Here is a 144,179-nt window from a genome sequence, read left to right as displayed (position 1 = left end):
TCCTGCCCTTAAGACAGTAGAAAACAGCCAAGAGAAACCTATCTCTGTTCCTTGTATAAGCTCAATGTGCACTACAAGGACACCGGGCTTAGCTCCACTTTGAAGTCAGGGTCTGGCTGATTTCTTTGTCACTGTTTTTTAAGGCATCATATAGTCTATGAATTGTGTGCAACGTTCAAGGTCATCTATTTAGCACAAGTGTTTGGTATTCTCATAATCCTTAATTGCTGGCATTTCCTAGAACTTGGATCACTCTTCATCACATATCAGGGGATTTTTCAAAACACAATTGTTGAGAAAGACCTGTACATCTTTTCATTATGACAGATAGTACTGTTTGCACAGAAATCACATGACACTGCCTCATAGCATAAATTGTGTTCATAAAGAAAAATATTTATTTGTTCTAAAGAGACTCCATGGAGTTCCTTATTAAACAGTATGTTGTAAACTGAAACCTGCTCAAAAGAAATTTGCTTATTAATTCATAAAATGTATTCATTTTTAGTAATCAAGGTACATTTTATAGAGCATTGAAACTGTGTTTGTTGTGTTTGTCAATATAAGATGTTCTGGAGAAGCCATAACAAAGACTAAGAAGGGGTAGAAATTCAGCAGAATATTTAACATAACATGGGCAAACTAAGGGTGTATAGAAGGATGTAAAAAGTGTTTTAAGATTCCAGAGGGAAGAGGTTGGGAAACGTTTCCCTCCAAAGATGACATTTGAACTTTTGTCTGGGGGATAAATTTGAGTTTGACTGAGGAGTGAAATAGATTCCAAACAGCAAGATTAATATGTACAAAGGTACAAAATTAAGGCTGTGGTGTTTTTAGAGAGGCAAGGAGTTCAGTGAAGCTGAAGCACAGGTTTACCTGGGGTGGGTGGGGAATGAAGGGGCATGAAGTGAGATAAGTAAAGAAAACAAAAAATGAAAAACAACAACAAAAAAGCTTTTTTGTTTATGTTAAGGGAAACCAAAGGAGATTTCTAAGAAAAAGTGCCAACACGATGAAGCAGATGGCTAGTTTAGAAATACTACAATGGTAGGGTACAGAAATGGTCTGAAAGGAGTGATAAGTAGTAAAAGGTAAACAAAACATATACATCTCAGAATTAACATTTTCTCTACTCTAAATATTTATAATTTTTGAAAGACAAGAGTTTTGATTTCAGAGAAAATGCATTAGGCCTTGTCGAAATCCAGAGCTGATGATAAATGCACTTCTAGGATAATGGTTCTGTAAAGGAACATGCCCAGCAGTCATTGGGGTTTGAGAGTGCTAGTGGCCCCAAACTGAGGAGAAGGGCATCTCTCCAGAGTCATTTAAAGAGAGTGGATCAAGCTAATCATTTTTGCAAGTAAATAGTGAAAATTCTGGATGCATAATCTGTTTCATGTTAGACCAAAAAAAGACTTGCTCTCCAAGACATGTTTCAAGACAAAGTCTGATACTATTTAGACAAATGTCATCAAAGGCTAGTTAGAAAAGATTGCTGTTGTTTTATGGTGATAAGTGATAGAAAAAAAATCCATGATGTTCTTTTTAAAAACATTAGATTTTAGCTGATGAGGTTTATGTTTACAGTAAAACCTCACAAAGCTCCAGGCTAGAAGAATCCTTGACTTGTATTCTGAATGTCAGTAAGCTCCTGGCATTGTCATCTAAAGGTATGAAAAACACTTCTAACATGTTTAGTTTGGTCTTTTTAACTCTTACAATGGATGGACTCTGTAAACCTGTAACTGATCGCACAGAGCTTAGTCATCCAAATAGCTGGGTACCCGATGCCTTGTGAAATGCAGATCATGTTTAGTTTAGCCTTCTACTCAAACCAAAACCAAATTCCAGTATGTGAAAAAAACTCATATTTTTGTTTTTAATTTTTTTCCAAGTCATTGTTGACGGAATATTCCTCCCCAAATGTTATTTTGGTTCTATTCTTGATGGTGATGTTTTTACTAAAGCAATTCAATTTAAACATCTTTTCTTCACTAGGAGTTAAACACCATACTAGGTACTAGTTTGAAGAAGACTAAGACATGCCAAGAAATTACCTGTAAATTTTGGGGTCGGGGGAGGAATGTGGATGTTCACACCTTCTTGGAAAGCCGTTAGGCAATGACAGTCCACAATCTCTTAACTAGAATTCTTAAATCCAGAAAGCCCTAAGAACAGATTTGTTGGCAAAATGCCCTGACATGATGAAAATGCGGTTATTTATGCTCTTCCTTCCATTGTGTGAGTATATGTACATTTTGCTGTATTGATCTGTTTAATTAGTGCTGCTCCCCACAAACACTGCCATAGGTGTTAAATAAAAAATGACCTATATCTTACAGTATCTTTTTACTTTAAAAAAGTTTTTTTTGAGACAAATTCTCACTCTATTGCCCAGTCTGGAGTGTAGAGATACAATCATGGCTCACTGCAGCCTTGATATCTTGGGCTCAAGCAATCCTCCTGCCTCAGGCCTGTGAGTAGCTAGGACTACAAGCATGTGCTGCCATGCCCAGCTAATTTTTAAATATTTCTGTAGAGATGGAATTCAAGATCAGATTGGTCTCGAACTCTTGACCTCAAGCAATCCTCCTGCCTAGGCCTCCCAAAGTGCCACGATTACAGGCATGAGTCACTGCACCTAGGCCATCTTTTTAAAATCCAAAAAATGCTGAATTCTGGAACACATCTGACTTTGAGAATTTTATATTAGAGTTTGTGGATCTATATTTCCTTCTCTCAACATTTAACAACGTTGTGATGTGTGAAATCAGCTGTGTACGTAAAACTATCAGCATCACCCCAAATCCTTTATTTCATAGACTACTTTTAAAAAGTGAAGTTCCTTGGACTTCCTGTAGTTTACTTGGTAATGCTAAACAAAGAAACAAACAAAAAAACCTCGTTATAATGTAAAAGTATTCCCATACTTTTTCAAGTTAACATTTCTATAGTGCAACTTAAAGTTTTCCCTCTGTGACTTGTATTTCATACTATCCTTCAGGTTACTGTGGACCTTCATGGAACACCAGCAAGCTGGAGGACCCCGTTGAGAACCATGATTTGTAAGGGCTACTTTAGGTGGTATATTAAATAGCACAAAAGCAAAATTAAATGTTGCCCCTTACTTTTGCATATGGCACAGAACCAAGACCCTCCTTCATTCTTAACTGAGTCCTGAGTTTAATTAGTTCCTTATGTGCCTGGTGTTTTTCTGTTTTGCAGTTCATTCTGTACAGCCACAGAAATGAATAATAAAAGCCGAACTAAGTCTTACCAGAAAAACACAACAGGATTCAAAAAAAGGTAATTAAATCCCTCAACTCTTGTGAGGCATACATTTAAAAAATATAAAGAAACTGGTCTCCCTTTTATATTTTGGCATACCTCTTATATTATCTGCATCAAAGTAGCTTCTTCACCAGATCTTCATCATGTGGCAAAATTAGTTAGAGGCTCAGTTCAAGGTCTTATTTATAGTTCTGAGTTCAAGCCACAGGGAGAATAATATCTGCTTCTCATTGAATTCAAGTTTATGATTTCCAAGACTGGACTTCCCTTAAAATAGCCATTTTGGATATGTGTTTATAAGCGTTGAAGGTAACATTACCACTTGAGCATTTGTTTATACTAAGAAAATGTATTCATGAAAAAAATAAAAGTTTAACAATCTCGGATAATATTATCAAGGATTGAAATATTAAAAATTAACCCTGAACTCATTGCCTGATATGTGCTATTTATCTCCACCTTTAATCGTATTCTCCTTTTATACAAATGATTGATTCCATTCAATAGTCTTACCTTTGCTACCATCCATCATGAGCCACTGGCTTAGGAATTTTCCATATTTTTCTACAATCCAAGAATTAAAATATATTTGATATGCATCAGTATGTTTAGGGTTTGTATCGGCTACAGATTATTTAGAGAAGTAAGGAGGTGTGTGTGCATGCATGCGTGTGTGTGTGCAGGGACATGCACATTTGATTTCTCTGATGCTTGCTGACTATCTGATATGAAGACCTACAGGTTAAACAAAGGTTAGAAAGGATTGTAGTTCTTAAATAAGAGGATTTTGGTTGTGGACATGATGTTTTGAGAGGTGATTTTCAAACTATTTTCCACAGAACCATAGCTCTTAAAGGTTTTTTTGAGAGGTCCCTTGACACTTGATTCCAATTTAATATTTTAACTGCATTAATTGTTAAGACAAACACCCAAATGTGTTATATAATGAATTTTAACACATTGTAGACCACCAGCATATTGACTTTTGCTGCCAGGTTAATTCATTTTTGTTTAGGCCTTAATGCAAACATCTTTCTTCCCATTACTGGGACTGTATTTGAACTTCAAAACATAAGTCAATGATTAAGATGGTCTTAGTTCTGTGCTGTTTTTTTTTTTTTTTTAATAACTCACATCTGTGAATGTGTATACACACACATACACACATATGATACAGGATTCCACTCTTATTTATCTGAGAGATAGGACGTCCTATTTTCTAAACAACGTGGTAAATTATAAAAATAAATTGAATGCCAAGGCTGATCTGATTTCAACAGCCACCTAAATTACTGTCTGAAAGTTTTCTGTGTGTCTAACAAAATTTTCACATTTTTTAAATCTCATCCACTTCCATGCTGTTTGAATGTTTACAATATATACATGCCAAAACAAAAATATATATGCCAAAATAAAAAAATTAAAATTTGTACTTACAGTCCTGCTAATTTTAACTTATAAGTATTCAGACCATGGATATAAATTGTTGCTTCATCTCTTACTACATTTGTGTACCTGGGTAAGAAACTTAATGTTACCTCTAATCTACCACCTCAGCAGTGAAGTTTGTAATAGTGGCCTCTCTGGTTGTTGCAGAGTTAGAACAATTCCTAATGTAACAATTCCTAATTTAACAATAGATCTTCTTCAGTGTATGATCTTTTAATTATAAAATACTTTAAAAGTATTAAAGTATATAAAAGTGTTAAGGTATATAAAATACTTTAAATATGTTAAAGTTACTTTTAACAAATCATTTTAAAATGTATAAAGCTTTGTTGCTTGATACCAAGTAATGTGTTTCAGAAATTATATTACTTAGGGTTTCCACAGCTTTTATTCAACTCACAGGAAGAAGAAACAAAGAACCAAATAAACTTTGAGAAAAATCTGCTTCCCATGGAATATACAACGGATATAAAAGGGTTAAGAGCTAGGTTCTACTGGAAATATGCTAAAATCAATTATATTTTACATTTTCACAACTTCTCTAAATTGAATCTCCCAGTTTGCAGATGGCATTAAGCTGTCTCTGAGTAGTGAAATGTCAGGCTGCGGGTGGGGATGGGGGGATGCACGATGTTATTGTGAGTGGGTGGAAAAGCACTTGGATGACTTACAGAGAAGAAGGTAACTGGTTGAAAGGGGAAGAAACGTGCACCATAGGATGACCATGAAACTGCCCCGGAGCAACCACTCACAAAGCAGGAGTGAAAAGGATAGCTCTCGTAGGAGAGTGCCCAATGAAATGAGCTCTCAGTGCTGCTGACAACAAAATGATGGGTATTAACAAGTTTCCTGGAAGGTAATAATTAAGTCAGTTCTTCAAAATCTGGTACACAAGTTGCAATGCTGTCCATTTCAATAGGAAAAACAAACAAATCTGAGAAACTGGCAACCAAAGCGATCACGTGCCTAAAGGGCTGTTTGAGTATAAAACTGACAGTGTGCTTCCATTTTAAATGGCATATGTACTTAAAACCATCATTTAGAGTTGACAGGAAGCAGAATTTACTCCATCTTGCTCTTCAGAAGACACTTAGCAGTGGACAGCTCTGTGGCAAAACAAGGTACATTTGACTAGTATCTGACCTTTCACAAAGTGATTGTGAATCTATTATCTCATTTAGTTTTCAAAAGAGTTCATGACAGTTTGTGTGGAGTGAGAGGAAAGATTGTCTGGCAGGGAGTTATACGAGAGGGTTCTGCATATTATACTCCACTTCTTGTATCCTCAAGCACCATTAATAAGGATGACATTCTGTGGGAAAATTGAGGCATGAGCTATTTTTATAGATGGCTCTATAAATTATGTTGGCAATTTTAAAGTGCTTTTAAAAAAATCTATTTTATCCCAAATCCATATTCTGTGCTTCCTATACTTTAATATTTTTAGTTTCTCAAATGCAAACATAACTTATTACAGATGATTACTTATTTTTGCAGCAGCTTCTTTTTTCTGAAATGTGAATGTAGGAAACTTGTTTTTTCTTCTAGGTTTTTTGTTTTTGTTTTTGTTTTGAGAAGGAGCATCTCTGTGTTGCCCAGGCTGGAGTGCAGTGGTGCAATCTTGGCTCACTGCAACCTCCGCCTCCCAGGTTCAAGTGATTCTCCTACCTCAGCCTCCCGAGCGCCTGGCTAATTTTGTATTTTTAGTAGAGACAGTGTTTCGCCGTATTGGTCAGGTTGGTCTCGAACCCCTCACCTCTGATGATTCACATGCCTGGGCCTCCCAAAGTGCTGGAATTATAGGTGTGAGCCACTGCATCCAGCCTTTTCTTCCAGTTTTACACTTAATAGATAAACTCTTTCATGTATCTAAGGTTTTAAGTTTCTTTATATTGTCAAATATCATTCAGCATGACCAGTAATCAAAATTTTTATTATATCAGTTAACTTTTATATTTTATTCTTGGTAGTTCCAAGTAATGACATTTGAGATGAAATTAAAACCAATCAACTTTGAAGTCATTGTGATGCAAATCAGAACTTTACGTGATTGGACACATGACCCTGATTGGACACATTACCTTAATTCTTGTTTATTTTGATCTAAATTTATTTTGATCTAAATAATTATTGAATATATTTTTTTTTACATCAGACTTATGATATAGTCCAAGTAGAACTAGCTGATCTCACTGATTAAAAACCTTTTATTTTTATTTGAAACTGAGGTACTATGAGAACAAAAAGTGGATATTTTCTGGCATAAAAACCTGCAGAGATATTTTATCAGGATGCAGAAATACCTGGGCAGTTAACCATTGTACAGATGGGATTTACATATACTTTGCTTTCTGTGGGCCTTCTTTCAAAGTTCTTTTAATTGTCAGACTCGTACCAGAGTTGTACCAGAAACTCTTTGTTCTCCATGAGCTGATACAGCAATTGCAACATGACTGAATATTGGTGGTGGTTAAAAATTTCCGGCACAAACACCATCACACAAACCGAGAACAGTGACAGCAAAATCCAGGCTTAGCATGTCAAATGCAATGTATTTTATAAAGAAATGTCCCCTTACTTTTCTTCACTCATTTTTATCTATGATTATCATGCCTATTTTCGTAAATTTGACCCAATTTTTTACTTTGAAAGCTCAACATGTTCCATTTACTATGCAAAGCCTTTCAGATTACCAGCAAACCATGAGAAATAGATTTTAAACAGATGAATGAAAAATTTATAAGAAAGGTCAGAAAAAAAAGAGACAAGGAGGGTAGGCAACTGAACTGATATGTTCTATATCAAGGATTTGGGAAGTGTTGCATTTGATATTTTGATGATGAAGTGATCTGTAGAATTAGTTGCTCCCTAATATTTCCAGCTCATGTTAATCACAAATACAGCAACTGTAAAAGCAAACAAGCCAATTTTGTGGTATGGAGGGTATTTAATTCTTTTCATTCTTGAATTAAAGCACACTGCAATAAATAATGCACACATACTTTTGGACAAAGCAAAATTTAATTAGAAAAAAAATAAATTTTGTGTCATTCCCTAAATGAAGAATATTCTATATAATGTACATAGTATACATTATTAATTGCCCATGTGGGTATGAAATTAATTCCATTTGGAAAGTTATTTTTTTCCTCTTAAGTCAGCAGAAAGTATAATTATGCACATTTTGAATAAAGGTATATATTTTATTATTCACATCCAAAGTGTGTTAGAAATGATGAAATATTAACATATAAGGAAGAAGAATAACAGCATGGCAAGATAGATAAAAGTATTCAAAATGCCTTGTTTGAATAAGCAATCATTTATGAAAAGTATGAATGTAGACCTTATGCAGAGACTGAAGAAGTGCCACAGAGGAGGAGGCTGTAGCCACACCTTGGTCATGGGTATGGATAACCTGGCTGTTGAAGTAAAAGGATTGTTTCAGGCTTGAGAATAGAAAGAGATAAAATATGGAGGGAGATGTTAATGAGAGATTTCATAGTACTAACTTGTTTATTTCTTATTTTCTGAGCATGCCTTTTGTTTTCTCACCTCTGCACCCTTCCTGGACAGAATCTTGTACACCTCTGATGCTTGCCTATTGTATCTTAGAGATTTCCCATGTGGAAATTCTATCCAGACATTAAACTCAAGCTTAAATGCTGCATTCCCCACAGAGATTTTCTAATCCCTCAGGCTCTGACCCCTACCATCTCTAGACTCTTAACAGTTTATAAAACACACCATGTTAATTAGTCATTGCTCTACACTAGGTAAGACCTTTATATATATATATATACATTAGCTCACAGAATTTTTGCCAAAAGCTTTATAAGTCCATTATTCTCTTTTTAAATATGGTGAAATAGGCTTAAAAAATAACGTGCTGAAATTTGCATAGTTAGGAAGTGGAGGATCTGGATTCCAGCCACACTCTATTTTATTTTATTTCATTTGTATTGAATTCTCTTTTAGGTAGCAATTTTTCATGAATTCTATATTTCTTTACCAAGTAAACTACTTTGGGTTGCAAACAATAGAAACCTTTCAAAAACTAAATTAATCATTCATGAGGACATTTCAATAATAACATGCAGTTATATCCCAGAGCTTAAGCACAAGGAAGGCAATGGACCCTCACAAAGGAGTGACATTAAAAGTTGACCAATCACAAGGTAGATTGAGAATTCTCCATCTGGGATTGGTTCCCTGCATTTCTTCTACCCCTGCCACAATGTGGTATGAGTAGGATAGACCTTAATCCCAGGTTCAGGATGTATCGTGTTGGTCTAAGTCACCCAGGTTGATCTCAATCCCAGGCGTTAAACAATCAATGTTTGGCTTCTCTGGCTACAGTGATGATTTCTTTGTTGAACATGTGACCCAAATGGGCCCAATCAAAATGACACCTGAAACTTTTTCTGATGGTTGAGAAAAGAGAAGTTCTCTTCTTTTGATGGATGATTTCTGAACATAAGGATTGGAATGATTATCAGTTTACTACCACAAGGAAAGCTGATCTGAGGTCAAAACCAGTAAATGGAATAGGTGGAGACTCACAGGGAAACAGAGCCAGACCCAAATCAAACTGTTCCTGAATTTTGCATAGCATGGTGCATTATCACTACAAAGTACTTACTACCTATCCCACTAAGAATTATACTCACCCACCCTTTTGACATCAGTCTTTGTCATGAAACCTGCTTTGGTCAAGAAAATGCATGTGACTTTTGAGAAGAAGTTTTAAAAGCCAACATATAATTCTACCATTTCCACAAGTACATTTCACTTTATTTTAGCCCATGAGATATCCTCGGTAGGGGCAGTTCCTTTAGCCTGAACCCCAGAATGAAGAAGACACATGGAACAGAGCCCTATATTGACATGTAACATGTATGACAAAGAAACATTTGTTGTAAGCCACTACAATTTTGGATTTTTTTTCTATAGCATAGCCTAGTGAAAGCTGACTTATACTATCACCTCTGAACGTTACTGTTAAATAAGCCAATGAATATCCTTCATGTTCAAAGCTGGTATGAGTTTTATGTCATTTTCTTTTGAAAATATCTTAGCAGAAAAACCCACTTCAATCAGTTAAATAATGTTGTTAACCCTAAGTGGTATCAGGAAAGCATTTTAACATGAAAACTTCCCAAAGATACATCATCTGTAATGCCAGATATTTAATTAAGGGTGATGGTGGCTACAAGGTTGGAAGTCACCATTCTTACGGCCATCGCTGTGGACATCCAGACAACATGGAAGAAGCCTTCCCATTTCTCGCAATGATCTTAATGAAATGAGGTAAAATTAATTTAATCTAAAGCATAGAATTTTAGCATTGCTCAGTCAATAATTTTTTTCTCTCATGCAGAATGTTTTCCCTCATTAACAAATAAAATCAAAAGCTGAAGCAAATAAGTGAATCTCTTTGATGCTTATTTCAAAGCATTTCAGAAGAATTAATTACTGTAACACTCTGAGAAATATTTAAGTGCTATTAATTCTTTTCCATACATGGGAAGGTGGAAACGCTGAAAGTTTAAATATCTTTCCTGTAGACCACACAGCAAGTCATTGGCAGAACTCAGCATTCCTAACCTCGTTGACCTCTGCAATCTCAGTGTGGTCTGTAACCCTTTTACATCAGAACATTCACAGAAGTGGAGACTTTTTACCAAAACACTCTACCAACAGTAAAACACAGAACTTCTTTTAACACTTATTGCCGTTTATAGCTTGTTTTGAGTCCATCCTTAGGATGAGCAAGATATTAATATTTGAATTAAGTTGCTGCAAGCCCTGCAAACCAGCCAATACTGTGCCAGAAGCCTTCTAACATCAACATAAGCAGAAACATACATTGTTCAAGTGTCCTTGAGACACATCCTCTTCCCTCTCTCTAATCAACTGAATTGCCATAGTCGAGCTAGAGAATGAGGGTTAGAGAAACACAAAGACCTGCTAGAATAGCAATCACTTTTCCCCAAAAGAATATGTTACTTCTACCAAAATAACACTACTACTGATAACAAAGTCATTGTCATACCTGTGAATATTACCTACATTTTAACGTTTTTAATGATTATGTCAGATTTATTACCCAATTGTTCCAATGGCTGTGCAAATATTAGCTGTTTAGTTAATAGGGAAAAAATGGATTCAGATTTAGTTATCAGGAAAAAAATGGATTTAATAGAAATTCCAAGTGCCAGGGTTATAATAAAACTTGTAATCTGTCACAGTGACCTTTGTGGTGACCTTGCAAACAATATCATTTCTTCTGAGTGATACAGCAAAATATGACAATAGGAATTTTAAAATGCATACTATTTTTCTTTACTAAATTTTCCCAAGATTATTAATATTCTGCATAAGCATAATATGTTTAATGCTTAAATTGTCATGATGAAAGACTGTAAGTTATAGCATTCTAAAATTTGAGATTTCAATTATAAAAGAGAAAAACCTTTTTTTTTTTTTGAGACGGAGTCTTGCTCTGTCACCTAAGCTGGAGTGCAGTGGCATGATCTCGGCTCACTGCAACCTCTGCCTCTCGAGTTTAAATGATTCTCCTGCCTCAGTCTCCCAAGCAACTGGGACTATGGGTGTGTGCCACCATGTCCAGCTAATTTTTGTATTTTTAATAGAGATGGGGTTTCACCATATTGGCCAGGCTGGTCTTGAACTTCTGACCTCGTGATCCACATTATTTTAATTCTAAAAATTATCTAAAAATTGCCAAAATTGTACCACTGCAACTACTTTTAACATACCAAAAAAGTACAAGTCTACTTATTTAATTTAAGGAAAATAGAATTGGTCTAACCCTCAGTCTTCTTGGGAAAACTAGCACTTTTCCTCAACTCTCATTAATTCTGTGGAATATTTTGTGTGAACATATTTGTGTCTTGATTTATTTTTCCCGTTGTGCTAATTTTACAATAGCCTATGTTAGTTTTGCCACCACCATTACAGAAGCCTTAAAGTCACAAAATCAGAGAACCTACAAATGTGGACAAAAATATGGAAGTCCAAACTTTCAAAAGCAGCAACCACTGTGAATTTGCAAAAAAACTATACATACTAATCTAAAGAACAACAAAAGCTTAAGCTGGGTACTATGGCTTATGCCAGTTATCCCAGCACTTTGGCAGGTTGATGGGGGCAGATCACCTGAGGTCAAGAGTTTTCAAGACCAGCCTGGCCAACATGATAAAACCCCATCTCTACTAAAAATATAAAAGTTAGTCGGGTGTGATGGCAGGTGCCCATAATCCCAGCTACTTGGGAGGCTGAGGCAGGAGAATTGCAAAAAAAGCAAACAGCTTAAATAGCATTGCTTTTTTCTGATACTAGCATCTACTAAGCTAAACTGGAATAGTTGACACAAATAATTACATTCTGCTATGTTATTAAATTTAAGTTTTTATAATTAATTTTAAGACAAATATCATTCCTTTGTCCATTCAAATGTGCATACATTTCATACCATGAAAAATTCTAAGTCTGAATATGAAATGTCACTTTTAGAAGAGCTAGATATTATATAATACCTTATTCACTTCAACTAATCCATTATTTATAATCTTTTAAATAAAAATCCAAGGAAAGAGCTCTAGCTTTGTGGAAGTGAGGACTAGGTAACAAAGGTGAATTTTGAAGGAGGCAGGAGGTCTACTGTCCCATGGCTTTGTCAATAGATGCTTGAAGAATTTTTAGTGTTGTGAACTTAGACTTTTTTTACACATTCCTTGAACTATATGGAACTGGATAATTATGAGATGGGTTTACGGTATTAAGACAATGCTCTCACAGTAGAAGCCACAAGAAGACACTGGCCTTTACATTGAAAACATGAAAAAAAATATTGTGATAGTTATAAAACACATCACCAAAATGTCATGTGTATTTTGTCAAAATACAATATCAGCTTTGATAATTATGGATGAAGCTGCAGATATTGTTCTTTTAGCTCTTTTGAAATATTTAACACTGTAAAGAATAAGGATTTCTAACATTCACCTTTCAGCACAGCCCTGAAATGTTACTGTTTATATTTGAAAACAAAGCTCATAACACATTATCTTGGAAAAAAATCATGATGTGAAATTCAGTTTCAAAATAACATCCTGTGAATACTGAGCAATTTAAAAGAGAGATATTTATTTTATACACACACACACACACACACACACACACACAATTTTATTAAAAGTACTTATTCTTCCAAAATCTAGTGGATATTATTTTTTACATTCTACATTTTAAAGAACTTTTCTACAATTCTCTGGGAAAGATGAAGGTGGATAAAGATGATATTGATATATATTCTTCATGCATGCATTAATTTATGCATCAAACACGAATTTAGTGCATGCTATCTGTGAAATTCTTAGGACACAAAATGAAGCCACACATAGTCCTTGGCTTTTGAGATTTCATTTGGGAGAGAATGATAAGTCATTATGAAGAATAGAGCATTACGCCATAATCTCAGAAGTTTCTAAAGATTGCTAAAGGGGACCAGAAGAAGAGCATCTTCATCAAATCTGAGTATTAGAGAATTATTCAAAGAAAAGTCATTTTATGCTGTTTTTTCAAGGAGTTACCTGTATATATTAAAGATACTCATGAGGGTCCAGCCAGAGGGAACAGCAGCATATGGAAGATGTGGAATAGCACGATATGGCCAAGGAGGTTCAGAGTGATCATGGCTGGTGTGACTGGAGATTAAGCTGAAAGAGAAGCAGCAGCCCTTGCATGCAAACTAAAGGGACTGAGACTATGGAGAGGCACTGACAGCCTCTCAACCCCATGTTTAAGATAAGATTTATGCTTTAGAAAGGTTGTTCTGGGAGAGGAATAGTAGACAGATCACGAGGTGACCACGAGAGAGACACCTCTCTGTCTCTCTGATTTTCCTATTATTAAGTAGCACACTCAGTTAATGACCCAATCTACAAAAGATAGTTCTTTTTTATTTACTCAGATCCTGCCTTCTGTGGCACATGTAGACCGCCTGTACACAAAAGTGTCAAAGGCCTCATTCTTGAAATCTCCATTAATACCAATCTAGAAGATTAATCTGAAGAAACTGAGTTAAGGTATTGTGAAGTTTAGGAGAGCCATACATGAGTTAATTATCATATTTCTGCTCTTGCTAGATTTCAGAGATCAGAACTTGCAGGGAAGTTAATACGTAGTTCATTTTTTGGCTCTCTGGAGTTGCAAAGGCACGAAGATGGAGAGGTAGAAGAGAAAAGTAGGGAAAGAGGGGAGCTTAGTATCATGAAGTCTCCTAAGAAATGGGGAAAGAAAGAGCACATGGTAGGGAAACCAGGAATTTGGGGCCTGAAAGAAGAGCTGGAACAGGCTCTAAAGACATGCTGAGTGGCATGGTAATAAGAGCTGGGAAATTTGAATTTTGATTTTTATTTGAGAGTTATTTTGATTTCTACCTTGGGCAAATTATTTTTTTCCTTAACCAACTTGTTTCTGTTAAGAATGATGCAGAATTAGAGGATCTCTGAAATTCTTTCAAATTTGAAAATGCTAAAATCCAACTATTTCACAATTTTGCCCAGGGCTGCTCTTAGAATATATACCATGGTTCTTGGTTCTTCCCCGACTCCCTGAAAAGAACAATAGCAGATTGAAAACAAAAATTAAACTCATTTAGTAAATATTTCAGTGATATGTATATGCAAAATTGAGTTTGCTTTTAAAAGGAGAGTTACTGGCCGGGCACAGTGGCTCACGCTTGTAATCCCAGTACTTTGAGAGGCCGAGACAGGTGGATCACTTGAGGTCAGAAGTTAGAGACTCGCCTGGCCAACATGGCGAAACCCCCTCTCTACTAAAAATACAAAAATTAGCCGGGCATGGTGTTGCATGCCTGTAATCCTAGCTACTTGGAGGGCTGAGACAGGAGAATCACTTAACCCAGGAAGCAGAGGTTGTAGTGAGCTGAGATCACACCATTGCACTCTAGCCTGGGCTACAAGAGTGAAACAAAGTCTAAAAAAAAAAGAGCTGTATAATAAAGAAAGTGTCTTTGTCCTTTGTCCAAGATTCCTTGGAGAGAACTTTTAAATCCTTGGAATTTCCTGAGTGATAGGAGTATTTTTATTATTCATGGTGGGTCCTTGAGACCACACTTGGGTTTATGGTAATTAGGTAACTCAGGGAAGGCCCCTAAGTAGTTTCAACGTGGAGGCTGGCCATGCCAGAAACACCAATGATTTGAGAGTTGGAATGTTGAGCCACATGACATCAGCCTGACTTCTACCTTCTGAAGTGAGGCTGGAGGCTGGTGATTGAGTTCAATCATGTGGTCAGTGATTCCATCAATTATACTGATAGAATGAAAGCACAATAAAAACTTTGGACGTTGGGGCTCAAGTGGGTTTCCCTAGTTTGTAATAATGCATTGATGGGCCAAGAGAGTGATGCATCCTGAGGACACTGAAGCTTCACTTTTGGGACTCTCCCAGACCCCACCCCATGTGTCTCTGTCTTTGGCAAGTTCAGATTTGTATCTTTTTCTATAATAAAAGTGTATTCATACATACAGTATTTTTCTGAAATTTGGGAGTCATTCCAGCAACTTATTGAATCTGATGGGATAGTGAGAACCCACAAACAGGCAGCAAATCATCAAAATAGCAGGTGGCCTGGGCACCCTCAAACTTGTGGATGGTGTCTGATATGAAGACAGTCTCATCAGAGACTGTACCTTTAACATGTGAAATCTGTGCTAAATCTGGGCAGTTAGCATCAGAATTTTATTATAGGGCTTATTGGATATTTTAGCAGATTTTTAACATTTAACTATTAAGACAAATTTAGTGGCACCTTTTTATACTTAACCTCTCTAGAACATTATGAACTTATATCTCATTACAACAACCATGAAAGAATTGTATATAGATACAACAGAAGCACTGAGTCCCTTTAAAGGAAACAAAAAAAATTAACATTACTTAGTTGCTGGAAGAAGAAAAAATTAAGAGACAGTGTTTTTTGTGACTATCAAACTGAAAAAAAGGCAGAAAAAAACTTTTTTTTTAAAAGAGGAGATAAAATTTCTTATAAGTTTTTATAAAAAGAGTTTTTGCGGTATATGGTAAAAAGGAAATAATAAATAAAAGAGTTGATACCAAGATTCCTAAAAATATTACATAAGCTTGAGTATGAGAGAAGTTTAGAATATGGCTTACCAGAAGAACATCATTTATATATTTTTAAAATCTGGTAAATAGGTATGGTGAAGTTTCATGAGAAATTTCACTGACTTATAAATGCTTGCAGAATTTTTAAATTCATTATAGTGAGATGTAATTGTGATTCACCTAATAGATATAATAGCATTTTTCTTATTTTAGGATTACACATTTCTAAAAATATAATAATGATGCCAGACCAAGTCAATTGCTTTTTCATACAGTTAATTCTTTCAATAATGAAAGTAAATTGGCATGATGTATATTGATTTTTATGAGACAATTTAAGTTTGACTTAAAATCTTTACCTAAATTATCATGTACTCTTTATATATTTCAAATGTTTGTTTTTCTGGGTGAAAATGTTATGTTTTAGGGGGCAGGATTTAATTCAGAAGAGAAAGCAATCCATTTGATATACAATAACATGCATTGAAACATAGACAGAGGAACATAGAGAAAGATGAATCATTAGAAGGACCATCAAATTCTGTTAAGGTTTTCATTGCTGTTGTTTTTTCAGAGACTTGCTACACATAGCAAGGAAACATGGATTTTTTTTAATCAAAACACTTAGTACTCAGGTGTCAGTTATCTGTGCTAGAGCACCTGTCAATTCCAGAAGTCTAGTGATCATCCTGGTGTGAGGTGGGAGTGCAGTTAAGTGATTTGACTAAACGAGAACGTCCACAGGACTCAGATGATGACTGCTGCTGTCTGTAGAGCTACCACTACCTCTTTCTGGATGAGAGTCTGTGAAGTGTGAAACCAGAGAGCGGTACTTCCTTGGTTCATTAATCTTTCTGGCAAACTCTGATTCATCATCTAAGGCCCAGAAAGTCACATTGGCAGAATTAAGTACTCCATTACCTAGGTTTCTATAGATTTTTAAGAGACATTCTAATATGGACATGCATCTACTTACATAGTTTGCTCTACCAAAATGTCTTGCCTAACAAAAATTTTGTACATTGATCATATGTGTGTATGTTTGTGTGATGGGTAATTTTATGTGTCAACCTGACTTGGCTAAGGGAGGCACAGACAGCTAATAATACATCATTTCTGGGTGTGTTTGTGAAGGTGTTTGCAGAAGAGATTAGCATTCGGATTGTTTGACTGAGTGAGGAAGATGCCCTCATCAATGTGGATGGAAATCATTTAGTCCACTGAGGGCCTGAGTAGAACAAAAAGGTGGAGGAAGGGCAGATTTGCTCTCTCTGCTTGCTAGTAAATTAATCTTCTCCTGCTCTTGGACATCAGTGCTTCTGATTTTTGAGCCTTTGGATTGGCTTCCCTGGTTCTCCAGCCTTCAGGTTAGATTGGAACTTCTGTACTAGCTTTCCTAGGCCTGCAGCTTGCAGATGGCAGACTGTGAAATTTCTCAATTTTTGTAACTGGTGCCAGGCAATCCCTTGGAATAAAATCTCTCTCTCTCTTCATGTATATATACACACACATTATTGGGTCTGTTTCTCTGGATAATCACAATATAAAATGTGTGTAAATTATATATGTACATTAAATTATGTTATACATATATTCTATATCTGTTAGGATAAAGGCTAACTTTCCATAACAAAGAGACCCCAAAACACAATGGCTTTACCCTTTACACCTGAGTCTCAAGGTGAATGGTTGATGCTGATGAGGCTCTTCTATTTCAGAAAGTAATTCATGGCATCTGTCACTGACAAAGTAATTCCAACTCCTTGTTTTTCTGTGTTCTAGAATGTTACCTTTCTTGCAGTTTTGAAGCTGTATCATCCCTGTCCTTGTTCCAGCTTGAAGTAGAAAGTGAAGGCAGAAGAGAGCATGTTTTTTACTTTAGTGCTAAAGCCTAAAAGTGCTACTCATCTCTTCACTTAGTCACTAACTGTGATCATATGAGCACATCTACCTGTAAAGGAAGTTAAGATATGTAGCCCCTAATGGCATGGCCATGTGCATAGGTCAGCTTAGACGGCCACAGAAAAAGGAGAGAATGGTTTTCAGTAGTTTAGCAATCTGCCGCTTTTACTGCATATATAATGAAATACAAAGGTAGACACAGCAAAAATCCAAAGGACGGCAACAACCACCACAACAAACGTGGTGCTCTATGGTAAGGTTTCTCAATCAGGGCCATTTTGCCCAAGGAAGATTTGGTAATGTCTGGATATACTTTGGGTTGGTGCAACTGGGGGTGAGTTACTACCGGCTTCTAGTTGCGCAGAGGTCAACAACACTGCTCATTACCCTACAGTACACAGGAGGACAGCCACAAAAATTACCTGGCTCAAAATGGCAATAATGCCAAGTTGAGAAAATCTATTTTATATTTTTCATATTTTCAAAATAGTTCATGTCATTTGGAACAAATGACATAAAAGTTTTGTGAGGACAACATGTTAGTGATATTTATATTGGCTCACTTGTGTCACATCTTCTTGACTGTAACTTTATATTAGAAATTGTATTTTATTCTTGTGTTTATTATAGGCACTAGGGAAATTATTAATTTTTTTTAATTTTGTATGTTTTTGAGACAGAGTCTTGCTCTGTCACCCAGGCTGGAGTGCAGTGGAGTGATTTTGGCTCACTGCAACCTCTGTCTCTTGGGTTAAAGTGATTCTCGTGCCTCAGTCTCCCAATTAGCTGGGATTATAGGCATTTGCCACCACACCAGACGGGGGTTTCACCATGTGGGCCAGGCTGGTCTTGAATTCCTGACTTCAGCTGATCTGCCCATCTCAGCCTCCCAAAGTGCTGGGATTACAGGCATGAGCCACCGCACCCAGCCTATTTAATGTTTTTGAATAAGTAATAATGAGCATAGAACATCTTTCTGGTGCCTTTTTCTATATCAAAGTCTGTGAAAATTGCTTAACATTTGGACCCTGTTCTCAATGTCCTTGTCATTATTTTTGCTATCTCTCGTTCGTTATCTTCCCCGATATCAGTAATACTGCTACTCATTATCTCACATTTGCTGAGTATCTGTATTTGAAGGTTACTTCCAACACCACAGCCACATCACTTAGAAAGTCCAGTGCATAAAAAGGAACGAGATCACGTCCTTTGCAGCAACATGGATAGAGCTGAAGGCCATAGTTCTAAATGAATTAGCACAAGAACAGAGAAACAAATGCTGCCTGTTCTCACTTATGAGTGAGAGTTAAACATTGAGTACAAGATGGACACAAAGAAGAGAACAACAGACACTGGGACCTACTTGAGCATGGAGGATGGGGAGAGTGAGGCTCAAAAAACTACCTAGTGGGTACTATGCTCATTATCTGAGTGACAAAATACTCTGTACACCAAATCCCTGAGACATTTACCCAGGTAACAAACCTAAACATGTATCCCCTGAATCTAAAATAAATTTAGAAAGGAGAAAAAAAAAACCATCCAACTTAGGGACACATAGCCTTGCCTGTCACATTAAGAAGTGCCTCCTCTCACTTACTTTTCTGTGAAAGAGTAAGCAAGCCAAAGCAGGAAGCAGTTCTAAATCATTAACTTCTTAACAACTCAGCTCAGATGGAAACAGAATTAAGATTTACAGGACCATAAAGGAGGTGGTTGTTATTTAACTATTCAAAATGGGAAATGAAAGAAAATCCTAGGCTTTCCAAGGTCCTGTGGCATAACTGGTATACTCAAAAGGTGAAGAATGAATGAGCAAAATGAGTATTTGATGAATTTTCATATGAACTTTTGACTTTCTCAAGGATAGCAAAGTCGCTTTTATATCTCATGATCCAGACTCACAATTTCTATTTTTTCTTTGTCTTCTGACTCTCTCTCCACCTGTCTCTGTTAATTTCTTTCTCTTTCTGTCAGTCTCTTTCTCTTTCTCTCTCGCCCTTTCTCTCCCTTTCCTCACTTTCCCTCCTCTCACTTTTCAAACTGTCCCAGCTTTCATTTCTAAGCTATCAATTCAATATTGCCTCTATCTAATCTAGTGACCTTTTGGGAAACTTTCTTAATCTATGTCAGAGATTATGAAATATGAAGGCTCATCTCTCTCGTTCTCAATCTTCATATTCCCTCTAGCTTATACAGAAACAAAAGTTTGATTTTTCAGCATTGACTCAGTGTTCTCCATTGGGGAAAGAAAGTATTATGATCATTATCAACAGCACCATAAGGAGTCACATGAAAGGCAACATTGTGCATGGAGCTTATTGAATTGCAAACAGCCTTCTCAGAAATCGAGGCTGCCCCAATGATGCAAATCAGATGCTTACATAATGCTATTTCCTTAGAGGGTGACAAAGGAGTGATGGGATTTAGATGCCCCTTTGTGGTGTGGCAAAGCTTTTCTGTCTTCTTGCTTCAAGCAGAATATTTTGACATATTAACTGGATCAGCACAAAATGTATCTAAAGCTATTGAATGCAATTTTTTCTTTTTCTTTTTTTTTTTTTGGTGGAATGTATACTAAACCTCTTTCCCAGGGATTTGAAGCAGCTGAAAGCTGCTATGACATTTCTGCCCTTTTTCTCCTCTTGTCTTTCCATATCCCTTCCAACCCTTTCCGTAATCTATAGATATGCATATTTGGAAAAACAGTCCTGGTCACAGCATGAATAAAAAAATAATCCATCTCTTTCTCACTGGATTTCATAATTCTGTATGTCATAATATCAGTTGTATACACGTTTGCTACAGATTTTTTTTTTTTTTTTTTTTTTTTTTTTTATGGATGGCACACTGAATTGGGACCATTGATCCAATAAGTCATGTTGCATAAAGCCAGATTCCAGTTTGACATGTGTTATGCATCACTATACATTCTTAAGAAAAATGCTTGCTGTGTTTACACGTGTCTTCCCAGCAGCTGATTTCTGAATATGGGCATTGATGCATGGCATGTATTAAACTGGGATATATCTCCTGCTGTGCAATCCAAATGAAGCTAAGTGTATTTTCTACAAGATTACCCTGCCTTCCTTTCTTTTCTCCTTTATATTTTCTTTGCTATCTCCTCCCTACTTTCTTACTTACCTCCCCCATCATTCATTCCTTTAATATTTTCCTATTTTAATAATTTTTTTCTTTTCTATTAGCCTGGAGATGCCTTGAAAATATCATTATATCTTTGTGTAATACCTGAGTGTTTAGTGTCTGGTTATCAAAGAGAGTCAGTCAATGCTTACAAAACTATTGATGCTATTTTTTAGCAGTTACATGCATATTTATCTAAGGTGGCATAATATGCTGATGTATAGAGATTTTAATTTTGTCATTGTTATCACCATCACCACTTCTGTCATCCTTGACATAATCATCCACACCAAGAGTGATAAAATTATTCTTTCATTTAATTTTATACTGACCTTGTTAGTGCCCTCATCTGTAAAATGGAGATCATAATAGCACCTTCTCCATATACTTTTGTAAGAATGAAAATGAAATGATAAACAGAAAGTGTTTCAAGTATTACCTGAATACTAAATAATCCACAAATGTTAGCTATTGATATAACAATTATTATTTCATTCCCATTGAAAGGGAATAGAGAGGTTAGATCGTTTGCTAAAAGTCACTCAGCTGTCAAGTGTCCGACACTGAAACATGCTCCCAGTTTTGCCTTCATGGTCCAAGCTCATACAAATATGGCCTTTCCATTATCAGAGAGTCTCTAAATTTATTGACAAAAGCAGAAGTAATAAGTCAAATGCATAACTATGATAAGTTTCGAGAGAGAAACCTTTTTCTCATTAAAAAAAGGAAGAGTTTGAACAAAATTCTAAAAGAAAATAGTTTCAATAAATTTTTTCTTTACCATTTCTGTATCACAGATTGGATGTGGTAGCAGGTAGAGTAACTTCATAAGTATATTTCTGACATAAATATAATTGGATTTATATACAATTTATATACAATATTTGACAAAATCCAATTATATTTATGTCGGAAATATACTTATGAAGTTACTCTACCTGCTAACGCAATAATATCCCATCTTTATAATTTTACACTTTGAAGTCAAATGTAAAGTTTTGAACAGCTAATGATGTTGCTTCTATGGTCATGTCCAAACAATGAAACCTGCTCTAAAGAAGAAAATAGCTGGCCTTTCTGCCCTTCTTCCCTCCTGTTTTGATGGTCTCTGGTTTTGCTTAACATTTGTTAAAGTTAATAATGATGAAATTTGATGATGTCACAGAGATAAGACATTTAGATTATTATGAATTAAAGTAAATAAGAATTCATGAAAATATTTAGTTGGGGAATGAGGAAACTAACACATTCTAAAAATTGTATTAAAAAGTATTTTGCACAGAAAAAAAGTTCACAAAAGATGAATAGTAATGAATCAAATGACTACCTATTGGAAATTGTTTAAAAATTATGACATACGAACAGAACAATTACCAAAGGACATATTTTACTGAGTTTCATACTATTGCATGTAAGATACACCTTATTTTTTATACAGCTAAGAAATAAGAAAATCTACTAATCAAATATCACCATACCTTCTTATCCTTTGGACTTTTTAACTTCAAATTCTAAAAGAGCTTTCAGATTTATTTAGACAAAAATTTTGGTAATATTTGTCTTGTGTCTACATAAAAAGAAAAGACCTATTAACTATTGACTAAAAAATTTCTAAAATGTCTTTATATTCAGAATCCAAGTCCGTTTTTCTTTTTTATTTTATTTTATTTTTTTTGAGACAGAGTTTCGCTCTTGTTACCCAGGCTGGAGTGCAATGGCGCGATCTCGGCTCACCGCAACCTCCGCCTCCTGGGTTCAGGCAATTCTCCTGCCTCAGCCTCCTGAGTAGCTGGGATTACAGGCACGCGCCACCAGGCCCAGCTAATTTTTTGTATTTTTAGTAGAGACGGGGTTTCACCATGTTGACCAGGATGGTCTCGATCTCTTGACCTCGTGATCCACCCGCCTTGGGCTCCCAAAGTGCTGGGATTACAGGCGTGTGTTTTTCTTTTTTAAATCAGGTTTTGAGTCCGTCTTGATATCCATATTTTCTCACATGTTTTCTTCTCTACCAAAAGAATATTTATAATGTAACATTTCTCAAGATAATTAATTTAGGAATTAAAGTTATTAATGCTATGAACTATATGAACAATGAACTGTCTTAAAAAGGGATTAAGAAAAAAATTCCATTACAGTAGCATTGAAAACAATAAAGTATTCATGAATAAATTTAAACAAGGAGATAAAAGATATCTGGAAAGAAAACTCTAAAACAGTAATAAAAGAAATTGAAGAGGACATAAACAAATGAAAAGATATTCATTGGGATTGGAAAAAATTAATATTGTTGAAATGTCCATACTACCCAATTCTACCTACAGATCCAATACAATCCCTACCAAAAATGCCAATGGCATTTTCCCCCAAAATACAAAAAAAAAGCTAAAATTTGTATGAAACTACAAAAGACTAACCAAAGAAAACTTGAGAAAGAAGCACAAAGATGGAGGCAGCATACGTCTTAATCTCAAATTATATAATAAAGCTATAGTAATAAAATAGTATGATACTGGCATAAAAGCAGATCCATATATTTTTTTCAGATCAATGGACAGACTGGAGAGCCCTGAAATAAACAGAGCTAACTAATCTTTGACAAAGGTGCCAAGAATACACAATGGGGAAATGATAGTCTCTTCAATAAATGTTGTGAGAAAAGCTAGATATCCAGATATAAAAAAAACGAAATTGGACTTTTAAACTCAAAATAGATTAAATACTTAAACATAAGACCTGAAACCATAAAAATTCTAGCAGAAAACATAAAAAAAAGCTTCTTGACATTGGTCTTGACAATGATGTTTTAGATATGACCCAAAGAGCACAGGCAACAAAAGCAAAAATAAACAAGTGGTACTATTTCAAACTAAAAGTCTTCTTCACAGCAAATAAAAAATCAATAAAATTAAAAGGGAGTCTATTTACAAATATTTGCAAATATACATTTTTCTTTTTTTGTATTATTATACTTTAAGTTCTGGGATACATGTGCCGAACATGCAGGCTTGTTATATAGGTATACATGTGCCATGGTGGTTTGCTGCACCCATCAACCCATCATTTGGTATTTCTCCTAATGCTACCCCTCCTCTAACCCGCCACCCCTTAATAGGCTCTGTGTGTGATGTTCTCCTCGCTGTGTCCATGTGTTCTCATTTTTCAACTCTCACTTAAGAGTGAGAACATGCAGTGTTTGGTTTTCTGTTCCTGTGGTAGTTTGCTGAGAATGATGGTTTCCAGCTTTATCCATGTCCCTGAAAAGGACATGAACTCATCTTTTTTTATAGCTGTATATATTCTATGGTGTACATGTACCACATATTCTTTATCCGGTCTATCATTGATGAGCATTTGTGTTGGTTCCAAGTCTTTGCTATTGTGAACAGTGCTGCAACAAACATACATGTGCACATGACTTTATACTATGTATCTTACAAACGGTTAATATCCAAAATATGTAAGGAACACATACAATTCAACAGCAAATAAAATCAGAAAACCTGCTTAAAAAAAATGGGAAAAGTATGAATAGATATTTTCCCAAAGAAGACATAAAATGACCTTCAGGTTTATGAAAGGTGCTCGACATCACTAATCACCAGAGAAATGCAAATCAGAACCACAATGAGCTATGACCCTGCACCTGTTAGGATGGTTATTATAAAAAAGGCAAGTGATAACAACAGAATGTGGAGAAAAGGGATAATGTGCATTGTTGGTGGGAATGTAAAGTGGTACAGCTATTATGAAAAACAATATGGAGGTTCCTCAAAAAATTAAAAATAGAACTACCAATAAGCAATCTCACTTCCGGATTTATATCCAAAGAAGGTGAAATCAGTATCTCAAAGTGATATCTGCATGCTCACGTTCACTGGAGCATTATTCACAATAGCCACTAAATGTAAACAACCTAAGTGTCTTTCAACATATGAATTCATAAAGAAAATGTAACAAATACGCACATAATGGAATCTTTTTCAGCCTTAAAAAAGAAGCATATCTTCCCATTTGAGGCAATATGGATGAACTTGGAGGACATTATGCTAAGTGAAATAAGCCAGGCACAGAAATACAAATGCTGCATGATCTCAATTTTATGCGAAATCTAAAAAAGTCAAATTCATAGAAGCAAAGATTAGAACAGTGGTTGCCAGAGGCTGGGGGAAATGGGGAGATGTTAGTCAAAGGGCATAAACTTTTGGTTATAATATAAAAAGGTTTTCTGGGGGATCTAATGTACAGCATGGTGACTCTAATCAATAATAGCGTATTATACACTTGAAATTTGATAAGAGAGCAGATCCTAATTATTTTAACACACACAAACACACATGCAAATGATAAGCATGTGAAGTGATGGATATGTTAATTAACTTGATTTTGGAAATCATTTTATAATGTGTATGAATATCAAATTATGTTGAATGCCATAAATATATACAAATTTGTTCAATTTTACATTAGTATAGCTGGGGAAAAAAAGAAAATGTCAGAAGCCGACAAACTGTCATCACCTTAAAAACTACAAAAAGAAGAGAAAATTATAAACAAAGATATCTGAAGGAAGAAAATAAACAGCAGAAATGAATGAAATTGAAAAAAATTAAAAAATCAAATCAACCAGACACCATTTCTCTGCCTACAATCTTAATACCTTGAGAGGCTGAAGTGAGAGAATTGCTTGAGGCCAAGAGTTTGAGCTCAGCCCAGCCTTGGCAACAAATTGAGACCCTCATCTCTAAAAAATTATTTAAAAAATAAAATAAAATCAGTGAATCTAAAAACTGGTTCAATCAAACTGATGAAAGTATAACCAGAACGATGAAGAATGAAAGAAAGTAGATAAAATTACCAATATCAGGAATAAACAGAGGACATAACTACATGTCTTACAGACATTACGTGGATAATAATAGAATATCATTAGCCCTATGATACTACGTTTGAAAACATGAAATGGATAAATTCGTGCTGCTAAAAACAGACTACTGAATCTTACTCCTGAAGGAGATAACCTGAATAGCATGCCATTTGCTAAGTTATTTGAATTTTTAATTAAAAATTTTCTCCCCTCAAAAACTGAAGCCCCAGATGATAGCATGAGTGAATTCTGTGAAGCATTTGAAGAAGAATTATGACAGTTTCATACAAACTGTTTCAGAAAATTTAAAATGAGAATGCTTTCCAACTCATTTTATGAGACCTGATGTTACCAAAGCCAGACAACAATATTACAAGAAAAAAAAATACAAAAATGGTACCAAAAATTGAATGCTGACATGGTTCAATACCCTCTCCTGCAAAATTCTTTAACAAATTATTATCAAATCAAATTTAGAAATGTATGAGAATACTGATACAGCACGAAGAGTGGCATCTATCTCTGGGATGCAAGGTTGATTTTCCATGTGAAAGTCAATCACTATAATTCAACATATCAAAACAATATAATAGAAAATTGTATTATCTCAACAGATACAATTAAAGAGTTTTTTTTAAGTCAACATGTACTCACAATAAAAATATTTCAGCAATCCAGTAGCAGAAGGTAACTTCCTTAACTTGGTAAAAGACATCTATAATAGCCTATATCTGACAGTAAACCTAATAGTAAAAGATCAGTGCATTTCATAATGTGACCAATAAAGGAAAGTCCAATCTTATCACTTTTACACAACATTACAAAAGAGGTTCTAGATAGTGTTATAAGGCAAGATAAATAAATAAAAATGTATATAAGGTTGAGAAAAAGGTATCATTATTTGCAGCAAACCATAGCCATCTAGGAATATAATCCGAAGGACTCTACAAAATACTTCATAGAAACCCTAAACAAATTTAGAAAGGTTACCAAATACATGGCCAACATACAAAAATCAGCTACATTTTCATAAACTGGGACTGAACACTTAGAGACTAAAATAAATCTTAAGATCTGCATAATTTACAATAGTATAAAAAGGAAATATGAAACACCTAGTGATGAATCTAACTAACCTACTTGGTGGAAGACTTTTACATTAAAAAATAGAAACACTAATGAGAACAATTTTAAATTATCTAAGTACATTGAGATATATTGTATTCATGGATTGGAAACTCAGTATTATTAACTTATCAAATCTTTCTACATTGGTATAAAGATTGGAAAGAATACTCATCACAATCCAATGAGGATTATTTTTAGATATTGGGAAGGTGACTCTAAAATATATATGGAAAGGCAATGGTCATAGAATAGTCCAATCAATTTTGAAATTAAACAAAACGAATTTGGAAGGCACACAAAACCTGACTTCAAGACTTATTATAAGGCTTCAGTAATCCAGACATTGCACTTTTAATGGTAGGATAGACTTGCTAATTAATTGATAGAACAAAATAGGAAGTCTGAAAGAGACTCACATGTATATGATAAATTGATTTTTGATAAATGTAATGTGCCAAGGTAATTCTGGAGAGAAAGTTTATTCTTTTAAAAAAATTTTACTGGGACAAAAAACCCAACATGAACAAAAACTTTCTTCTCTCTGTGTATTTGTATACACACTGTATACAAATGTTAACCTGTAATGGATCATAGACCTTAGTGAGGAACTTAGAAATGTACAACTTCTGTAAGAAAATACAAGAGAAAACCTTTGCGAATTTTGGTTGGACAAATATTTTTATATGGCACACCAAAGCACAAACCATAAGAAAAAATTTTGCTTTTGTGTTTTATCAAAATTAAACGTTTCTGCTCTCAAGAGGTCTCTTAAAATACAATAAGAAGGAGATAAGCAATCCAATATAATGGGCAAAAGTTTGAACAGAAATTTCATACACTAATAAAAAATATATATGCCAAATAAGTGCATGAAAAAAAAGTGCTTGGAATTATTAATCAGTAGGAAAATTCAAATGTAAACCACAAAAAAATATAATCACACACCTATTAGATTGATTAAAATTACAAAAATTATTGCTGGTGAGGGATGCAATACATCTGCTTCTCCTATTGATTGCTAGCGGGAATGGAAAATAGTACAGTCACTTTAGAAAGTAGTTTGGCAGTATAAAGTTAAAGAAATACTTAACTAAAAGTCAATCATCCTGCTCCAAGTGTTTTCACAAGAATGTTGAGACCATATCTCCACATAACATCTGTACGTGAATGTTTGTAACAATTTCATTCATAGTCACTAAAAACTGGAAACAATTCAAATCCCATCAACTGGTGAATAGATAGATACAAATTGTGGTATATCCATATAATAGAATATTATTAAGCAAAAAGGGACAAATGTTACATCAACAACATGATGCTGTTAGCATTAACCCAAGTGAAAAAGCTCGTATTTCCAGTTACATGACATTCTTGAGAAAGCAAAATTATAACCACAAATATCAAATTAGTAGTTTTCAGGGACCCAGGGTAAGTGGAACCTTCCTCCATGCAAAGATCCACAGGTAGCTCTTTGGAGTAATGGCAATATTATATAATTGGGTTGAAATTGTGGTCATACACATTATATATTTGTCAAGCTCAACAAACTGTGCAAATAAAATAGGTAATTTTCACTCTATGTAAATCATATCTCAAGTAATGATAATGAACAAAAAATTAAACAACATAAAAGAAAAACCCACATAGTAATACTAATTCGTGTGTCTATAACTTTTAGCAGCAACTGGAGCAGAAAGATTTTGAGAAATTATTTGGCAACATGTATGAAAAGCTTTAAACGTGATTATACATTTAATTCAAACATCTTCGTTATGGTACAAAAAGAAAATAATCTAACATATATGAAAAATTATGCCCATAAAGATGTTTACTGCAGAATTATTTATAATCGTGAAAACATGGAAGTAACTTTAAGATCTAATAAAATATGTGTAATCTGTGAAGGACTGAGTAAGATTTAGAGTGGCGTCTTGATTAGCTTTTAAATAAACGCAGTTATTCAATGAATTGAAAAAGGTCATGATGCAATGTAGATTAAAAAGAGCAATATACCCAATTTTATATAAGATATTTTTAAAAAATGATGTCTAATCAAATGCACACATGTACTTTTCAGTCCCTAGAGCTGTTATAATTGAATCTATAGGAGTAGTAGTGAAAGTTTATCTAAATGGTCTTTCTTTTTTTTTCCTTCAACCTGTTCTCTACCTCCACTTCCACTTTTGAGAAACCTAATCAGAAACTAAAATTCTATGAACCTCATTTAAAATGATCGCCACGGTAAAATACTTTTCTCAGCCTTTTTTTTTCTGTTGCGAATTTAATTAATAAATCTAAGGTCATGTCTATACAAATAAAACATAATAAAAAATTAGTTAAGCAAAAACAAACTATATAGCTACAAAAATACTACATAGTTTTAAAAGTGACTTCATCATGTATAAAAAATCTGTTTGATAGTAACATTGATTTGATCTATTAATTCCTCAGTTATTGATGTTTAACAATAATAAAAACGGTAATATAGCCAGGCGCGGTGGCTCACGCCTATAATCCCAGCACTTTGGGAGGCTGAGATGGGCGGACCACTTGAGTCAGGAGCTTGAGACCAGCCTGGCAGAAATAGTGAAACCCCATCTCTACTGAAAATTCAGAAATTAGCTGGGCATCGTGGCAGACTCGGGAGACTGGGGTAGGAGAATTGTTTGAACCCAGGAGGTGGAGGCTCCAGTGAGCCAAGATCCCGCCATTGCACTCCAGCCTGGGTGATTGGACTACCAAAATGTAGTTAGGATTACCAACACAATTTATGAACAATTTTTTAGTAGATTTTAATGTTTTCTAATTACATTCTACGTCACTGTCCAAACATAGCCTGTAAATATCTTAGTTTCTACTACACATGGAATCAATTTTCATTGATTTTTGTTCATTTTGATAAACTGATTTTTAAAATCATTTATTTTTGAATAAATAATAAAGATAGATTCAAAACTTACTAAAAAGATGATATACAATATTAACTACTCAGAATTTGCCTTACATATAATCAGATTTGTAGATTGTCTTTAATTAATTATTAAGAAATATATTTACTTTATATAAATGTATTTACTATCATTGAGTGTTATAAACTTTCTTTACACTGAGATTCTCTTATATGGTAATCACTGATCTGAAATGCTACTTATTTTTGGCATTTCCATTTCCTTGACATTATGATTATTTATGTAACTAATTAGTTCATAAGCTCTGAAACTTTATCACTGTTTTCTAATGCTGATCACCGCTCAAGGCATTAATTGTTTAAAAAAGTGTTTGTTAGATTTAATAGAAATATAACATTTAACTGAGCCCATATTCAAATTTCATTTCATTCCTTTTTGAAATCTATCCAATTTTCCAGAAAATGCTTGAGGTGAAAAGTGAGGCAGACTCATGCTTATGTGGGGTTTTGGCATAATTTGTCCCAGCTTAATATCTTCCGATGAATATTCATTATCTTATAAAAGATCCTTAAAAATACAAAAGTTCCTCTCACAGCTTCTCTGTGCCTGTTTCCTTATTTAAAAAAATGAGGATGACAGTCGTACCTACCTCATATGTTTGTTATGATGATTAAATGAGTATAACACTTAGAATGCTGTTTATGGCACATAGTAAGTGCTATATGTGTTAGTGGCAATTAATATGGTCCCCAACTACACTTCCATCTCAGTTCTTACACTAACAATCTTGCACACTTTCCTGAACACAGTACTTTACTTTCTAACCTGTTCTTACCTTGATCTTGCTGTTCCATTTACCTTTGAGTACACAACTTTCTCCAGCTGGCTAATTCATGATTGCCTCTTCAAGACTCAGTTTAGTATTGTGTGCTTAGGAAAGCCTTTTCCAGATCCCCTTATAGGTACTCCTGCATAGAAAGGGCTTACTCTTGAAATATTCATCCACACAATGTATTGTAACAGTTTGTTTTTCTATCTCACTGTATTAGTACATTCTCACACTGCTATGAAGAAATACCCAATATTGGGTAATTTATTAAAAAAAGAGGTTTAATTGACTAATAGTTCTGTATGGCTGGGGAGGCCTCAGGAAACATACAGGGAAGCAAACATGCCCTTCTTCACAAGGCATCGGGACAGAGAACAAGTGCTGGCCAGGGAAATACCAGATGCTTATAAAGCTATGAGATCTTGTGAGAACTCACTCACTATCACAAGAACAACATAGAGGAAACCACTCCATGATTTAATTACCCCCCACAGAATCCCTCCCATGTCATGTGGGGATTATGGGAACTACAATTCAATATGAGATTTGGGTGGGGACACAGACAAACCATATCGCTCACCATCCCAGTTGAGTAAGTACCTTGAAAACTTTGTTTGTCCTTTGTCAACACTATTTTCTTTGCTCCCTAATTTCAACATTTGGCATGTAATAGGTGCACACATAAATGTTTAACAGATGGATGAATTGAATTGAGAGTATTTTCAGTGAGAAGAAAATATGTGATGAAGAGAGGCATAGAAAAAAAGTGAATACCTAGCTAGTTTATAATCTATAAAGTTCCAGAAACAGTGGTTTCTAATGCAAATCTAAATAAGAATTTGCTTTTTTTAAAAAAAAGAGCTTAAAAACAGATTTTGATGTTACAAATCCACTGAATTAGAATCTATGGTTACAGATATTTAGAACAAATGCCTCATGGTTTTTCTAACATGGTTAATAATCTATGCTCTAAAATGAGTTTTCCTTACATAATTTGAAGTGTTCTACACTTTCACCCTTAGCAGTTATATAAAACTTTCTTTAGAATTAGCTTTAGGATAATTCATTATTTTAGATTTTTAAATTATGAACACTTAATCGATGACTTTATACAACTATGTAAAATTATTCTGAAATATTTCCTATGTAAAAAATTCTACTAGTTTAAAAGATATTTTTCAATATTTTTCTAACAATTATCATTCTATCATCTTCACCCCAGTCCCTTAAAGTAAATATAAAAGTTTCAGATTTCACAAGCATTTCTATACACCAATAACAGAATAACAGAGAGCCAAATCATGAGCAAATTCCCATTCACAATTGCTACAAAGAGAATAAAATACCTAGGAATACAATTAACAAAGGATGTAAAGGACTTCTTCAAGGAGAACTACAAACCACTACTCAACGAAATAAGAGAGGACACAAACAGATGGAAAAACATTCCATGCTCACAGTTAGGAAGAATCAGTACCATAAAAATGGCCATACTGACCAAAGTAATTTATAGATTCAACACTATCCCCATCAAGCTACCCATGACCTTCTTCACAGAACAGGAAAAAACCATCTTAAACTTCATATGGAACCAATGGAGAGCCTGCATAGCCAAGTCAATTCTAAGCAAAAAGAACAAAGCCAGAGGCATCACGCTACCTGACTTCAAACTATACTACAAGGCTACAGTAATGAAAACAACTTGGTATTTGTACCAAAACAGAGATATACACCAATGGAACAGAACAGAGACCCTGGAGGCAATGCCATACATCTACAACCATCTGATCTTTGACAAACTTGACAAAAACAAGCAATGGGGAAAGGACTCCCTGTTTAATAAATGGTGTTGGGAAAACTGGCTAGCAGTGTGCAGAAAGCAGAAGCTGGAGCCCTTCCTGGAACCTTACATTAAAATTAACTCCAGATGGATTAAAGACTTAAACATAAGACCTAACACCATAAAAACCCTAGAAGAAAACCTAGGCAAAACTATTCAGGACATAGGCATAGGCAAGGACTTCATGACTAAAACACCAAAAGCATTGGCAACAAAAGCCAAAATAGACAAATGGGATCTAATTAAACTCCAGAACTTCTGTACAGCAAAAGAAATAATCATTAGAGTGAACCAGCAAGCAACAGAATGGGAAAAAAAATTTTGTCATCTACCCATCTGACAAATGGCTTATATTCAGAATCTACAAAAAACTAAAACAGATTTACAAGAAAAAACAAACAAACCCATCCAAAAGTGGGTGAAGGATATGAACAGACACTTTTCAAAAGAAGACATCTATGAGGTCAACAAACACATGAAAAAATGCTCATCATCACGGATTATTAGAGAAATGCAAATCAAAACCACATTGAGATATCACCTCACGCCAGTTACAATGGTGATCATTAAAAAATTTGGAGACAACAGATGCTGGAGAGGATGTGGAGAAACAGAACACTTTTACACTATTGGTGAGAATGTAAACTAGTTCAACCATTGTGGAAGACAGTGTGGCACTTCCTCAAGGACCTAGAAATAGAAATTCCATTTGACCCAGCAATCCCATTACTGAGCATATGCCCAAAGGATTATAAATCATTCTATTATAAAGACACATGCACACGTATGTTCATAGTGGCACTGTTTACAATAGGAGAGGCCTGGAACCAACCCAAATGCCCACTGACAATAGACTGGACAAGGAAAATGTGGCACATAATACACCATGGAATACTATGCAGCCATAAAAAATTATGAATTTGTGTCTTTTGTAGGGACATGGACGAATCTGGAAACCATAATTCTCAGCAAACTGACACAAGAACAGAAAATCAAACACTGCATGTTCTTGTGTCAGCAAACTGACACAAGAACAGAAAATCAAACACTCGTAGACAGGTGATGAACAATGAGAGCACATGGACACAGGGAGGGGAGCATCATACACTGGGGTCTGTTGGGGGCGGGCCAAGGGAGGGACAGTCGGGGGGTGGGGAGGTTGGGGATTGATAACACAGAGAGAAATGCCAGATGTAGGTGACGGGGGGAGGGAGGCAGCAAACCACATTGACATGTGTGTACTTATGCAACAATCCTGCATGATCTGCACATGTACCCCAGAACCTAAAGTACAATAAAAAAAAAAAGTTCCAGATTTAAAATGTGCCCTTGCTATGAACCACTCCAAAGTAAAAGGAACCAAGTGAATTCAGGCAATTTCTTACAGTGTAATTGCCTTCTTTTCATACTAATAAAAGTGGTCTCTCATGCCTACTTTCTCTGGCTTGTCCATATAACATAGACAACTGTGTCAACATTTAGTAACCTTAAATATATGCCAGACATTAAGGTGCACATAAAACACGTTTCTGTATCCAATAACCATCTTATAAATGTTTCTGTGCTTAATGTGCATATTAAAATGCCAGTTTTTCCCTCCCAACAATGACATGTGTTGAAATGTGGATAAATGTTGAATATCTGTTATGTATGTTGGCAAATGATAAAACATTAAATAGACTGCTTTAAGTGAAATTTAATGAAAAGACCATTTCACACAAGTTCTTTCCACCATTAGCACACTGTAACCCACATTTTGAAAAGATACGACCTCTGGGTGGGAAAAGAAAAACATCACAGTTGGAATACAGTGGTAAAAAGTATCTGTAAAAGAAGAGACTGAGGGCATTCATTTCAAAATTTGGATGTAAACGCTTTTTCCTCTTCAACTTTAGTTAGAGAATATGTGTCTAGATTTGACAATAAACAAAATCCAGTAATAAAGGTAATTCAGTGGTATACAGAGCCAGTTATATTGATGGTAAAGAAGGTTAGTATTTCTGTAATTTTAAGTGTTGAATGCTCTTGTTTAAAAAATTCAATCAATACAAGAATATATTAAATTTGTATGTACAAAATAAAAAGTGGAATTCCTGTCTTTGAATATCACTATTATTGAGTAAGCTAAATATTTTTCCAGAATTGTAAATATATGAACACATAAATACATGGGCATATATATGTGCAAGTGTGTGTGTGTGTGTGTGTGTGTGTGTGTGTGTATGAAAGGTGCTCTATATAGAAATTCTAATGGCTTCCATAAATTTGGTAGGGCCTTTCTGCCAGTATGTAATAGAGATATTCACATCACTGAAGGGAGAATAGAGCTGCTCCTAATTGCCTATCACATTACTTTTGGAGCCAAATGGCTATTACATTATTCAGGATTAAGGGATACATTTCCAAAGCACGAAGCAAGATGGATACTTCAGAATCTCTTCATTGGCTCCAAAAGCTGTTCATTGTTTGCCTTTTCATTGCTTTGTCATTGCCACAGTGAAGGATAACTTTGGTGCACAATGCTGTTTGCAGGGCAATTTTTGCCACAAAAAAAAGATTAATTTTTTCTGCCATTTTCCATTTTCATCACCAATTTCCAACTGTCATGAAGTGAGCTCTGTTTTTACACGACATTCCACTCTTATTACCATCTTCATCCCATGAATGAAAGTCTGTAATGAGAGCAAAGCCATGGCTGGCATCTGAGGGCTGTTATAATTCACTCTCATGACAAAGATAGTAATGAGAAATGACAGTGGCACAAAATGAATCCTTTCCGATCCCAGCCCCTAGGATAATAATGAAAACAGAAGATGGCACCAACTTTATTCATCTTCATGACACCTATTGTGACAGGATTGAAAGCTGCAGCAACAAACCTATCCAAGGTTACAATTTCCCAGTCTCATTCACATCATGTGTTTTTTAAAAAACTCCATACATGATTTCTCCTGGGAATCCAGTTTTGGGGTGCTTTCAGAGGTTGAAGAATTTTCTTTACTGTCCACAACTGAAAGTATGTCAGAGAGGTAGAAGTGTTTCCAGCTTTGAAAAGTATGTGTTTTTTATTTATTGTAAAATCAGCTTAGCAATGCCTGTAAAAGAAATGATGGGAAGGAAGAAGGAGAAAATATGGAAGCAAAGACACTTTTTGAAGTTCCAATTCAATTCTTTGACTCTCCAGAATAAAAATGCAAATTTAAGGTGTAAAGTATCCAACTAACGCAATGAATACAGGAGCTTACTTACACTTGCATGGTTTTACTCTACACTCTCCTCCCTTCCTACTTCTCCTCTTCCCTTTTCTTTCCTCTCCCTGCCTTCTCCTTCTCCTTCCTCCTCCTCTTTCCCTCCTCTTCCCCCCTCTCTTTTAGCTATGATTATATCTTTGTAAAATCTGAAAGGGAAATTTTAGCTAAATTGATTCAATCTCCTTATTTTATAAATGAAAAAAAGAAGGCTTAAGAAGGTGAAGTTACTTACTCGCAGTAACCCAGACAGTGCTGGGATCTCTCATTCCCAGTGTTCAATCTCATCTTTCTAGAATATAAGTTGAAAATGCCAAAGACAAAGGCAGCATGGAATATATGTATTACATTCAATTTCTTTACAGTCTCTCTATAGAGGGAACATGGCGTTCTCTCAAGAAATAGATTTTGGAGTTACAAGACTCCTGGTTCTGTCATCTCCTACCTCTGTGCCCTTTGGTCACTCCTTTTTCTGCATTTCAATGCTTTTTAATGTAAAACAAGGATAACTAGCACACCAAACAGTCTATCTTCAATAGGGTAAATAAAGTGACCATTTATTCTTTCTTCTCCCACTGACTTCAAATATGACATTGCTCTTTGTTTGGGCCTAATTAGGGCTCATAGAGACCAAAAGTAGGAAAAGCTATTCTTTCCTGTTCTTGAAACCTCTTTCCTTTACCTCCTCCTCAGCTTCTAACTATTCTGTGGTCAGGAGCTAAGGAGGGGTGCAAAATAAAGTGGAAAGGCCCCTCCTCTGTTGCTGGGTATTTCTGCACTGCACCATTTCATGATGTAGGGAATAGATCATTTGAGAAACTACAACTCACCTTTCTCTCCCGGCCAAAAAAAAAAAAAAAAAAAAAAAGCTAAATGGTCCATTTTTCCTCTTGGCAGGCATCTGAGTCCTTTCAAAAATATTCAAGCCTGGATAATTTGCTGGGTCTCCAGGGGTCCATGTGAAAATGCATACCAGCTGGCCCTGACAAACTTCAGGAGTGAGGCCAATTCATTGCATTCTTTTTCTATGGCTGCCATTGAGACCTACTCTAGGCAACCTCCAGCATTCAGAACTCTTCAGGCAAGACACAAACACCATTTCTCTGCCTCTGCAAACTCCAGAAGACACCTCCAAGCTGGAGATACCTGTTCTAAATCAGCATAGGCAGACTTAGGCATTTTTGTAGCTACCACGTATCAAGCAAGGAACTAAGGACATGTTAGTGAAACATTCATCTCCCTTTTTAACACATATTCTGATCTCTCTGGGTCAGAGAGAGGCACTCTTACTAGACTAGAGAGAAAAGGGAATGTGATAGTCTTATATATAACTATTAAATTTCTTCATCATCTATGCTCTTCAACAGCCCTCTAATCTTCATTGGCTATTGGGAGGGAGGATCGCTGAACTAGTTTGGCCATTTGAGGATAGATCTATTGCTTCTTTTACTAATAATACTTCTCCTTTATTGTTTCAACTATCAGATGTTAAATAAAATTTTGAGACCTAGCAAAAGTCTTGTTGCATTTTCTACATGCCTGTCATGGTTGTTGTTATAAACGTAGCTTTTTCATATTGTGGTAACTTATTTTGTGTTTCTATTAAATGCTGGTATAATTATTTCTTGAGTTATGGAATAACTAAAGCATAGAAAGAGGAAATGTCTTCTTCTAACACAGGAAATCAGTCATCTGGTTAAATCAAGTATTTAAAATAATATGAAGTAAGAATATGTGCTGTAACACACTGCAGTGCTTAAACAATTAGAATATCCAGGATTCCTAGATCGTCTAGAGCTTCCTATGCCTGATAATTTCTGTGACAGTATAAACTCAACTATAATCTACCTTATAAATCCTGTAAAGTGAAGGTCCAGTATACCTTCAACCCAATCCTAGAGTTGGCCAGAGCTCTTGTTCTTGGAAAATACCTCTGGTCCTCTGGGATGATGCACACAATAAGCATTTATAGTTTTAGTGGCAGCCAGAGGTCTACCAGGCCTGTGTGGCAATGGTACTTGGATTGAATATTTTGCTGTCCCATTAAGATATTGTACTAAGCTATCTTCCAAATGTTTTGTAAGTTATTTGGCCTATTCACAGGCATTTGGGTATTTATTTTCACATCATTCTCCTATTACACTTTCCTTTGAACAATTTCAGACAAATGAAGAAAACATTCTATTAAACAACAATAGCAATTTTGATGTGAAAAATGCCCCAGATTTGTAAGTATGCCTCATTTATTAACTAATACAACATATACCCTGGCAACTTATATTTTGAGACTTAATGTATGCAAGGCTTTGTGTTCTATGATCCTCATTTGTGACAAGTTGCTTCATTTCTTAATATTTTTGTTAATTTATTTGTAATATGAAGGAAACTGGAATTGAATTTGCAGTATCTTCTGAGGGCCTCTTGTGTTCTGTTGAGATGCTCAACAGCCTACATGGATAAAGATGGAATGGGACAAGTTAATTTCATGAGGCAACTCAGTAGCTTCTTACCCAGTCAGTGAAGGAGTTCAGCTTCTATCATTTTATGTATAGGGCTTCTACAGAAGATTGATTTTGGAAAAAAGAATTGCATTCCAAAACCACTGGATTGGAATTTCCTTCTGATTCTATTTATCCATAATTCTATGAAATAGCATATGGATTAAGAGACTCCTGAATACCAGAATTAATTCACATACTTTCCATGGCATGGGGTGAGATTGGAATCATATGAAATTGCTCTGATGCTTGATATCACCTGCACAATGTTATTTAGTGAACACATAATATTAAAAAACAAAATGCCTCTTGACATACTCACCCCAGACAAGGAAAAACTTTATTTTAAATACATATTATAAGGTTCAAAATTGGTATAAACTCATCAAGAGGGCAAACAAATATGCTTCAGGCCTTATCACAAGAAGACAAAGAGAGAAGTCAGCTATGATGTAACTATATAGCTGTGATAGTCTCAGTGGAATCTATTTCCATAGTTCCTGATTGCAGCTCCTTTAAGAAAAGAATGATAATGTGCAATTTATTTCTATATAACAAATAGATTTATTTTTGCTTAAGGATAACTGAATTTTTTTCTAGTCATGCATGTAAGAATGAAGATTATACTCAGTTAAAATGCTATGGATATTTTCTATAGTCATTCAAACTATATAGAGTTAAAAATTAATGAATGATATCAGGACAAACAGATTTAATGCATATAAAATCTTGATTTTATTTCTAAACCTACTGTGGAGTTAAAACAACAGAAAGAAAAAAATTATATGTTTTAATATTCATTTTTTTCCATTTGTAGAAGATTTGCTAGAAGGTATGGAAGATCATCGCATATTTTTGATAAATTAGTCTTACAGTTAGTGATTAAAGCATCTATAAGATTAAAAAGATGGTTCAAAAATTCCACTGCTGGTGACTTAGAATGAAATCACAATTACTGCTTTGTCTTCCTGCTTGGTTAAATGCAGTGTTCCCACCACATTTGGATTGCTATAATGTCAAGCTTAAAAAAAACGCACATACAAAAACTTGCTTGCAATAACTTTGCCTGACATTCATGCAAAATGCAATTAAAAGGTTTGAATTGTACAGGTGCTAAAAAGAAGTGCATTACAAAACAAGCACACCATAATGTCAAAAAATCCAGTTTGGTTATTAACATTTTATTATCTTAATTATGACATTCAAGCATTATAATCCCAGGTCTATTGCTAAGGAGAGGAGGTTATAAAGGTAGGTTGTCAAAATCTATATTGGAGAGTTATTCTAACATGTTTTTAAAGAGAATTTATTGTTTAATTATAAAGGTAATACAACTACAATCTAGAAAACATGTAAAATGGTGAGAAGAAAAATAATTGCCTATTATCCCAACACTCAAACCACCATTATTATTATTTTGGTGGAGTTCCTTCCAGATTCTCTCCATATGCTTTTATTAATTATTTTGTTTACAATTCTAATGTGTTCACATCACATTTTGTACCCTAATTCTTCACTTTATTGCATATTGTCAATAGAGCTTTATATTTTCAAAATGAGTCTTGTTCGTATCTTAGGAAATTACTTGGTAAGAGAAAGTGGTCAGCGTGAGCCTCAGTTCTGGTCCAGAAGGTAATTCCATTTTGCTGTGAGGCTTGAAACAACTAGGTAATTTTCATCTCCTGCAACCATTTCATGAGAAATGCTTTGCTCTGTCCTGAATACTAAATACAGGACAAAGTTTCCACCAATTAAGTCTTGGAATGAGGCCAAACCTAAATCACCGGGGGTAGAATCTTTGCATCTTAGCTTTATGGGGATGGCCATAAAAAGAGACCAGATGATACAGGACACCATAATTGCTGCCCACAGAAGCCAAAAAAGGGCATTTGAATACACTGAAATGAAAGCACTTTTTCTCAAGGACACCTTAAGGTTGTCATGCAAACAAGAGCTGCAAGAAAATCAAAATTACTTTGAAAACTAACTGCAATTTATAAACCATTCTAAGAGTGAGTGTGCCTTGAGTAAAAAAAAAGAAAACACATATGAGTAATGGAAACTCTCAGGGTCTCTGGAATTTTGTTATTTGAGATAGGAAAGAGTGAATATGCAAACATCAACCATATGTATATATGTATAGGCATAGTTTAGCAGACAAAATGGATGGAAACACAAAATAATGCTTAAATATAAACCATACTTAAGTAATCAAAAAAAAAATGAGAAGAGGACAAAGTTCGTGAAAATGTTCTCAAGCTCTAAATCTCTCTAAAACTTTGAACAACTTCATTCATCATTCAGAAACTGCAACAGGTTAATGATTAAAGAGCTTTATTATTGGTGTATATGAATGCTTGCAATTTTTGCACATTAATTTTGCATCCTGAGACTTTGCTGAAGAGCCAAATCATGAGCAAACTATCATTTGCAATTGTTACAAATAGAATAAAATACCTAGAAATACAACTTGCAGGGGATGAGAAGGACCTCTTCAAGGAGAACTACAAACCATTGCTCAAGGAAATGAGGGGACTCAAACAAATGGAAAAACGTTATATGCTCATTCATAGGAAGAATAAATATTGTGAAAATGGTCATACTGCCCAAAGTAATTCATAGATTCAATCCTATCTCCATCAAGCTACCATTGACTTTCTTCACAGAATTAGAAAAAACTACTTTAAATTTCATATGGAACCAAAAAAGAGCCTGCATAGCCAAGACAATCTTAAGCAAAAAGAACAAAGCTGGAGGCATCCCACTACCTAATGTCAAATCATTTTACAAGGCTACAGTAACAAAACAGCATGGTACTGGTACCAAAACAGATACATAGACCAATGGAACAGAACAGAGGCCTCAGAAATAATGCCACACATCTACAACCATCTGATCTTTGACAAACCTGACCAAAACAAGCAATGGGGAAAGGATGCCCTATTTAATAAATGGTGTTAAGAAAACTGGCTAACTATATGTAGAAAACTGAAACTGTACCCCTTCCTTATACCTTATACAAAAATTAACTCAAGATGTATTAAAGACTTAAATGTAAGACCTAAAACCATAAAAACTCTAGAAGAAAACCTAGGCAATACCATTCAAGACATAGACATGGGCAAAGACTTCATGACTAAAACACCATAAGCAATGGTAACTGAAGCCAAAATAGACAAATGAGATCTAATTAAACTAAAGAGCTTCTGTGAAGCAAAAGAAACTATCATCAGCGTGAACAGGCAACCTGCAGAATGAGGGAAAGTTTTTGCAATCTATCCATTTGACAAAGGGCTAATATGCAGATTCTACAAGGAACTTAAACAAATTTACAAGAAAACAACAAACAACCCAGTCAAAAAGTAGGCAAAAGATATGAACAGACACTTTCCAAAAGAAGACATTTATGTGGCAAACAAACATATGAAACAAAAAGCTCATCATCACTGGTCATTAGATAAATGCAAATCAAAACCACAATGAGATATCATCTCACACCAGTTAGAATGGCGATCATTAAAAAGTCAGGAAACAACAGATGCTGGAGAGGATGTGGAGAAATAGAAATGCTTTTACACTGTTGGTGGGAGTGTAAATTAGTTTAACCATTGTGGAAGACAGTGTGGTGATTCCTCAAGGATATAGAACCAGAAATAACATTTGACCCAGCAATTCCATTATTGGGCATATGCCCAAAGTATTATAAGTTATTCTACTATAAAGACACATGCACGTGAATTTTTTTTGCAGTACTATTCACAATAGCAAACACTTGAAACCAATCCAAATGCCCATCAATGTTAGACCGGATCAAGTACATGTGGCACATATGCACCGTGGAATGTTATGCAGCCATAAAGAAGAATGAGTTTATGTTCTTGCAGAGATGTGGATGAAGCTGGGAACCATCATTCTCAGCAAACTAACACAGAAACAGAAAACCAAACACTGTATGTTCTCACTCATAAGTGAGAGTTGAACAATGAGAATATATGGGCACAGGGAGGAAAACATCACACACTGGGGCCTGTCAGGGGGTGGGGGGCTAGGGGAGGGATAACATTTGGAGAAATGCCTAATGTAGATGATGGGTTAATGGGTACAGCAAACCGCCATGGCACATGTATGCCTATGTAACAAACCTTCATGTTCTGGAAGGGGAGGAAAGGAAAAAAAAAAACAACAAAAAAAACCTTTACGTTCTGCACGTGTATCCCGGAACTTAAGGTATAAGAAAAAAAAAGAGCTTTAGATATTCTAGTACTTAGAATGTCAAAGTTACACCAATATTTGTGACAGCATTTTCAAGAGTGTGGGGGAAACATGCAGAATTTCTGGACAGTAGATTGTAAATTCACATCATAGTCTTAAAACTCATTAACTGTTTGACCCTGTAATTGCTCTTTGACTTTTAAAAATTTTTCTCCTTCTGGCTGCCTTTCAAGATTTCACTTTATGGTTTTCAGTAGTTTGATCATGATGTGTCTAAGTTTGTGTGTGTTTGTGTGTGTGTGTGTGTGTGTGTTTATTTATACTATGTGGCGTCTGTATATCTTTTCGAATTTATGGCTTAGTATCTGTAATCACATCTGAGGAATTCTGAGCCAGTAATTCTTCACCAATTGCCTCTTGGATTAAACATATGTTGGACATTTCCCCTGTACTTTACATGTCTTGTATGCTCTTCTCTGTATGATTTTTCTCCTTATGCATTCTAAGGCGTGAAACAACTAGGTCATTTTCATCCTCTGCAAGCATTTCATGAGAAATGCTTTGCCTTTCTCATGGTAAATAAACACAATAGAATACTGCTCAACTATGAAAAAGAAAGAAATCCTGTCATTTGAAATAACATGGTTGAACATGAAAGACATTATGTTAAGTGAAATAAACCAGGCACAACAGAAAGTATCTGGATACTTCTTATTGCTCTGTCGTCCATATTTACTAATTCTTTTGTGTTTTGCTTTGTGATTTCTAATTTGCTAATAAACTAATGAATTCTTAATCCAGGACACTATATATATTTTAAATACAGAATTTCCATTTGACAAGGTTTCTTTTTAACAGATCCTAGGTTTCTGCTGAAGTTTCCCACTCTTTCCTCTATTTTCTTGAATTGTATCAAACGTAATTATTTTAAAGTCTCTTATAACTTCAATATCTGATTTATCCATGGGTCTGTTTCAATTGTCCATTTTTCTCCTGTTTTGTTCAGTTGGTCCTGCATCTTAACATGTCTTTAATTTTTAACTTGATACTTAAAATTGTGTGATCTCTGAAAAATGTAATCCTCTAAAGAGGATTATGTTTTCTTGTGGAAGGCAGACAGAATATTACAATATCACCTTAGTCCTTTCCTAACTTGATTTTCTTTCTTTTTTTTTTTTTTTAAGGTATTTATGTTTCCATTTTTTCCTTATTATTCTGGCATGACCCTTCTGGGAACTCAGTGAAAAGCCCTGGGTATTTACAAGTTCCTCTGAGTTTATGGAATTTGAACTCCAATCTCGCTCCTTTGCAGTAGGCAGATAGTAAAATTTCCTCAATTCTTTTCCTCCCAGCTGCTGGTTTCTGTTGGTTTTCTTGCATGCATAATTAAGAATCCACCAATATCTTGCAGAGAATCAGTAGGATTTTAGGGCTCTCCTGAAGCTTCTTAGTCTTTGAGGTATTACCACTCAATTTGTATCTTCTGTGTCAGTCTCAAACTCTGACTGTATCTCTTCAGTGCTGTAAGACACTTGTTTTTTGTTCAAACTATATTCCCTCACATTGCAGAAAATTTCTAAGTACCCCCTACAGAAAAGCCAGATAAATGAACCCTAGTGTTCTTTCTTCCCTATAATTGTGTAGTTATTCTTGTCCTTGACTACTTTGATTGCATGCTAGGGCCTTCATAAAATGCATATATATTTGCATTTTATATTTTGTTCATCTTTAATAATTATAACAGCAGGAAACTTAGCCTAATGAAGTTACTCCATTCATAACTGACATTCTAATTCTAAAAAAGAAATTAATCAAAGAAAATAATTATTGATGTGACAAAGATTTAGCTACATGTATAATCTACAACAGAAATTTTTCTACCAGTAAAAAATTGGAAACACCCTATAGGTCCGAAAATATGGAATTATTTAAATAAATTATGATTTATCCACTGTAAATCAGAATTACTACCAGGATTTAGGGCTTAACTGAGGTTGTGAATTCAAAATGTGACCAAGCACTGTGTGTGTCTGTGTGTTTTCCTTCAGTCCTGTTTACTTCACGGGTGCAAACACAACTTAAATATACCACAGTGACTCCAAAATCCCAACCAATGTCTACACAAATCAATAAATGTGATACATTACATTAATACAATGAAGGACAACAATCCTATGATAATTTTAATAAATGAAGAAAAAGCATCTGGCAAAACTCAACATCCAGGTCAGGTGCAGTGGCTCATGACTGTAATCCCAGCACTTTGGGAGGCCAAGGCAGGTGAATCGCTTCAGTCCAGGAACTGAAGGGCAGCCTAGACAACATGGTGATACCCTGTCTCTATAAAAAAAAAAAATTCAAAAATTAGCCAAGTGTGGTGGCATGTGCCTGTGACCCCAGCTACTCAGGTGGCTGAGGTGAGAGGATCACCTGCTTCTAGAGAGGTCGAGGATGCAGTAAGCCATAATCACATCACTGCACTCCAGTCTGGGAAACAGAAAGAGACACTGTCTCAAAATAAACAAACAAATAAATAAATGAATACAAATTTAATATCACTTCATGATAAAAATGTTTAAAATTTTAGATATAGAGGAAATGTACCTTAACAAAATAAAGGCCATATATGACAAACCCACAGTTACCATCATATTGAATGGGGAAACGTTGAAAACTTTTTCTCTAAGATCTGTAACAAAATAAGGATGCCTACTTTCACTGCTTCTATTCAAGATAACACTGGAGGTTCTAGCCAGAACAATAAGACAAGACAGAAATAAAAGGCATCCAAATCAGAAAGGAGGAAATTAACTTGCCCCCGTTTGTAAATGGCATGATCTTATGTATAGAAAACTCTAAAGATTCCGTTAAAAAAACTGTTAGAACTAATAAACAAATTTAATAAAGTTGGAGGATACAGAATCAATATACAAAAATAAGTTGCATTTTTATACACTGCATAAAATTTTATACAGTGAATTATCTGAAAAAGAAATTGTGAAAACTATTCTATTTATATCAGATGTGTTTTTTAAAAATTATATACTTAGGAATAAATTTAATCAAGAAGGTAAAAGATATCTACACCAAAAACTGTGAAACATCAATGAACATAATTGAAGAAAGGGCAGAAACAATTAAAAAGATAGCACCTGTTCGTGGATTAGAACAATTAATAATGTTGAAATATCTTTACTTGCCAAAGCAATCTACAGATTCAGTACAATCCCTATCAAAATTATATTCCTCATTGAAATAGAAAAAAACCCTAAAGTTTATATGGAACCACAAATGACCCAAAATAGCCAAAGCAGTCTTGAGCAAAAGAACGAGGCTGGGAGGATCACACTACTGACTTCAGAATGTACCAAAAAGTTGTAGTAATCAAAATAGCATGATACTGGCATCAAAACAGACAGACATGCAGACCAAAGGAACAGAATAGAGAGCCCAGAAATAAATGGATGCATTTACAGTCAACTAATTTTTGACAAAGATTCCAAGAATATGCAATGGGGAAAAGACAGTCTGTTCAATAAATAGTACGAGGAAAACTATATATCTATATGAAGAAAAATGAAATTAGACCGTTATCTCTAACCATATACAAAGATTAACTTAAATTAAATACTTTAAGATCCCAAATTATAAAATTAATAGAATAAATCATAGAAGAAAAGATCCATGACACTGGTCTGGACAATGATACTCTGTCTATGAACTCAAAAGCTCAGGCAACGAAAGCGAAAAGAGACAGATGGAATTATATCAAACTATAAAGCTTCTGCACAACAAAGGAAACAAACAACAGAATGAAGAGACAGCCTACAGAACGGGAGAAAATATTTGCAAACTATACACCTGATAAGGGTTTAATATCTAAAATATATGAGGAACTCAAATCCATAACAATAAAACAAATAATCCAATAAAAATGGGTAAAGAACCTGAATAGACATTTCTCAAAAAAGAGATATGTAAATGGCCAACAGATGTTTTTTAAATGCTCGGTATTACTAATCATCAGAGAAATTCAAATCAAACCACAGCAAGATACCATCTCACTCCTTTTAAAATGAGTTTTATCAAAAAGACAAAAAATAACGTGTTGGAAAGGATGTGAAGAAAAGGGAACCCTTGTACAACGTCGATGGGAATGTAAATTAGCACAACCATTGTGGAAAACAGTCTGGAGCATCCTCAAAATAGATCCAGCAATCTCACTACTGGACATGTATCAAAAGGAAACAAAATGAATATGTTGAGAAGATATCTACACTTTCACATTCATTGCAGCACTATTCACAATACCCAGGACATGGAATCAGCCTAAGTGTCTTTCAGTGAATACATGGATAAAGAAAATGGTAAATACACACAATGAAATACTATTCAACTACAAAAAGGAAAGAAATCCAGTCCTCTGAAACAGCATCGTTGAACCTGGATGACATTATGTTAAGTGAAATAAACCCAGGCACAGAAAGACAAATACCACATAATCTCACTTGCATGTGGAGTCTGAAAATGTTGATATCCTAGAAGTAGAGGAAGAATGTTGGTCACTGAAGCCTGAAGTGTTTAGGAGGGAGAGAAGCTGAGGAATTGTAGTAAAGGATACATATGTATGGTTAGGTAGGAGAAACACATTCAAGAGATCTGTTGTACAACATGATAATTATAGTTAATAACTATATATTGTATTTTTGAAAAATGCTAAGTATGGATGTTAAGTTTTCCTACCACAAAAATAACTATGTGACATAATGTATTAAGTAGCCAGATTTAGCCATTTTGCAATGTATATGTATTTTAAAAAATCATGTTATACATAATAAATACACACAGTTGTGTAAGTTAGTTTAAAAATATATACAAGTTACATACTAGATACATTAAAAAAATAATGCACAGTGAGAACATATTTTGCCCAGGGTAGGCTGAGATAAAACTAAAAACGAAATGTCAGTTTTATCACATTAAAATATATTCATGCAATCATTTTATTTATTTAGTTTTTTCTTCTTTTATTTTAGGTTTGGGGGTACATGTGTAGGCTTGTTATATGGGTAAATTGCATGTCATGGGGTTTTGATGTACAAGTTATTTCATCACCCAGGTAATAAGCATAGTACCCAATAGGTAGTTCCTCCATCCTCGCCCACCTCCCCACCTCTACCCTCAAGTAGGCCCTGGTGTCTGTTGTTCCCTTCTTTGTGTTCATGCGGACTCAATGTTTAGCTCCCACTTATAAGTGAGAACATGCACTATTTGATTTTCTGTTCCTGCATTAATTTGCTTAACTCAGGAATAGAAAACCAAATACTGCGTCTTCTTTATCCAGTCCGCTGTTGATGGACATTTAGGTTGACTCCACATCTTTGTCATTGTGAATAGTGCTGTGATGAACGTGTGTGTGTGTGTGTGTGTGTGTGTGTGCATGTGTGTGTCTGTAGGTAGGCTGAGGTAGGCGAATCACGAGGTCAGGAGTTCGAAACCAGCCTCATTGATATGGTGAAACTCCATCTCAACTAAAAATACAAAAATTAGCCAGGCTTGGTGGCATGTGCCTATAAACCCAGCTACTCAGGAGGCTGGAGCAGGAGAATCACTTGAATCCAGGAGGTGGAGGTTGCAGCGAGCCAAGATCATACCACTGAACTCCAGCCTGAACGACAGAGTGAGACTCCATTTCAAAAAAAAAAAAAGGAATAATTTATATACCTTTGGGTATATACCCAGTAATAGGATTTCTGGGTCGAATGGTAGTTCAGTTGTAGGTTATTGGAGAAATTTCTAAACTGATTTCCACAGTGGCTGAGCTAGTTTACATTCTCATCAGCAGTGTGTAAGTGTTCTCTTTTCAGTTAAGCTGACCTGCATCTGTTATTTTTTGCCTTTTTACTAATAGCCATTCTGACTGGTGTCAGATAGTATCTTATTGTGGTTTTGATTTGCATTTCTCTAATGATTAGTGATGTTAAACATTTCCTTTCATATGTTTTTTGGCATGTGTATGTCTTCTTTTGAGAAGTCTCTGTTCGTATCCTTTGCCCGTTTTTCAAATGCCTTGTTGCTTTGTTTAAGTTCCTTACCAAGGCTCAGTTTTAAACCATTATTGGATGGATAGTTTGCAAATATTTTCTCATTTTCTTAAGGTTCTCTGCAAACTAACTTGCAATAATCTAAAGCATTTTCAAATGGTTTAATTCTACTTTAAGTAATGAATATCACTTATAAACTCTCAAGGATTGATTTATGCTATTTGAATCCAAGACATCTATATATAATTGAATATTGATTTTATATATATGCATATATTTAATTTAATGGCTACTGATAAACTGTTTACTACATGCTTAAAGAATTGTTTAATAGATAGTGCTATTTTTTCAGAACTAATTTTTAAAATAAATTTATAACGAGAAATACGAAAAAAAGAAAGTGAGAATCAGAATCTATTTCAGAACATTAGATAGCTCACAGATCTCTGGGTAGACCAGAGTAGTAGGAATGGGGCTACACTCCTAGGAATGGCTTCAAAAATCATATTCAGACTTGCTCCATGTAGACACCACAGCTGATATCTCTTGGCAGGGATGCTGTTGCTAATCCCCCCTGATACCACCAATATTTGACACTGGATGTTACTGCTAGAAACATCACTGCTGTTTCTAAACTGGAGACAGCTTTGGCCACTGTAGCAACTCATTCCTAAGAGATTCTGTAATTGTTCTTTAATGGTTATGACTCTTTTTTGAAACAGGTAAGTCCTTCTAAAAACCAACTATTTGAAGGTAGTTTATGTAGTTGGAGAACAAGCATCATGTCCTTGGCTATCAATAATTCTCCACATAATTCAGGATTGAATGCATAAATTATTTAGCTTTTAATTCTCTGAGCCATCTGAGACTGGCACTACTGGATGCTCACTATGGAGTATTTCTCCCTCCATCCTGCCTGTTTAAAAGACCGCTTTCTGCAGATGTAACTTTCTGTGCATGATTCTGCATTTAGTCCAATCTTCTCTCCCTCTTAAGTTTTCAGACCCCAAGCTGGGTCTGAACAATGAGTTATCAGATTCTCTCCCTCAGTCTAAGTTTAGGCTGCATAATTTGGTAAATAGGAGAGGTTTTGTTTTTGTATGTATATATATACATATATTCAGCCATGGACATTGCCTTTTGGAAACCTTTCACTTCCCTTCATGATGGTCACTAAATTTAGCAGCCCTTTCACATATTTTGGATATTTTATTTGTTTACTGCTATACATTTCAACTGTATGACAGCATTTGGAGAACACAGGCTACTCTATAGCCATTTTAATAACATTTCATATAATTAATGAATAAATCAACTATCTCCCCAGTTTGTTTAGAGATTCCATTTGTATTTCTTTCTCTCATTCTTCTGATGCTTTCATGTAGCTTCCTAGAAAAGAAGAATGAAGTTGCCATCTTTGTTATTGTAAAACCACTAAAGTAGCCAATTAATACAATTTTTTGAGCTGAACTAGTGTATGCAATAACAATGTGAAATGACTGCCTGTAGGACACGTCTATGGACAAATACATTTATGTCACTAATCAAAAATTAATGTGATTGATTATTGAATTATGCATTTTTCTTTACTTTTATCTATCCTTAAGGAGGAAAATAAAATGGGTCCTCAATATTCCAATTGTTGAGTGTTACTAACCAGTGAGACTGTGGGGATAAGAAGTTTAATACAAAATTTCTGTACCTTGCACAAATGGGAATTTGAAGGATCTGTATTTGGGGTTTGTAACTTTCCTCTAACTATATAACAACAAATAGTCATACTAAATTCATTGTCAAGCAATCTGGAGACTGTTTAATTTTGTGAAGTTTGATGGAAGCCAGAAAAAAAAAAAAAAACAGTAAAAACAACAAAGTCTGAAGAGTTTAGTAAGGCCAGACTTGTACAGAAGAGGAAATCACAATTATGGTTACAGAATAAATATACTGTATCAATAACTTACCTGTTAAAAAAGATATCCTCTGGTAAACTAAGGAAACATCATGGCTTAGCCATCAGACCCGGAAACAAGTTTCTCTATGGACACAGTATTGTATCTGTCTTTTGTAAGAAGCAACATGGAAGAACAAATCTCTTAAATTTATACTTCCCTTAAGTGATTCTACTTTTGCCAAAACTTGATATTGTCAAACTTTGTATCTGGTCTTTCTGATGGGTCTGTAGCCATATTTCATTGTGGCTTTCACTTCCATTTCCTTGGTTACTAGAGAAATTATTTTCTTTTTTATATGTTTGCTTGACTATCTTCTCTTCTAAAATATTTGTTCAAGACTTGAATAATTTTCCATTTGGTTACCTTTCTCCTTACCGATGTGTAGGGGTTCTTTACATATCTTGAATATAAAATCCATGGCTGTTACATATATTGCATCTTCTCTCACTCCCTGGTTTACTTTTTTGCTTTCTAAATCTTATCTTTTCTAAGCTGAAGTTCTTATTTTTAATTAAAATTTGAAAATATTTTCTTCTATCATTAATTACTTTTGTATCCTCAAGAAATGTCCCATTTCAGGGTCTTTAAAATCGTGTCTTACACCATTATTTAGAAGCATTGTTTTGTTTTTCACATTTGGAAATCTAAATATACCTGAAATAGATTCTTATTAGTGCTGTAAGATGAATGCTATTTAAAAAATATAGCTATCTAAATGCGCCAGCAGCATTTGTTAAAGAGCATGTAATGTTAGCTTTGTAACAAATCAAGCATCCCTAAATATTTGGTTCTGTTTTTGGACTCATTGTTTTTCTTTGGTCAGTTTACATTTTTTTGCACCAATATCACATTGTATTAGTGAAGCTTTATAAGTCTTAATGATGGCTAAAGCAAGTCTTTTATTGTTTTACTGTTTAAGAGTACATTGGCAATTCTATTTTTTAAAATATTTATTTATTTATTTTTGAAATGGAGTCTCACTCTGTCGCCAGGCTGGAGTGCAGTGGCGTGAGCTTGGCTCACTGCAACCTCTGCCTCCTGAGTTCAAGGATTCTCCTGCTTCAGCCTCCCGAGTAGCTGAGATTACAGGCGCACGCCACCATGCCCAGCTAGTTTTTGTATTTTCAGTAGAGACAGGATTTCACCATGTTGGCCAAGATGGTCTCGATCTCCTGACTTCATGATCCATCCACCTCGGCCTCCCAAAGTGCTGGGATTACAGGTGTGAGTCACTGCATCCGGCCGCAATTTTCATTTTTTATAAAATTTAGAGTATTTGTCATGTTTCTTGTAAAACTTTTCCTGGTACAATGTTAGATTTTAATATCAACTTAAATAAAATAGATATGTAGGCAATAATGAATCTTCTAAAACACAGAGTATATCCCTCTACTTATTTTTCTGTTCTTTATCTCAATAATATTTTGAAGTTTTCAGTGACAAAGGCTTACAAGTTTTTTTCGTAAGTTATAGTTAGTAATTTGAGATTCTTGGATGATCTTTTAAAGAGTACCTCTTATTAGGTAAATAGTATTAAATTATGTCATATACAGGAAAGGAAAAATTTCATATGTGCACAGCTCTATGGATATTTACAAATCCATCACACTTTTCTAATATGTAAGCAGATCAAGAAACAGAACATAAGCAGCAGCCCAGCAACCTCCATCAAGTCCCATTTTAGGAACTATCATGATGTCTAAAACAAAAATAATTTTGCCTGTTTAAAGTTTACATAAATGGGATCATATAGTATATAGTATCCTGTGTCTGGCTTTTGTCCCCCAAGATTTATTTGTAAGATTTCTGCATGCTCTTGTTTTAGTTTATTCTCATCAAAATACAGTCTTTTGTTAAATAAATACATCATAATTTATTATCCAAGTTACTATTTATAGACATTTCAGTCATGTCTCCTTTTTAGCCATTATGAATAGGGCTGCTATGAACATTAATGTCTTCCTGTTTAGGTTTTGGTCTTGAGGGTGTTTCTGTTGGCTGTCAGGAATAACGTTATTATTTATGGATTTTTAAATCTCTTTTAGTGAATACATATGTATTTCCATTGGACATATACCTAACAGTAAAATACTGTATCACAGATTATGTATATGTGTACCTTTCGTCCACACTTTCAAACTGCTTTCCAAAGCGGTGATGCCTATTTGCATTCCCACCAACAACATATGAGATTTGCAGTATCTTTTCTCACTATCCTTGTCAAAACTCCATAGTGTATGTCTTTTTCATCTTAGCCACTCTGGTAGATATATAGTGGTATTTCATTGTGATTTTAACTTTATTTTCTTAAAGACTAATAGTGTTAAGCAATTTTTTATTTACTTATTATCCAATTATTTTACTTTATTATGAAGTATCTTTTCAAGCATTTTAAACATTCACTATTGGGTTGGTTACCTTTAAATTGATTTGTAAAAGTTTTACAAATATTTACATATATATGTTTACAAACATTTGTAAACAAAAGTTTACAAATCTTTACATATGTATATATTCAGAATAAGAACTTATACTGTTAACTATATAGTTTGAAAATATTTTCCCCCACTTCGTGTTTTTTCTTTTATAATAATTTCTTTTGACAAATGGATTTTCAATTTTAATGTAGCTGAGTTTATAAATTTTTCTTTATAGATAAGGTTATTATTTACTATTTAAGAAATTTATGATCACCTCAAGTATAAAATATTCCTTATATTTACTTTTAAATGCCTCATTGTTTTACTTTTGCTGTTTACTTTTACACTCCATTTGGAATTAAGTTTTGTGAATAGTAATGGTTATTGAAAATACCCAAATTTCCAGTGTACTGCATATAAGTCAGGTAGCTGCATATGTATTGTTCTGTTTTTGCCTTCTCTATTCTGGTAAGTTGGCAAACGTCAAACTATATTAATTCCTCTAGCATCTATATTCATTATTATTATTCTTTCTGAGATTCATTCTGGATGTTTTTCAGCTTTTCTTCCAGTCCACCAATTCCCTTTTTACTTAGCTCTAACCTGTTAAACCTGTTTCTAGTGTTAATTTTAATCCTTCATTTAAAAATTTTATGATGTTTTTAAAATATCTTTTCTTTAATGTGGCACATATATACCATGGAATACTATGCAGCCACAAAAAAGAATGAGCTCATGTCCTTTAGAGGGACATGGATGAAGCTGTTCTCAACAAAGTAACACGGGAACAGAAAAACAAGCACTGCATATTCTCACTCATAAGTGGGAGTTGAATAATGGGAACACATGACACAGGGAAAGGATCATCACACACGGGGGGGTGCCTGTTGTGGGATGAAGGGAAGGGGAGGGAGAGCATTATGACAAATACCTTATGCATGCGGGGCATAAAACCTAAATGACGGGTTGATAGGTGACGCAAACCACCATGGCACATGTATACCTATGTAACAAACCTGCACATTCTGCACATGTATCCCAGAACTTAAAGTCAAATTTAAAAACAACTCAATAATCCCATTTATCTTCATCAACACAATAAGCAGTTATTCTTTAAAATATGTATCTGACAACTGCAAATACCGGTTCCTTTTTTTCTTCTTTATTCTTTTTGTTTGTTTTGTTTTGTTTTATTTATTTATTTATTTTGCTTTGAGGCAAGTTGTCACTCTTTCACCCATGCTAGTCTCAAATATCTAGGCTCAAGGGATCGCTCTGCCTCAGGCTCCCAAGTCACTGGGATTACAAGCACGAGCCAGCATGTCCCTGAAGCTCCTTTTTCTGCTCATTCTGGCTCATGCTGTCCAATCCCTTCATGTGTGGGGTAAGAACTGGATATTGTGTATAAAAAATAATTTGAATTCAAGGATGATGTTCTCTTTCTCCAGAAATAAAAGGCATTTCTGTCTGCCAGAAGTGTGACTCTTGAAATCTGTAAACTCGTTAATCTGATTTCTGAGATTGACATACTTCAAAACTGGATTTCCATCTCTGTGAGAACCAGATGACTTCCTATCAACCTTTGCAACGTGCAGATGGCTTACATCGATCCTCACGTATCTGCTGCCCCAATTTTCATATGGATTCCCCCTTAAGGTGCTCCAGTAATACCACTCAGTTTCCCAGATGTTCAGCAACTCTATCAGAATCAGCAAATATCCACAGGAGACAAGCACCCCGAACACCAAACATTTACCTGTGTACATCTCTATTGTCTTTCTGATCACAAACTATTTAATAATGATTTGGCATTATAAACCTTAAAGCAAATCATTTTGTTTATGTTTTCTAAGTTTTCAAGGATTTCTTCAATCGGAGGATTGCTTTGAATTACTTAGTGTATAATTACAAAACAAAAGTCTTTCTCAAACACTTTTAAAGGTAATTTTTTTTTAAAACAAAGCAAATTTCTCCCTATGCCATTCCTAGGAACACTACAGGGTTACAGAACAAATATCATGAACATACATATACATGTTCGGGCCTAGGTGGAATAGAGGAAAGTAGAAAAGATTGTCCTCGCTGTGCACCTGGGATGTTTTGGGAGGAGAATGGGCAAAGGTGATGAACTGTTGGGATATATGATTAGAATTCTGCTTAGCTGTTATATTTTAACTGTAGGCAATGTCTTTTTTCCACCAGTTAGAGAACTTATATTAAAACACAGCAATAAATGAAATAATCTTCCCAGAGGATTGGACGTTAGCATAGAATAGGGTCATAGAAAATGGGAGGACCTTAAAACCAGAGAATGTAAGAGGTTTGGTGGTTCTTGTGGTACTCTGTTGAGGTCTAAAAGTAGCTAGTGGGCCAGAAAGTGTTGTGGTGGGGAGAACTCTGCCATACTTACCGATGCTGTTGCCCACATCTGCTCTATTATCCTTCTCTCAGCTAGTGGACCAGGACAGACCTGTTAACAAAGATACAAATGGATATCTGCTATTAAAGGGGTGAATGACAATCTCCAGTGAAGGCGAGGGAAGGGTCACGTCTGATTTTTTTGGTAATTGGACTGCCATGCCTAGTGTGGTAGGTAGAAGAAAAAAAGAAGAGAGGAAGGAAAGAGGGAAGGGGAAAGGAAAAAAAAGATGTATGTGTGTTCAGGAATTCTATTAATTTTAAAACATCTGACAATATTTATGGCTGAAAAAGAACAAAAGAAAAGATTTCATGAATTGTGGGTCTTCATTCTTGCAATCAAATTAAATGCTTTCCTTATTATTAATGTAAGAGGTTTTTGTTTTCAAAAACAGCTGTACTATTACTTCAGGCAATTCTGTGGTACTTTTCTGGTCAATGCAATACATTACTAATTTATATAATAAAATCTTCCTTTCCATAATTTGAGGTACAGAGCTCATTGAAGTATAGAGCTTTATTGGTACAAAGCATATCTAAGAAGTGCTTTTATACCAATACTAAAGCAAACTTAAATGTCCTGATAACCTAACCCTTTCTCCACTTTTTTTCCAAATTCCCCACCCTGCCCACCCACAGACACATACCTATTCTCCTATATCCTACTATTATGCTTTCTGAAAATTATATGGTTTTGTATCTTGGTAAGAATGCAAAACAGCCTCCTCACATTCCAGAAGATTTTATAAACTCTGCCATCTGCACATCTGGTATGTAAGATGCCTGTAGTGCGCTTTAATCAGCAGCACAGATGTATGTGCTTTGGGCACTTGTCAGAGTTGCTTCACAAATTGACTGCAAATAACCAGGTCTTGTCAAAACTTTACTTGAACATGGGATGATTTAAAGAGAAAAGCTAACCACCTACTTATACATTTTCTCCAAACTCTTATTACCTATGTTAAGAAATATAATCAGAAAACAACTTGTTGAATGATGCCATTCATCTTCCTGAAATTAAAATTGGTTTGGTCTGTAACTTTAAATATGTGGAATAAAAAAAGAATTTCATTTTAATAAAGATTTTTACAATCTTTTGGTGAACTATATTTTTACTTATAGTCCATTATCAAGTACATAATTGTATATAATAATCTTTGAGATAAATTTATCCTAGAAATCAGAAGCCAAAAAAAAGAGCTTTTCAAGTGACCTTATTATGTTTTATTCAGTGGACAACTAAAATTATATACTTTAATTCCTTTTATCCTTTTTTTCATATTTTTAACTACTTATACCCATGTTCTATAATTCCTTTCTTTTTCTTTGTTGTCAGGAAGCTCGAAGAACAGTTTAGTATTAAATTCCCATTTACTAAAATTTAATGAATATATAGTGAATACTAAAAGTAAGGAAGATTCTGTACTGGGTGCTGCAGGACAGAGAGACATAAATGGTTCAATCTACGCTTTAGGCACAAGTACCGTTCAGAATGCCTGTTGTAGAGAGAGGAGAAGCTAAGGCCAATGAACGAACAAGGGGGATGGGACATGAACCATTGATGGTTCCTGAAGACAGAATTAAGGGGAGGCAAAGGAGGAAAAGAAACATCCAGGTCTGGAACGCTATAATCTGTATAAAAGAGATTAGCATTTTACATTAACATTTTGGCTGAGCTTTGGTTCATGTTTTTGGGTAGGAGGAGAAAGCATTTTAGGCAGAAAAGAAAAGTAAATGAGATATGTAGGGTTTATCAAATGGTCTGGTTTGATTGGAGCAGAAGATGTGTGTTAGGATGAAGTGTGAAATAAATACAGAAAGGTATGTTTTTCTGTGTATGGTGCATGACTTTGAAAGCTATCATGAAGAATTTCAGTTTTTATTTCATACGAGTTGTTTTCTTATCTTCCAGCAGAGATTTATTCTGTATGTTAATTTAAGTATTTTTAATAATTGTGTTTCTGTTTTCCAACTATTTGAATTACCTTAGATTCATTTTGCTGGTACAAAGAAATAAACACAATAATGTATAAATGTTGCTAAAAAAAGAAACTCTAATAACATTCATTTAAAAATATCATTCAAAACAGCTATCTGATATAGGATGAAAAAGACAAAATGACAACTCAGTTTGTCTAGAATATCTGCAAGTCACTATGCAATGTATTTTTCCATGTTTTATTTAATCAAATGAAAATCTAATTAATAAGCATTTTTATCTCAATTTTATAAAGGATATTCTAAAGTTTAGAAAAATTAAATGGCTTTCTGGAGATACAGAGCTCATAGTGTTCAAATTCAGATTGGAACACAAAACTCTCTGATCCTGAAGCTCATTTTTTTTCCTTTGACATTGTGCTATAACAAATCTAACTAAATGATCCTAAATTTTACATTTCTATTGATTATCCTGACACAATCTTCCTATATTTTCATAAAAATATAACATTAGTAGTATACATTCAGAGTTTAAAAATGAGTAAAAGAAAATGAACAAGCTGAGAGAAAAATCTAGAACATAAAACCAATTTCTGCTTTTATCCATAGGAGTGCTTAGTATGGATAAAATTTGTCAAGAGATTTAACTGGGACAGAATGGAAACTTGGATGATGGTCGTATTTACTATCTTATTTTTTGAAACACGTTGAGATCATTTATTTTCAGAGCAGAAGCTCTCTAGGTATGTAGTGAGGCGGTTTCGTCATTGCCTCTGTTGATGTTGACAATAATCGTCCTGAAAGTAGCCACACAGACCAATCTTCTTGACTAAGACAACCTAGCAAATAACAAATTCTAGACTTTAGAGGAGCATACCTAGAAAGACATGAGAATCCAAGGCTCTTTGGAATTCAGAACATGATTGTTTCTCCTGTTAAAGTTCTACTCTGTTCACCAAGGCAAAGTAACATCATGAAATTAGTTTATATACACTCCATAACTCTAAATTAAAAAAAAGAACTAGTTTCTCTCAATGTAGTATGTATGTCATGACTGAAATACTTAATTCCTTTTCCTGTGCATTTATTTACATTTCAGTGTAGGGTGAAGCAAAATACCAGCTACAAAAAGTGGAAAACTGAAGGACCTGACATCCCTCTATCATTCTCCAGGTCAAACACCTTCAACAGCTACCAATTACTATGGAATAAAGCTCAACTCCTTACCATGGCATTTGACATTCTCCACATTCTGTCTTCATCTGGTTTTTCCAATATTCTCCGCATTACAGTTTTTCATGTACCCAGCATACCACCTAAATGAAAATATTTAACATTTCCCCAAATATTCCTGTATCTTCTGGGTAATATAATGAAACTAGACAGGCTTGAGCCCCACTCCCATGGAGCTTACAGTTCACCTTCAATTATATAAGCAGGTATTACTGGGCTTTACCAGCTTGTGAATATAAATGGGACCACACTAGTAACAATAATAATTATATCCCCCACTCCTGTTAAGTAGCAGATTCTTTAGCTTCCTTCAAAGTCTTCCTCGGTTCCATCTGAAGAGTCTCAGAAGGGTCTCACTTACCACGCAAATCATCTTTTCTAGCACAAGGCACTGGCCACATTCTTTATCAGCACCTCTTCTTGACTGCTCCAAAGCTACAGATCATTCATAGGCCAAAACAGCACCGTATTTCCCCGAACCCTCTGTGGTTCACATAGAAACAGAAAAATGTCCCTGTTTCCCTCTGTGTGTCACAATTTCCCACCTAGGCATGAAAATATGTAGCTTGTGAACATGTATTATAGGATCCTGCATTAAATCCAGCAACTTCTTTTCCTGCTCATAGCTCATCTCAATGTAGCTGAAGTGATTCTCTTTTGATGGTAAGTACAGAAAGTATTTTCATAAGAGACATTTCTGATACTGTTAAGGTAATATTAAATATAGTTATTATTCTGAAAATTATTCTATGCTTTAGTTATGAGCAGTCTGTTCAGCCTTCAAATCTAATGTGTTCATGTGTCAGGCAAATTATTTTCTTGCTCTTGACTAATTTTAGAATAATTGTAGAACAAAAACTAGAAAGATTTGTCTGTAAGGAAAGGATTTGGTGGAAAATATATGCAGTTATTTGTGTATACTAGACTCCATAAAGTCAAATAGTCACTTACTGAGTGTTTTGAAAGTCCATGCAGTCAGTCTTGCAGGCCAGTCTCTGAGATGGACTCCAAGCTGCTCTTCCCACTCTATCCTCCTCCATCTTCCCCTCAAACTGTGAGATCCTGCATGGGGTCCTTTAGGTTCCTCCAGCCCCAAGTTCTTGATTCAAGTGGCAAAAAACAGGTCTTGAGAATTCATCCTACCTGCTAAAGGAAGTTCAAACTCAGCAGGAAGCAGAGGCTAGGCCATAGCCTGGCCCTCTATTTCAGTTTTTTACATACATACATGGGTTTTCATCATTTTTAGTTTTAGAACCTTTAGAAAAAATAGCCAGAACTGGGTTTTGGTAATCACTGTAAATCCTAGGACTCGTTGCACATAGCATGCACTTGCAAAATGATTGTTGAATTTTTTGGGTCAAGTTATATTCACTAGCTTCAATTTGTTCTAAATTAAATATTACCACATATACTTTATATATAACCTCAAATCACTTAGGAAGAAATATAATTTCGTAAGTAATTTCAAAATACAAAGCTGATAGTTTTTTGTTTCATAATGAAATGGATTTTCCTGATCTTTATTCAGAAGTATGATGTTGTGTAGCCACTGCCTTGAAAGTAGCTGTAGGAAGTACCTAGATTATGTTACAAGGTCATTTGACAGAAAAACAATTATATTAGTGTTACTCATATCATATTTGACAAGGAATGATTAAACTTTCAGTTCCCTGGAGCTACTTCTAAACTACTGCTGCTGGAGACAGAAAGGAAGTATAACAGTGGCTGTATTTTACACAATGAGGGATTCATTTTTGATGGGAACTTTTCAAGGGCAATTAGATTTAAAACAGCATTCTCATCAGAAATAATAAACCTAAAAGAGAATGCAGACAGCAAAGAAAACTGAGACAGAATTCTCAGAGAAACAGAAAGCTTAAGTATCCCAGTCTTTGCAACATTTTGTTGAATGTATTGGAAGAGAGTAAAGCTTTCAGCAGAAATCAAAACATACAACGTTTGTATTTAGAGATGATATTTTGAAAGTAGGTATAAACAAAATCAGACTTAGTAGGAGATACTGTGCATCAAAAAGTAGACACCCCAGGAAAGATGTAAGCTGAGACGAAGTAAGCTGTGATTCACAGGAAATTTCTCCCACCTTAAATGACAGTATCTGTAGCCCTTCTGGTCAAATGACACCCACTATCTTTATTGAAGAAAAAATAGAGAATGGTCTTGGGTAGAAATGATGTAGTTTAGAATAATCCAAAGTATAAACTGCATATATTCCTTATTATAGTGTATGGATTCAATTTTATTAATAAATGCTTTCCTTGCCTGCATAAAGTGCTAAGCTGACAAACCCATCTGGTTATTATTATAAATACATAATGGACTGTTGGAATCATGAAAATTTCTAGAGTCAAAATTACTGTGGCTGAAGTTATACAATGCTCCTTAAAGAATTCTGTCTGAATGAGGCCCTTTCTCTCTGAATGTAACACATTTTAAATTTTGACACTCAATATTCTTCACTTTATCCATAGGTGATCCCTCAGTCCCTCCTTCAATAATAAATAGGTCAGCAAAGATGATTCTTTAAAGGGTCTGAAGAAGCTAATGTAAAATTCTTCCACAAAGCCAAAAGAAAAGAGTTACATAACATATAACCTAGAGGCAGTGTGCTGTGGAGAAAGAAAGTCTGAGAAGGAGGCAAATAATGAATTCTAGTCTTGGCTTATCTCTAGCTTGTTCTTTAGCTTCAGTTAAATCCCTAAACCTTTACTAGAATGAATCGTTGCTTTCCCCAGACTAGTGAGGGCAGGCCACTCTTGTGAGCCTGTAAAACCCTCTTTTCAACTAAAAATCTGTACTGCAGACCATTTTTGGCCGTCACTGTTACCTGGGGACCAATTCTTTCCCATTCTCTGGGCTCAGGAGGGTGCATGGCTGATCCACACATGGTGGTGAAAACTGAGCTAATTCAGTAAACTGCTCTTGACCAAGGCCTTCCACCTCAGTCCCCCATGGAGCACCACCCTGCATGAAGTTAGTGGTTAGATGGCATGTTTAAAAGTAAAACAAAACATTTATTGTCTTTTTATAACACCTCTGAGCCTTTAGCTGGGCTCCTGTTGCTTGATTTGAACTTGTTAAAAACATTTGAGATAGAAACACTCTGATGGCACTTTGAAATGGGCAGCTGTTAAAATGATGACTCACAATTCCAAGAGTATGAAATTATTAGTGGTTCCCAAGTGAGTAAATAATATTATATAAAATGTTTTCTTGCATGTATATTAAAAAGTATTTAGTTGAGTGCTATGTAAAAATAATTTTCTTTTCTAAAATAAAGTCTAGAATTTTTTTTCCAAAAGCAAACCCTAAACACCAACACATCTGGATATATATTTTTACATAATTACAACAAAGGCATCTGGATATTTTAAAATATTAAATTTAATTAAAAAATCAAAAGCTTTTTAACATGAAATTATAGAATCAATAGCATAGTTGAGGGATAATGGACTAAAAGATAATCTTATCTGGCCATTTGCTATTATAAATGTGAGAAAAAAAATTCTGATGTCCTCCCTGAAAGAATTTTATTTCAAATATTTCATAGATGTTTGTCTCTTAATTAACCCCAAATTTCTAAAAACCTTTAACATAATAATAGTATTATTTTCAAAGAACATTTGTTGTGTAACCTTAACTAATTGGACGTAACTGAAAATCAGTCATTTAAAAACCAAATAGTACAAAGAATCCTTGATGAACCAAAACTGGTTCATTAAGTTTTGACATTAAACTTCTACGCTTATCATAGGTGATCCCTCAGTCCATCCTTCAACAAATGTTTATAATTGTTGTTTTAGGCCCAAAGACAATAATCTCACTTCTCATCTTTTGCAAATCACATTAAATTTAAAATAGCAAATATAAAAAGTCAATTAAACATACTAAGAAAAGGCCTGCAGTGGTATACAGAGGTGATGTAAACAACAATTGCTCCTGTTTTGTTTAGTTGATACTTCAGGAGAGGAATAAGAATGCCTGAAAGAGCAAGCTGACTGACCACAGGAAATAGAGTACCTGTCGAGTGACAGAATCAAACAGAACAGAAAATGTTAGAAAAATAGATGCGGGAGCCGAACTAGCATCATTTTGTTGCTGTTGTTGAAACTTAATCCCTAGACTTAAGGACAAGCTTCTCTGTACATATCAGGAATTCCTGAGCACATCATAACAACACAATATTTGGTAGTCTTTGATGTTCTAAATGATGAACTTGGTCATCAAGAAAATACTCAATAAGCTCTATTTTAAAAGTCAGAAAAATATGTACACATTGCAGATTTCTAAGAGGGATCTTTTCCTGAGCCATGTTTTTGTCTAGTAATGAATGTTCAGATATTTGGTTATTTCTGAAGAGTAGTTGTGGGATCCCACAATAACCACTCACCGGAAGGAATGTCATCAAAGGGAATGCAAAGCAAAAATGTAGCCAGGTACAATAAATTGACTTAGTAATAAACCTTAATCTTAATAATGGAGTGGAAATCTTGAGAAAAATATGATAGTCATTATTTTAGCTAGCTTCATTCAGGATTGTATCTCATTTCCAAGAGGCATACAACAAAGATTGAAGCTCACCTTGCAAAATTTAAAAGCACTTCTCTGTATTAGCAATAACTACCTAGATGATATAAAAATATGAATTATACTTCACAATAGATGAATAACCAATAAAGTATACAGGAATTAATAGAAAACAAAACAATCCCTATTGAAAAACAAAATATTATTTTCAAAGGCATAGAAAAGTTCATTTGATAAATAGTAAGGTATTCCATGTTCTTTAATAGTTCTTAGAAAAAGGGAATGGTTTAACGATGTCAATCTCTTCCAAGTTATCATTCAGTCTAAATCAACATATCAGTTTGGGTTTTTTTTTTTTTTTTTTTTGAGAAAAATGAAGTTAAAACATAATACAAAGCCACTTTTGAAAATAAAAATCTGTGGCATTGGTGGTAGAGAAGACAAGTAGGTTGTCTTAGTTCATTTGTTCTGCTATTAATAGATACTTACGACTAGGTAATTTATAAAGAACAAATTTATTTCTCACAGTTCTGGAGGCTGGGAAGTCCAATATTAAGGCACCAGCATGTTTGGTGTTTGGTGAAAGCTGGATCTCCATTTCCACGATGGCATCTTATTACTATATCCTCTAGAGGGGAGAAATGCTGTGTCCTTTCACAGTGGAAGAGTGAAAATAGCAAAAAAGGAAACCAAACTCACCATCATGAGACCTCATGTCTTAATACTTCCCAAAAGTCACAACCTCCAAATACTGTTTTACTAGGTATTAAGTTTCAACGTAAATTTTGGAGGGAACAAAACGTTCAAACTATAGCATGAGCCAACTGAAAAGAGCAGAGTTCTCAGAGCAGAATTATGTAATCAACATCAATTGTGGCACCATAAAGCAATTGGCCTGTTCAGTAGATGTTATTGGCAAAACTTTTTCATACTTATGTGGAAAAAGCTAGATTCTGATCTAAACTACTCAAAAAGACAGTTCTAGAAGGATGAAAAAATATGGAAATTAGGACAGTGATGGTAATAGAAAGAAAATAGTGTAAATATATTTGTAACTTAATAAAAAGTAAAAATATCTTAACTAAAATTTCAAAAGCAGAAACTATAAAACAAAAATGAATCAATTTGATTACATCAAAATTCACGATTTCTCTTTAGAAAGAACAGCTGAATAAAGTTAACAAATGAAACACTGGGAAGAGATATTGTGATTATCTAACAAAAAACTAATGTTGGAACACAGAAAAAATTCTGCACATAAAATTTAAAAGTAAATAGCAGATCTCCAGGTAACAAAAAATGAACCAGAGAAAATAAATGCTATATTGAGTAAAGAAGAAAACAAAAAGACTAAGAAATACATGAAGAGGTGGGTACACTCACTAGTTATCAGAAAAATATAAATTAAAATTACTGAATTATTATTTTGTGCTCCCTATACTGGCATAATTTAACAAGCTGCATATGTGAGTTAGAATGAGCTAGGTTATGTTGTGCTAAGAAGCAACACAAAATTCTAATGACTTAACAAAAGCAAAGCTTTATATTTTGCTCATGCTACTTATATATATTGGACCAATGGATCAGTCTGGCTCACTTCATCTTCTTTTAAGCCAAAGACTTACGGGCTTTCCACAGTCTAGAATCCTATTGGTTGCAGCGTCAAAGGAGGAGAAGATGACAACTCAGGCATCAGCTCTCATGTCACTTCTGTACCTATTCCATTGCTCAACCTAGACAAAGGAAATAAATGACACACTGAATAAAGGAGAAAATGAAAAAACTAAGTAATGTTAGGCGTCAGAAATATTGGAGAACATCAGGACATTGCTAGGTAATTCCGGGTGTTAGTATATTGTGAATATGGATAGGAACCCTGATGTAGTGGTGGAAATGCACACTGATATTGATATTCTAGAGGGAAACCTGGAAGCACATAGTCAAAATAGCCGTATTTATACTGCATCACCCAGCAATTCTGCTAGGTATGTAACTCAAATAAATACAAACGCAGGACCCTAAAGGGCTGTGATATTTCATGTAAGTTTTGGCATTATTTGAAATGGCGATGATCTGGCTGCAATCTAGGTGTCTGTCATTAGAAGAGGATAGGCAAAAATGCTGTAGTTACACATACTAGAGCATCATGCAACAGTCAGAAGGAATGGATTAGATGTTCATAAAGCAAACTTGAAAGCATAGTGTCAAGAGGAAAAATAAGAAATAACTACAATATATGGCATGATATGACATTATGGCATTCATTCCAAATAACAATACATGTTTCAAAAGTGTAGTTACAAGACCAAAAAGATATGCCTTAAACACATTAGAATTATTGAGCATGAAGAGAAAGGAGAAAACAAAGTGAGAAATGGACATAAAGGAGTGTATGTAAATGAATACATCACAGAGGGACTTTGTGAAGGCCAGTGATGAAAGTGATTAAATCAATGACCTAGACCTACAGTCCAACAGAACAAAACAAGCAAGCAAAACAAGCAGTAAAACTTCAGAGAATTATTTCAACTAAATCATAAAACAATCTCCACCCAAACATTATTGCCTTGAGGTTTCCCACACTATCATAGGACAGCTTTTGCCTTTGGCACAATGAATGTTTGGGCAGCTATCAAGGAGTCCTTGGAAGAACAGCAGTAAAGTTTCTAATACTCAAAAGAGCAGCATGTAAAACTGGTGGGGACCTCCTGGAACCTAGTAGAGTGCAAACACTGGCAGGGACTGGGGCTAAGGGAAATGGAGAAGGCAAAATTCATTTTGCACTTTAAGAGCAATGGCATAGTTGTTTCCCACCTGCAAAAACTCTGTATGCCAGTGAAGCGAGGCCTGGTGAAGAAGAGGTCACAAGGGCAGGACAGACCTAGAGGCTTCAAAGAGTTCAGGGAAGAACACAGCATTCACTTGAGTAGTGTGAATACTGGGTGAGCGATCAAGTTAGATCTCTCAATTACCTAAAAATAATTGGCAAAAGCCACAGGAGTGCAGGTGGGATGTTAACAGAGGGGATAAAGGAGTCTAAAAAACTCAGGTGGTATATTAAGCTAATATCTCTGGTCTTCACTGGCTTGGAGATATTTGGGTTACATATAGTTAAAACAAAAATGGTGCATAAAGGAATATATTCTTCAAATATTCAGAAAATCCCCTTATATAAATAAAATTCTCCATTTTTGATGTTATTATGAGTATAAATAAAGCATTAATGGGATTGAATAAATGCTTCATTAATTCATTCTAATCTTTTAAATTAAATGTGAATGTGTAGCCATTATTGTGAAACCCTAGCAATCAGTTTGTGTAAGATTATAATAATGGGAGAGAAAAAATTGAGTCTTTCCTGAGAACATAAATATATGCAAACTGAGTGTATGTCTCCAGATTAGTACTTCAGAAAAAGAGGGAAAGACAGCATCAAGCAATACTGTAAGAAAAAAAATAATTGGATTAATTCATTCTGTATGTCAAAAGGAATTAAGAAAGGGTCTCAAAATCACACTGAGGCTGAAATCTTCAGTGACAGGAAAAATAGTGCCATCATTAACACTAACGTGGAAATAAAGAAGAGAGAATAAATGGAGAGAAATATTATAATTTTCGTTGTTTTTAAAATCATCAATATCTGAAGCTCAGCACATTCGTAAATCAAGGGATAATAGAAAACACAAGGGAGAGACGTCAAAGAGGCAAGATATCAATGTGAAGTGATGAGTTCTATTCCTTGGAAACTGCTGCCACCGATTTTAATATTATGAAGTCAGGGAAAAAAGTCTTCAATCTGCAACATATGTAATTACACATGTAATTAAATATGTAATGTATGCCTCTACCAACTTAGTATTACAGAGTCTAATTTATATATGAAGAATAGTGGAGAAGCTGAAGAAAAATAAGAAGCGAAAGACATGGATTTCACCATAGACCAAGATTTGAATATCTTTTGCCTATAACCTCCAATTTCCTGGGCTATGAGATGGAAATAATGGTATAATTTTATATGTCAGGGTTATTAACTACTCAGATGAAATCACCTATGTTAAAGTGCTTTCTCAGTGGAAATGTGCTACACAAACACTACTCATTGATATTATTCTAAAATGTTCTTACAGTACTTCTTCTCCTACAAACTGTATTTGGTTGGAATGCCAAATCCTAGTACTGTCTACTGCATAGCCCAGAGAATATTTAATAAGCCAAATCTTAGATAATATAATCAAATTTGCCAATAACTATTACAGAAATTGTTACTGTTAAAAAATAATTGGAAAGGAGGAAAAGATAAAAATTAGGAAAAATATTTACACTAGGCATCCACAGGGAAAAGGTGAGATGTCCGGATTCTTGAGCCAAAATACAATAATATAAAGGAGTTATAATTTTTTAAATAAAATGAAAGGTTTAATTCTGAACTTTCAAACTATAAAGTCATATTGACACTTAAAGTTGAACATTTACATTTCAATCAGTTTTTAAATATCTTTGATATGAAGGAAAGCATTATATTTTAAAAATGAGTGTGCTTACTGGATTATTTTGTTCTCACACTGCTAGGAAGAAATTCCTGAGACTGGGTAATTGATAAAGGAAAGAGGTTTAATTGACTCATAGTTTCACAGGTTTGGGTAGGCCTCAGGAAACTTACAATCATGGTGGAAGGAGTAGAGAATACATCCTTCTTTGTATGGTAGCAGCAAGGAGAAGTGTGGAACAAAGCGGGAAAAGCCCCTTATAAAAGCATCAGATCTCGTGATAACTCACTCACTATCACAAGGACAGCGTGGGGGTAACGGCCCCAATCATTCAATTATCTCCCACCTGGTCTCTCTCATGACACTGAGGTCATGGGAATTACAATTCAAGGTGAGATTTGCGTGGGTCACAGCCAAACCATATAAAACTGGAGTTAAATTTTTAAAAAAACAGGTAATATGTTAGGTAATCACTATGTCCCAGAATAAAAATCAGTAGAATAAGTGGTTTTGACAACCTCAAATTACAGAATTAACTTCAACGCCAATCTGGCAGATTGTATGAAAATTGATAATAATAATAATAAAGCCAGTGATTTAAATAAAACTAGTTGAGTTGGTTTACATATTTATTACATATTCCAGGCAAAATAACATGTGAGATGAAATACCTGACAACTTTAACACATTACATTCCACCTATATAAAATTTTCATTTTAACCTGTAAGGTCTTGTTGGGTCTCACCTGTCTATGCTATTTCATTCTCAACACAGAGCAATATCACCTTTTCTTTCATAACTCCAGCCACGATTACCTTTGCTTAATACCCTGTGTGCACTATGCTCTTTCTGCTCTTCAGAGACTTCCAGCACTCTCTGCCATGTTCCTTCTCCCATGTGTTGCCTTACTAACTCCAACTTAATCTTCCACATCTTATCTCAAGATTATATCTTCACTGAATTCATCCTTAACTCTCTAAACTTGGCTGGAGTCTCCTCTCACAGTATTTCATATATTGATTTCTGGTATTCATTGTATAGTTATTAGTGTATATCTCTCCTACAAAATAATACATTCCTTGAGAGTAGAGACCATGTATATCCTTCTCATTCATTGTACCCCAATATCTATGAAAGTACTTGCCCATAATAGGCAATCTATCCATATTTATTAAATGACAGACTAAATATTTATCATCTAAATGGTAGAGACCTCCATACAATCTTCAATTCACAAGTAATTTTGTTTATGTATTACCAATAGAGTATCCAAATGCTAAATATCATTATGTAAAATTTATTTTGTTGGCCATGGGTTGAACTAGTTATACAAAATCAATAGTAGAAGGGAAATGATAGGATTTATGTTCTAGAGAACATTTTAGCTCAATTTGTAGAGCACAGAAGGACACATTGCTCCATTCTCTGTTCATATTCATTCCCATCTTCATTACCCTGTGGTGCGTGATTATTCCTATATATAAGCTGAGGACAAAGTTGTTCAAGTAACTGTTTCAGCTTGTGGTCTGCATGTGCGACATGTGATTCATAAATTAAATAATAAATAAATAAATAAATCCCCTATATAAAACCCTTACAGTGATTTCTCACAGCAATTTGTACTTTCATCTGTATGAAACTAAGAAATTCCCAGAGCAGTCAGCACATAAGAACTAATCAATACCTGGCTTCTTTCCCAATATCTGCTCCTGAATTTTATTACACTGTGGAGCCGTTGTGATCAGAGGAAAATAAGATGCCCTATTTATAGGTGGGCTCCCGTTTTCAGATCCCACCAGCCCTGTTGGTATATGATTGCTTTCAGAGAAAAGAGTCATGATACAGTACCGGTACCATGCCTAAATGTGATTAGTCATTAAAATTTCAGAAGGGAGAAAGTCTTTCTAAAACAATGAAGTTTTGTAAAATGTCATACATAAAGCAAAACTGAGAAATATTTCAACTGAGTCCAGTCACTTATGGTTTGAAAATAAGCAGGAAGGCAGCACAGTGAAGTAGGATGTACTTAGAATCACAGGATCTAATTGAATCCCTGTGTTCGCTTTCTAATAACTGCATGACTTCAAGTATGTTTTTAACCTCTTGAGCTGTACTTCCTTCAGGTGTTAAATTGTGAGTGTAGAAAATACCTCTCTGGGTTCTACTTTTTCTTTTTAAAATGCAGTCATCTCTCAGTATCCCAGGTGGACTGATTCCAAAACCTCCCTCTGATAACAAAATCCACGAATCCTCAAGTCCCTGATACAAAATGGGATAGGATTTGCATATAAACTACACACATCCTCCTGTATAATTTGAATTATTTCTAGATTACTTATAATACATAACAGAATGTAACTGTCATGCAAATAGTTGTTATACTGTATTTTTCATTTGTATTATTTTTTATCGGATTTTTTTCCTAAATTTTTCAATCCACAATTGTTTGAATCTGGGATGTGGAATCTGTGGATACTGGATACTGAGGGCCAACTGTACTAAATGGTACCTTCCACTTGTTGAATCCTAGGTAGTCCTAGGTACATTTACTTGTTTCCATTTATACTTTCTGTAAAGTGTTATCAACATTTCCAGTTTACAGTGAGGCTCGCAGAGGTCAAAGTCTCATAGGAGTAATTGTCAGAGTTCATGATATTGAATGATATCTTTAGGGATCCTCTATCAAAGCTGAGATCCCACAGCTGCTGCCACAGCTGTTGAAGCTATGGATCAAATCCCAGCAACTCTGGACCAATAAATGGTTCTCAGTGGTCTCTGACCTTGAACAACAATATTGTTAGCTTTAATTTATGCACCATTATGATTACCAGACGGAGCTCCTTCGTGATTTTGTAATCACCATTTCCAAACTTAGTTTCTCCAAACAAAAGGTAAATCAGGCAGGGATACTCTCTAAATATGGATGTTATGATAGTTGTCATTGTTGCCCTTCTACATGTATGTCGTCATGTTAGATATGTTACAGAATTGAATTTTAAGAAGAACTTTACATAAAAGAATTGTAAAACCTTGGGATCTTGAGAGGCCAAGCTCAACATATTTAAAAGTGCTTAGGGTTTGAACAAGCCCTTTCCTCAACGTCAGCTCACCTGCATATTCCCTCTGTGTATCCCAGCAGAGACAATGCACATGACAGTAGCACGGAGTGGGAGAACTATATGTTAAATTCCCTCTGTGAGAAAGTAAAATGTTATTCTAAAAGTCTGAACCCCAAAGTTTTTACATAGAACATCTTAGTGCACACATGACACGTGACTAATATTTTTAGATTTAAAACAGTTTAGCAGGGAAAGTCCTGGCCTGGTTGTTAGAACACCTGGTTGTAAATTCCAGTTTTACCACCTATGGGCTGTGTAATGTTTTCCATTGTCACAAAACATCAGCCTGCTTCCTCACTGTGAAACAGCCATAACAGTGTCTTTCTAGCCACTTTCCAGAGTGTATTAAAGTCTAAGTGAATGAGACAGTGTGACAAGAATATGATTCCCATATTTTGTTTGATTTTATATAGTAAACTCTTCTTATTATAGTCAGTGTCTTCCAAAATGTGTTTTACGGAACACAAGTTTTGTAAGAAAAGCAATGGAAGTTATTTTTATAAGGAGTTTTGTGCTTAAATATGTTTTAAAAATTCTGAGTTAAACAGTTAACCCCTAACCTCAGGACTTTGCAGAGCCTCTAATGGGCTAAGGTAAATTTCCAGAAAGGGAAAATTCTATTCAACGCTTTCCTAAATTCATTTAACTTCATACCTTTTACCTTTAAGAACTGATATTTTCCAAAACATATGGGAAACTTAGCTCTTTGAAGAAATGGATAGGTCTAAATTAGATTCTCAGATAAAACCTTTCTATACATTAAAATAATGGCTCCATGCATGATTTTCTATGTGCCAAAAACTATATTAAATGCTTTAAATCTCATAACGTAGTTATAAACACGATATAAACAACTCAACAATCATTTGAATTGCATGCTTTATCCTCATTTTATGTGAAGAAAATAGAAAGGTCAAAAGGAGGTCCCTGTTTGATGAGTAACCTGACATCATCAAAGTACAATAAAAAATGGCAGAACCTCAAAAGAATATTGAGATACAGATTAACCTTTCAAGAATGTGTATGCAAGTCAATTTAACAACAGTTTCATACAGCATTTCAAGATTTTAGGGATTTTTTTTCACACATAAACCTATCTAATTTTATCACTCTCAAGCTAGTTTATTTTTATATTAAATATTTAAGGATATTGGTGTGATCCATAAAAAAGGAAAAATGAATATTATAAAATCTCTTGAAACATACCAAATGTATCTATCTGTGATTTTATCATAAAATCAAAAGTTTTAAACTCAGTTATTTTAAAAAGACACCAAATAGAGGCATTGAGTATAGAATTATTCCATTATTAAGACTGATCTACTGCCAAACAGCTTTGATCAGCAGTGTTTGTATCTTTTAACTAAAAAAAAACTCTCTTTAAATAATAATTTACAAAGAGATCAATATGTTAAATGAAAAGAGACACATCCTGTCTGTGAGAAGCAAGAGAAGAAAGCTGGAAAAGCTATCTTCTCTGACTATCCCTTTTACCAACTTCTCTAGCCCCTGAAGTCTGATGAAAGACCCCAGAGTCCTCTATGAGCCTATGAACCATTAATCCAGATAACGTTTCAGACAAAAACTGGGGAAAGGTGATTTTTCTCTGTTACTTAAGTTGCCACATAATACTAAGCACACACATAAGGGCATGAAAAAAGCATTTTAAAGCTGGAAAAAATCTTGATAATCATGAAGTCCAATGTCCATCAATTTTATGAATGATAAAATAGTCCCAGAGAATTGCACTGATTTAGCCAGGATCACACAGCTAATTAGGGGCAGAGTCAGAAATGAAATGTCAGTCTCCTGACACAGTCTGGTGCTCTCCTTAGCACACTACATGGACCTGCATAAATCATTTGGAGGTAGAATAGTTTTCCAAAATGCTTTATCAGGAGAAAATGTATAAAATATATTAAGAATATATCAGACCATTCCTTCAATTTGAGGCATAACGGTAACGTCTCCAGTGAACAACATAGTAATCAATGCATCTCTGTGCATCCTGAAGTCTCCTTCTGGTGCTATGACATTTCTCTGCACAGTCAATGCATGTCTGTGCATCCTGAAGTCTCCTTCTGGTGCTATGACATTTCTCTGCACAGAAAAGCATGGAGAGGGGATCTACGTATCACCACCTTCACTTCTACCATAGTGAAGAAGCCACTTACCCAGCTGAATTCTTTTGTCGTTAGTCTTTCTTACCATCCAGAACGCATGATGAATAACTGCCCCAGAGATGGTCCTTCCGCATTTCTGAAAGTTTACATTGCATATAATCGAAGCACTTCAAAAATCGAGAATCATAGCAATTTAATATTCTCAGTTTATTTCAGAATAGTCCAAGTAATTAGAAAACGATTCTGAAAATAATGACATTTTTCATAAGAACATTTTCCTTTCCATATCTTGTATTTTAAGGTATTTAATATGAACATGCTCATGTACATTCTTGTCATCTCTTCTATTCTTATTCCACTTTTTTTTTCTGAAGAAAGATGATCCCTTTGGAGAAATCAATAAAGATCTGCTACTTAAGTGAGGATAAAATTTGCTTCTTTAAGAGTATCACATGAACTCAGATTCCAGAAAGATGATATAGTGACAATTTTTTGATCGTCCCTTTGGCTCTGAACAAACAGCAACGATCGGTAAAATATAAAAAAGATGTGCTTTGCCTCAAAGACAAGATAAACTGCTTCACGACAAGAAATGAAACAATGTGCAAAAGTGGTACTGTGGAATGGTCAAAGCTCATATCCAGAAGCAAACAGTGGAAGCCAAGAGTTTGACCCCTGCCAGAATAAGAAAATTAAAAGTACTCTTTGTGGTATTTGGGAGCTGGCGCCTGCCTTTCTCAATGAAGCCAGAGTCCTCACTTAATAAAAAGAGCCTGAGAAAGACTCTTCCATTGCAGGGGCTGTGGCACATGGTGGGATCCAGATCTGCAGGGGCACATGGTGAAAGGGAGGCCTATGGGGCAAGAGGACACAGGCAGCTTTGAGCTGAACCAACCCAAACCCTCACTGGGTGGCTTCATTTGGGTTTTCCCTCATACCTTCAGGATAAAATATCACAATTAGAAGAATGGCTTTTAACTGAGCCCCTGAAAGGAAGCCCTTGCTAGAGAAGGACGGATGAGGGTAGAAGAGCAAAGAGAAAGAGGAAAAAAAGAAGATAAAAATAAAACAAAAACACACTCCCCTCTACACACTGTAAATGAGTCTGTTAAACTGAAGGCAGAAACACGTATTTTCAAAGCTTTCAATAAAACTTTCAATGAAACTCCATTTATAAAGACACACATGGGTTGGATTTGTCTCACAGGCCATAGTTGCCCAACCTCTGACTTAGAATATTATGAAAACTCAAGGAAGTAAAGGCTAAAGTCCTGAGTGGAGCTTTGAGCATTTCGATCTTAATATCTTGTCTTTGTTTACAAAATACCTGAAAATGTTTCACAAAATTATCATTTAAAAAATTTTTAAATGCATGATGAAGATTGTGGTAAAGTAAGCTAACCCTCCTCAGGGGTTAGAACTGGGAGCACATATCCGGAGATAGGTGACCAGCACCTGCTAATCCTAACTGAGCTTCATTTTAAATGATCACACAATACAAGGAAGAAAAGTCTTGAGTCTGTTCATGGTGGGAAAGTCAGAGAGAGACTCTCACATAAAATGAATACTGTCAAAAGACACTGCCCTTGTATAAATTGTGACTCATTAAAAAAAAAAATTCCCACAAAAAGGATTAGGGAGAAAATTGTTCCATCTGGACTTTAGCTCCTGGTGGAGGAGAAATACCAAGTGTTCTGAAGCTAATTGTAATACTTTTTTTTTTTTGTATTATGAATTCACACTATTTAAAGATTATGAAAAATCTCAAGTAGAGCATTGGATTTAGGTTGCTGCTGCCAGGTTGGTAATGTCCTTTACCCCCTGTTCTTTGAAAAGGGACAGAAAAACAATAAACAAAAACCTTTCTGAATAATGCATTTTAAATACAGGCCTTAAAGAAGGCCTGGAAATAAAGTTTTAATATATATGACATCACAATTTTTTAAAATTACAAAATACGCCCCCCAAAAATACAATGAGGGAGAGTAAGCAGAAAAATAGCTTAAGAATGAGGCCTGCAAAGACTTCATATATTGAAATTATCAGAGAGATAATATCCTTAATATGATTAAATAAAAGAAGAAATTAAAAGCATAGGTAAGGAGCAATAATCAATAAAAAATAATCACACATATTTGGAAAAGAACCAATGGACAGATACAGATGTAGACATGTAGTTCTATCTATCCATGCCTGTCAACATAGCTAACTATGAAGCTGTTTCCATTTCAACTTATTGCAGATTACAAAAGCTATGGCTGAGAAGCTGGGAAGCTTTGCAGAGCTGCTAGTAGACACATGGACCTGGAGAGGCAAAAACTGGCATTCAGAGACCTGCAGGTATAGAGTCTCTCAGCTGGGAAACCTTAAAAGCTACACCTTAAAATAAGGGGTAACTGGAAGAAGACCAGTCCTCCCCCAAAATCCATTATGAACAAATTTTCATCGAAAAATTTTCCCAATCTGAATAAAGATAACATCCTGGGCCCTTTTATTATTTCATATTTTTTATTATAATGTCTCATATTTTATAAAAAAAATGGTTAGACAAATAAAAAGCTAGTCTCCAGCAAAAACTAAAAGAAAATAAAGTAATACGAAAAAGATATTCAGATATTAGCATAATCGAATCCAGATCCTTAAATAACCATAATTTATATACTAAAAGAATTAAATGACAAGATGGATAATTCTGGTGGAGAATTGGAAACTATCAAGGTGAATCAAGGGAAATTACAAAATTAAGTACTTGGTGGATGAGTCTATTGGTAGTACAATCACAGCTGAACAGAAAATTAGTAAAACTGGAAGATACCCAAAATAAAATACTGAGAGATAAGATGGAAAATACAGGACAAAGTATTATGCACCAATGGGCTGTGGCGAATTGAAAATGACTAAATGAGCTAGGCACAGAAAATCTCACAGCCTATTCTTGAACATAAGAGTAATTCACATAAATACTTAAAACAGTATTTACTTAAATTATAAAATTACAAAGCTGAAAAAAAAAACCTTTTAAGTTTTACCTTATTAGTAAAAGTCTAATGAAAAGAGAGTAATATATACTCAATTCAGGATAGAGGTTATCACTGAGAGGTAAGAGTGATGAACTGATGGTGGGCCACACAGGAAGCTACAGCAACATTGTTAACCTATATGGTGGGTACAAAAATCTCAGTTATATTATCTTTATATAACAAACAGGTTACTTAGATTTTCTGTTACATATGAAATGCACTATACTAAATAAATGCATCCACAAAATTAACAGTAGAAACAGGAGTTTACTCTAGATAAAATTAAACATCATAAAGTTTAAAATAAAAATTATTGGTATATACAAACAAATTAATAAAAACATAATGAAATTCAAGCTAGCAGAAATGAAACAAGAACATGTGGCCATGTCAAAGAATTAGAACTCTTGAAAATTTTTAAAAATACTGTAATTAGAATATTCAGGAAAATTCAGATTAGACACAAAGAGTTAACTGGTTAATTGAAGGATAGTCAAAGGCACTCACTTAGAATCCAGTGCAGAGACAAAGGAATAAAACTATGAAAGAACAAATAAGAGTCATCGAGGATAGACTGAGAACCTTTAGTATTTCTTTTTTATGAAAATGAAAAATACAGTAAATGACAAAAATGAAATACATTGATCAAACTTTAGAAACAGTAAATAGTGAAGATGCTACAAATAAGAAGCCAATAAAGAGTTGATCACTATTGTGCCAGCAGTCACACTGGCAATAGATGTCAAAAGGCAATGAATTAATTTCTTCAAAATTTCTTCTTCAGAAGAAAATAATTATCCACTTAAAACTTAGGTTTAGAGGTGAGTTCTCAACCAAAGCATATTTAGACACACACACACACACACACACACAAAACAAACTACATAAATCCTACAAAATAACTAATTAAAGATGAACTTCTGCATGAGAGAAAATAAATGCAGAAATAAGATGTAAGATATAAGAAATAACAGGGAATATAGAATTTATTAAAAATATTTTGGTAGATTCAATTATTAAATAAATAATTGTTTTTTCATATAGTATGTTTAAACAAGAGTAAAACCAACATTGTAAGCAAGGTAATTTAATATTTAATGGATTAAATTTTTTATTGTTATAAAGAAGATTGAAACATTAAGTATGGTACAATTTATTAGACAGAATTAATCTGAAGGATAACCACAAAAGAATAGAAATATAATGTACACTTTACACATATGATATGTATATAAATAATCTTAGAAATGATAGACACAAAATTAATGATTGTCTTTGCCTGTATATAGAGAGAGGTGGAGGGATAGTATCAAGAAGGGGTAAACATGTACTTATACTGTATCTGCGATGTTTATTTTCAGAATATCTAAAATAAATATGTCATAATCCCGTATTAAAGAAAAGTATGTAGAGAAAGTGTGCATCCATTATTTTCTTTTGTCTGTTAAATTGAAGTATTTTAAATTATGAAATGTCACTTAAAAATGTGACATAAAGAAATAGCAAGAAAGGCCGGGCGCGGTGGCTCAGGTCTGTAATCCCAGCACTTTGGGAGCCAAGGCAGGTGAATCACCTGAGGTCAGGAGCTCGAGACCAGCCTGGCCAATATGGTGAAACCTCATGTTTACAAAAAATACAAAAATTAGCCCAGCATGGTGGCGGATGACTGTAATCCCAGCTACTTGGGAGGCTGAGGCAGGAGAAACACTTGAAACTGGGAGGAAGAGGTTGCAGTGGGCAGAGGCCTCACCATTGCACTCCAGCCTGGGCTACAAGAGTAAAACTCCATTTAAAAAAAGAAAGAGCCAGGCGCGGTGGCTCACGCCTGTAATCCCAGCACTTTGGGAGACCGAGGCGGGTGGATCACGAGGTCAAGAGATCGAGACCATCCTGGTCAACATGGTGAAACCCTGTCTCTACTAAAAATACAAAAAATTAGCTGGGCATGGTGGCGCGTGCCTGTAATCCCAGCTACTCAGGAGGCTGAGGCAGGAGAATTGCCTGAATGCAGGAGGCGGAGGTTGCAACCATTGCACTCCAGCCTGGGTAACAAGAGCAAAACTCCGTCTCAAAAAACGAAAGAAAGAAAGAAAGAAAGAAAGAAAGAAAGAAAGAAAGAAAGAAAGAAAGAAAGAAAGAAAGAAAGAAAGAAAGAAAGAAAGAAAGAAAGAAAGAAAGAAAGAAAGAAAGAAAGAAAGAAAGAAAGAAAGAAAGAAAGAAAGAAAGAAAGAAAGAAAGAAAGAAAGAAAGAAAGAAAGAAAGAAGCAAGAAAAATGAGAAAATGTGGAATACAGTTATTACATGGGCTAAATTGTTTCCTCTCCAAATATTGAATCCAAACTCCCGTAATCTCAGAATTCCATCTTATTTGGAATAGGGCTACTGACGAAGAAATAAATTGAATTCACATGGGATCATACCGAATAGGGTGAACTCTTAATCTAATATGACTGGTGCACATATAACATCATATTTGTACTCCATAAATACATGCAATTATTATTTGTGAATTAAAAATAAAAGAAAAATGTAAGAATATGACAAATATCCTTATTGAAGGGGAAAATTTGGACACACACACAAGGAGGACGTCATATGAACATGAATGCAGATATCAGGATGATGCCTATAAGTCACAGAATGCCAAAGATCGCCAGCAAACCACAAAAAGCTAAGAAGGAGGCATGAAATAGATTCTCCCTCACAACCCTCAGACAGAACAAATCCTGCCAATACCTTAATATTGAACTTCTATTATTCAGAACTATGAGACAATGAATTTCTGTTGTTCAAGCTACCTAGCTTGTGGTACTTTGTTCCAGCATCCTTGGGAAACTAATACAATGACCCTGTCAAGGCTCAATTATGTGCAACCGTATTAAATTGTCATTTTTAAAAATTAAAAAAAAAGATCAAGTAATGGCAATTTCCTAAGATTTACGTATGCATGGAGCTGTATACTGGCAATTTTTATGGCTTCTTACATACAAAAGAAGTTTTGCCATTTGGAGAGAAAGAAATAAGCAAACTTTAAATCACACCACTGCAGTTCTGCATACATAAAGGCATGTTGGAAATGCAAAAGTCTCCTGTTATTTCATTATATAGTTTTTTTCCAGTATGTGGCCTGTCCAGCATCACAGAAATGCATCTATAACTCTGCATTGTTATATACAACAGACTTATTTCTGAGTCACTTTTGCCTTCACCAACCCTATACAGATAAACGATTTTTTTTAAAATTTTATTTTCTCTCTGCCCTCATGATTGATCATAAATCATTGGTTTGCCTTCTCGCCCACTGAATCTGAAATTCTCTGTTTCTTTTTTAAAATCTGAAAGTGTCTTTACTTATAAATATCTAGTAGACTGTATTATTTAACTATTTAGAATTTTGAAGTATACAAAATGAGATCATGTCATACATTGAATGGTAGATATACAATTAGCAAAGAATAAAGCCCTCAAATAACAGCTGCCACCGAAGAATTCCTATGAGAGGGTAGAATTGGTAATACCAGATCAATTTTAACTTTTGAAGATAAAATGAAAAGAGTTTATATAGATCATATTGTTACAGCTCAAGACATGGCATTTCTCCCAGTAGGGAGGCGATAACAATTCGTAATAACATTCAAGTTAACCAGCAGCAAATGAAACTCAGCTTTGAATAAATAAATAAATAAATTGGGGAATCCATTCATCAACATTTATTATTACCTGATAAAAATGAGAAACATCTAGGCCATTTTTCTAAGATTTGCTGAAATGCTTCTTAAAAAAAAAAAAAAAAAAAAAGTGACAGATTCCTTAAAATCTATTTCAAAGGCTAACAAAATTTACCATTAAAGATACGTTTTTGGTCTCATCTAATTCCTTTGAGCTTCAATTTAAACTTCTTTTTCTGTCTGTTCTTTCTCATATTTTAATTGGTGTTAACGAAGGATATTCTTACCATGGATTTCCAAGGGATCAAATTTCCACTCAAGAAACCTTGGAGGCCTGAATGTGAAAGGAGAACTCCAGAGTGACTCTGAAAATGGCAAGATTGTGTATTTTTATGAGATTATAAGGAAAAACAGAGAACAAGCCATCATAAATCTCTAGTAGGAGAATCAAAACATTTCTCATGAATATGTATTAATTTTTTTTCAAGTCTTTTTCTCCATGGTATCTTAGCAAAGGAAACCATTTAAAATTTTGCTTATGAATGAAATTTGAAAAATGTTCAGCTTCAAAGTACAATCTACAAAGTGTATGTTTTAAAGGTTCTTTGAACACAGAAGTTATTGAGATTCTACAACTGGCCAGAGAAAGAAATAGCTTCATGAGGTCTTCAGCACTCTTTTTAAATTTTTGTATGTCTCATAATTTACTTCCCAAATATAGTTGGAACGTGGCCAAACACTGAAGTCTCCAGAGATTAAGAACTTCATTTTAAAGAACAATAATTATAATTCTTGATCACAAAACAGGCAAAATTAAGGTTTCTAGAAAGAATTTCTATTATCCAGGGATTGGAATTTCTGAATAAGAAATGTTTCTGAAATTTTAGCCTATGGAGTAGTAGACATAGTTTTCCTTAGAGAAGCCTCCCCCAAAGTGATACTCTTATTACCTCATAAAAAACTAAGTCTCATATACAGAATTGCTATTTTGCATATTTATTATGTCCAAAATATTTATACATGCATTTTAATCTGATCCTTTTAATAGCTCTGGGAAGCAGCCATTTTCTTATTCGCTTATAGAATATTAAATTGTAAAATTTTAGAAATTAAGTAACTTGACCATAGTCACAAAGACAATGAGTAACCGAATCAGGACTCAAATCTGTATGAATTTGTCTCATTTCCATTCTATGAGAGCAAGCATACTTGGATTGAATGAGGTCGCTAGAAATATAGACTCCTATAATATTATATAAACATATTTAAATATAATTAGCCTGTGAGAAAGAATGTATTAGTCTTGTCCCTTGAAATCTTTATTATTAAGGGTCTCTGTTTTCAATAAACGAGAGTATTTTCACTGTCAATATTCCAAAACTTTAATTTAATTCTCATTATACTAATTTACATAGTAATTTTATTCTAGTTTCTACTTTGCTTAATTTGACAAGAAAATTCTAGTTGTAGTAAAATTTACATTAGAACTCATCTAGGAACACAGCTCATCATGTTGATAGCCCCAGGCATCAACTGATATGCTAAAGAACAGGTTTAAACAAATATTAAATATAGAAACTTAGAATATGGATCATACTGAAAGATGGTAAGAGGATTTGTTCACTTATTGATAGGAAAAATCAGTTGTGTTAGTGAAATTAAATATTAGGAAGGAAAACAAAGTGTTATTGAAATGAGAGAGTTCCCTGATCCCACTCAAAGGACATGCAACAGAGGTGTGATTCGCCTGTTGGTTGCTGCTCATACTCAAACCCATGACAGGAGAGAGACCATGCAGGTGGGCAGGTGCAAGAGGTGGGGCAAGTGCTTTGGGCTCTGACCCTGTGGTAGTATCTAGGGGTGGGTGCCTGCAGCCCAAGCGTTATGATGCTGTTTCAACTTTACTGTCCACAGACAGCCTAAGTGTTAACCAGCTCAATGAATCCTCTGCCTTTTTGCAAGGACAGAGGGCCAGCGTGATAACTTTCTGTATTCTGAGCTCTTGCCCAGAGTCCTGGAAGAACTGGGTCACACATGGGCTTGAAGGATGAATGTGGAGTTTTATTGAGTGGTGGAGGTGACTCTCAGCTCGATGGATAAGGAGCTGGAAAGGTGATAGAATGAGAAGATGATCTTCCCCTGGAGTTTGGCCATCCAGTGGCCGAAATCCTCTCTAACCACCCACAACCAAACTCCTCTCAGTGTTCAGATGTTCCTTCTCTTCTCTTTCTCAACTGTGCCATTCTGCCACTTATCAGCTTGTCTTCTTGTCTCCTCATGTCTTTGCTTCTGGAGTCTGGAGTTCAGAGTTTATATGGGTAGAGAATAGGGGGCATGGTGGGCTAAAAGGCAACTTTTTGGTGAAAAAAACATGGATACCTGTCCCCATTTAGGGCCGAGGGTCTCCAGGCTTGAGGGTGAGGCCTTTGCTGGGGAACTGCCCTATTCTACCCAGTATTTCCCTGTCTCTTGTCCGTATCATTATAGTGCCTTGAATAAATAGCTCCTTAAAAAATTATGCTTACAAGCGTATGTGTGTATGGGTGTGAGTTGTATGAGTACGTGTGTATGTGTATAATGGTAACAGTCAACGCTGGTGAGGGAATAGCACAATGAACACTCTAAATAATGTCAATGAGAACATAAATTGTTTCAGTATCAGTGAGAATATAAGACGCTTCACTACCTACACAAGACATTTAATAACATTTGTCAGTAATTTAAAAATATTTAAATCCTTTATCCATACAATTTCTAGAAATATTTCAGAATATAAATAATAAAAGATGTGCACAGCAGATTATTGACCCAAGTATTATTTTACATAGCAAAAAGTTGAAAACAATTTTATGTCCCACAATAGGGTAATGATTAAAAATTATGCTAAATTTGTTTCATAGATAATTACATATCAAGTTTGAATGATATTTTCACAAACTGTTTGATAGTATGATGAAGAGTAGACTATAAAGTTATCTACAGTAGGAGCTCATTTATATGTGTACATATACTAATAGAGAAAATAGAAAATGGAATAAAATGTTAATAGTGATCACCTGCAATAAAGTGTATTTTCTTTTTGTTCTTGTCTACTTTTATTCAAAAAACTTATAATGATTATGTGTTATATATATATTTTTATATATATATATTTTATTGTGTTTTAGGTTTTGGGGTACATGTGAAGAACATGCAAGATTGTTGCATAGGTACATACTTGGCAATGTGGTTTGCTGCCTTCCTCTCCATCACCTACATCGGGCATTTCTCCCCATGCTATCCCTCCCCAACTCCCCACACCCTGCTGTCCCTCCCCTAGGTCCCCCCCACAGACACCAGTGTGTGATGCTCCCCTCCCTGTGTCCATGTGTTCTCATTGTTCAACACCCGCCTATGAGTGAGAACATTAATATGAAACCAAAAATATACAAAGTGATTGAATCTGTCTCTATTCAAGCATATTAACTAGTTCAGAATCCTTTCCACTGTACTCAACACATTCTATGTTCCCTGTTCAGAACATAAGGATTGTTTGAGGAAAGCATACGTTGGCTTTCAGATAAATCCTTGAAATTCGGTTTATCCCAAAAGTTATATACCAGGTTGATTATGTTTCCAAAATGATCTTACACATTTTAAAAATTATGCATTTACTTTTAAAATATAATTTTGCATATGCAGCTTTATGAATAAGAAAAATTAAGTCTCTATTTCTGCTGTAATACTCTTTTAATAGAACAAAATAAAGCAAAACATGACATATCTCAACCAACGAAGACTTTCATTAACTTCTTTTCAAGAGGTCTTAGAAAAGGAAAGCTGTAAAAAGGTTGCTTTCCATTGATAGAATTTTGGACATTTATATAAAAATGAATGTTGGTTTTGACATTAAAATGTTAATGTAATTAAAATCTAAAATGCTTAATGTATATAAAAATAAACTTTTTAAGGTTCTGAGGCATTTTTCCGTCTTATACTTTAATATACTTTTTAAAAGAGTTAGATTTCAAATAATGTTTATTTGAGAACTTTAAAGTTGAGAATAATTGTAATTAACCTTGTCCATCAAAATATTTTGGAAATGATTTGGGACCAGAAAATCCAAATGGATTGTCCTTATCTAACCCACTCCTTTAGAAATGATTAACTGAAGACTTATTAGTGAGAAATACAAGAATGTAATGTCAGGGTCTTGCCCTCCATCTAGTATTCTTTCCCATCTCCCACATTGTGTCCATCTACACAATAAATACTAAGAAAAATGCTAGTTACAGTTACTCAGTATTTGGAAGTAAATGCTCTAAAACTTCAAAAGCCCAAGGTTTTTCTTTGTTTCTTTAACATTGTCCCCCACCCCTTGACCAAAAGAGAGGAGGTGACAAACAAATTTCATAATGCATGTTCATTACAGAGACATTCTATAAACCCAAATTGAGTAAAATATACATTATTTCATTTCGGGATTTGAGTTTAATACAAAACTCAGAAAGGGTCAAGTTTTTTTTTTTTTTTTTTAACTCTTTATTCATTCTTACTGCATACTAAAATAATAGAGATTAAAATGGTTACATTTGCAGAATATGCTCCTCAGTGGAGCAGGTTAAATTTATATCTCAAGACCAGTAAAATGTAAAATTGTTCTTGTCCATATAGGAAACTATAACATCTTTACAGTATTTTTAAGGAACTCAAGGGAAGATATAAATCAAGGCGACCATCTCAATGAAAGACCTAGGAATTACTTGGTGGTTGTGACTTTTCCATTATACTTAGTAAGACTTCTATTACGCTTAGACCAGTCAGTGGTTGTCATGCCAATGCAAATATTAGCTTATCTCCGTGGCTATATCCACCTATTTGATCAAGTAACAATGGCTTATCTAACTCCAGATATAAAGCTTTCAGAAAGAGGAACATAATATATTACTCACTTGTTTTTCTGTTAAACTCTCAAAGAGTAAATGGAAAATTAGCTTTGCATTTTTGTTTGGAGAAGACTATTTAGGGGAGAGTTATTTGAGCTCTTAGCAAAGGAAGTGCCATTTGCCTCTCTTCTTTTCCTTTTTCTAATTTTTCCATGAGATGAGGTTAATTGTAGGAAGCTGGAAATAACAACACAAAACTTCATAGATTCCTGATTTTTAGAAGTGTTTTAAGCATTAGAAGTTTTTCTCAAAGAAAACCTTAAGCAGAGCTCCAATACATAACAAAGGTAAGTGTCAAGCTTTTAGCTATAAAGTGAATTTAGAGAGCTCAGAGTAGGGAAATTCAATCCCTCACCTCTCTCTTGCGTTATCAACTTTACAGAATCCCAGTGCTCTATAGAACACAGCTTTGAAAGCATGGTTGTGAATGATACAAAAGCACAGAAGAATAAGTGAAAGAGTTAGTCTACACAGTGTCATTACTTTGCTAGGTTAATCGAGATTATGTATCATAGGAAAACGTCTGCAGAAAGTCTGATGCATAGAGATAGAAATTTGAGCTCAAATAAACACTTTTTACTAAACCTAGAACTGAAAACGAATTAACAAGAAGCATTTTTTCTTTTTTTTGAGATGGAGTCTTACTCTGTTGCCCAGGCTGGAGTGCAGTGGCACAATCTCGGCTCACTGCAACCTCTACCTCCCAGGTTTAAGCAATTCTTCTGCCTCAGCCTCCCAAGTAGCTGGGACTACAAGCATGTGCCACCACGCCCAGCTAACTTTTTGTATTTTTGTTAGCCAGGATGGTCTCTATTTCCTGACCTCATGATCTACCCATCTAGCCCTTCCAAAGTGCTGGGATTTACAGGCATGAGTCACCGTGCCCCACCAACAAGAAACATTTTTAATAAATAATATGTATCAAGGTTGGATTAAGTTTTAAAAGAAAAAATAATGGGAATAGAAATTACTAGTTACTTTAAAAGTTACTCAATAATTTTGTTCTAGTAATCAAAGACTTCCATGTGTTTTATAAAATTAACTATGTGCTTGAAAATTTGGACATTTGTGTGTCTGGAAGTAATTAGATGGAGAAAAACAAGGCTGAAAGTCTTAATATCTGCAAGTAACTTGGGTCAGTAAACTAATAAAAGGCCAACTTATAAAACCAAAAATATATGTGTTAATGAAGAAACAATGTTAGTATTCATTTTAAACAATTGATGAAATTATGAAGCTCTTCATCATTAAGAAGAGAAAATCATGCCCATCAATGATAGACTGGATAAAGAAAATGTGGCACATATACACCATGGAATACTATGCAGCCATAAAAAAAGACAAGTTCATGTCCTTTGCAGGGAGAAGCTGGAAGTCATCATTCTCAGCAAGCTAACACAGAAACAAAACCAAAATCTGTGTGTTCTTACTCATAAGTGGGAGTTGAACAATGAGAACACATGAACACAGGGAGGGGAACATCACACACCGTAGCCTGTCGGGGGTTAGGGGGCTAGGGGAGGGACAGCATTAGGAGAAATACCTAATATAGACGACAGGGTAATAGATGCAGCAAACCACCATAGCACATGTATACCTACATAACAAACCTGCATGATCTGCACATGTACCCTAGAACATAAAACATAATAATTTTTTTAAAGAAAAGAAGAGAAAGTCTTCTCCAGATTAGAAATGAATTATAATAACGGGATTTAACATACTCAGTAGATTTAACCAGTGTATTAGCCCATATAGTTAGGTCTTAAGAAGACCTTTGTTTTTTTCCTCCAAAAAAATGGTGGAAAAGAAGCTGTGACCTTCAGTATTTATTCTTTGTTTTTCTAAGTTCTTCTAAACTTACTCTGGTGAGCAGGACACATGACCATTTAGCTAGAGATTGTTTTCCTGTCCTTTCTTATAGTCAGTGACTATATTTAGGCCAGTAGGGCATGGCAACAATATGCACAACTTCTAGATTATTTTCTTAAAGACAAGGCTACTAGCCTAATACATTTTTGTTTCTCCTACTCTTGGCCAAGAGTAGGAGATTTGCAGCTGTAGAAGATGATCTTGGACCCAAAGATGGAAGCCACATGTTGAAGATGATATAATCTGCTGATCAATCAGGGTTCTTGGAGACCACACACTTATCACAAGAGAGAAATATTTTATTTAATTAAAGATCCTATATTTTGAAGCTTCTTTGTGATAAATATTTAGCCTAAGTCTCAGCTAATGAAAAACTTGGTACCAAAATGGTGCACTGCCATAGAAAACGTGGCATTTTCTTAGTAGTTGAGTTGTAGACTGTAAAGACGTAAACATCACAGGCTGGAAAGCTAATGACCTTTCTTAGGTCATGGCAATATATTTAGTAAAACTGTTTTCTGTAATGAAATGAAGATATACCTCTGAATTCTCTTGCTCTAAGAAAGACTATTAGGCAAAGGCAAAATATTTGTCTATGTTATCTGCCCCTTGATGCTTTTAGCCAAATACAACAAGAGAGAAAATCTTGTGTAAGTATTGCCAATGTGCAAGTAGAAGTAGAAATAAATTGACCTTGCAAAGGGAATCAGTCTCTGCCAGAGGTCTAGACTTAAACAAAAGTGGTACATCTTATGAAAGGAAAATCCCCTGCTTGTAAGTCCTAACTAGCAAAAGATAACAGAAGATAAGACTATTTATTGCTAAGAGACATTCTCAAAAGTCTCTCACGTGTACTTTTCAGCCAGGCAATAGAAGCTCCACTCAGCTACAAAGATAAGGTAAAATTGTTTTAACTTCTCAGTAGCCTAGTCTCAGAGAGATGATTCTAGTACAGAAGCAAAAAATAAGAGTGAAGAAATGGGAGAGATCGTTAAGTATGGTAAGTTTCACATAGAGCAGATTAGAAAGCAAATAGAAGACTCACGAAGTTTTCGAGAGAATTAATACTGCTTTCAGAAAACACAGAGAGAAAGAGAGAGAGAAAAGTCTGGCCTACAAGCAATACATTTAGGTTCCCAAATGCATTTTATCAAAAAGCAGCATGGAAAAATTATACAGTCCCTAAACAGAGCATAATCCCAAGAACTCAGTTCAAGTTTGGCCACAAAGTATAGCATGTCAAGGAAAATTTTCAGAGGGCTTCAAAAATCATCGGGGACAATGACCAAGAAAGCCATCCAAGGGAGCAAAGTCTGGGGTGAATTAAGCAAAGACTGGGATATTTCTGAGTTTTTACATGTCAATATGTAACTGCTATGGACCACTTATTGCTCTGTATTTTCTATTTTTATCTCTACGAATGCATAATTCCCTACTCCATTGTATATTAAATGATGGGGATCAGCAGAGGAGATAACATGTCTCTTGGTTTATAGATGAAGGGGTCACAAGAAGATTGCACATTAGTAACAGATTCTGAACTTTAAGCAGAATGCAGAAATATGTGTGGCTCCATTGAGGATGATGAATACATTCTATGCAGGCAAAAACGGTATGCAAAGGGAAGGCTATTGTCAACAATTTCCTATATCCATTCTGCTTTTATACCTTTAAGCAGAAATTTAGATATGTTTAAGATCTAAAGATGGGCACAAGAGATCATATTTTCCAGCATTGTTAACAATTAAGGTAGCCATGTAATTAAGTTTGGGCCAATGAAACATGAATGACTGATGTATATGAACAAACTAATCATGATTGAGAGTTGTCCCTAATTGTAGAGAGAAAATTGGTAAAACTAAAATAGAAAGGTCTATGAATTAAAATTATGATATAATGGGAAGAATCACAGTTCCCTACTCTATCTTTCAATTATTCTACAATGTTTTCAATAAAATGTCTTCAATTCTCCACAGTGAACTAACAATCAGCTGATAATTTAGATTAATTTATATAATTTAGTTAATCCTGATTTATAAACTTAATCCAATTAGAGGAAAAGTGTTTGATTTGGAATTAAAGATTTTTATTCTTTTTGCCTCCCCATGCTTCACAAATTGAGTACAAATTATGGGGGAAAAGGCATACTAACAATGAGGTAGTTGATCTAAATTAGTCCTTGCTAGTTCAAATTTTGAATATCTACCCCAGATTTTATGTTCCTTATTGTTCCTGATTTTTAGAACTTATCAATATACTTTTTTCATTCCACTTGACGTGGCTTATTTAGTTATATGTTTCGACATTTTAAATTACAAGACTTGCACAGTATGTTCTTTTTAAATTTCATAGAACACCACAGGTACAGATGGTCCATTAATAGCAATAAAAAGGCAAATTAAAATTATGCAAAACTCTTTGGAAAGCAATTCATTCCACAGCTATTTCAAGGAAAGGATCTGTGCTTTAAATCTAATGTGATAAGACTCCCTGCTGATATGACAAGTCATCCCAAAAGAAGTGTGTCTCATCTGAATTATCTTCTTTTGGCAAGAAGGGCAGACTACCTAATTGATTTTAATAAACAATAGCTATGAGTAGGATTCCAATCTGTCAGAGTTACATCCTAACTCTTTATATGATTTGATAGACAATGACATTCAAACTCACAAATTTCTTATTCATGTATCTACTATTTACTTATGTATCTCTATTGATATGATAGAATTTTTCTATTATCTAGAATTATTATGTTCACTAATATTTCTGTAGGGGTTGTGGTTTATGAAGCTTTTGGTTGACTGGGGCACTGTGTTGCAATAGATGCCAATAAACTTTGGAACTAAACACACACACATGGGTTTAAATCTGCTCTTTACTCTTTGTTATTTATTTGGAAATGTATTTATTTGCAAATACCTATTGGTCTTATTTTTCACCTATAAAATTATAATAATAACAAGCCTTTAAAATGTAATAAAGTCTATTATTATAAATGAAAAAGTACATTATAAACTTTAAGTCCAAGCAAATATTAGTTACACATCCAGATTGGGAAGAGAGAAAGCAAAATAAACTAAAAGACTTTCATTTACAATTTGATATAACTGTCATTCAGTTAATTTTCTTAGAGGCATAAGGAATGACATGAAGAAAAACTTGTGTCAATGGCAGAAAGGAAAAATAAATAACAATACATTTCTAAAAAGGAATAGATAAATGCAGTAGTAAATTGGAGAAAGATCCAGGGAGAAAAGAAAAGAGGAATGTAACTAAAAAAGAATATCTAAGCAAATGAATAAAGCGTTCTCCAGTGATACACTGTCAGAATATTAAAGAGAGAAGCAAGACTAGGCACGGTGAAGAATTCTGATAGATTATTCTACAAAAGAAATGTATTTTATTGGTAACCCCCAACTGTAATCTTATCTATATGAGTGAATGGATTAGGTTAAAACCATACCAAAGAAATCCCCACTCTTAGTTATTAGTTATGAAAATGTTATGCTTGAATGAATATTTTTGGAGGTTGAAGGACCAGAGTTAATTCAAGCAAGGAGAATAATCAGATTACATTGGATCAATAAAAAAGAAAGCAGGTAAATTTTTGGAGAAGCTATGCAGTAATTATGCCACAATTAATTTTGTGTACATCTGTGTGTGTATATGTTTTATTCTCAGGATTACTTCTTTATCTTGTCCAGCAGTTTAAAATAATCTTAATTTCCTTGAAGTTGTTTGAAGTTTATTATGTGCCAGGATGCTGAGATGTTGAGTTTAGGGCAACTTCCTATGTTATTTCTTACAATGTGACAGTTGAGTTGCATTATTTGTATAAAAAATATATTTGAGGCAAAATTCTTAAGGATAAACCATTCTGTATTCATAGCACAAAAGGAACTATGTATACTAAGCAATCTCATTTATGATAGGACTATAAAATTTTGATGTTTTTCCTGGGGCTCATTTTCTCTTAACTTACCACTTAAAACCCTTTGAAAGGTTTCCCAGGGATTAATGGTCAGCACCAGGGAAGAAATTGGGGCTGCTTCAGAACTGCTAATCGAGGCTGACACAGACTTCATTCTTCAGTGTCCTGGGGTACCAGGTACACACTTTTAGGTTTCATCACCATCCTAAAGAGATGAAAGCCCCTTGAAGTCAGTGGGAGATTCATTTTAAAATTAGTTCTGTAGGAAGCAGAGTAATCTGAGAAACTGGGCTGCAGATACTATTTCAATAAGGCTGACATGCACAATGCCAGCTTTGTTATTTGAACTCGTCTCAGTGTAGTTGGCTCTGTGTGTGTGTGTGTGTGTGTGTGTGTAGTGGGGGGATACACTGTGGAAAATGTACATTAGAGACCTTACTTTGTTTCAATAACTTCAATAGCTCAGGAAACTTCTCATCATCTGTTTGTAAAATACCTGTGTGCACATAATTGCATAAATATCAAAACCAATGTCCATCAAGAATAGATTGCAAGTTAGCTGTGTGTTTACTTGTGTTTACATCCTCAAAATATGGTTTATTTATGTTAGTGTATTGTGTGGACCTCACTGGAGGCAACTGAAATAGCAAAAGGAGGTTTTTGAGACTGGATTTTAAGAACCTAAAGTGAAACAAAATGGGGAGCATCATACATTGGGGAGAAACCAGAACCTGTTGCCAATCTCATGCCACAAACTTCCAGCAATGACTAAGACAAGGAAAGATACTAGAAGTCCGTACATAATGCAATTATCTTTTTGCTACACTGTAGGAAACAAATGTCAAACAACAACAACACAAAGTCCCTCAGTAACTGATATGCCCTGGAAAGATAAGAAACACATTACTTAAGTACTGCATCCCATCATTGATAAATTAGCTTTCACAAAGTTGTAACCCAGTGTCCTGGAGCCAGTTCAGTAATTGAAGCAGGGGCTGCCTTGAAGGGTAAGTTCTGGAAGGAATTGTAATCAGCAAGGGAGACCCTGGGAAAGAATTATATGAGAGGCATTTTCACAGCTGCTTAGTATAAAAACAAACAAAGGTGGTTGTAATGAGAAAAATGTGAACGTCTCTACTAATCAGATTATTAAATTCCAGATCATTTTTATAATCTAACCTGATGCCATCTCCTGGTTGTGACTAGCTCACTCTGAAGAGAGGAACAGATTAAAACTTAAGGATTAATGTGATTATGTGTGTGTTTCCCCAGTGAGGTTTCTTGGAGGATGTGAGTCTAAGGAGGAGTACTGAAAAATAGGAGAGCACTATTCTGAGAAGAATGGGTCATTGTGAAGGACTTTGGAGTTAAAGTAGATAGTATATGCATGTCACAGAGCCGGAAATTGGGCACCAAGCCATGCCATGCTACTGCGAGGATGTGGCGAGAGATTGTTGCAGAATCAGAAGTCTGATTATCTATCATATGTATATTTATAGAAATGTACAGATTCATGCATATGCATATAAATGACTCAAGAAACGTGTGCATATACAAGGAAGCATAGCTTGCATAAATCTGTACCTTTGCTCTTACTTTTTCTTGCACCCCAGTTCCAAGCAGCAGCGAAGCATGATTCACCTTCTTTGACATCTTTGACATCTCTTGCATAACTCCTTGCATAATGCTTTGTCTATAGTGGGCTCTCCATCAAGATATGTTTACTAATACTGTGGGCAAAGTGTTTTCAAACTATATGGATTTAAACTTTGGGGACAACAATGCTGTTAGCATGCATAGGAACACCACATTCATAAGGAAAAATCAGAGTCATTAATTGGTCCAATAAGACACATCTACAACTAGCCAACAGCATGACCTGACTCCTATAATGGTCCAGGGACTTGGCTGAACTCCTTGCATCACTGCCTCATTTTCTATTTGTTAGTCTATCATTTGGAATACAACCTGATTTACTTGTAGAAGAAAAGGGTACATTTAGGATAATAAGGAAAGAAGTCACCCTAAGGGAAAAATAAGAAAAAGGTATGAATGCTTGATTCAAGGACAGTGATTCAGGTCTGGAAGCAGCAGACATTTGTGAAAACTCTATGGATATATAATGAGTAGAAACAAGTGTGTGTTACTGCTACAGTGAATCTACTTTTCTCTAACATGGTTCTGTGTACTGGGACCGCTGGATTACAAATATCAACATAACCGAAACCTTTAAGGAAAATTATATTGTGATAATATTCCTGCGATGTACATATGCCTTTTTCTGGATAAGTTAAATCTCTAAAGGTCTTCATTGATTTATTCTTTAAGCAAAGGTGGCAGAGTAAATAAAATTGTAAAGTTAACAGCTGGCTCGAAATTCCCCTTAGAGAGAAAACTGTCTTTGTTTAGAAAAACACCTGCTATTTTGCTTTAGATGTGTGAGCCCTGAGGACATGTTTTGAAAGGATCTCAGAAGAAAAAAAAAAGACAATTTGTTTTTTTAGACAGAGTTTCGTTCTTGTTACCCAGGCTAGAGTGCAATGGTGTGATCTCAACTCATTGCAACCTCCACCTCTTGAGTTCAAGCAATTCTCCTGCCTCAGCCTCCCAAGTAGCTGGGACTACATGCATGTGCCACCACGCCCAGCTAATTTTTGTATTTTTTTTAGTAGAGACAGGGTTTCACCATGTTGACCAGGATGGTCTCAATCTCTTGACCTCATGATCCACCTGCCTCGGCCTCCCAAAGTGCTGGGATTACAGGCGTGAGCCACCGCGCCCGGCCTAAGACAACTTTTTTTGGTCCAAAAATTTAATAAGAATTTAAAAGAACACATGAAATAGGAAAGGGCAGAAACTCAGACATTACCACTTCCAAAGTAAAGATAGAAATAAAAAAGAGAGAGAGAAAGAGAAGAGAAAAGAGAGAGAGAAGATAGAAGAAAAAGAGAGAAAAAAAGTAGCAAAGCAGGAATCCAGAGTTGCAGGAAATTTGTGATTACTAAGAAATTTCTAATGGGTAGCTCCTGGACAAAAGCCTCTAGAAAAACAGGTCTAATGCTGAGTATTAAACAGTTTGGAAATTATTGCTGCTATACAATACTCTTCTTGGTAAAATTGGATGCACTTGCAAATGAATTGTGTATGTAGCATTTTGGAGAAAGCAGAGATGATCAGGTCAGCATAGGACCATAGGGCATGAACAAACATAGGAGATGAGATACTCTTGAGAACCAGAGTTCAGTGGGAAGAGGAAGTCAAGGCTAGAGGCAACCATGAGAACGTCAGCCATTGGAATCTTGAGAACTTCAGACTTACCATCTGGGTAAAACAAACAAAAGTGGGAAATGTACCTTTGTTTGTTTTACCCAAGAGAGATTGTCGCAAATTTACATAAACCTTGAATGATGGTGCAAACTCAGTTGACCTTGGGGTTACACTAATGTTGTTTAGGACAAGATCAGGAACTAGGCTGGATAATTTCTAGTTAGCTCCTTGAAAAATTACAGTAAACAAGAAGTGAGAAAGAAGGAGGAGGAGGAGAAGGAAAAAGAGATATACAAGGCATGCAGAAAAGTAAAATAACAGAAAAGCTGTTATAGCTGAATCCAAGTATAAGTGCCAATGAGGCAAAGGGTAGAGAAACTAGACTCCAGATACCATGTATTGGGAAAACCTGTAGCTGCCTAAATTCTCAGTCTTCTTCCTAGGACCATTTTTATTTAATTCAGGGTAATCCAAAAGTCATTATAAATTCAGCCTAAGCTAAATAGCTATGACTTGATTGCTAGCATAAGGAACATATCTGGCATGAAGGTCATAAAAGCTAAAACTCTATTATTATGTTTCTTACAATCAGCCAATTCTTTTTAACAGGGGGTAAATTCTAAATCATTTCCAAAACAAAGCAAAGGCAAGTTAGAAATATAAGCCAAGCTCTTCTTAATATGTTTAGTCATTGACATTAAGTAGTTCCACCAAAACATTTTAGTCATGGTCACAGTCAGATTCTAAATAAGCAGGCTGATAATAAGGAGTAAATGGAGGCAATGCATGGATCATGTATGTGTAGCACGTGTTAGGAAATATATGCCATACATATATCATATACAGAATTATCCATTCTGCCTACCTCTAGCCATTTATGTTAAAAGAAGCTCTTGACAGGGCTCAAGCATCAGATGATGAAGACTATAATGCTACTGCACTGAGAATGAGTGAACAAATTAGAAATATTATACTCTGACAACATTTTAAGGACATTAGAAAAGACTGATGTTATCTAACATAATCTCTAATAATAGCAGTTAACATTCATTGAGTACTTTATGCTACTCTAAGCACTTTTCATGTAGTATAATAATAAATTCTTACAAAAATCCCATAAAGTAGCTCCATCTTACAAAGGCGGAAGGTGAGGCTTAGGGGAGTTTAGAAGAGTTTAGTTACCTATCCAAGGTCACCCAATTAAGAAGAAGCAGGCAGAAACTCCAGACCTTTATACTCATTTGCCTATGAATCATGTTATTTTTACTTACTAAAAATGGATATCAGCTTGTTTCATCTTCTGGGAGTTTTTTTCTAGATTCTCTCACTCACTCTGGCTTTAGCTCAGCCACCTCTTCAATTCCTGTGTGTAGCTAGCCTATGATGGTTTTTATTTTTCTTCCCACCTTTGACTCTATGTTTACTTTTGAAGTTAAATATAGATTAGCCTATTTCCTTATGACTGTTTGGTATGTGGCTTGTTCTTATCTTTAGCTCTTTTTCCACTTAGCTTTTCAGCACACTAAACATTCAGAATTTATTATGTCCAAGATATTTTGTCAGTCTCACAAAGGGAAGTACTAAAACATCACAGATAATGGTTATGATTGAATTATTTATTTTAGAGAACTAATCTCTCTATAGGGTGGAGGTGGTTCTAAAACTCTTGGGACATAAGAAAAATTGAGATCTAGATGATATAGACCATGACATAAGAAAGAATGACCCATCCACTGGAGTCTCTGCATAGGATGTTTACCAGCGCAAATCCCAACCCAGCTAGTCATGTGTGCCTGTGCATTAATCCTGGCATCTTAAAAGTCCCAGAGTCCCAGAATTCTACTATGGTCACTTGTTTGTAGTTAGGCACATAACCGTGGCCTTGGCCTTGCCTGAACCTCACAGCACAGCTTAAATCCTAGACCTGCATAAGAAAGGATATCAAACAGTCTCATTCTTTCATCAACAGAAACATTTATTTTCCTCCAGTGCTGGGTCATTTTATTATCAATTTGGTTAAGCTGAAGCATATGTTGCCAGAATGTCCTTCTCTGTGTGGTGCTGGTTTAGACAAGATAAAGAGGGAGAGAAACAGACAGAGAGAGAGACACACACAGACAGAGAGAACTTTGAGAGATCTGGGACAAAACTAAATCAGCCTCTCAGTAACTATTACTCTTGGAAGGTGTTCATGGTGATATCTAATATCACCATGAAACTCATTCTACTGCACTCTCAATGCAGTAGAATGCATCTGAGAATCTTCATTTAAGAATCACTTATCAAAGAGACAGGCAATTGTCCATTGTAAATGTGCCTGATGGTTTCCGCATCATCCTTGTGCTACGTCATTCTACAGCCAGCTTTTCATGCTAATTGCTGGATATTCTGACAAGCAATGTCCCCAGGATCACCAACCAGTGCTTAACTGAGGACCAGCAGAGGTGGTAACAGGTTCCAATAGATCTCACCACACACATCTCTTTCTTAGTTCCACTTCAGTGGCTGGACTTGCTTGGCTTCCCAGATTCTGCATGTGAGTTCCAACTTGTCATCCTGTGCCAAGTGCTTTGGGAGAGCAGATTAAAGATGATTTTTCTGATCCTTCAACTAATTCAAGACTTTTACTTCCCCAGATCCTCTAAAAATTATGTAAGATCTAAGTCTTGTGGTAAATCCCTTAATGCATAATACTCAAATTGATTCTGTTTGCTTGACAGAACCCCGACTAATTCAGGCTCTCAGAAACGGGGTGTTCCAGAAGTAAAGCCACACAACTACAGCCATCTAATTTTTGGCAGAGTGAATAAAACTGAGCAATGGAGAAAGGACCCCCTATTCAGTAAACGGTACAGGGATAATTGTGTAGCCGTATGCAGAAGAATGAAACTAGACCCTTCCTTACCTTTCACCATATACAAAAATTAACTCAAGATAGATTAAAGATTTAAAGTTAAAACCTCAACCTATAAGAATTCTAGAAGAAAACCTAAGAAAAACCATTCTGAACATCAGCCTTGGGAGATAATTCATGACTAAATCCTCAAATTTAATTGCAATTAAACAAAAATTGACAAATGGGACCATATTAAACTAAAGAGTTTCTGCACAGCAAAAGAAACTATCAAAAGAGTAAACAAACAACCTTCAGAGTGGGAGAAAATAGTTGCAAACTATGCATCCAACAAAGGTCTAATATCCAGAATCTATAAGGAACTTAAACAACTGATCAAGCAAAAACCAAAGAACCCTATTTTAAAAGGGTCAAAAGACAAACAGACCCTTTTCAAAAGAAGGCATACACTTGGCCAACAAACATACTAAAAAAAGCTCTACGTCACTAATCATCAGATAAATGCAAATAAAAGCCACAATGAGATCCATCTCATACCAGTCAGAATGGCTATTACTAAAATGTCAGAATCAGCAGATCGCTGGTGAATCTGTGAAGAAAAGGGAATGCTTATGCACTGCTGGTGGGAATGTAAATTAGTTCAGCCACTGTGGAAAGCAGTTTACAGATTTTTCAAAAAACGTAAAACTACCATTCAACCCAGCAATCTCATTATTGTGTATATATTCAAAAGAAAATAAATTATTCTACCAAAAAGACACATGTACTCACGTGTGCATTGCAGCATTATTCACAATAGCATGGACATGGTACCAACCATCAGTGGAAGATTAGATAAAGAAAATGTCATACATTTACACCGTGGAATACAACGCAGACATAAAAAAAAAAAAGAACGAATGCTCTTTTCAGAGAAATAGATGCAGCTACAGGCCATTATCCTAGGCATTTAATGTAGGAATAGGAAACCAAATACCACGTGTTTTCACTAACAAACTGAAGATGTAAAACAACCAAATAGGGTATTCCGTGGACATAAGGATGGCAACAACTAAAACTGGAGACTACTAGATTAGAAAGAGAAGGAGGGGGACAAGGGTTGAAAAGCTACTGGGGACTACGCTCAGTTCCTAGGTGATGGGATCAATTGTACCTTAAACCTTAGCATCATACAATATACCCAGGTAACAAATCTACACATGTACCCCCTGAATCTAAAATAAAAGTTGAATTTTTTAAAAAAAGAAGTAGGGTTTTTGTAAACTCAAAAACCTAAAACAGTGGCAATGGCTAGGAAGTTAGTGGTAGATGGAGACTGAAAGGCAGCAAGAAATCTACTAGGAAATGCTTTCAGGAAAATGGGCAAGACGTTTTGCAGGTTAGAGGAAGGATGATCCTTATTATGTTACAGAGAAAAAATGGAAAAGACTGGTAATAATGTGAAGGACAGAAAATGAACCTAATGAGGTAGGTTCTGGCTATCTCAGATTTTGTAAATCTGGCTATCTTTACCTCTACATAAAATGTTGCAAGTGCCAGTTGGCTTCTTCTTGCTGCATATGACAAGTTAGTGAAGATAGAAAAGTGTGAAGGAATTGTTCTGTTTATAAACAGAATGATAAAGGAAATATAGAAAGGCCAGGACTTACTGGGCTGGAAAATGAAACTATATCTCATCTCAAGTATTATCAGCCAGTAAAAAATTCTCAAGGTGATATGAGGCATGCGCCAAAGATCAAATCTTCAGTTTATCTTTAAGACCCCTTATTAAAATCTCTGGAAGATTTAAGGCAGTGTACACATATTAAGTCCAGGTAACTTATGGAAAATCCACCCTGTCAGCCCACATAATTGTGAGAAATAATAAGTCATGTTTTTAAGCCACTAATAGTTTTGGGATAATTTGCTGTGCAGCTCACAAATGTAGGAGTTATCTATAATTAATTTCCTTAACATATTTTAAACTACAATCTACTCAATATGTAAATCTAAACATGGGCAATACAACTCTCCCTCCAGATAAATTAAATAATTGAGCGTTAAGATATTACTCCTATATAATTAGTTACTGAATTTCTGCCAAAATAACACTATGAAATTCTTTATAATGATGTACTTCTTACAGGTAATACATATTTTTATTGTAATGGAAACTTTCTGGAGATACTGTACCTAATGGTTGAATACATCATTATTGAACACAATAATTTGAATTCAACTACTTGGTATTGAACAAGGTATTTATCTGAGCTTCAGTTTTCTCATCTACATAATGACGATACATGTTTCTCAGGGTTGTTGTGAAGAATAAATGAGGTTATCCCTGGTATAAAGTAAGTAGTAGTACATGTTAGCTGTTATTAGCTCTCAGACCATGAAGGTCAATGGCATTAGGCATCAGACCATATCCAGAACATCCCATTTCTGACCTTAGACAGAAGGAGGGACGTATAGTTTAAATCCACTGCTGATCCTACAAAAGCAATCCACAGGGCAGATCTGCTGTGGGGTATTTTCCTTCTTTCTGACCATCTAACGAGAGAGATATATTTGCTGTTAATATTTCTGGAAAGGCCAAGAAATTATCAGATGAATTTACAGAGATTCAAACTGAAGATATAAAACATCCAATTATTACTTTCCCTGGCAATATATAGGCCGATGTGAAAAACTGGGAAAAAATTCAGGTACGTTTTCCTTGATTGCCTTCATCCATTTCTAATTTTCGATGAAGAAATACTTTTGTTTAATAATGTTCCCAGTTTGCTTTTATTATGTCTTTATATTTTTAAATCTTTTTAGAAATGTCGCTGTTTACCTAAAATCTTAATAAGTATTCGTTATTGGATTACTCATATAACAGGTATTTATTAAATGCTTGCTGTGCTCCTATCACTACGTTAGATGTGGGAACACAACAATGAACAAGAAAGACATAGTTCTTGCCCTCTGGGAACTTCCAGTTTAGTTAGAAATATAGAGGAATGAACAGAAAATGTTTCACAATGTTATAATTATTTCAAGAGGGAAATCACATGTTGCTAGAAGCTCAAATAAATGATATATGGCCCCAACGTGGAAATAAGAGAGAGTGAAGTCCCATGTAGAGCTAAAGAGTACAAGCCCAGCAGCAAATAGGAGAAGGTATTGGAGGCAGTGAAAAGGAAATGCACAAGAAGACACTCAAAAGCAAGGAAGCATAGGATATCAGACCTACCTGTGATAAAGGGATATCCGTGTGGACAAAGAAGCAATTGCATAGATACCTGGAGTCTAAAGCACAAAGAGCCCACATACCTTATTGTAGAAGGCTCCTGTTTACCTGGAGGACAATGGGGACCTCCTACTGGGTTTTGGGCAGGGATTTATATATTTAAACAATCACCCTGGGATGTAGAGAATGGCTTGGAAGAGAAGCAGAAGAAAAAGTGGGAGATAGGGAGCTTTGTTAAAAATCTGCTTCCGACATAGGTGAAGTATCTACACCAGGATATTTAGTGGAGACAGAAAGGTGGATGGTTAGAGAGTTATTTATAATGTAGAAACCATAGAACATCTGGCTTAAGTAGATGTGAGACACAATAAAGGTAGAAGAATCAAATTTTAGACTTTATCAACTGCAAAAATAGTGGCATCTTTTTGTGAGATGGGCAATATAGGAACAATAGGGGAAAAACAGGTGTTTAGGATGAGATAATTTGCTTTTGAGTATCATGAGGTGTAAGTTTAGATGCCCAATGAATAACTGAGTATAGTGGTGTGGATTTTAGGAATTTGGCCATCAGAAGAGGAAGACATTCACTCAGTTATCCAGATGTTTTCTTCTGATAATCTGTTTTTAAAATTAGCATTACAGAGCCCAAGTATCTAGAAAGTCAGATGAAGATTTTCTCTTTTTGCATGAGTTCTACTAATCAAAAGCCTGTGGATGTCACATGTAAGTACTACTTTCATATGAAAAGATTTCCAGCTGGTAACAATTGATACTTTACCTTGTCATTTACTCAATCTGTGTATTTCTCCTGGCACCAGAATACATATGAAAACTTTCAAACTAATCCCAAAAGAAAAAAAAAACTTATGATTGCTTAATTTTTAATTCTTTTTTTTTTTTTTTTTTGAGACGGAGTTTTGCTCTTGTTACCCAGGCTGGAGTGCAATGGCACGATCTCGGCTCACTGCAACCTCCGCCTCCTGGGTTCAGGCAATTCTCCTGCCTCAGCCTCCTGAGTAGCTGGGATTACAGGCATGCGCCACCATGCCCAGCTAATTTTTTGTATTAGTAGAGACGGGGTTTCACCATGTTGACCAGGATGGTCTCGATCTCTTGACCTCACGATCCACCCGCCTTGGCCTCCCAAAGTGTTGGGATTACAGGCGTGAGCCACCGCGCCCGGCCTTACTTTTTAATTCTTAAATATAATTAGTATGAGTATTAAATAATGGATGAATGCATTGTATGAACAAGTTGATTCTCACTTGGTAAAACTTTTTGTCCATCATTGTTAATCATCCAGTATTGGATTTGACTTGGAATAACATTACAGAAAATGCAGATAGAAGGTTATCAGTGCTACCTGAAAGGTATGGAGTATGTGGTTTGCTTTGTGTTTTTTTTTTTTTTTTTTTTTTTATTACATGAGGCTTTGCTATAATCAGGTTGGCACATTATGTTTCACAATGAGCTCATTATGCAAATGCAAACAGCAGCTAAAATTGACTGACTAATGTATTTCTACAGCATAGAGATGCTTTTTATTAATGAGGCTGATAAAGAAGTTAATTCTTTGTGTTTAAAATAAATCATTTCCAAAAATAAATAGCAAAGCTATCCATAGAAATAGAGGCAAGATGAGAAGCTTCAAGCATGATTTAAGAAGGAAGAAGAGAATTCACACATGTTCATGGTTAGAAGTCAAAGTGTTATCAGAGGTAGTCTTGGCCAGTAAAGTTCCACAGCTGGTTTGAAGCCTCTGCTAGTTTAAAAGCAGTTGAAAAAGAAAATTTAACACACACTGGATTAGAAAATGTAGAAATTTAGATATATAGCCTTTTATTTGAATTTTTGGAAGAGTTTAGTTCCACTTCCATACAGTTTCAATATAAGTGGATAGAATCTATCACATAGTCCCCTGGAAAAGACTAGGGATAGCATTTATAAAAGTACCTTATCATAAACCATATCTTGTTTAAATTGGCTGCCACAGCAATAATGAGAACTTAGAAATCATTCTCTTGAAAGACAAGCCCAATTCTTTCCTTGAAAATTCACCTAAAGTAAATTTCCAGAATTCTCTTAGACTAAAGATATTTTAATAATGAGCTGTTTATAGTTATAGAAATACTTATGATCATAGACTTGAGAAAAGATGGGAAAATTGGAGAAGATGAGAGATTAAGAAAGCGGTGATGTCAGTGAAATTAAATAAATTTATGAGGCATGCATTCTTTGAGGCTTGGCTTACCTTTCTGCAAATATCAAAGATGTTCCCAATAATGGCAGAATCCTTTTATAAACTATAGGTCTATTGATTAAGGGTCTTCCAATATTGCATTATAACCCTTGTCTCGGAAAACAAAACAAAACAAAGTTTTGTTTTGAATATAATGTTATTTTCAAATAACACGTATAACTGGTTGCACATCAGCTGTGTAATTGCAGGCAAACTACTTAACTTCTCTGAATCAATTTCATTATACCCAAAAGGAAACAGTAATGCCCACATCTGAGGTTTATTGTAGGTATTATGTCATGTTGTCTATACTCCTTAGGCTAGGGGAGTAAGCTTTATACCTGGTACTACTTAAAGCCAACAAGGCTGGGTGCAGTGGCTCATGCCTGTAATCCCAGCACTTTGGGAGGCTGAAGGGGGAAGATCACTTGAGGTCAGGAGTTCAAGACCAGCCTGGCCAACACAGCAAAACCCCATTTCTACTAAAAATGAACAAAGTTAGCCATGCATGGTGGCGGTCACCTGTGGCCCCAGCTACTCGAGAAGTGGAGATTGCAGTGAGCCAAGATCACACCACTATACTCCAGCCTGGGTGACAGAGAGAGACTGTCTCAAAAATCAAAACAAAACATCAACAAGTAAATGCAACATATTACTCAATGGCAAATAATTTATAACACATTGACCATTGCAGTGGTTTCATCAGGCCATACGTAGCTCCTTCCCAAAATTATAAGGATATGGAATAATTATTATGATGATTTATTAAGGTAATTTTAGATTTAAAAATGAAAAGTATTGTTTTATGCGTACCTGGTACACACTAGACCTTCCATATTTTTTAAATAATAAGAAAATCTGAGTTATCAGAAAGTAGATGTTGAGTACATAATAAGTGCATACAATGTCTACTTACTATGTATGGATTATTTCACTGAGCTTTTGTAACAACCCAGGAAGTAGGTACAATTATCGTTGCTACTTGATAGGTGAAGAAACTGAGAAAAAAATGTAAAATAATGAGTCTAAGTCCTGGAAGCTGTTGAATAGGAAAGTCAAGATTCAAACTCAGGTCATTTGGTTCCTAAATTTTTGCACTTTACTGCAAGTTAGTAGTAAAATAAAAGGTGAAATCGGTAGTCTACAAAACCCCTGGAAATCAGGGATTCATGGAAAGGCCTGGAACACCTGCAAGAACAAAGTAAGATAGGAAACAGCAATATAGTGACATCTTATAATCCAGAAATTGTCTGGTTAGAATGACACTGCAGGCACAAAGTCACTGCTGAGCCTCTCTTTTGCCTCTCTCAAGATCACTTCTGGGAATATTATATAACTTTTCCACATTTCTGTATTTAACTTACAGAGTCCTTGGAAGATACGTATGATTGGCCCAGCCTCAGTTATGTGTCTGAATCTTGAATTTCAGGGTGCAGAAAGACCATTTTTTTGTTCTTTGACATTCAGTAACCTCAATGGTACCCTCCATTGAATCACAGAATTTGGGTTATTTCTCCAAAACAGGATGGATCAATTGATGCTGAGCCACTAAAAAGATTCTGCCCACATATTTTTCCACATAACATGATAAAAATATTCTTTGTAAAGCTGAATAGAGACCCATCTGTTTCCCAAAAGGAGACAATCCAAGTCTTCAAATCAATATCATCGTGTAATGTACATTTGTCCTTTGACTCTGTCACATCTCCTTTGAATATTCTGCAACCTTAGACCTACATTTTTCCATATGATAGGCACAGGTCACAAGAGTGGCTCTTAAGCACTAGAAGTGGGGCCAGTATGAATTGAGATGAGCGTTGTTAAATATACAGTGGATTTTGAAGACAGATATGTTTAAATGGTAATGCTTAAAATATAATTTTAATTAAATAAAATATATTATTACGTGTAATTTTACTTGTTGTGTTTTACTTATTTAGCGTGAGTACCTGAAATTTTGGAATTACATGTGTGAGTCAAATGATATTTATATTGGAAAGATCTGCTCCAGACTAAATGGTATATAGTTAAGCACTAATACCAACACACCCCACACACTGTATTTGGAGAGGTCGTGGGGCAATATAGAAATTATTTAAAATATATAAATGTATATGTTACATTTACCAGTGATCATGGGAAGTGGTTGGTTTAAACTAACGTGCCCACAGAGAATGACCATACATATTAGCTAAAATGCTTTCAATCTGTGATTGAAAGCATCAGTAAAAACCTAAAGGTGCAGGGACTTGAGAAGTCAAGATCTTGGAGAGAAGTAAAATGCACTGAAGTGAGCTCAATATGGTGCCATCAATTTTCCCTGAAGGTAATTGCCAACTTTTAAATTGCAAATGTGCAGAATGATACAGAAAAAGCAGAAAGCAGCCACTAAGAGGCTAAAAAGACAAGCAGAGTAAACAATTAAAAAAATAATTATCTCCTGATACTAAAGAGTTCACCGAATCTGGTAAGAACCCAGGCATGCAGATGAAACACTGGAAAGGCTACACCCTAGGAGAAGGGCAAACCAGAAATAGATTATCCTCAAATAGATTAATGTAATTTACTTAATATCTATCTACTTACCAGACACAAATAAATACTTTATAAAGAAAGGAACAGTAGTCATAAAACTATTTTTATACTGTCCATAATTCAATAAACAAATTATCAAACATGACAGAAAAAAGCAATCTTACACACACACACACACACACACACACATACACACCCCTAGAGAAAAAGTCCAACAGGTGATCCAAATATTAGCATTATTAGATCCAGACTTGCAAGAAAAACTATAAATTTTATAATCAAGGAAATCCACAAAAAACTAAGACCTATTAAAAAGCAAACATAATCATGTTGTTAATAATAAAATTGGCAATATAATGGATGGTTATAATAGTAGATTAAACAGAGCAGAAGAGAGGATTAATTGAAAAATCAGTTAAAACATCTGGAGTTCACGGTAAAGAAGAATAAATGTTGGAAAGTAATAATTAAAAAGAGAGCCCAAAAGAGATACATGGACACAATGACAAGGTGTGTGTGTCTCTGCATATATAATTAGGCAGGAGTTTGAGGAGAGTGAAAATAGTAAAAAAAGATAATGGCAGTTGCAGGGATAATAGCTGTAAACTTTCCAAGACTAGCAGCAAAATATAAAGTCATAGTTTTGAGATGTTCTACAAATCCTAAGTACAGAAAATCATACCTAAGCATACCATAGTAAAGCTGTCAGAAATTAAAGATAAATGATTAATCTGAAAAGTAGCCATAGGAATGAAGTAAAAATAAGAGATACAAATGTAGTTGAGCATATGAAGTCAAACATAAAAGAGTACTGTTTGTAAATAAAACCAGATACACGAGAGTATTGTTTCTAAATTTGTATTTTATATCAAGTCCAAAAACAAGCAAAACTAATCTGAAGTGATTAAAATTGGAAGGATAATTAAAATTGACAGGGTTCATTGACTGAATAGGAGCCACAGGAGACTTCTGGGGTGCTGATAATATTCTACATCTTGACCTTCTTATGATCATGCAGGTGTGTTTATTTTTTAAAATTACATCAATCTGCACATTTAATATATGTACTTCTTTTAACCATATGTTTGTTATATGTACTGCTTTGATAAATTTGTTCTTCTGCAAAATGAAGTAATATGATTAGAACTCAATTCGTTGCTTCCAAAACTTAACGTAAAACCATTAAATGATATTTATCGCTTCATTTTCCACTTCTGTTTGTTGTTCTTGCATTTGATTGCCAATGTAGTATCCAAAACCTCTTTTCCTGAAAACATTTAGTCCTTGCTCATTTTGTTGATTTTGTTCCAAGAGTCTTCCAACAACTTGTACCATCAGCCTGAGTGGTAGAAGAAGACAACTTATGATACACCAATTTCTCTTCTTCTTTTTTTCTAATCCCTGAATTTATTTTAATGTAATTACCTTATTTTCCTTTGATTGCCAGGACTGATCAGCTTAGCCAACACCATAGCCCATTTTTTTAGTTGTTGGCCTGGTTGTGTGAGAGCTGAAAGAACTCCCTTATACTCTCTCAGTTTCAAATCAAATAGGACTGAACTTGGGTTACATTGATAACACAACCTTTTAATCAAGTCAAAGGGACTAGAAGAAATAATGTTGTAAATAGAACATTTATAATTCATGTCACAGTTGGAAAAAAGGGAAAATCCCTTGTTTTTGGAGTTGTATATTCTGAATCCAGGCTGCTGGGGCTGCTGAGGCTGATGATGATACCAATGGAAACAACAATATTTATTAAAATTTATTATTTACTAGACACTGTGCTGAGCAGATTGCATGTAGTAATTTATTTAAGCTTCAAAAAACCTAATTAAGTACCTTGAGTATTATCCATATTGAGGACAAGAAAACTGAGACACAAAAAGTTTAAATAATTTTTCAGGTCACACAGCTAGTAGAGAAAGAGCAGAGATTTAAACTAAAGCATAACTACTCCAGTCTTGTAGGGAAATTCAAAGTTTACCTCTCAAGTATAAATCTTTTTAAATGAATTGACAATAAACTGAGTAACAGGAAAAAAGCATACAATTTATTAATGAGCACACATGTGGGAGCCATACACACAATATGAGACTCTAAGAAGGCTGTTGGCTGGATGGTGGAAGCTTAAACCCCCTCTTCAGAACTGAGACAAAATTGGGGGGCTATAGGCAATTTTAGAACATTAGTAAAGGACTTTAGGAGAGATGAATGACCTCAGGAGACAGAAATTAGCTTGTAAATAATTCTCTTTGAAAAGTGAATAAGAAATGAAAACAAACAATAGTTTGGGCTCTAGATGTGCTGTTTAACATTCAGTTTTGTTCTCCGTGGTATGAAATTGAATCTTCTCTGGTTAATGAAATTTTAGGGATGGGATCAAAGGCATTTGTGTTCCTCTTTGGCAGGTGCAGTTTCTAGGTAGATAAGAGAATTTCAGATAAGGGATATTTCAAGCATATCCTGTGCTTTGGGAGAAACAGAGGGTTCAGAAACAGGCGGAAAAGAGGTGGGGAAAGTCAGAGAGATCTTGAAGCTGCTTCTTTAGTTCAGCATGTCAAAGTACCATATTTTGAGTTATCATTTTGACCCCTTACAGTTGGAAGCTCTGTTTTGTTTGCTTGTTAACAGTTTTAGTGAGGTATAATTTGCACAATGAACTCACTTGAAATGTATGGTTTGATAGTTTAATATACATGCAACCCATTAAACCACCACCACAATCAAGATAATAAACATAAACTTTAGCACCCAATAATTTTCTCACGATTCTCAGTAATCCCTTTTTCTCACTCTTCTCTGAACCCCCATTCGCAGGCAATTATGTAGCCACTTTCTAGCATAATAGGTGAGTTAGCATTTTCTAGAATTTTATATAAATGGAGACATAGGGTAACCTGGCTTATTTCACTCATGATCTATTCATATTATTGTATATCCAAATCTCATCTCAAATTGTAATACCCATAATCTCCACATGTCCAGGGAGGGATCTGGTAGGAGGTAATTGGATCATGAAGTCAGTGTCCCCCATGCTGTTCTCATGATAGTGAGTGAGTTCTCCTAAGATTTGATGGTTTTACAAGTGGCAGTTTCCCCTGGGCTTTTCTCTCTTTTCTGCCACCTTCTGAAGAAGGTACCTGCTTCTTCTTTGCCTTCCACTATGACTGTAAGTTTCCTGAGACATCCCTAGCCTTGCAGAACTGTGAGTCAATTAAACCTCTTTCCTTTATAAATTATCCAGTCTCAGGTAGTATCTTTATAGCACTACAAAAACAGACTAATACTAGTATCAATAATTCATTTCTTTTTATAGTTTAGTAGTATTCTGCTTTGTCGATGCACTACAATTTATTTATCCACTGGTTCACTGACATTTTAGCTATTTCCAGTCTTTCGGTTTTTACAAATAAAGCTGCAAAGAACATTTGTGTACAAGTCTTTGTATGGAAATATGCTTTCATTTCTCTTGGGAAATACCTTTAGATAAAGGTAAAAATCACATGGCAGGCACGCGCTTCATTTTTAAAGAAGCTTCCAAACAGTTTTCTAAAGTGATTGTACCATTTTGTACTCCCTCCAGCAATATATGACAGTTTCACATGTTCCAGATGCACAGCTGAAATGATAGGACTTTTTAATTTTAGACATTTCAATAGGTGTATATTAGTATTTCTTGGTGGTTTTAATTTGCATTTTCCTTGGGAATAATGATGCTAAGCATCTTTTCATCAATATATCTGTTTTAGTGAAGTGTGTGTTAAATACTTAACCATTTTTAATTTGGTTATTTTGTTTCATATTAAGTTTTGAGAGTAGTTTATCTATTCTGGATAAGTCTTGTTTTAGATATATAACTAGGAAATATTTTTTTTCCATGTCTTTGACTTGACTTATTTTTTTTTTCAGTTTTTTTAACAATTTTGAAGAGCAAAAGTTGTTAATTTTAAAGAAGTGTAGTTTTTTCTTTTCTGAATAATGCTTTTGGTGTTATATTTAAGAACCTTTGCTTAAGTCAATGTCACAATAATTTTCTCTATACTTTTGGAAGTTTTATACTTTTGGGTTTTACATTGAGATCTCTGATCCATTTTTGTATATCCATTTGAGTCCATTTTGTATATGCATCAAAGTTCATTTTTCTGCACATTGTTACAGGTTGAATTGTATCCCCTCTAAAGATGTTGAAGTCCTAATCCTCATCATTTGTGGTACCTGTGAATACAACCTTATTTGAATACAGGGTCTTTGCAGCTGATCAGGTAAAGACAAGATCATTAGAATGACTGATAGGTTATTAATGTGACTGGCAACCTTATAAAAACAGAAAATTTAAACACAGAGACACACACACAGAGGACCATGTGGACATAAAGGCAATGTTTGAGGTAATGCCGAGGAATGCCAAAGATTGCCAACAAACCACCAAAAGATAGGAGAGAGACATGAAATAGACTCTTTCTCACAGTCCTTAGAGGGAACAAACCCTGCTGACACCTTGATTCAGACTCTAGCATCCAGAACTCTTAGACAAGAAATTTCTGTTTAACAAGCCATCCAATATGTGGTAATTTGTTATGGCTACCCTAGCAAACTAATATACTCATGCATCTGATCATTCTAGAATTATTTGTTAAACAGAAAATTTTTCTTCCACTTAATTGTTTTTGCATTTTGTCTAAAGACAATTGGCTGTATAGCTGTGGGACTTTTACTGGATCCTCTTCTGTTCTGTCTATCATTTGTCTATCAATAGCAATACCATAGTACATTGATAGTGTAGAATACATAATATAACTTGAAGTCAGTATAGGACTTCCAATTTTATTATTTTTTAAGTTATTTAGCTTTAAAAAATTTATGGATATTTTGCATTTCTATGAAATTTTTAGAATCAACTTTCCAAGTTTTACCCAAAAAGACTTGATAGAATTTTATCAAGATTGCTTTGAATGTATATTGACATATTTCTAATACTGAGCCTTCTTGTCTATAAACATGGTATAATTTTCCATTTATTTAAGACTTTAATTTACTTCAATAAGTTTCGCCAATTACATTGTACAATCTTTGCAGTTCTTTTGCCCATGCATTTCTGAGTGCTTTATATTTTGGATTCTATTATACAAAAATAATATTTAAAAAAATTTAATTTTCTGATTGCTTGCTGCTAATGATTTTTTTGTTGACCTTGTATGCTAAAATATTGCTAAAGTCACCTATTAGTTCTACTAGAATTTTTTTTGTGTACATATGAGTGTGTGTGGTGTGTGTTTGTATGTCATACATACATATATACACACACTCATACACACACACACCCAGATATATATATATATAATATATATAAATAAATAATATGATATACACATACACACACTCATATATATGGGTGTATATATGTGTGCATGTATATGCATTATATGCACCCATATATATGTGTGTGTCCGAGATCCAGGAACTGCAGTCCCAGATCTCATACACACACACACATATTATATAAGGAATTAAATTGATTGAATATTGAACGATAACCCAACCATTCCTGAAATAAACTCTACTTTGTGATGATATATTATTATTTTTATACATTTTTGGAGTCTTTTGCTATAATTTTTTAAAAACTTTTCGAGGTATGCTTTTGGGTACTGTTTGTCTATAGTTTTCCTTTTTTGTAACGATTTTTGTTTGGTTTTGGTTTAAGAGTTAAAGTAGCCTAATAATTAATTGGTAATTGCGACCAAGAAGCTGCTTCTCTGTTACTTTTGGAATCTCCACCTGATTCAGCCTGCCTGCCTCCACTCCTCCCCACTGCATCCTACCATGTCCATTAGAGTGACCCAGAAGTCCTACAAGGTGTCCACCTCTGGCCCCCAGGGCTTCAGCAGCTTCTCCCACAAGAGTGGGCTGGGTGCCCACATTAACACCTCGAGCTTCTCCTAGGTGGGCAGCCGTAGCTTCCGGGGTGGCCTAGGCAGAGGCCATGGTGGGACCAGTGGCATGGGAGGCATCACTGCCGTCATGGTCAACCAGAGCCTACTGAGTCCCCTTAACCTGGAAGTGGATCCCAACATCCAGGTCATGTGCACCCAGGAGAAGGATCATATCGAGACCTTCAACAAGTTTGCCTCCTTCATCGACAAGGTAGGGTTCCTGAAGCAGCAGCAAAAGATGCTGTAGACCAAGTGGAGCCTCCTGCAGCAGCAGAAGACGGCTCCGAGCAACATCGACGACATGTTCGAGAGCTACAGCAACAACCTTAGGCGGCAGCTGGAGACTCCGGACCAGAAGAAGCTGAAGCTGGAGGTGGAGCTTGGTAACATGCAGGGGCTGGTGGGGTACTTCAAGAACAAGTACGAGGATGAGATCAATAAGCCAATGGAGATGGAGTATGTATTTGTCATCATCAAGAAGGATGTGGATGAAGCTCACGTGAACAAGGTAGAACTGGAGTCTCGCCTGGAAGGGCTGACTGACGAGATCAACTTCCTCAGGCAGCTGTAGAAAGAGGAGACCCTGGAGCTGCAGTCCTAGATCTCAGACACCCGCTCCCTGGACATGGACAACATAACTGCTGAGATCAAGGCGCAGTACGAGGAGATCACCAACCGCAGCCGCGCTGAGGCGGAGAGTGTGCACCAGATCAAGTATGAGGAGCTGCAGACGCTGGCTGGGAAGCACGAGGATGACCTGTGGCTACAAAGACTGAGATCTCTTAGATGAACTGGAACATCAGCTGGCTCCAGGCTGAGATTGAGGGCCTCAAAGGCCAAAGGGCTTCCCTGGAGGCTGGCATCACAGATGCCGAGCAGCATGGGGAGCTGGAGGTTAAGGATGCCAACGCCAAGCTGCCTGAGCTGGAGGCTGCCCTGCAGCAGGCAAAGCAAGACATGGCGCGGCAGCTGCATAAGTACCAGGAGCTGATGAACGTCAAGCTGGCCCTGATCATCGAGATCTCCACCTAAAGGAAGCTGCAGTCTGGGATGCAGAACATGAGTCTCCATACCAAGACCACCAGCCCCTATTCTGGTGGTCTGAGCTCGGCCTATAAGGGCCTCACAAGCCCCGGCCTCAGCTGTGGCCTGTGCTCCAGCTTTGGCTCTGGTTCTGAATTGTGATATTTATATCATTTGTATGTAATGTAATTTTTGATTTAGAACATTTTAAAATTACTCCATTTTTATTTGACTTTTACTTATTCCTTTGGATCTTTGTTCATGTTTTCTTTTTTTGTCCTTCTTTTACATAAGCACTTTCTATGATTGTGTTTTTTCTTTTCTAGTGGTTATTAGCTACAATTCTGATTAGTGTTATTTTACGTTTTGCTTTATGGTTGAGGGCAAACATTAGCCTACTTTAGTCTACCTTCAAGTAATAACATACAACTTTCTTTTTTTCTCTTTTTCCTTTCTTTTTTCTTTTTTTTTTTTCAATGGAGTCTCACTCTGTTGCCCAGGCTGGAGTGCAATGTGTGGTCTTGGCTCACTGCAACATTTACCTCCTGTATTTAAGTGATTCTCCCACCTGAGTCTTCCTAGTAGTGGGGACTGCTGACATGCACCACCACACCTGGCTTTTTTTTTTTCTTCTTTTTTGTATTTTTAGTAGAGTCAGGGTTTCACCATGTTGGCCAGGCTGGTCTTAAAATCCTGACCTTAAGTGATCTGCCCACTTTGGCCTCCCAAAGTGCTGAGATTACAGGCATGAGCCACCACTCCCAGCCCATATTATACAACTTTCTATGTAGTATAAGAACTTACCAATATTGGACTCCTAGTGTTCTTCTGCCCACTCCTTGTCTCTCTGTGCTATTATTGCCATACACTTTATAATTCCCTTGAATAACATATTCTCTTTGTGTGCTTTAAAGAGTAAATTTTCTTTTAAAGAAACAAATAATAAGTTTCTTCATATTTATTCATGTAGTTATAATTTCTGTAATACTCATTTGTTTATGTAGATCCAGATCTCCATCTGGTAGTATTTTTCTTCTGCTTGAAAAACCTTCCTTTTGATATTTCTTATAGCTCAAGTCTCCTACTGTTAAATTCTTGCAGACTTTGCATGTCTAAAACTGTCTCTGTTTTGCTTTTATGTCTGTAAGTTATTTTTTTTCCAGGTTAAAAATTCTAATTTGACAGTTTTAATCTTTCAGTATATTGCTCCACTGTCACATTATTTCCCAAAAAAAAAAACCTAAACAAAACAAAACAACCTCTGTTATCATTACGTTTGTCCTCTTTATAATGTCTTTTTTTCTGTCTTCCATGATTTCCTCTTTATTATTGTTGTAAGCAATCTGATTACTCTATGCTTTCATTTTTTTTTTTTTTTTTTTTTTCATGTTTCTTGGGTTTCTAGTAACTAAGGCTTTATAGCTTTCATCAGCTTTGGGAAATCCTTAGCCATTATATTTTCACACATTTTTTTTCTCCAGCCTCCCTCTTGTTTCAAAACTCCAATTGCATATGTATTTAGCAGCTTAAATTATCACATAGTTCACTGATGATCTCTTCATTTCTTTCAACTTTTTTCCTCTGCTTTGTTTTGAACAATTATGTGTAGCTGTATGTTCAAGCTCATTAATCCATTTTTTTTTTGAAATGGCTAATCTTCCCTTAATTTCATCCAAACCTAGTTTTCATCTCTGACATTGTAGCTTTTAAATCTAGAATTTTGATTTGAGTTTTTTCTATAGCTTTCATGCCTCTACTTTTCCTGTTTAATTTTTCTTTTTAGTTTTTAAACATATGGAATATATTTATGATAACTCTTTTAATGTCTTTTTCTACTAAATCTTTCATACATGTCATTTCTGCCTCAATTTAAATTAATGGCATTTTCTTCTCATCTCTTGCTTCTTTGCATGCATAGTCATATTTTGGATCACAGGCCTTGCATATTTTATCTTGTCAAGTACTTAACTTTTTTTTTCTAATTTAAAAATATTCTTAGAAGAAGAGATGATGAAGAGAGGTTGATCAATGACAGCAAATCCAGTCTGCTAGGAAAACTAAAACCCAGTACTTGCCAGATTAGTAGGGTGACTATAGTGTACAATAATCTCTTGTATATTTCAAAATAGCTAGAAGATAATAATTTCAATATTTCTGGCATGAAGACAGATATTTAAGGTGATGACTATATATTCCTGAAAATACGTAAATCTACTATGTACAAATACAATAAAAAAAACAGCTAAAGAATAGAAGTATTCTTGGGCTTTGTACTGGATGCAGTTGTTACTTGCGAATTGTTTAATGCTTTCAAGTCTCTATATATTTTAAGCTTCATTAAATGGACCAGAGTACTGTTTATTCTTGGGTTAATTTCCCCCACTATTGAGGCAAGACCTTTGTTAGTGCTCTAATTGATGCCTCATGAATTATGGTTTCCTACTCTGTTAGAAACAGACATTATTGTAAACTCTTTGGAACTTAGGACACTCTTCGTTCTAATTTCTTTGGATAGTTATTTTTTCTGTATTGGCTAGCTTATTCACATGCATGTGCAAATCATACTTAATTGAAACCTTCAGGGATACCTTCTTCAAGTTCTCAGAGTACTTTTTCCTTACATCTCTCTTTCTCTAGCACTCTGCCCTGAGAGCTCTAGACAGATTTGCTTCCTCAGACTCCCAGGTCCATCTCAACTCAGAGAAACCATCAGATTCAGTCTGGGTTTCCTTTCTCTACACTGTGGCCCAGACTATTATTCTATCCAGTAATCTGGGTCAATCATAATGAAGTCTTTATTTCTCTTCCTCTCTAAATCATCACAATTCTTTATAGATTGATGTCCAATGTCTTGAGCATCATTTTTCTATGTATGGTCTTATTACTTTTTTTTTTTTTTTTTTTTTAGTTATTTCATTTACTCTATCTGAAACAGAAGTGTCCTGAACTGGAACTCCTGACTACTTCACCATGCAACGTTTTTCTTAATGTACTATTTGCTAGTTTGGTAAGATAACCCTTCCTTGTTTAAAGCACCCACTACTTTGATAGAGGACAGATAGGTAATTTTTTCTCAGCTAGCACTGTTACAAGTCTAACTGGACCATTTCACATTTCTATAAAACCACAGATAAGTGATAAGCCTTGTGAGTCTCATGGGCATTGGCCTACTTTTTTTTCACAGTAAATGGAGTTCCTTGGTTGAAACAGACAAGGATGGCCATATGCAGATTTATTAAATGGAAGTCCCAGTAGAGACAAGATCAATAAAGAAAGAAACCATAAATTGGAAATAAATGTCGATTTCGATGAAAAAAGTAGTTTCTTCCAAGATTAATGGTGTATCAGAAAACACATTTTACACTAAGAATGCTCTAATGAGACCACAATAGTGACTTTGTATTGACTGTAAATGAGCATTACCTGTGATATGCCACATTTGGCCTTGTTGAAGGGACATCTCACACTGCCAACATAGCCATATTATTCTTGAGTTCTTTGAGAATATTATATGATAGTTGTAGAGGAAAGTGACTAATAATTACAAAACAAGTAAATCATCAATATAGTTATTTTAATCCTGCTCTACAAGATCAACTTTGTGTTGTGTATTTATGTGGGACTCTAGAAGCACATTTTGAATGGCCTAGACATGTGCAATCTTCTCTCATTATGCCCTTCAGGCTATAACACCATAGAATTGTAATTCCAAACGTGATCACTATGTCATGAAGAATCACCTATAACTTGGGTTTTAATTTTGCTCCTCAGCTAACTTCTCATGAAAAAAAAAAACTTCCCACAAAGCCACAAGAATGGGTTAAAGAAAGGCCATCTTGTGCCTAGTATAGGTACACAATGTGTGTGAACCACCCACTCATTCAACTCAGAGGTGTCTTCAGGAACCCTTCATTTAGTTTTTATAAACTGGATTATTTATACTTGACAGTGGTTTGCTATTGGGCATGTGCAAAAGTAATTAACAACACATATTTTACTGTTAAAACTTGGATTGCATAATCATTTGGTGAACCTATGATCAAATACCCATCAGTGTCTCTTAAATAGTTGACCATATAATTTATTAACAAAATTAGGACGGCAAGAGTAAAGTAGGACTGTGCCAGAAAGCAGAATGTATAACCACTTTATAATACTTTACAACTCTAAGCAAGCCAAGAGTTAATTCCTTTTTTTTTTTTTGAGATGGAGTTTCACTCTTGTTACCCAGGCTGGAGTGCAATGGCAATGGCACGATCTTGGTTCACTGCAACCTCCACCACCTGGGTTCAAGTAATTCTTCTGCCTCAGCCTCTCAAGTAGCTGGAATTACAGGCACCTGCAACCACATCTGGCTAATTTTTGTATTTTTAGTAGAGATGGGGTTTCATCATGTTGACCAGGTTGGTCTTGAACTCCTGAACTCGAATGATCTGCCTGTCTCAGCCTCCCTAAGTGCTGGGATTCCAGGCATGAGCCACCGCACTTGTCCACAAGAGTTAATTCTTGAAAGAAGAACATTAGTTTCCAAAGAGAGGTGGCTTTGCTTCAAAACCATAAGGGTAATATGGAAATGGGTTAGAATTTAACATACTAAAAGGCCTTTAGGAGGAAAAAGCACTGATGAGTGAAGGCCTGAGTTTGATGTCAGAACAGAACTAGAAATCCAGCTTTGGACTCTAGGTCCCATCTCCTGTACTTTGCCATCAGCCATCTAACCCCACAAACCTTGTATTCATCATGATGTACCCCAGAACCAAATGCTGGTTTGTCTGAGAGTCCTTGGGAGCAGGTTTTAGCCATCCTACTTCCTGCTCAGGTCCAACATCTTAGTTTCATCTTCCCCATGGAGCAAATAATGAGGACAGTCCAGTGGAGCAGGCACCAGCCATTTCTGAAAGTGAATGAATCTGTGCTCTACTTTCAAGTTCTACACACAGGGTTTGCAACATATACAGTGGTGAAGAAGGCCACTAGTAGCCCCAATTTAGCAGTGATACTGACATATACTCCAAGTTTCCATATGCTGTCCAGACAGCTTTATCATTGAGCTTCATGAGTAGGGAGTTGAGGCTACGCAGTGGGGTGCAAGAATAGCTCTTCATTCTGAGGATTGTGACTCTTTCAAGTTGAAGATTTATCGTGCTCCAGCACTCCAGTAGGTCCTGCTGCTTAGATACTAATGGTCATAGTCACACACTTCCAGTAGAACCCTCATTTGCAACTAGCCAGCAGTTTATTCCTCCTCTATGTGCTCTTCTGTGACCTGACCACTATTCCCTCTCTAGAGTAAACTGGGCAGCTGGAAGCCCTAAATCCTGCATGTCTCCCTGGAAAAAAAGCTGGTGGTCTATGTGTTGGACCCTTAATCATGGTGTTCCTTAGTCTTGAGCCTCTTGTCTGCCAGGTTCCCATTGTTCTCTACCTGAAAGGGTTTTGAGACATCGATTGTGATTGCCATCTTCTGTCTTTCCTGTCATACTCCCTTCTCCTCCCACCAAAAGAGACAGAGATTTAGGCTTATTTTTAATTTGAATAAAATAAAATTTTAACATCAAAATGAACAATGAAGAGAATATGTTCCTTCTCTTCTGATTTCTTTCTCAGAAGCTCGACAACCACCATTTCTTTTTCCACTCCCATTCCTCTACTCAGATGAGAGGACCTAGACACTACCTGGTTAAATAACCAGGTATTTGGAAGATCTGGGTTCTTATCTTGGCTTTACACTAAAGGAAGTCATTTAATTTTCTTGAGCTTCATTTTCTATCTCTAAAACAGGAAGTGGAGCAACTTGATGCTTACCATCACTCTGGCCCAAAAGGAGAGTCATATCCTAAAGTCAATTAATCTAAGCTAGAAACAACAATCATTTTTTAAAAAATCATTAATTAACACTCTTTAGAATCTCCTCTGACTAGTGGATCCCAGTATTTATGCAGATCTCTGGTTATGGTTTTAGTCTGAAGCCAATGTCTAATAATTCCCCAGATGTCTGTCTAGATCCTTTTACCCTGTATTCACTTGCTCTCACAAGTGTTTCTACATTTCCTCAGGGAGGGCCAGGCCCACAGACATACTTATGGTGTTATTTTAAGGTTCTTCATAAAGGATGACCACTAATACTTTGAGAGTCAGGTCTCAGATGTGGGGAAAGCTCATAATATTTTGAAGTGATGGGTGAAGTCAAGTCTCTCTTCCAGTCAGGATGGCTGTCCATTTCACATATTAAATAGGACCTTAGCAGGATGCCTATGTGTATGTAGCTCCCAGCAATGTCATAACCATTAGCCATCAACAAATCTCTCTAATTACCATGTAGGCTCTGTTGACTATTTTAGAAAACATGACTAATTTGCCTTAACCAATTAAATGCTATTTCATGGTCTTAGCCACCTCAGAATCCTCTTTTCTTCAACAGTACTTAAGACCCTATTCTAATTACAGAATATTCCACCTCCTACCTGCATTGTGATGCTTCCTTTATTGATGTAGTTCTCGAGGTCATGGTGAAATGAGTGATCTGGATTCCTGAACAGAACATAAGTGGTGGGAGCATGACGATTCAAGCATTAAAATTATACCCCAGCCTCTAACACTCAAAGCCCTTTTATTTCATCTAATATACTACATTAGATAAATTTCTGTAATTTTATCACCATTTAGGGTGGACCACTATTGAATCCCAGTTTTTGTCAGTCAAATCACACCATTCAATTAAGAATCTTTGATAAATCTATCAGCTATCAATATATTCATCCAGATTCTTTATCAAGAACTCTAGAAATTCATTCTCACATCCTATACTGAAACTTTAACCAATAAAAATTAACATGTATATATCTTCCCTTTCTGGATTTACATTCGTAATGTCTTTCAGGTCGTGCTGGTATTTTCCTCCAACTAAAATATAAGCCACACAAAAACACGATTAGTTTATTGCTATATAAAGCTGGCATCTAAAGAATATTTAATGAATAAAATAGTGAATTAATATTTTGAGTTTTAGATCTGGAAATAATAGAAACTGGTAATATAAGAGAAAAATGGACTCCTCCTCCAGGTGTGACTCCTTCAGGGGAGAGTAATTGCAATTTGTTAGCACTTTGTAAGAGTTATATACTGAATTGTCTCTGTGATGAATCCTATTTGATACCCAGAATATGTACAATATGTTTTTTCTTATTACAGTAGATTAGTCAGTTATTATATCTGGTAGTTTTGATCCCAGTGGTTTTTGCTCTCTGTGAGAAATAGATTAAGTGATAATTTTCTTAATAAAATATAGCATTGTAAGTTCCCAAGTAAATGCAATATTAGTATTCAGAGCAACAGATCTAAAAATTAGAATGCCTCTATCTCAAAAAATAACCTTTCTATTGAGACCCTCCTTAAACAAGCTTTGATACACTTTCCAAGATGATTAGTAGAATATATTGCACAACTCCTTCATGATAAATATTAAGAGCACTTTTGATTCTTTATGCTGCCTTGCAAGATGCTGCAATGTTTTCAGGGCTAAGATCTGCTGAAAGTAAATTTTTGACTTCATTAGTCAATTGCTGTATTTAACAGAAGTTCTGAGATGACAGAAGTGGGAAAATATCTATTTTTCCTCATAGCTCTTTTACTAAATTAAATTAAAAATGAACTGTAAAAAATAATGCTTTTAGTGCTCCTTTTTCTAAAAAATGGATGCATACACTGGGATAAAATTAACCAACAAATCATAAGTAGGTCTTATCTCCTATACTATCATTTGGCAAGTTGCCTGAGTTTGTCTCAGCTATTTAGTGGTAAAAGGGAATTACTCTTTAATTTCACCTCATCTAAAACCAAAAAAGCACTCTGGTTTATTGGAATACCATTCTTTCTTACATCAAATAAATATGAGAACCTTTATTATAAATTAACCAATGTTTCCTCTGAAGCCTCTCTCTGGAAATTCCCCTGCTTAGAAGATAATAGATAGTATCTTCAAAAGCATCATCTCCGATGAAATTTCTTTTCCAGTCCAGGCAATCTTTCTTGTAATTTCTTCTTGACTAAATTGGTTTTAAATACATTCTTGTTTTCTTTCAGTCTCATGGTCTAAATTAAATTTAGCATTAATATGATGTGTCCAAGAAAGTCATGTAGTTTTATTACTTTTCCAATCTGAATTTTCCTAACAGAGGTAGATTTTAATGGCTCATATTTTTTTCCTAACTTAATCTCTATCAATGAACACTTCAAACCAGTTTTGAATATACAAAATCAAATCGTATATGAAGATTCAGAGATGTTTCCACCATTAGCTAAAATATAAAACATTTGAAATTGGTATTAAAACAAAAAGTTATTCCTTAAAATTAACAATAACTGAGAAAAAGACAATTTTTAACATCCAAAATAAGAAGTTCATTTGGAATATTTAGTACAAATTAGTTTAAGCTTTCTTAGGGGGAAAGAGGAGAATTGGTTTCTATTGCTATGTAACAAAGCATCACACACTTAGCAACTTCAAACAATACCTACTTACTAGCTCACAGTTCAGTAGGTCAGAAGCATGGCATGGCATTGATGGTTTTCTTTTCAGGCTATTGCAAAGCTAAATAATGATGTAGCAGGGCTGATATCTTTTCTAGAGGCTCTAAAGGAAATTCTGCCACCAAGTTCATTCTTGTCATTAGAAGAATTCATTTCCTTCCTTTTGCAAGACTGTCTTTTCCTGCTGGTCAGCCAAAAAGCACTTTCAGCAACTGGAGTATCCCACCTTCATTTTTTGGCATCTAGCCCCCTTCATCTTGAGGCTAGCAACAACACCTTGAATCCTTGTGCTTCTCTGACTTTCTCTGTCTCTGTCCCTCTAGAGCCAGATTTGGAAGGCCAGTATGATGTGGTCAGGTCCACCTGCATGATCTCCCTATTTTAAGGTCAATTGATTTGGGAACTTAATTAAATCTACCTACATCTGCAAAATGCCTTTTGCCATAGAATGTAACATAATCATGAGAGTTATATCTCCCAATAATCACAGGTTCCATCCATACTTGAAGAGAGCAAGGGTCATTATATAAGAGCAAGGGTCATTAGAACTCATTTTAGAATTCTGCCTCCCACAGGGAGCAAAGCACAAATTTGACAAAAACTATTGAGAATATCCCATATAATAAAAAGAAAAAAACTATTTGTTTCTTTGTTAAGGCAATACTAAATTTACCATTTACTATAATATGAATAACATTAATATTTACATGGCTATTAAAAACTAAAGTAAAATTTTAGTTTTAGTTTTTATTGCAAAAGGAGTAAAAATCATAATCATAAAAATATTCATAGATATGTAGCCACATGGCCCTTCTGGAGTAAATTTCTTTTTAATTGTTTTCTTATAAAGTGTGTGAATCATTCTAGCTTCAGTCAGCCTTGAAGTGAAATAAAGACCTTGACAGCTAAGTAGCTAATGAAGGCAGTAGAATTTTCAGCACCTTGTCATTTGCTGCCATCTCTGCCACCACCTCGGTGCCCCAGGGAATTAGCTATTTGAAGAAGGGTCAAAGGGCTTCAAATGGTATTGGAGCTTGCATGTAAAATGACACCATCTTGACTCAATACTAAATGTGCTGGAAGAGAGTAAATGGCCAGACATAATCAACAGTCTAAAATAATAAATTTGAAAAAGAAGACAATGTAAGTGCAATTGTGTTAATAAAGATGCAAAAACAGGTCATTCCCAGCACCATAAGATTCATTTTAAAACATAATAATTTACAGACAAGTTAGACATGCCTCTACATAAATTTCAAATTGTATTTAATAAAAATCATTCTGCCACCTGTATTTTTAATTTTTAAAAAAAATTTTGACAGTATAGTGAGAAGATATTTTAGTCCTTTCAGCACATTAGGTATTTTCTACATGAATATTTTGGGTCCATCAACCTATTTCCAAATTCATTTTAGTTAGTGTGTCATAAGAATCTGATATCCGGGCAGGATCCAAGATGGCTGAATAGCTCTGGAGTGCAGTTTCCAGTGAGAACAATGCACAGGGTGGATGAACACCACATTTCCAAATGAGACCAGGAGATTCCCAGGCTGAAAAGTGTCACGAGTTTCCAGTATGGCTGTTTCAGCCTGTGCTGTGGGTCTCCGCACAAAAATTCACACAAATCTGGGCAGACGTTTCCACTGCCAGAATGCTTGGGAGACAGAGCCACCCATTCAGCTGAATAAAAGGGGACTGAAACAGGAAGCCAGGTGATCTGGCTCAGCGTGTCCCACCCCGACAAAGACAAGCAATCTGAAATGCTCTGGATTGAGAGTTTCACGGCAAGCACAACTGGACCTCTGTTGGGGGTAGGGCCTCTGCCATCACCAAGGCAGTCCAACACTATCAAGGCAGCCCACCATTACAGAGGCAATCCACCATTACCGAGGCAGTCAACCATTACCGAGGCAGTCCACCACTACTGAGGCAGACTGTCATTACCAAGACAGTTCCAATTATACCTCTATAAACAAAACCTCAAGGAAGTTCACATGGCAGCTGGGCAGAGCCCACAGCAGCTCAACAATGCCTCTGCTGGCAGTCCGTGACTAGGCTACCTCCTTGCTGGGCAGGGCAGCTCTAAAAAAAGGCACTAGCATGTCAGGAACTTTTAAATAAAACCACACCTTCCAAGGACAGAGCACCTGGGAAAAACGGTGGTTATGAGTTCTGCTGCAGCAGACTTAAACGTACCTGCCCAGCAGCTCTGAATGGGACAATGGAGCACACAGCTCAGCTCAGCACTTGAGCTCCTATAAGGGGCAAGTCTGTCTCCTCAAGCAGCTCCCTGACCCCCATATATCCAAAGAGTCACCTCATAAAGGAGTCTGACATGTGGCAGGTATCCTTCTGGGATGAAGATAACAGAAGAAGAAATAGGCAGCAACCCTTACTGTTCTGCAGCCACTGCAGATGATCCCCAGGCAAGCAGGGTCTGGAGTGGACCTCCAGCAGTCCTACAGCAGAGGGGTCTGACGGTTAGAAGGAAAACTAAAAAACAGAAAGAAATAATCTCATCATCAACAAAAAGGATGTCCACTCAGAGACCCTATCCAAAAACCACCAACTACAAAGACCACAGAAAGATAGATCCACAAAGATGGGAAGAAACCAGCGCAAAAAGGATGAAAACACCCAAAACAAGAACACTCCCCCTCCTCCAAGGAATCACAGCTCTTCAGCAGCAAGGGAACAAAGCTGAGTTGAGAATGAGTCTGATGAATTGATAGCAACAGGCTTCAGAAGGTGGGTAATGACAAACTTCTCTGAGCTAAAAGAGCATGTTCTAACCCAATGCAGAGAGACTAAGAACCTTGAAAAAAGGTTTGATGAAATGCTAACAAGAATAAACAGCTGAGAGAAGAATATAAATGACTTAATGGAGCTGAAAAACACAACACGAGAACTTTGTGAAGTATACACAAGTTTCAATAGCTGAATTGATCAAGCAAAAGAAAGGATATCACAGATGAAAGATCAACTCAATGAAATAAAGCAAGAAGGCAAGATTAGAGAAAAAAGGATGAAATAAATGAACAAAGCCTCCAAGAAATATGGGATTATGTGAAAAGACCAAATATACGTTTGATCAGTGTACCTGAAAGTGACAGGGAGAGTGAAACCAAGCTGGAAAACACTCTTCACGATATTATCCAGGAAAACTTCCCCAACCTAGCAAGGCAGGCCAACATTCAAATCCAGGAAATACAGAGAACACCACAAAGGTATTCCTCGAGAAGAGCAACCCCAAGGCACATAATCGTCAGATTCACCAGGGTTGAAATGAAGGAAAAAATGCTAAGGGCAGCCAGAGAGAAAGATTAGGTTACCCACAAAGGGAAGCCCATCAGACTAACAGCAGATCTCTTGGCAGAAACCCTACGAGCCAGAAGAGAGTGGGGACCAATATTCAACATCCTTAAAAAAAGAACTTTCAACCTAGAATTCCATATCCAGCCGAACTAAGCTTCATAAGCAAAGGAGAAATAAAATCTTTTATGAACAAGAAATTGCTCAGAGATTTTGTCACCACCAGGCCTGCCTTACAAGAGCTCCTGAAAGAAACTAAACATATAAAGGAACAACCAGTACCAGTCACTCCAAAAACATACCAAATGGTAAAAATAATAAACACAATGATGAAACTGTGCCAACTAATGTGCAAAACAACCAGCTAGCAACAAAATGGCAGGATCAAATTCATACATAACAATATTAACCTTAAATGTAAATGGGCTAAATGCCCCAATCAAAAGACACAGACTGGCAAATTGGATAAAAAGTCAAGACCCATTGGTGTGCTGTATTCAGGAAACCCATCTCATGTGCAAGGACACACATGCTCAAAATAAAGAGACAGAGGAAGATTTACCAAGCAAATGGAGAGAGAGAGAAAAAAAAAGAAGGAATTGTAATCCTAGTCTCTGATAAAATAGACTTTAAACCAACAAAGATCAAAAGAGACAAGCAGGTATTACATAATGGTAAAAGGATCAATGCAAGAAGAAGAGCTAATGATCCTAAATATATATGCACCCAATATAGGAGCACCCAGATACATAAAGCAAGTTCTTAACAACCTGCAAAGAGACTTAGACTCCCACACATAATAGTGGGAGACTTTAACATCCCACTGTCAATATTAGATCAATGAGACAGAAAATTAACGAGAATATCCAGGACTTGAACCCAGATCTGGACCAAGCAGACACTGCATGTTCTCACTCATAGGCGGGTGTTGAACAATGAGAACACATGGACACAGGGAGGGGAGCATCACACACTGAGGTCTGCTTGGGGGGCCTAGGGGAAGGACAGTGAGGGATAGGGAGTTGGGGAGGGATAACATGGGGAGAAATGCCAGATATAGGTTATGGGGATGGAGGTAGCAAACCACATTGCCATGTATGTACTTATTGCACTTTGGACACAGAGAGGGGAGCATCACACACTGAGGTCTGTTGTGGGGGGACAAAGGGAGGGACATCGGGGGGTAGGGAGGTTGGGGAGGGATAACATGGGGACAAATGCCAGATATAGGTGACAGGGGGATGGAGGCAGCAAATCATATTACCATGTATGTACCTATGCAACAATCCTGCATGTTTTGCACATGTACCCCAGAACCTAAAGTGCAATTATATATATATATATATATATATATATATATAAAATAAATCTCTTGACACATTAAAAAAAAAGAATCTGATATCAAACTGAAAATCCTCATTTGCCTAAAACGGTGTTTCAGAAATGAAACTAAAATAAATAATATACATTACATGTTCTCTTACATGTTGTAGGGTGTGTCTGTAGCTCTCAAATGCAAAGATTTTCACCTTGCAAATTGTTAAGCATTTACAAAGCAGCAGACAATTGTTTACAAATACTTTCCTGGATTTAAAAACGTTTTCTCCTTTGCATCAGAAATTGGGTTCTTTCCAGCCTCCTTGGACTCCTAGAAAACTGCTCAATAGCTTGAGATTATGGGTACCTAGTTCCTAGTCTAGCATTATAATCTCTACTACTGACTGAGTATAGATGGTAACCAATTTACCATGGTTCAACTTACAATTTTTTGAGTTTACATTGATGGAAAAGCAATATGCATTCAGTAGAAACCGTATTTTGAGTACCCATACAATCATCCTGTTTTTTCATTTTCAGGGAAAGGAGTGAAAGGGGCAAGTAAATACAGAACCATCTCTGCCAGGAAGATTTTCCCAATATCTTCCCCTTGGGCTAGATATTTTTCTTTGTGTTTCCAAATATGTACTATGAACATCTACTGCTCTTTGGACTCATTCTATTATAGTCATTTATTTATATGTCTCTCTCCTCCTTATATATGAGCTGGTTTATTGAACGAATGAATAAATAAATGAGAGAATAAGTTAGTGGAAGAATATTTATTTCAATTTTTTTCATGTTTCACATTTTTAAAAATAATTCTTTCTCCAATCTCTACTTATATATGTTCATATGATTTATACTGTTCATAGAATATAGTGCTATTCAATGAACTCAAGAAACAAATAGAATACATTATACTCACCTTTCTAGTAGAAGGCCATTAATTTGTCTTTTAGAAAATGCCATTGGCGAGGTCAAAATTGCCAAAAGGAAGAAGGGCATTGATCAACGTTCACCACTACGTAGTCTTTATTTAATTGGCATTTAAGGCATTTTCAAAAGGTGCCTGGTCAAAGAGATGTATAGTAGCCTTATGCTGAGCACTACTTAATTATTTCAGTCCTCATCTGTCACATTAGCACTCTCCTGTCTCATTTTCAGTGCCCTCAAAGCAATGCAGTTGATAGATTATGGAAAATAAATCTAGTATGGAAATACTGATAATTTGCTCTAGGTCAAAAGAAATAGAAAATCACCATATAGGCAAGAGTAATTTGCAACTACTAAATTGCTAGATGTAGTGCTTTGGCTTGCTGCTCTGTAAAAGGTGGGAGGGGGGCTTGACAAGAGTCAAGACTCTTTAGAGAAATATGCAAATCAAAAATTCACCACCTTTTAAAACCTTTTTAATCCTTCATTTAATCTCAACAATGACCCAGTTTTCAGAACATTGAATATGTGTGGCTACCTAATCACATTATCTCACTTCTCTCCTGCAAACTTTGAAGTGGGAAAGATGTATGTATAAATGAAAACATTGACAAAGCACAGCTGCCTGTCACATTTCCAATCTTCTCAGGAAAACAAAGTGATTTACAGCATGATGAGATAAAATCTTCCTCTATGGCATGCTATTGCCTATATTTTAAAACTCAGTTAGTGGAACTTGTGCAATAGCCCAGGCTGATGATATTAACATCAGATCTTTGAGCAAATCTAGTTAACGTGAAAGCAAGAGACAAAGATGATCTCATTTTGGAAACAACAATAAAAACGATGCTGTTCAGTAAGAGTTGAGACCATGTGGGTTTAATGCTGTTTCTTTGAGCTTGTCTTTTATTAGCCAACTTTCCACTATAACATACATTAAAAATTCATTTATGGAGAATATAGCTCAGAACTTTTATAAAGCGGATGGTTTGTTAAAGAAAAGAAATTCGGGGGCAATGGTGGCTGACAAGATGGCTGAATAGGAACAGCTCTGGTCTGCAGCTCCCAGAGATATCAATGCAGAATGGGGGTGATTTCCGCATTTCCAACTGAGGAATCTGGCCCATCTCATTGGAACTGGTTAAACAGTGGGTACAGCCCACGGAGGACAAGCTGAAGCAGGATGTGACATTGTCTCACTCGGGAAGTGCAAGGGGTTGGGGAATTCCCTCCCCTAGTCAAGGGAAGCCATGAGGGACTGCACAGTGAGGAATGGTGCATTCCATTCCAGATACTACACTTTTCCCATGATCTCTGCAACCCACAGACCAGAAGATTCACTCGGGTGCTTACACCACTGGGGCCCTGGGTTTCAAGCACAAAACGGGGCAGCCATTTGGGCAGACACAGAGCTAGCTGTAGGAGTATTTTTTCATACTCCAGTGGCACCTGGAACACCAGCTAGACAGAACCGTTCACTCCCCTGGAAAGGGAGCTGAAGCTAGGGAGCCAAATGGTCTAGCTCAGCAGATCCCACAAACTACTATTAGAGAATATTATATACACCTCTATGCAAATAAATTAGAAAATCTAAAAGAAATGGATAAATTCCTGGACTCATACACTCCCAAGACTAAACCAGAAAGAAACCATGGAGCCCACCAAACTAAGATCCACTGGCTTGAAATTCTCGCTGCCAGCACAGCAGTCTGAAATTAGCCCGAGAAAGAAAGGCAACAGCCCCAGTCAGGGGCTAATAGATAAAACTCTCTTCACCCAGGAACAGAGCACCTGGGAGAAGAGATGGCTGTGGACTCAGCTTCAGCAGACTTAAACATTCCTGCCTGCTGGCTCTGAAGAGAGCAGCAGATGTCCCAACACAATGCTTCAGCTCTGCTGAGGGACAGACTGCCTCCTCAAGTGTGTCCCTGATCCCCATGCCTCCTGACTGGGAGACACCTCCCAGCAAGGGTCAACACACATCATAAAGGAGAGCTCTGGGTGGCATCTGGTGGGTGCCCCTCTAGGATGAAGCTTCCAGAGGAAGGAGCAGGCAGCAATCTTTGCTGTTCTGCAACCTCCTCTGCTGATACCCAGGCAAACAGGGTCTGGAGTGGACCTCCAGCAAACTCCAGCAGACCTGCAGCAGAGATGTCTGACTGTTAGAAGGAAAACTAACAAAGAGAAAGGAAAAGCATCAATACCAACAAAAAGGACATCCACACAAAAACTCCATTTGAAGGTCACCAGTATCAAAGACCAAAGTTAGATAAACATGAAGATAAGGAAAAACCAATGCAAAAAGGCTGAAATTCCAAAACCCAGAATGCCTCTTCTCCAAAGGATCGCAACTCCTTGCCAGCAGGAAAAAAAAAAAAAAATTGATGGAGAATGACTTTGACGAGTTGACAGAGTAGATTTCAGAAGGTGGGTAATAACAAATTTCTCTGAGCTAAAGGAGCATGTTCTGACCCAATGCAAGGAAACTAAGAACCTTGAAAAAAGATTAGAGGAATTGTTAACTAGAATAACCAGTTTAGAGAAGAACATAAATGACCTGATGGAGATGAAAAATACAGCAAGAGAACTTTGTGAAGCATACACAAGAACCAATAGCTGAATTGATCAAGCAAAAGAAAGGATATCAGAGACTTAAGATCAACTTAATAAAATAAAGTGTGAAAACAAGATTAGAGACTAAGGTCTCTCAGGAAAGAGGGTTGAAGTAAACCCAGACCAATTGATGTGCTAGCTAAGGACGAGGGGAGTCTCGAATAAGAGATGGAGAAAGAACATGATGAGTAGTACTAGCTATGGCCTCAGTATCAATTAGTAATTTGTCCCAGTAATCCTAGGAAAATCTTCCAGAAATTGTAAACAACAAATATCACAAACAAGCTGTGCCTGGATGGAGTGAACTTAATGTGGAGGTGATTCTGAGTGGTGGAATGGGATCTTGAAAATAATTCTGACTGGTGCAAGTGGTAAATTAGAATTGATGCTCTTGGTGCCCTGCCCCGATTCCTCCTTAATAGCCAGTGTCCTCATTTCTTACTGTTGCATTAATCAGTTCATAGCTGACTCTTTTACTAGAGATTTGTCTTTAGCCAAATGGGAATGACTTTGCCTGGGAGGCAGTGCTGCCCACAGATAATTTCATGGACACAGAGCTTGGTCCATGATTAACTGGCATGGGATATAAAAGAGGACCTCTTTCTCTCAAAGCAGGAAAAATTCTGGGTCCAATCTTTATCCCCAAACTTGCCTATATGATCAGACTGAAATTAGTCTCCGTCTGAGACTATGCCCTTGCTTTATTTTCCCCCAGTTGTATCCCACTTCTATCATTACTTTACCTTGAAAGAGGTCCCAAATAAATTACTTAAATCTTAAATAAGAATTTTCATGTTGGCTTCTGTTTCTAGGGAATCTGAAGGAAGACATCCACCATCAGATCATCTATTTAGAAATATGCGTATGTTTATATGTATACACATATGTTATACAAGGCATGTTTATATATCCTGTGTTCACTTCTTGCCCACTTACTGATTCTTGCAGGCAAGATATGTTCTGCCTTATCTTTGTAGTCTTTAGTCCTTTGCATAATACTATGACTATATACTAGTATGGTAACTCCTTTCTTTGTTTTCTGGTCCACTGACACAACAATCCCAAAGTACTGGAAATAGTCAGAGCTTTGAACTTAGTTAAACTCACTTAATGTGTCACTTGGTGGAACCTTCTTTACTTTGGGAACCAAAAATTCGAGACCCGTAGAGCTTAAATTACCAGGGAGAGGAAGTGATGGTGAATGCTGCCACTTCCTTAATTCCCAGATACTAGCTGTTAAGTTGTGTGCTGCTCTATGAAGGATAAAGTCTCATTTTTGCACTTTTTCATCTCCAAATTGGAGCTTCAGCTGCTCTTTTGAGAGGTAATTTCTGTTATCCCAGCACTTTGGGAGGCAGAGGCAGGCAGATCGCCTGAGGTCAGGAGTTCGAGATCAGCTTGGCCAATATGATGAAACCCCATCTCTACTAAAAATACAAAAATTAGCCAGGCATGGTGATGCACGCTTGTAATCCCAGCTACTCGAGAAGCTGAGGCAGGAGAATCACTTGAACCTGGGAGGTGGAGGTTGCAGTGAGCCAAGATTGCTCCATTGCACTCCAGCCTGGGTGACAAGAATGAAACTCCATAAAAAAAAAGATCATTCATCACTCTGTCAGACCAGCAGTTTCTGGATAGAAAAGTGGGTACCTTGATTTGAAACAATGTCATGCAGAATCCCATGTCAATGGATCAGTTACTCTGAGTCCTTCAGTAGTGGTACCATCTTAAGCATTCCAGGCAAGAAAGAAAAATCTATATACAGACTATATGTCAATCCCATTATCACAGAAAGAATAATGTTTTCCCCAAAGATGTCTGTCTTAATCCCCAGAACTTGTGTATATGACAAAGGAGACTCTGCAGATGTGATTGAATCAATATTTTTAAACAAGGGAGATTATTCAGGATTATTCAGATGGGCACAATGTAGTACAAGAATCCTTAAAAGATGAAAGAGCGAGGCAGAAGAGTGAGAGTCTGAGAAGAATATGTGACTGTGCAAATAGAGCATACGTTCACTTTGGAGTATGGGGCAAGAAATGCAGGCATTCTCTAGAAGCTGGAAAAGACAAGGAATTCTTCCCTAGAGCCTCCAGAAAGCACACCTCATTCTTCGTTATTTTAGCCCAATGAGATCTATGTTCAATTTCTGACATCAAGATTCTAAGAAAACAAATTTGTGATGTTTTAAGCTTTATATTTGTGGTAATTTGTTATAGCAGAAACAGGAATGTTGTGATTTTTAGGGTGCAAGTGATGTAATCTAATTGCCAATATACAGCTGGCTGCTTTCTTCAAAGCATGTTACACCATTTGGGATTCAGTTTCATTCTTTGTTCCTGGAAGATCAGACCTGCATTGGAAGCAATAATTAGGCCAGTGCTGGTGAGAGGGAGCCCAAGCTGTTGAGTCAAGGAATAGCCTCTGTCTCTACCATAATGAGAACAATATTTATAACCTATTTTGCTACTATTGAGATGACTGAGGACAGAATCCAGCTGACATCAACTAGTGAAGTCATTCTCTCTACTTGGTTGTTTAGTGCCTCTTGTAGAATGGCATTAAGAAGTAGTATAGTAATGCTAATACGTTCTGTTCATTTCCATATGTCCATACACGTTTCCCCTCCTTGAACTTCTAAGTTCACTCGTTACAGGCTCTTGAACAGAAAGCTAAGTTATTTATTAGTGCCCATGAGTTTATGTACACCCTTACTTAAGACCACTTCTCTCTCCACATTAAGTGAGTGACAGATGTACTTTCCCATACTCTCCCAATTGCTAGGATTTTCCTCCACCACTATGTTCCAGGATCATTCTTGCCTGGAACTTTGTTGCAGAAAAAAAAAAAAAACCATCTTGCAATCATATTTTAAGTTTAGTCCTTTCATGAGATGAATTTGGGCCTTTTCTTCCTCTCTCAGCTGGTAACTTATGAAGCCACAGGGATAAGTTGAAGGAATGGTGTCATATACTTGGTAACATAACTATGTGGGTCATCTTTTTGTGAAGATTACTGTAATTTCTAGCATGTTCAATTCCAATCTTTCATGTATAATAGTCATCTTATGATCAATTGCTGATCAGCCTACCTTACCTTGTATCTTGGTTGGTCTTATTGTAGTCAGTACATGAATGTTACTTGAATTTTCATAGTCAGACTTTTTTTTTTTAATCATAGAATTGTAGCATGTCATGAGCTGCTTTTCAGATGATATATAGGTTCTTTTCTGCAGATGGCATGGCCTAGTTCCATAATCTCAGGGGTCTGTGCTGTGATTCTCCTACTAGGGCTTGCCAGGGGCTCCATTTGGCATCTTTCTTCCCCACAGCTGCCTCTAACCATGGCACTGCCAGGTTATATGCCTCATGTGGCATAGCTGCTCATATCTGTTAGAGTGGTCTTCCTTCCCTGGCCTCACTCGAAATGAGCAGTTCCACATCTTTCCCAATACATGTGTCAATGCAATGTTTACAAGTTCAAAATATGCTATCCTCCAGTGGATGTCAATATCAAAAGGCAAAAGTTTGAAGAAAAACAGTATGTTAGCAAAATCTGGGAGTAGCTTTCCAAGGATATTTATCAATTATAAAGAGAAATATAGAAACTTTATAGGGGTGAAACTCAGCAGATACCACCTATACCAGATAATCAAGATTAACACACTAGCAATGAAAAACATCAAAATCTTGTGCTCCCTGGTAGAGTGTACTGACAAAAAGACAACACTTCCATGGTATCCTTGCCAAAAGATGCATGATCTCCATATGATCATGACAAAGCATCAGACAAATACAAATATTCAACAAAATGACTTATTAGAGCTCATCAAATGTGTCAAGGCCATAAAAGATAAGAAGACACAAACTATTAGTGATTGAAAGAGACAAAGGAGTCACAATAATTAAATGCACCATGAGATCTTAAATTTGATTCTGAAAGGGTAAAAGAAACATTAGGCAGAAAACTGGTGAAATTCAAGTAAGGCTTATGGGTTACTAAATTTATTTAGGATTCTACCAATTTTCTGGTTTTGATATATAAATATATATACACACACACACATATATGTATATACATGTGTATATGTGTGTGTGTATATATATATCTCAAAACCAGAAAATTGGTAGAATCTAAATATATATAGATTTGAGATGGAGTCTCGCTCCCATCAAGCAAGCTGGAGTGCAGTGGTGCTATCTCAGCTCACTGCAACCTCCACCTCCCAAGTTCAAGCGATTCTCCTTCCTCAGCCTCCCCAGATAGCTAGGATCACTAGCTAATTGGCTAATTTTTGTATTTTTGGTAGGGATGGGGTTTTGCCATGTTGGCCAGGCTGATCTTAAACTCCTGACCTCAGGTGATCCACATGCCTCAGTCTCCCAAAGGGTTTTGATAATTATACAAAGGTTCTGTAAGTTAACATTTAACATAAGTGTATCAGGGTATAGGTTATATGTGAACTCCCTGTATGATTGTAACTTTTATGTAGATCTAGAAATATTTCAAAATAAAATAGTGAAAATAAATTAAACATCAAAAAAGTAACTGGATTAAATATTCAATTTTTTAATCCAAAATGGATGAAAGAATCATACCCAATTTATTCCACTTTACAGAAACACATTTTAAATGTAAGATACAAATAGGTTGAAGTTAAAATGATGTAATACTAAGCACAAAAAGGCTGATATAGCTAAATTAATATCACGCAAAGTAGTCTTTATGACCAAAAAGTGTTGTTACCAGAGACAAAAAGATATTTCATAATAAAAGTATAAATTTTTCAAGAAGCCACGAAAACCTGAAATATGCAAGCACCTAATAAAAAAGCTTTAAAATATGTAGAAAATCAAAAGAAAAAAAGAGTAAAATAATTGACAGTCATAGTTGAAGATTTTAATAATAGCCCATTGTCAGTAATTTGTAGAAGAAGTGGGTCAAAATACTGGTAAAAATACAACCCTATTAAACAATCGACCTAATTGACATTTTTAGAGCACAATACCCCACAACTGACATGCTTTGTTAAAATTAGGAAGAAAATCCTAAGATGAAGAAAATTTTAAGAGGCTGCCAATGTAGATATTACGGTAACAAATTAATATTTAACATGAAAGGCAAAGAAGAATTTTAGCAGGGAAGTGGATGATATAAAGCTGACAGTGAATTTCATATTGTTGGTTTACCAAAATCTACACCAAATGTCATCAGGAGAGTGCTAACCAGAACATTTAAACAGGTTTGAGCCATGAAGAAGTTTCTAAAAATAAAACGAAATGTAAAGATTATCAGACCAAATAATTATTAACATGTAAAAATAAAATGTAGAGAACGAAGAAAGGGAATGTTTCGTAATACTTAGGTATTCATTAGGCCTAACTATGAATAAGCAGCAACAACAAGAAAAATTCTATTATAGTGTCGTGCCCAAAGCATCCGTATACACACAATCACACACACAGACACACACACAGAGATAAGTCAGCAGGAAGAATTTGTCCTGACTCAGAATCCTTCAAGATATTCATGCAGGATTAAAATGGTTTCCTAGTTTTCTTGGTCTCCCTTGACCACAAAGTCCATGATTCAATCACTCTATGATTTTTACCAAATGTTAGTCTTTGATATAGAAAGGGAATGTAAAGATAGCATATTTTATTTTAGGTATTGTTATGTACTTTCAGATTTCTCTTTTTAAGCACTAGGTATTTCTACACCATCAGTCACAGGGAAAGCCCTACAGGCTACTATATAACCTAGAGGCACATGTTTGGGCCAAGAACAGTTCAAAACTAAGAGCTGTTTGAACACAGAGATCTAACAATGACAAGTTAAAGTTAGTTTTTCATCCTTTTGGTCTCATAAATTTAAGGAAAGACCTAGATCACACAAAACATTACTTCTTTCCTATAATTTTTCTTGCCTCTATTTGGGTCTCACAGTTTCATGGGACTACCCGAAGAAATCTATTTTCTGTCTTGCTTATCACATGCCTGAAATCATCTTTTAACCTTTACATTTCCAGCCTAAAGAAACTGACAAAGCAAAATCTAACCTGACTTGAAATGTAAATGTTGACCCAGTTTTCTCTTTCGTCTTGTTCCCTCACTACTGATTTGTGTGAAATGGGAACAGATGGCAATGTGTTACTTGTGGGGGGAAAAAAACCTTACCTCTAAAATGCTCCCCTTCACTCAATAACATATTGCCATCAATACCTCTCTCATTTGCTTTATTTAATTACTTTGGTCCAGAATCCTTCCGCTACGCAAGTCAAATAAAAATTCAAAATAGATGGTATTATTCTGGAAGGAAAGTGAAAAAAATATGATAATGAAAATTATTTTGATAGGAAAATATTAGAGACAGAAAGCTTTGTGTCTCAGGCTGAAGGGCAGTTGAAGAGATGGTCTCAGGGGCGTTTCAAAATAAGCCATGGAATTAATAACATACAACTTTGTATATTCAGTCACCAATGCAAAGCAGGCTTGAAGCGAATGGAGGACTGAAGAACACATGAGGGCCTCAGTAGACTGAAGGTGTGCAAATGTAGGCTGGCCAGCACAGACACCAGAGTGCATTATTATGTGTATAAAACAGTTTACTGGAAAGCAATCCTAACATTTCATATTTGCAAATAGAACTGATTAAAAAAAAATGCTGAGCTGCAAATAAAAGAGTTCTTTTGGAATAAGAGAGCAGTTCCCACAGGGACTGACTAAAGGGAACAATCAGCTACTTCTATTTAAAGTCTCCCTATGTATATGATTTTCCCTGTAGAGAAAGGGCATGAAGAAATGCTTTAAAACCTCCAGTTTCACAGCGATCATGCTGGGGTAGGAAATTGGGTTCTTTCCTTTTTTCCTCTCTTCCTTCCTCCACCTTCTTTCCCTCCCTTTCTCCTTCCTCCTTCCCTTTCTCCCTCCCTGCCGCTTTCACTTCTCTTTATTTCTTCCTTCCTCCTTCCTTTCTTCCTTCTTTTTTCTCACCCCTTTCCCTCCCTTCTTCCTCCTCCTCTTCCCTCCTTTCTTCCTACTCCTCTTCCCTCCTTTCTTCCTTCCCACCTCCCTTACCTCCCTCCCTCCTACCTTCCTTCCTTCCCACCTTGAAGCTTATAAATAATCCCCTTGACTAAATATTAAAAAGCAGTATCTCTCACTGACCATTGGACATAATGCACATAAATTCTAGGTGACTTATGCCTATGTCAATATGGTTCATGGTGGAAACTAAATTCTCCCCAGCTGGTACAGATGAAGTGAATTTAAAGAAGGTACTACTCTCAGCGTTCCTGACATTGGATCTCCTGACAATGGTCTCAAAATTGAATTTCCAAAACTGTCTTGTTCCTGTAGAATGAACTGGCATGCAGCAAGGCAGTTGTATCAATCAGATCATCATTGACTCATCACTCTTCTGGCATAGGTTCAAAAACCACTTCTAACATAATCTGCTAATTTTATTTAAGCTACTGGGAAAATTCTTAGTGGATTATTACAAAAGACACCCGTTACATAAAGGATAGCATGACATTTTAGCTACCAGAAGACCTGGGATTGATTGCCCTAACCCTTCACTAGATATTGAACCTCAGGAAGGTCATCTAAACTTCTGTGAGCCTCAGTTTTCTTGTTTGTAAAATAGTGATAGCAATAGTTTTTCCCCCAAAGAGTCTGAGCATAAAATGATAAAATATGTGAAAGTGCTATGAAAGCCACAAGACTCTTCGCCTATACTAAGTATTGTTACCGTTTGCCAGAATTAGAATATTGATCTTAATCTAGTGTTTAAAAGGCAGACTTCAGACTCTGTCTGGTACCTTTGATTCCTCAGTCTACCATCCAAGGGATCCTTTTGATTCTTTACTGTTTACTAATTGTATTTAACCTTTCTATTCTCAGTATCTCCATCCATAAGTGGAGGGTAGTTTTGTGAAGTTTTAATGAGATAATGCGTTTAAAACTTTTAGGACAGTAAGTGGCACATAATACTTCTATATACATTTCATATCTAAAAATCTATATCTAAAACAAATGACTCTTCTGCAAATATACAACATACATTTTTTATATGTTTTAAGTTCCCATTTTAGACTCTACCATAACTTACGTTTTTTACTGCAAAATAAATATTTTCCAATAAATTCTTTTGGCAAAAATACTCAGGGGATCTCAAAAATTTAGACCAGAGAATTCAAATTACACAGGAATAGAGCTAAGCATTGGTTCTATAAATTCAGTTCAGCTGGTCAGGAGATGATCAAGTATTTTTCTGCTGTGTCTGCATTCTACATTCTCCAGCCTTCATAGCTAAAAAAATTTCTCTTACGTTTTCTTCTTTAAAAAATATAGAAAGCTTCTTTTATTTTTAAGTTTGGTGTCTCTAGTACATCACTGATTTGGTATTTTTGAGAATCTGATTCTGGTTTATTGTTTCTAGGCTTTTAAAGATCGTCATAACATTTCCCTACTTCAAAAAACGTCAAGTTTTCTCTTAGCGTCTGCCAAGTTTTCAGCTCACTGTTCAGCTGACCCCTTTTATATTATCTCATTTTTATCTTTTATAATCTACTATTTTAGAATTTTATTGAGAGCATATGGCAATTATTTTAAACTCTGCTGAGAGCTCATACTCAGACTATTTGAGCTTACACTCTGACTTTGTCATTGACAAGGTCATACAGCTGTGGGCATGTTGCTAACCTTTTGTTTCAGATTCCTCATCTGTAAAATGGGAAAAATCTCATAATTTATGTGAATTGTAAGAGACGTTATACATTAAATGTTTAGAATTCTGTTAGCCAATAACTCTCAATAAGTAACTATTATATTCTTAAATTATCATTTTTTTAAAAAAACTGAATTTTTTCCCCTAAATATCTATATCTCTAGATCTAGATATAAATTTAGATACCTAGATGTAATTGTTAACACTGAGTGTCAACCTGATTGGATTGAACGATACAAAATATTGATCCTGGGTGTGTCTGTGAGGGTGTTGCCAAAGGAGATTAATGTTTGAGTCAGTGGGTACCTCTAATCAGCTGCCAGTGTGGCTAGAATACAAAAAGATAGAAAAATACAAAAAGGGAGACTGACTTAGCCTCTCAGCCTACATCTTTCTCCCATGTTGGATGCCTCCTGCCCTCAAATGTCAGACTCCAAGTTCTTCAGTTTTGGAACTCGGACTGGTTTTTCTTGCTCCTCAGCCTGCAGACAGTCTATTGTGGGACCCTGTGATTATGTGAGTTAATGTTTAATAAACTCCCCTTTATATGTGTGTGTGTGTATATATATATACATATGTTCCATTAGTTCTGTCCCTCTAGAGAACCCCGACTAATACATTAGATTTCTCTCTTTTTTCTGCCCCTCTTCTATTTTAGAGGTACTAAGATTCCAGAGTGAGAGCTTATTTTTGCTCCTAAATTCTGAAATAAGTATGAATTTCAGTTCACAAATATAATTGTTGAAGTAATAAAATTTGGTTTACTTTCTGTAATTCAACTTAATTTCTAAATCTAGATATAGAATTGATTTAGATTTCTAGATCTAGAGATATAGTTATAGATATATATACAAAAACATGTAAATGTACACAGACATATTTCTGTATCTATGTATATATGTATATTCACATATATATTTTCACTTCTGTATTGAGTATTGTGTTTTTGGCTTCTTCATCTTGCAGATTAAATATGCAGTTAAAAAGTTTTCCACAGACATTATAAGAAAACTACAGACAGATATTCCTTATGAAAATATATGCTGCATTTTAATAAAATGTGCTAATAAAAACCCTATAAATGTTTGCATAGCTTTGTGCGAGAGATAGAGAAAAGAGTGAAATTATCATGCTAACATTGGTTTCTTCAGGAATATTAAAAGTGGTGAGGAAATCATTGAGTTCCTCACTTCTGTATTGCTTAAAAACAAATATACATACATTCATTTTTTAAATTTAAATATGTTTCTTTAAATAAATTTTTAAGGGAATCTACTTTATCATTTATGACAAAAGGAAATTTTGAATTAAAAATATTTATTTAACACCTACTAAGTCTCAGGCTCTTTATGGATACTTGGGACACAGCAATGAATAAGATACAGTATCAGTCTTCAGTGATCCTCAATGTAATTGAGTGAGAACACACATCTAAACTACAGCTGCAAATAGTGTACATGGCCGTGAAGAGCATAAACCTCCCTCCTCAGTATGACAGCACCTCACACAGCATCTGGCACACAGCAGATATTATTTAATAAGTGTTTGATGCATAAATAAATGAATGATATGTGTGGTGCAGTGGGACACAAAGGGAAAGTGGACCATGTTTCATGGGAGGTGGGGGGAATAGAGTGTAAGGGATACATACAGCAGATGCTTTAATGAGCCTTTCTGAGTTGTAGGTGTTCATCAGAGGTGCTGTGGAGTAGATGTAAAGAACTGCAGGTAAAACAAGCTACATATAAAAAGGTGAAATCACATGGCATGATTAGGAAATGAAAGTTACTCACCACCGTTGCAGCACATGGTAAAAAGAGAGTCTGAGTTTGAAAATCTGGCAGGAAAGGAAATAAGGGATGGCTCCATTTGCCATGTTAGAGCGTGTATGTTAGAGTGAAAGAAATCAGACAGAGCACGGGACGAGGATTGTTATAGGCAAAGGAGTATTTCTTCCTCTGATTACATGTATATGGATATGAATACATATGAATATGTATATACTATATGTAATGTTGTTTGTACATGCATATTTGTTGTGTTAGGATTATGATTGTTTGTCGTACTCTTTCTCTATTAAATAAGAGACAGGAGGAGAGTAAATGTGAGGTTAGCTAGAGCTAAGGTGCTTAACGTAGAGGATTTGTAATTTCTATATTCATTGTATGAGTCTCTTGGGTCTTTAGGAAAGGGTACCAAAAAAGAAAATCAAACCCAAATGGTGGTACTTATATTTTTATACTGTTGTTTAGTCATGGAAGGAGTGAGACAGCAGTTGCCTGAGAAAGCAATGTCATGGCTGCCCCTTTGAACTTCAGGCTTTTATGATAATGGTCTCAACACTTTAATTGAAGTAGAAACTATCTCCTACAAAATATCAGCTCTCACAAGTAAATATGAATGTGCAAATTGCAGTATCCAGAATTTGTTTTTATTCATTGTACATAATTTTACCTATTTCCAAATGGGAACATATTTTGACACTGATAACCTAAATTCTATTGACTTGAGAGTTTCAGGTGGAGAAATGAGAAAATTAAGATATCTTGCTGAATTATTTCTCTCTTTTTATTTCACGGTAAGCTGTTGGCCCAACAACCTCTGCCCCTCTTCAGCTTTAAAGGTATTGAGATTCAAGAGTGGGAGCTTATTTCTGCCCCTAAACTCTGAAATGAGTACAATTTTCAGTTCACAAATATAATTGTTGAAGTAATAAAACTTGGTTTGTTTTCTGTAATTCAGCTCAATTTCTTACACAGAGCCCCTATGCCCCACTGATAGGAACCTTGACCTCATAAACTTTGAGGATTTTTTTTCTGTGGTTCAACTCCAGCATCTTCTGCAAGGCAGGTTGGTTGTGGAATGCAAGTTGGGGAGGGGAAGCAATCTGCTATCCAGACAGTTGGGCATGATGATCTTCTCTGGAACATCCATTGTCTCCATCTGCCTGGTTTCCTTCAGACCAGAGATTCTCTGGTATTCTGAGCCACTATTCAGGCATAAAAATCTTTTCCCATACTGCATCTGGGGGGCCACCTGCCTTATGGGCTTCATGGCCATATTTTTCCCTGGGCCTTGTGGTCTTGTAATGTACAGCTTTCCTCTGCATTTGGACACATAGACCTCTCTATTTTACTTCTTATTTCTCCCCCACCCCTACCCAGGGTTCTCTTTATAAGGATATTTGGTATGTGTGTGTGTGTTGGAGTGGGTGTTTTATTGTGTGCTAGTTTATTGCAAAATGATCCATATATTTTTTCAAATTCCTTCTTTCAAGTGTTCAGGTTTTTGATGTTTTGTTTTTTGTTTTATGTTTTTTTTCAAAGACTAATGGGGAGTTAGGTGATAAGAAATAGAGAGTATCTCAAAATGTTTACTCACCATGTTTTTAATCTATGATAGCCATCATTTTTGCTAGGCTATAATAAAATTGATAAAGAACTTTGCTGTCCATAAATGCCCTTTTGTTGGGAGAAGGGCTCCTATCATACACCTATTTATTCAAGCTCAGTTTGATTTAGCCAGTGCTTACTGAACTTTTCCTGTTTGTAATGTGCTTTGCATAACACAAAGTTGAAGAAAAATAAGATGCTTGTCCTAGAGGAATTCGCAGTCCAGTGAAGAAGAAGGACTAGAACATAAATAACAGTAATGCAAAACCTGAAATGATTAATCTGCTCACAAGAGTCATAGACAAAGAGCTCTGACTGTACTGAGAAGGCAATTTATTTAAATCAGATAATTGAAGAATACTTCAGACCAGCACTGAGTCATAGTCTACCAGCAAAGAAAATATTAACAACTCTCTGGGCATTTCTTCTATTCTCTGGGTAATTTGGAGTTGGGGTGCAGAGGATTGTTCTGGTTCTTCAACCCATACGTAATAGCATTTGTGTGCTTTGGAGAGTCCACAGCTTAAAGGTAGTTTTTTGCTAAGAGATTCTTCTATACATCTTCACTCACCGTTAGAGGTCCCCCTCGCTCCTCCCTCACCCCATCCATCTGTCATCTACTTTTCTTTTCTTTTTTTTTCAAATTATACTTTAAGTTCTGGGGTACATGTGCAGAACTTGCAGGTTTGTTGCATAGGTATACAGGTGCCATGGTGATTTGCTGCATACATCATCCTGTCATCTACATTAGGTGTGTCTCCTAATGCTCTCCCTCTCCTATCCACCTGCCCCCTGCTATCTCTCCCCTATCTCCCTATCCCCTGCTATTTCTCCCCTAGCCTTCCATCCTCCAACAGGCCCCAGTGTGTGATGCTCCCCTCCCTGTGTCCATGTGTTCTCATTGTTCAAAACCTACTTATGAATGAGAACATGCAGTGTTTTGTTTTCTGTTCTTGTATCAGTTTGCTGAGAATAATGGTTTCCAGCTTTATCCATGTCTCTGCAAAGGACATGAACTCATCCCTTTTTTATGTCTGCATAGTATTCCATGGTGTATATGTGCCACATTTTCTTTATCCAGTCTATCATTGATGGGCATTTGGGTTGGTTCCAAGTCTTTGCTATTGTGAACAGTGCCACAATAAACATACGTGAGACTACAGTAATCAAAACAGCATGGTACTGGTACCAAAACAGAGATATAGACCAATGGAACAGAACAAAGGCCTCAGAGGCAATGCCACACATCTACAACCATCTGATCTTTGACCAACCTGACAAAAACAAGCAATGTAGAAAGGATTCCCTATTTAATAAATGGTGTTGGGAAAACTAGCTAGCCATATACAGAAAGCTGAAACTGAATCCCTTCCTTACACTTTATACAAAAATTAACTACAGATAGATTAAAGATTTAAACATAAAGCCTAACACCATAAAAACCCTAGAAGAAACCTTAGCAACAACATTCAGGACATAGGCATGGGCAAGGGCTTCATGACTAAAGCATCAAAAGTAATGGCAACAGAAGCCAACTTAGACAAATGGGATCTAATTAAATAAACACAGCAAAATAAACTATCATTAGAGTGAACCAGCAATGAACAGAATGGAAAAAAAAATATGAAATCTATCCATCTGACAAAGGGCTAATATCCAGAATCCACAAATAACAAATTTACAAGAAAAAAAAGTCAAAAAGTGGGTGAAGGATATGAACAGACACTTCTCAACAGAACACATTTATGCAGCCAACGAACATATGAATAAAAGCTCATCATCACTGGTCATTAGAGAAATGCAAATCAAAACCACAATGAGATACCATATCATGCCAGTTAGAATGCTGATCATTAAAAAATCAGTAGACAACAGATGCTGGAGAGGATGTGGAGAAATAGGAACACTTTTGCACTGCTGTGGGAGTGTAAATTAGTTCAACCATTGTGGAAGACAGTGTGGTGCTTCCTCAAGGATCTAGAATTAGAAATACCATTTGACCCAGCAATCCCATTACTGGGTATATCCCAAAAGATTATGAATCATTCTGTTATAAAGACACATGCACACATATGTTTATTGAGGCATTATCCACTTTTCTAAAGCTTATGCATTTCAGAATCTAGGTCAGTCCTTCTCTTGCCATCTTGTCTGTTGGTTGTGGTGGTAGTGTGTTTTTGTTTCTCTCCATATTTTTCTATGTGTGTTTCCACTAGCTCTTTTTCTCCCCCACCCCCAACTGAAAAGGTGATTTCAAATTTTGAACAAGTTGGTGCTTGGCATTTTCTGCTAACTACACTTTGGTCAGAAGGCTTAGGAAAATGAAATGATCACATGACAGAAAAGGAAAATCAGATTTCCTTTTAAAAAATGTGAAAACCCTAAATGTACATTATAAAGTGAAAGAAGCCAATCTGTTAAGGCTACATACTGTATGATTTCAACTCTGTGACATTCTGGAAAAGACAAAACTGTGGAAACAGTAAAAAAAAAAAAAAAATCAGTGCTTGCCAGAGGTTAGGGTAGGAGAAGGAATGAATACACAGAGCACAGACCATGTTTAGGGCTATGAGACTATTCTATGTAACACTGTAAGGTTAGATACACGTCATTATACATTTGTCCAAACCCATAAAATGTGCACGAAGCTTGAACCCTAATGTAAATCGTGGACTTTGGGTGATAATGATGTATTAATGCAGGCTCACCAATTGTAACAAATGCATCACTCTGGTGGGGGATTCTGATGGTTCAGGAGGCTGTAGGGGAACAAGGTATAAGGGAACTCTGTACTTTCTATTTAACTTTGCTATGAAACTAAAACTGCTCTAAAAAATAAAGTCTGTTCAAGAGGCTAAAAAATTAGTATGCACTGTTCTCTTTACCCCACTTCTCACCAATTAGTGATTGCTCGCATACTCATTTAGTCACAGTACTGCTTTCTGATTGTGTATGAGTTTCTGTTGTCTGTCAATCTCAGTGAATGAAATTGTCTTTCACTCGGCAGAATATAAGTTGTAAGGAAAATCTTTCACTATGCTGGTCCACATAAAAAAAAAAGATTCATTCAATTTTGCTTCCTGCAATAACTATTGTACCTTGATGTGTACTTCAAAGAGACATGGCACAGAGAAAGGGCAAAAAGAAAGAACAAAATCGATATGGGAAAATATCATTTCTGATTGCTGTGAATCATTTCAATGTTCCCTATTTGTTTTATCACTCAAAGAAAGACTCTGATGGTATACAGGCTTATTTAGCACCATAAAAAATGTGTGTTTATGATGCTGAGAGAAGACAGTGTGTCCTGGTCAGTCACCATGGTAACCTCTAAAAGCAAAGATTATGTCTGATTAGGTTGCCCTTCTCAGGAGGAAGTGACCAGAAAAAATCTTTTGAAAAGTTTAAAATGAAAGGTAGGAAGATCCTGGTACTAATTTCGCACAGTTGTTCTCCTCCCTGGCTCCCCTAATAAGAGTGGCACACGCTATTTTCTAGAACCTTTTTTCAATCCCATAGAGAGCGTCCAGTGACATCCTCCCCTTGTTGAAAATGTACCTCAGCTCAGTCCTTTGTGGTTATTGTCGCCACAGCCCATAATCAGAATTCCAGATACCTTTGTGATTGCCCATAAAGAGATTAATGAATGTTCCGAAAGAAACAATTAAGGAAATAAAAGAAGTGAAACATAATCTGCCCTGAAGAAGTTGTGAAAGGAAGCAAAAACTCAATCATGTCTTTCCTTCAATGATTTGGAAGGCAGGGGTGGAAATATTGAAGTTGGAAAACTACTTGATGTTAGAGTTAATTTTCTGGAAGTTATTAGTGTTCTTTGTATTTAAAAAATCCTTTTTGAGCAAGATTTGGTATTTTTTCCCCAGTTTCTACAGCCAATGATATAGTGTCTTTAAAGTGCAGGGTGTATCAATTATTTTGCTATTTTATTTTTAAAATAATGTAATACGTGAATTTAATGGGGAGTTACTAACATCAAGAGAAGTATCAAGTATTAGAAATGATAGGTCCACTCTTACTTAACTGAGATGGGATATTTTTACTGGACCAATAGAATATTCTGGACTG

General features: G+C 35.6%; 1 long non-coding RNA gene and 1 pseudogene across 5 annotated transcripts; one reads left to right on the top strand and one right to left on the bottom strand.

Moving 5' to 3' along the window:
- Nucleotides 1-22,898: 22,898 nt before the first annotated feature.
- On the bottom strand, nt 22,899-94,821 carry LOC105728784 (uncharacterized). Of its 5 annotated transcripts, none has more exons than XR_001110125.2 (6): nt 94,735-94,821; nt 79,756-79,833; nt 59,457-59,651; nt 58,500-58,588; nt 55,327-55,386; nt 22,899-22,977 (listed from the first exon to the last, which is right to left on the bottom strand). It is a non-coding gene; the product is annotated as an uncharacterized LOC105728784 (long non-coding RNA). The 5 variants fall into 5 exon arrangements; XR_001110124.2 differs by lacking the exon at nt 22,899-22,977 and adding an exon at nt 37,709-38,238; XR_010342910.1 differs by lacking the exon at nt 22,899-22,977 and adding an exon at nt 44,756-44,840.
- Nucleotides 94,822-110,131: 15,310 nt separating this feature from the next.
- On the top strand, nt 110,132-111,426 carry LOC105728893 (keratin, type II cytoskeletal 8-like; annotated as a pseudogene).
- Nucleotides 111,427-144,179: the final 32,753 nt, after the last annotated feature.

Source organism: Aotus nancymaae, unplaced genomic scaffold, assembly GCF_030222135.1.
Source record: "Aotus nancymaae isolate 86718 unplaced genomic scaffold, 86718_ANA_hifiasm-v0.15.2.pri h1tg000016l, whole genome shotgun sequence".
NCBI lineage: Eukaryota > Metazoa > Chordata > Mammalia > Primates > Aotidae > Aotus > Aotus nancymaae.
This window is presented reverse-complemented; position numbering and strand designations above follow the sequence as displayed.